Here is a 140,439-nt window from a genome sequence, read left to right as displayed (position 1 = left end):
ACACATTCATCTCTGTCAACAGTCCCACTGCACCCTCATGCTGGTAACGACCGGAGTAGTTAAAACTTGACTTCCTGCTATTTATAGTCTCAGACTGTTGTGACAAGTCAACACGTGTAACATATAGGTTACATAGGTCAAAGATTCTAAGAAATTACAAGCTTAGTGCACCATATCACAAGGTTGTTTCTTGGAAGATCACATTTTAGGCCATATTCCAATGCCAGCACTTAGATGCACTGACAATAAGGGAGTGTATAAGTACAAACATAAATGGAAACTGGGTTTAAACCAAATAGTGGTCATATGAATGAGTGGAACACAAATCGGAAAAATGAACAGAGTAGACCACAACTTCGCGAAACAAATCTGTTTTGAGGCTATACAATTTGAATATGACTATAACGATCGCCTCGTGCGTAGCAGCGGTGGAGCAGCAGAAGCAACATCTTCTCAGAGGGCTTCAAGATACAGACGCTCTTTGAAAACAACAGGGGTAAAAGCAAGTCAGTGCTGCGGAGTGAGATGAGGTGTCATGAAAATAGCGCTACTGTTCATCGGTTCGACATCTGACACAGTGCGTCAGACCTGTGTAACATTAGTGCTCGTCGGGATCAAGTGATTCCGATATCGACATGTTGTAAGTTTGTTCACCTGCTAGGGACATTTAGCTCAATTTCAAACGCGAACTTCAGTGTTTCGTGTATAACATATAACGAATGCAGGACCTGAAGGGAGTTCTGTCATTATTATTTTTTTCTCGCTCGGCTGTGAGTAGTCCAAGTAAAAGTTGGTACAACACTCAATCACGCTATTAACTAGCTATTATTCGACAATACCATTACAGATAAATAATACGGCGGTAAGCAGGCAGGTGACGTTGCTTTGAGTGTGTACACATTTTGGCGACTGTCTGTAGCTAATGTTAGCTTGCTGTTTTTTGACAAGCACATACAACCTAGCGTACTAACTTAATAAACAAATAAATATTAACGCCGACCGTAAGGGCGAGTTCATTTTAGTTGACAATTTCTAGCTAGGTATATATACAATTACTTCCTCAGGTTACTAATTAATATCAATAAACGACTGGACACCTAACGTTATGCCTTCTCAGGTTTGCCGATATGCCAGCTTGCTTGCCAGTTCTCCAAGAATACATCGGTGAAACCTCGCATAACAGTTAGCTAGCTCATTTGCAAATAGGTCGATGTTCCCAAGTCTACAAACGCTAGACAACCTTACAGGACAAGGTTAAGTTGGCACTTTGCTGTAGCAGGCTAACAATCATGCTGTTGGACCTCTCCTCCTCTGTCGACCGCCGCTACACAATGCGCTTACCAAACACACCCCCCTCTCACCTGCCGGGCCCGCTGCACTGCATCTGCAAATGCATCTTTCTTGATTCCTCCACCATTTCCAATCGAAGCCTGTCCGCCAACAGGAGCTCCAATTCCCGGTGGCGGAACAGCACCGTACTCCGACATTCCGTTTAGACTGATAGTATCGCCGTAGTGTACTCCAGTCAAGCAAGCAGAACGCTGCGATGAGTTGCGCAGAAGCGGGAGCCCAACTGTCAAGGATCGGGGAGGGGCGAGGAGAGCAAGAGCGTCTGGACATTAGTCAGGTAGCCCACGGTCTGTCCCATTTCACTTACCGTTATGTCAACCAGCGTAGGTTTACAAATGGCAGAAATGTGATTAAGTCCGTCACTTACAAAGTGGGATTAATTATGATGTAGTGTATAGAGGTGTTGACGTTGAACGTTAATATTTAAGGCAAAATAGTTTGTCCATATTATTCAGAAGCAGCATCGATCTGTGCCAACGTGTGTGAGTGTTCACGCAATGAAAGGACACCAAAAATGAGGCAAATCAGTCTTTATTTCATTGCAGTTTAGGGGGGACTTTATACATATCTTTTGTCCTTTTGCCAAAAATATTCACATTGTTAGAATCCATATAGTAGGCTGTAATTTCAAAGTACAAATGCCTGTGGAATATTGCTTGGAAAATTAAAGTTAAAGGTAGGCTAATGAATGCCTTTGCATTACAAAATAATTGTAATTTCAGCAGTAGGCATACAAGATGTAGTTTCGTTCTTCTACACAAAACCTATATTGGTAAATATTGTTGCAGTCAAACATGGAGATCAATCAAATATGCAAATCATATTGAAACATAAACATTTTGAATCTGAACAAGAAGAGACTATTTTGAATATGAAATCCGTATCCTTAACTGCATTTACATCCTGAATTCAACACCTTTATCATAATCCCAGCAATATATCAGCATTACCAACTAATAATGAATTATTGACATTGAAATCTTCTGTCAATATGAACTCGTCAATATGGAAAGTTGTCCTGTGCAGTAAGGCAAGCCACTTGTAGAAGGCATACAAGTCAAGCATTACAGTCAAGCATTACAGTTAAGTTTAGACACATAGTCTATCTAAAATTACTATGTAACACAATTACCAAGTAGTAGGCTAAAGGATGGGTGAGGGAAGGTTCTGTTATTAACAGAAGCCACAGTCTCTTAAAAATAGTACTCAGCATATCTATGTTGTCAGTGCAAGAACTAGGCAGAGCAAAGAAAGCCCTTCAAGGGTCCCCCATAGTCCCACATCAGTGTTATTGTAGAACTTTGTAATATGCAGTCTTTGAGTGCATGTTGTACACAAATCCCAATTCCTCTCATATTGCACACATACACTGTACATCTGTTTAGAGCACATAAGCTCTAACTGAAGATAGGAGCTTTTCACACAGTGCCACCCCTATATGACAAGATACAAAATCTACAGGACATGTAGCATCTCAGATAAACATGAAGATGTACATCCTGATGTGGACGTAATCCCTGTAGGGCAGAAATACAGTAGGACCTGCTGTTCAGAGCAGATCATATGGCTCCTTCAATAAGCATCAGCATAGCGTCAGCATACTCCTACATCTGTGTTCCCTACCAAGAGTCAAGGCACCCTATCCCAAACACAGTGCAGTCAAGCTAAACAATAAGACAAGTGTTTGGGGCAAAACTGAACCAAACCATTAGGCAGCTACTTGCCACTGATACATAACAGACGTATAAAGTTAAAGGGCTTTATAGGCTATAGCATGCATGTCAAAATGCAGGCATTGGCATTATACTCTACTTGGATATGATATAGTTAACCACATAAACCTATATATTCAGTAAGTATCTTAAATCTATGATCAAGGATGTGTACACTCTAGGAGCATTATGTTCTGTTCAGATGCAGTTAGGTTACTTTTAGGTAGCACACAAAATAATACAAATACAGGCAACAGCAAATTAACAGCACTTCTCAGCATGATTAGTCTTTCTATTTTTCTTCCCCCCTCCCCATGGAAACCTAGTATAAACAGTAGAAAAGTAAATAGCATTATATGAAGACATGGTTACGGCAATGAGAGCCTTTTATGACTAAAGCCATTGAGATTATCCCACAAAACATAAAACTCATTAACCTGGACCCATACAAATATGGTTATCTCTCAGTGCTCTCATTAGTTGTAACACTTTCACTAGATCAGATTTTATGCCTCCACCCTGGCCATGTCACCATGTCAAGCAAGAATAAATCGTGCTGCTATTTTTGTTGAAGCCCAAGTCATTCTGTTTCCAGACCTGCACGGAGTGCCACCGCAGTGTCCAGTTAGCGAGTGCAATGTACAGTGGCTTCAGTGTTTTTGGTGTAAACACTTTCGACGTCAACTGGAATAAAAGCTTTCACATTTCTGTGCAACTGGAACTTAAGCCCACAAAGACCTTGAAAAGAAAAACGTTACATTCCTTGTTCATGTTTTGTATGCTCTTAACAAGCTGCCTTCCTGGATTTAAAGGTATTTAAATACAGAATGCAACGAATGCAATCAATAATTAAGAAAATACATATGGGTATCATATATGTTTTTAAAGAACACCGGGATTAATATCTTTCTGATCTTTGAGGGAAATTATACATTTAAGCCCTGCTTCTTAAGTTTCATGCAGACAAACCAGTCCCACTAACTGGCTTAACACTGGATGCATTACCACCATGGGGTGATTAAAGGATCACTACTCTTTTAAACCCTAATCACACATGTTCCACAATGCTGATAAACCATTCAGCGTAACAATTTGTAAACTCACTTTCTCTGTCAAGTGCAACTTCCCACTAACTAGCTGCTCAAGGCAATGACAGTGTTTTTTTAAAGCTCATAATGCTTCGGCAGTGTCTACAGAGAAGCATTACTGCAGAAGAACATAAGAACTGTTTGAGTCAACTACGCCTACTGGACTGACTGGTGCCACTGGTAAATGTTTAGGGGAAAAACAAAGGTGTGTGCATCTGCACGGTTAAGTACCACTTTGGGAAAGAGAACACATTCACTCTTAGAAAAGTGCAAGAAGAGTGCAAATCCACTCATGACCTTGCTCAGTGAAGAAAGCCTTGATCATATCTCTAAAAGCCACCTTTTGCCATTACAAAAATAGATTTTGAAAAATGGACTGGAATGGAGAAAATAGGTCTGCATTAAAATTCTTGTAAAAATACATCACTCAGGCTATCCACCTGTCTGTGTTCCATTCCATTTGTTAATCATTTTTCTAACTACAAAATGTGATGTCTATACCCGTCACTAGATGGAGCAGCTATTATTATATGTGGCATGGCGTGGATAAACAGGATGATTCTCCATTGCCAGACCAACACTTTCCTGGTGCTGAAATTCCTCTGCTGTCAGATATTGCTTCTGGTCCAGCTAGTTTTGATGGTTGAGAGGCTAATGAACGTTAGATGGTCTAAACAGGGGACACTTTTGTACACTAGGAGAGAGGGGTTTTGGACCGTTCCCTGCTGCATCCCTCCATATGCTTCAACCACCCCATCTGCCATCTTCTGCTCTCGTTTCTCTTCATCATCTGAATGTTGTCATATTCGTGACCCGACTCCGAGGACTTTCTTCATGTGTTCGTACACCACGTAGGAGATGCTGACGGCAGGAATGACCTTGAGAAAGTTGGGGGCGATGCCACGGTAGAGTCCCTGGACGCCCTCGTGGGACACGATGTGCTTGAACTGGCCCACCATCGACAGCTGGGGCCCACCACCCCCTATGGAGGCTAGAGGGAGGAAGGGGGAAAAGCACCGCAAAAAAAATACATTAAAGCTGCTACTCAGCAGTACTTTTTGGTAAAGGGACACATCATGCTCATCATCTCTTTCATGTGCTTATGTAACTGTTTCCAGCCATCGACAACAAAGAAACAACCTGATTGTTCTCCGAACTCGCCTGCTGTCATTAGTATTAGATGCAGTGGTGCCATACCAAGAAGTCTTGAGTTGTTGAAACTTACTATCATACCATTTTCAAGGAGCAATAATAAAGGTTGATAAAGGTATTGGTTAGACTGGATTCATTTGAACATTTTTTTAATAATAACTGTTGCCTGAGTCACACAAATAAAAATACTTTTGTACTATGTTTAACTTACTTGTCCACACACACACACACACACACACACACACACACACACACACACACAGAGAGACACACAGATGCCCTTAAGCCAGTCAGCACTCTTCCACAAACAGGGTCCATACACTAGAGGGCAGCGGCTTTCCTCTGTCTCTTTGGGGATCTAGAGTGAGCTCAATGGAAGGGTTGGTTGTGGTAGTCAGATTATCTGGCATTTGGACAGGTGCCTTTGAAGCCTACAGTGTGCCGTGCTTGGCCTTGCCTTTTTCATTTGACCTTTGCCCCTGAATTCATTGAGCAATTTCCTTTTGAACTCCATTTCTGGGATTTGCAGTTGGATGCCACAGCTTGTACCCTCCGACCACCAGGGACACCACATGGGCTGGCCAAGGAGGTAAGGTAAACCAGTGTCTCCTGATTTACACATTACCACATTAGCTACCGTATACCACTCCTCCACGTCCTTCACACATACAAGGTTATGGTCTCCTGTTAGGCTGTCTAAAGCCTCGCTACGTGAGACTCTACCTGCTTTATTGACATCTCTCCCCCTCTTCTCACCTTGAGCCTGCATCCGAGTGCGGATCAGAGCCAGCGGGTAGCTGGCGAGCTGGCCACAGGTGCTGGACACCGTGCCACATCCCAGCAGCACCAGCACCCCTGGGTCAGCCGAGCCCATACAGTACCGTTGCAGCCAGGCATTTTTCAGGGTCTGAGAGAGAGAGAGAGAGAGAGAGAGAAGAGGGTAAGTCAGCGTCAGCTGGATCAGAGTCTCTTCAAGCTTGAAGTGGATAGAAAAACAAATCATTACGGACTTAGCTGTTTACTGATTGGTAAGAGTGCGTGGAGAGGCTATTTGAGTAAAGTTGACGGGGACGGAAAAGGAAAGCACACAGCGGCAGGCCGAATAACAAACACTCCCTGGGGTCACTGGCAACCAGCGTGTTACACTCATTTCCCAGAAAGTGTCTGAGTCTGGCAAAGACAACTGGAGTTGATGAGTTGGCAGACATACACACACACAGACACACAGACACACACACACAGACACAAACCTCATAGACAGCCAGATCAATGCCAGCGTATGGAATGATGCCCAGAGTATTGGGCATGTAGCCCCGGTAGAAGGCGCGCACGCCCTCCTTCTGAAGGATCTGCTTGGCACAGTCCATCATGCCAGAGTACTGGCCTGTCTTCCTCAGAGTCAGGCGAGTCTTCAGCACCTGTCACCAGGGAGAATGTCAAGTCAGGGGAGCAGAACAGGGTAACTTATGAGATAGGAAGACACCAGCTAAGAGCTGAGGAGGGGAGACAAACATAGAGAGGACAAGATGGGGGGTATGGATTGTTTTGGATAAAGGGGGAATAAGAAATTGAGTGGTCATGATTTTCCCCTGCACCTCCTTCTTTTGAATAATCTCTTTCTGTCTCTAAATGTCTGTGAGTCCCTGTACTTTTTTTAGCTGTGTTTGAAATGGTTTGATCTCCCTAAAGCAGTGAGGAAAGTGCCCCTCCCTTCTCAGCCTCAGAGCCATGCTTGTCCGCCTCATTAACTAAATGCCAGCAGCGAGAGCTGACTGCTACTGCACATTCAAAAGAGGCTTAAACTTCAGAGCAGAGCTCCAAACGATGGGACTCACTTGGGCTGCTGCTCAACAATGCTACTGCAGCCAAACGCCACTCACGTGCCTTTACAGCGCACACTTCCAGTAGCAGACCTCTCACACGTTCCTGTCGGGGTCATTAGTGAGTCCACATCCTCTTTCTAAGTTTCCGTCCTTGGCTCTGAGTCACAACTTTGTTTTGCCCTTGTTGACCACCTTGTTTGCTATGGTAGGTATGATAATATGAAAATAAGCACATGCAGGGGAGGATATATTTGTTTCTGAAACTGCTGTTAAACATGAGTTGATTGTGGTCAATGATTTTGTTGTGTAGAAGTATATCTAGTGACATATCTACTATCTTTATTTTGTGGCTGCACAAGAGCTTCTCATAACTGTTTTGACCTTGAGATTGGTAGCTAGCTAGCAAGCATACTAAACAGTGGTTTGGATATGATTGGATATGATTTGGAGACATTCATGTTTCAAAAAATTTAAAAATATTTTTACATAGAAGCCTCTGTCTCTCCTTTAATCTAGAAAAAATGATTTTTTTTTTTTGTGTGTCTCTGTGGCAGGTGATGGATAGATAATCCGCTGTACCTCCATAGGGTAGATGATAGTCTGGGCAGTAGCCCCTGCCAGAGAACCTGCTACGAACCTCTCCTGCACCCTCAGCGAGCCTCCCTCTTTACAGCCTCTCATCAGCCATTTGATCTGCAGGGAAAGAGGAATCCAAAGACCGAATAAAGAAATAAGAAAAAAAGGATGAGGACTTTAATGAGGTTAGGTTACTGATGAGTGGGTGCTCTCCAACGCCATGATTCACATTTCTCAAGCATATGGTTGAATGTGACTATGCCCATTAAAAGACATGTCACATGAAACAGCAAAACAGAGAGCCTCCTCTATTGACAACCACAGAGTCCCAGCAGTGAGACCACAAGTATAATGGACTGTAAAGTAGGAGCTAAAGGCCCTAACCTGTTCGTAGGCCGTAAACTTGATAGCTGATTCTGGGGCTATTTTGAGCACGTTAATGCCATTGCCCCTCCACAGGGACCGGATGCCTCCCTCTTTGACCATCCCCCGCAGGCCTGTCCACAGGCTCACCCCACCTGAGCCATGCACCTGCACACAGACAACAACACCGTGACCAAGGTCATCACATGACCTTAAAGTGAATCTTAGCCATATGCCGCCTCCTACATAGCCGACTGCAGAGGGTCATGGTATCCGAGGGGAATGCGGCGGCTAACTGACCTGCTGGAACACTTTGAGGCGGTCCAGTGGGGCTGTGCCAGTACGGGAGACGGCTCCTGCCATGGCCCCGGCCATCAGCTGCCTCCACACCACCCCTGACCTCCGCTCCCGCTCTGAGAACTCGTCAGGGACCGTCAGCTGCTCACCAATGTCAAGCATCTATGAGAGGACCACACAGAGCAACGCAGAATTAACATGGATGGATTTCTTTCCAACAAAATATGGAAACCTGCACCATTTCATACTGGCTAAAGAAAAGGCGGTAATGTATTTGTAGGTTACAGTAAGAGAAGTTCGGTGAAGGCTGTTAGTATTCTCAGCACAGAAAAGACCTCTTGATGCTCTCCTCTCTCACTGACCAGAGAATGCTTCCAGTGATGAGCGATTTCCTCCATGTTGTGAAGGGGGTTGAACAGGAAGTGATCTCGCCACTCCTTCCAGTCAATGGTCATGGTGCCATCCTTGTCTATACTGGCATGTGAGCAAAGAGGAATCCTTTATATGTTATCACCCAACAGCATCTCCATTCTATGTGCAAAGGCAGTGTTCACATTCAGTTATATTATATATCTATCTATCTCTTTACACTACCTATCTCATCACTATACTCTGACTATAACAGTCAGATTTAACACAGAACAATGTGATACAGAAGAATTGGTCAAAGGGAAGGCATTAGGATAGTTAAGACTTTATGGCTGCTGTGAAACAAAATCATCTAATCCCTGTGTTAATAGTATAGTTTTGTAGAAAGCAGGGCAGAGATTTGTCTCTCAGCCTCATGCTTTGTGTCTTTGTGTACCTCTGGAGTATTCTGGAGGCCTGTTCGATGGACACAGCCACCCCCAGGTTGCGAAGGGATATCTGGATTTCCCCCACATCTATGCGACCTGAAAAAAAAAAAAACACTGTCAGCTCTCGACATATTGTACTCCCTGTGAATATTCAGTGTAACCAATGAATGGCCAGACAGCAATTTGACAGGTTTATTTGACAGTACACATTTGTGTCCAAACACATGCAATAATAAATACAGTGAGCGTCTGTTTCTCTGAAGTTATACTGATGGCACCATCTCATGCTTGGTAATCTTTCCCTGTACATAAAAGTGCTTCTTTACCAGTATGTGTATTAGTGTGTATCCATGCATGCCCAAATGGAAAAGGTCTGTAAAAAACATATAGGAATCACACTTGTCATGTTCAATACTTGCATGATTAATCTGTGGTAAAGAGCTAGCATATACATTACATATGTGTTAACACACAGTTATCGTATATATTATATAAAAATGAACATATATGAATTTGACAGTACTTTTCCATATGGGTGGCGTGTGTGATTACGTGCAGAGAGGTGTGAGGTGTGCATGCAGACCATCGTTGTTGCTGTCCAGGCTGCGGAACATGAGCCGCAGCTCTTTTTCATGCGCGTGCATGTACTGAGTGAACTCCTCAAAGTCCAACTGGCCATCGTGATTAATGTCGCTGACGCGCACAATCTAGGGTGGGGTTGGGGGGTGAGGGGTGTGGGTGGCAGTGATGATAAGGAAAGAAAGAAGGGGTGGGGTCAAAGGTGAAGGTTCATGAGGAGAAGCCACAACTTGATAAGGGACAACAGCAGACAAAAAAAACACATTTATACTCAACAAATACTAATCTGACATTAGCTGCTAGTGTTGCTGCTATCTACATTGTGGTATTATAGAGAACTGTGAGTGTTCCTTTCATTCCTTTTACAATAGTCAGAAAAGATTGTGTGTGTGGAAGAAAAACAGAGAAAATCTTGAAGGCACAGAAGAAAAGAGCGGCCTGTTCTGGACTCTGGACTTTCAGAAATCTGCCACCCCGTGTGCTCAGTGACCGGCAGCACAACACAACCTGCAGTGTGAGTGTTTGAGTGATAGAGTGTGTTTGAGTGTGTGAGTGTGTGAGTGATAGAGTGTGTTTGAGTGTGTGAGTGTGTGAGTGTGAGTGTTTGAGTGAGACTGTGTGAGTGTATGAGTGTATGAGTGTGAGTGTGTGATAGAGTGTGTTTGAGTGTGTGAGTGTGTGAGTGATAGAGTGTGTTTGAGTGTGTGAGTGTGAGTGTGAGTGTTTGAGTGAGACTGTGTGAGTGTATGAGTGTATGAGTGTGAGTGTGAGTGTGTGAGTGTGTGAGTGATAGAGTGAGTGTGAGTGTTTGAGTGAGACTGTGTGAGTGTATGAGTGTATGAGTGTGAGTGTTTGAGTGTTTGAGTGTGTGAGTGATAGAGTGTGTTTGAGTGTGTGAGTGTATAAGTGTATGAGTGTGAGTGTGTGAATGTGTGAGTGATAGAGTGTGAGTGTGTGAGTGTGACTGTGTGAGTGTGTGAGTGTATGGAGTGCTAATCTCACAGGCTTCATCTCAGCACATGACTCACACACAACCCAACACAGCACACGTAGAAAAAAAAGGGGGGGGGGGGGGGGGGCTGGGGAGGTTTGCATAGAGACAACTAACTATTTTGTGCACTGCACTGAGGGTTACTCTGTCTCCTTGACACAGTAACTCTATGAGAGAGACCCTACTCACACAGACAAAAAAACACTATTGTGTTTAATGATCGCACCCAGTTTGAAACACCCACATGAGAATACGTTTTTTTTGGTTCACTGGTATATATCTCCATCCATCCATCCGTTCATCCAGTAACCATGACACGGGTGCAACTTTAAAAAGAAATCAACATTTGAATTAACCTCTTAAGCAAAAGTGATATTAAATTGGTTCACTAATTTCCCTGCCCCAGTCTGTGATATAAATAATCAACCTTTCTATTTTGGCAAGCTGTATCGCCTCTAGGTGTCTGATAACTCACAGAGGACACTTTGAGGCCGTCACGGCATCACTGTGCCTTCACAGATGGATCAACACTCTCATACTACACTGAACACAGAAGCGAGTTTATGACATGGTATGCATCAAGTTGTTCATAATTTGGACAAAGTGCTGTTTGTTGGGATCAAGTTGCGTCAAATTGTTGTCAGCTGAGTTGACAACCAACCAGAATTTGAAAAATATGTGTGGCTGAAGTGGCTGAAGTATAGAGGTTACAGTTCACCTTCAGCCATTGTTAGACAAGTACTGGCAGTTTTGATGCCACTGTATGTATGTAATGAGAGTAAAAAGGTCCTATTAATGTACTGTTCAATATATTCAGTTGAAACCCCTCTCCGAATCACTGTGAATATGATGCTCTCTGTCATGCTGGCTAACCTATAGATGAAAAAGCAGATACTTGGGCAATTCTAAATTTGGGAACTACCTGATAGTTAAAAAAGGCAATGTAATATGCAAAGAAAACAGCCAGTATAATATAATGTTATCCTTGATATAGTCTATGCTATCATAAAGCCCTTCATTAGGCCTGTTAAACATCAATGACATCAAGGTTAATCTTACTTCCTGGAAAGGGTGCATAAATGAGTGTTTCACCTTAGATGAACACTACCGTGTGGTTACTCATAAACGAAGTTAAGGAGTCAATCCTGGAGCGACTTGGCTAATGGCTAAGAGGTTATACTCTGGCCATAAAGACCCTTAAGCAAGACAGTGTCTCTCTCTCTCTCCTCTTTCTCTCTCTCTCTCTGGAGTATTTGTTTATTTGTATTTGACTGACATTATCTGACTGTAATGAATGTTGTAATAGGCCTACACGACAACAATAACTAGAGTATGGAGGTCTGTTTGTGATCTGGTCTGGTTGAACTGTAAAGATCCCAGTGAGACCTGAGTCTCTGCATAAATGCCATTTTTATAAATAACAAAAAATACATTAATCAGTGTTTACAAAGGGCCCAACATCAAAACCAAATCTAAAACAGCCTTGATTTGTTGCTTCTACTGGGTATACATCACAGAAGTACAGGTGCGTGACACGCTGTGACAGCGTTCATACCCTTTTTAGTGAATTTATGAGGAACATTAACCAGACTTGCACCAATTCAATACTAATCAAGGGGGTCGACTACCAGCACATCAAGACATATTAAGGGGAAGATTAAGGGAGAATGGTCCAAACTGAAGGCCACTTCATAGCCTACTTATTTAGGAGTGCTACGTGGTTTCAGGGCATAGTGAAAGTGAATTAAAGTGAAAACATAATATTTTTGGAGACTTTGTGTTGCTTTGTGGCGCTGTGAACCTAATGAATTAGAATGAGGTTAAGGACATCGCGTATGTTACCTCTACTGGTTGGTAACACAGGACTCACTAGCACGCTACAGGACATTAAAAATTAAGTTCAGGCCAAGCGTCCATGGCACTGTGATGTGGCTATCTTACAACAGCGATGGACAGTTTTGTTTCTAACTCTTCGCCGAAATCTAATCTCTAACTTCACTCAATTCGTGCGTTATTTTGGGCATACGCGCGCGACAGTTGCTTTGCCCCAGGTGTTGGCGTCATCATTTAAATTAGACCACGAAAACGGAGCGCAAGAGAGATGTACATAAACAAATGTGCACAGGCCCAGAATTACGCTGATATAGTGATCATGTCAATCTGTCTCTTACGTAAAATAACGTTTTAAGAGCAGGTTCGTGATCGAATTCAAGTAGTTCGAACCAAGGCCACTTAAACCCATGTTCAGCGGCAGTAGAGTTGCCTAATTGAGTTGAAAGTCCATTGAATTTTAAAATGTCATTATTATATGAAAAGAATTGCAAGGATATTTAAACAGAGCAGGCTATCCTCAGATATCTGGCCAAATAGAGCCTTATATTTGCCTATAAATTTGTTTCTTACCTCCTCCACGTCACCGGGAACACCCCAAGCGGCTAGTCCAGTGCGCAGTTCATTCGCGTCTATCCGGCCGTCTTTATTTAGGTCCAACTGGTCAAACAATTCGGCCCATCGTTTCTCTCTCTCTGGATCAGTAACGCTGTTGTCTTGACAGCGAGCCCGAGGCCAATCAATCCAGAACCGAACCCTCGGTTCGCCCATGTGAATTGACTTTCCAAAAATCTTCACTGTGTCCTTACTGGTTTACAATATTAGATGCTATGCCTGGGATTTTCAGGCGCCGTCAGACTGCGAGTTATAAAATGAGGAAATTACATCGAGTCCATTCAAGTTTGAGAATAGTAAAGTCGGTTTGCTGAACAGTTCCTCCACTGACCTACCGATGGCTGACCATTACAGTCCTTTTAACTTCGAATAGAATGAAAACGCACAGAAAGAGACTGACTAAACATAATGTTACACTGCACTGCCTCCACATCTGACACTAGCAGGGTTTAATCCTATCAGCATTAGGCTCCTGAAAATCTCTGTACCGGTGAAAATGAGCTCCCCCGTTTGTAATATTAATCCCCGTATCTGTTACATTGTCAGTAACCTTGGTGATGCCCAAATTCGCCAATTCATTCCCGTGAATTAACAACCTCGTCAGAAGGCACATTTAGCTATGAATTACAACTAGGCTCAGTTGCAGTACATCGCAATGCTATAAAAGCCTCTGCACCTTTTACCGCATTGTCGTGCGGCAGCAGCTGTAAGCAAGTACTAGAGGATGTTTAACGGCCATTTTTGACAGATCCACTTGCAATTCATTAGGATTTAACTGACCCTCTGAATGTTTCGCGGACACAAAGATTTTGTGCCTACGATATGTCCCCGTTTTCGTTCAGTACCGAGATCGCCTTTTTCTCTGATGGGGCATGATAGGCTACACCCACAACTGTCGACCGGTACTAGGCTATTCTCAAGTCGATGTTAGAACCTCCTGTTTGTCCCCTCAACAATAAAGTCATAGCACATTCGTCCATTAATTCAGCAAAAAACTACAGTCTTAACAGCCCTTTACGGTGCTCTTCAAAACATCCCACAGCGCAGGCGATACCTTAAGCGCATGTGTGAATTGTAATTTTGACAGCTACATATACGGGAACTATAGCGCGTCGTTTGGTTGCATCAAGTTGTTGGATGAAACATAGGCTAAAACAATTTGACGGCTTATTAATTCATTGCTAAGTGCTTTAGATGAGGCTATCAATAAGTCTTTATACTGTTAGCTGTATAAACATTTTGAATTACATCATTGTCCCCCAATTCTGAAATGGCATCACGTCCAAAATCACATTGCCCCCACTGTAAGACACATAACTTCAGAGCAGCACCATAGATATTAATAGAGCATTGAGAGGATTTATGACGTGATTTCTCATGATGATGCGCAGATGAATGGAAACTACCCAGTCAGCATTTCACAGGACAGAGCTCTTGTCTGGAGATTACAGGCAAACACTCATGCCCCAGCATGGAAGCCAGTCCTTTCGATATGACAGCTGTAACTCAGAGATGGGCTTATCACATTGTTCTTGCCGCATGGTGCACATTTAAACGCATAAGGCTTGAGCAGTTTTCTTAGTGTTGACAATGCAACAGTGCTGAGTTAGTTTCAGTGTATGATAATGCAGACAGGTAGGCCTATACTACGTTCAAGGGCTATATTGTCTGAAGTTTTAGAGGATTTATGAATTTGTGCCATCAACTGGCTTCTTTTTGTCTGCAGTGACACCATGTCTCTCAATATGAAGGTGGTAGTAGCATTGGTAACACACCTGTGACTAAATGCCCCAGAAAGTCTCATCTCTCAGTGACAGGCCAGTTCAAAGCACTTTCTTGGGTATTTAAATACCCTACTGCAGCTAGATTTTTGAAGTGGGAGATCAAAATCACCAGAGCAAATATATTTGTATTTGTTGTTGTATATAACTGTCAGTGCTAGCTAGTGCAGGTCTATCTAATGAGTTTGTGCATTACATTGTTTGTATTTAGACCTTTTTTCTGTAGCTGGTTGCGATAAATGTTGTAAAAGAAACAAACCCTTGAAACCATAAAATATATTGAACTAATTAATCCCATCCATGTAGCAGGATTTTATGGCTCGCCATTTGCATTGAGATGAATGCAATCATGCCAAGTGCATCATCGTCTGCTGCTATAAATACCAGACCAACATGAGTGACAGCAAGTCAATAGAACTGTATGGAGCCCACTCCACAAAAACTAATTTTGCATATCAAATGTGAAAGCCTCGCATTTAGATCTTTGGCTGAAATAGGGAAAGGAACTGCTCAACGGACTGGACCCATGGTGAAACATCGCAGGATGAAACTGAGGCCCCCAACGACTGATATGGATCAGGATCGACTGGTCACAGCAGGCGCCCAAAGCATGCACATTCAAATGCACAAGCTCAAGCCATTAATAAGTGTTCTTTAGGGTTTTTTTCTGCCTAATTGCGGTGTCCAATCCAGTGACTTCCAATTTTGTAACAGAAAGAGCGACAGCTTTCGTACACAAATACGAGGCATGCTGTTGTTGGAAGGGTTTCAAAATACTTTGACTAGAACTAAGCTGAGGTAGGCCTAATTGTTTAAAGAAATAAATAATGTCCAAATCTTAATATTATGCCACAAAAGCTGACAATGGCAAAAAAGGTAAATTGCCCTCAGACACGTGTCCACACATTTTCGTCCCTATTTGTACACGGTCTCTCTCTCTCCTCTTTTCCTCCCCTGATGGTCAACATTATTTTTCACTAATTCTTTGTTGTCTAAGGGGGTAGGGTGGGGGGTGTCACAGTGTGCTGTCATGGTAACGCAATATCACATCCAATCGCTCTTGATCATCTAGGAGCACTCCGGTACATTTTTATATGCCAAAAAAAAAAAGATTTGTGAAAGGTATCCCATAGTACTATAGTACTCTGGTGCAGGCAGCCATGGCAAAATGGCAGACACACATGGGCTTTTTTACTTCTGTATAGTGAGAGGAAGTCTAATGTGTTCCACCACCAGCCGTAAGCAGAACAGCAGAAACACTCTTTCAGAGTACAAGACATTTCTGTCCATAAAGACAAAAATTCAGAAAAGACGAAGCTTTTACAATCTCTTTAATAATACAAATATGAGCTAATAAGATTGAACCAAAGAAAAAAAAACATTTCAATACATTCAACTCAAGTAGGACTATCCAATGATTTGACATTTGGAGAGTTTATTTAGGTCAGGTAGCCTAATGTCCATGGTCCGTGATCTGTCATTAACCAGCAAGGGCTGCAATAACGTCAGAGAGTTTTACTTCGGTATAGCGGCATGACGAGTAACACGACTGGTGGATTGGCTGCTGGATTAGCTCTTGTTCCCTGGCAAGTGCTGATCAGGTGACTCATTCAGGCCAGGGGAGGGCTCACTGAAGCTGCCCTGCTCAGAGTAGGAGACACGCTGATGACCTGCTAGATGAAGAACAAGACCTCATTAGGTGGAGTGCTTCAGCATGGTTTTCCTGTTGAGAATAGGTTACCTGCTGGTACTACCTAGAGAGCCTTACTTCCTGAGGTCATTTTTATTATGATTTTTTTAAATGATTTTGATCTGAACAAAAGCTTTTCAGTCCTGCTGTAATGGTGTTTTATAATTGCACATACCGGTGAGGATGGATTGTATTTTAAGGGTTTCCATAAAATCGAATCTATCAAAATTAAATTAGCTTTTCATTAAGCCACAGTACAAAGGCACAGTGTAGCTCCACTGTTCATGATTGTCTTGATTGCGTTGTCCTTGAGTCATTTCATTTTCGAACATTTATTAAATCCTCTCCTTTGTAATGCGAGTAAGTTGTGCTGTTATTTTAATAAACACGTTGGTGACAATGTTCACATTCAAGGATGTACGGAAGTAGTTCTTCAAAAATTACAATACTCAGTTACACGCATAAAGTTATCATTAAATTTAATACAATATTAGCAACTATTGAATGAAGCTAACCTCAACAAAAATGAAGACTATTTCGAATGTAATTCCACTTTTACAGACAGTCCCACATATCAGACAAGGTCCCCATTTTTTTCTGATATGAAAAATGACTATAAGTCTTAAATCTTACGGAGTGTCTTAAACTCTATTACAAATGTTCTTAAGTCCAACCCAGACAGATAACAGACTAAAGTCTAAAGTGTAAACAGGATAAAGGCTTTGATGATGCTGCCTACATTCCGAGCTGCCTCACGAACAAACAGAGGAATGATAACCACACACCTGCCACTGGCTTTTCTTGTGTTATCCTCCTGGGGCCTGGATTTGGGAGGCAAAGCCTGACAGACAAAATCAAACACCTCTACAGGAAACATGTTGTGACACTGACACGAAATCCTTTAAACATATCTCCACTGCGTGGCACCAGTCCTCGAGTCAAACTGTGACAGTTGAAGCTGTGGCACTACAGTGGTTACACTCCCCTCCCATTCTCAGGAAGTGAAAAAGATATAAAGATCTGACCCTCCAATGGACTTACCCAAGGGATGGGGAGGGAGTCCAGGACCAGCCAACATTGGGACACCGTGTGGGGCTGTGGTCCCCCGAGAGGCTCCCGCACCCTCACCTGCACCTCCACGTGGCCTCCTGTGGCTTTCCTCCTGTTCATGACCTGCCCCAAAGCAGAACCATACATGTTGGCTAAGTCTCTGAGAGAGTCAATGATTTTGTTATTCAGGTTTTTATCACACATTATGCCTACAGATGACGGAAACTGTGTATTATATTGCTGTTGAGGCTGATTATCTATTCTACACTAAATGGAAATAATGAACAACACTATGGTGTTGTTGTTACCTCAATCAGTTGTCGAATTTCACATTGGGTGTCTAAGGAGTCCAGCTTCAGCTGTCCACTACCAACCACTTTATCAGTCTTGAACAGGCCCCTACGGAGAAGAGCAGGAGGCTCAGTGACATGCCTACAAATACACACACACACGTGCACACAAGCACACACACACAAAAGGACAACTCACTCCTTGTGAAGGATCTCAAATTTGATGCCTTTAGACAGTATCACTCTTTTGAAGGCACGATGATCTTTTTTCACAAAGAGCTTGAAATGTTCATTAAAGACTGAAGGGTCAAACAGAGAAAGCAGTCAAATTTTATAACAAAAATGACCACAGCAATATTCTATGACCAAGTTTATATCCATGTATATAGCCACAGACAGTAAATATACACCTGGATTAACTGAGTCTTTAACAGGCCGTGTTTGATCCTTTTGAGCTTCTTCCTAAAAAAAAATAAAAAAATACATATACACATTTCCAACCATTTCTCTATAATTATTGATATCTATGTATTCATATAGTCTATATCCGAGCTACATTCTTACCAAACTTGGGAACTGAAACTCAAAGCGTACAATTGTGTCTACATGAGCTGAAGAGGCTCCTATAAAAAAAGATGGGAAAAAATTGCGAAATATCTGTGAAACTCCATGAACACGCACGCACACACACACACATACACACACACAACTACAAATGACTAGATTAATTCATACCTGTAACTGCTGGGAGGTTGATGCCCCTTACGATGATCAACTCCAACTCATTGCCAGTAAGATCAGGGTTAATCCTGAACGAGGATTATAACATTAGTGTTTAGTGTAGTGTAGTGTGTGTGTGAGAAAGGAGGGTTGTTTGTGTGTTAACCAGCCTGCATTCTGAGAATGTTCAAATAAGCATTTGACTGGGCTGGTATTCCGCGTGAATAAGGATGCTGTTGCATGACTGTCAGCATGTGCACTGCCCCGGGCAATAACACTGATGCACTAACCAAGTCTTCAGTTCCAGCCCCCTCCCCTGTCTGAATACACTCTTATATAGAGTATATCTGCACCCTGCTCCTTAGAAGGAGCATCTCACTCTTTATCTCACTCTTTTCATGACAGTTGCTCACTGAGTGTATGCAATCATAATGAATTCAGGGTATTCTGAGGAGTTGAAGTCGGCTTTATGACTCGACTCCTCTCACTGCTCCTCCGTGCACATCCAGCGCTTTACTCACTTAAACGTGTTGATGATGCACTCCTCTGTGTGGTGTTTTGGCACAGGATATCCCCTTCTCTGAGATTCCCTAAGTTCTTCAGCATGCTGCACACTTGTTTCTGCAAGTTCCTCAAACCTATAATGATTGGATACAACAAAGCTATAGATTAAAATAGTATAAAGAGTATAAAGACACTAAAATCTACTATGTAGTAATTCTGTATTGTTTTTTCAGCTAGTCTGTCAGTCACACTGTGAGCTAATCACCTGGTGGTCTCCTCAATGTTACCCATGTGACTGAACTGCTGGCAGTAGGAGAGGCATCTCTGTGGAAAGAAGTAGTATGTGGAAAATTGGCTGCACTATCATTATAGAACATGGATAATCAGAGAGTGCTAAATTATTTAATCAGTATATATAGACTGCACATGTTTTTATTTAACAGAGAGAGAGGTTGTGTTTTAAGTCAAGGGCAATTAAAGCATTAAAATAGCTTGTCGACTGAACTGAAGTTAGTAAAAAGTGAAAAAAGGTTTGTTGAAAACCTATGGGCAATGTTATGTGTTAGAGAAGATAGACCTGCTGTTGCTGCAAGAAGAGATCTATCAGGTATGTGTAGGTGTCTTCAGCCTGAGGCAGTGCAGGGCAGTCAGTGGGCCGACACGCTCTGATCTCCAGCTGTTCACATGGAGTTTCTGGCCCCTGTCCTCGTTAAACAGAGAGAGAGGTTGAGGGGCTGACCCGACAGAATGCAGATGTGCAAAGATCTTTGAAATGTCTCGGTGCAAAATATATGTTCATTCATCCACTCAGGCACACAACATTGTATGACTGAATATTTGGTTTACTGTGATAATTACAGTACAGATGCTCTTTACCCAGCAGGCCTCGGGGGTAGCTTGGTCCTCTTCTTGAGAAGTGTCCTGACTCAGCAGTGGAGGCTGATCCTCAGGACCAGACTGCTGAGGTGCTGAGAGAGGAATGGAGTCAGGCATGAGAGAAATCTCAATTAAGTATGAGGCCATGCAGCATTACAAACTCATTTCATATTTCTGACCCAAAAAGACCTACTGTGGACACTCACAGACAGATGAACACACACACACACACACACACACACACACACACACACACACACACACACACACACACACACACACACACACACACACACACACACACACTAATCAGTTCCTCTTTATCAGAGTCCTTCACGGCACTCTCAGCAGGAGGGTGGGGTCGGGGGGGGAATGTTAGGGGCTGTGAGTGTGAACTGCGAGGGACGGTTTTCAAACATGAGGGTCGAAAGAAAGAGAGAGAGAGAAAGAGAGAGGGGGAGAGAGAGAAAGGGAGAGAGAAAGATAGAGGGGGAGGGGAAAAGAGAGAGAGAGAGAGAGAGAAAGAGAGGGGGAGAGAGAGAGAGAGATGGAGAGAAAGAGAGCGAGAGAAAGAGAGGGAGAGGGAGAGGGAGAGAAAGAGAGAGAGAGAAAGAGAGGGAGAGGGAGATAATGCACAAGGCCGCTGAGTTAATCTATTCCAGATTTGGACGGAGAGGAAATTAGGATCTGCTGATTAGCATGCCGCTGCTTCCCTTAATTAGCTCCTTTCTCGTTAGCCTCCCTGTCCCCCAGCCCTCTGAGTCCACCGCAGCAACCCTGAAAGGCCCTTAACTCTCCCACTTCAAACAGCCTCGCTCTCCCTCTGCTCCAAAGTCTCCCAACCCTTTGATAGTGTCGTCCCTAATTTCAGATGGCATGAGCGCAGAAGAAACCGCTGATAAAGATGTCTGCCCGAGGCTGTAGGTCTGACTATGCAGCAAATGAAATGTCTTTGAGGAAGTGATGACATGTCCCATATGGAGGGAGATGATATAGACAGGAGGAAGGATGGGGAGACTTAGGTGTCGTGACATACTCTGACCAGGAGGGGGAGGTATGGATCTTATGTCTGGAGCAAAGTCCCCTTCCTTTAACGCTTTTGCTATGGACTCCAGTTTCTGCAGAGAGGAAGGGAGAGAGGGAGAGAGGGCATGAAAGGGAGAGAGGCCAGACAAACCATTAACTTGACTTATGACCTTCATTATTGACTTTATTATTTTGCATGCTACTACAGTCATCCATCAGAGGCTAGTGTCTGGCCCGGCTGAGACGTTTTGGTGAGGTTAGGGGGACCACTCACGTTGGAAGAAGCCACTAAATTCACAGTGCTGACCTAGATCTGCTCCTTAGTGTCCCTGGCATACACAGATGCCCGGAGCACACCATCCAGCTGATGCTCCAAAGCGTGTGTGTGAGTGTGTGTGCGTGTGTGTGACAGTGAGTGTGCGTGTGTATGCTTCTGTGAGTGTGAGTGTGCATATGTCTGTGTGTGGTGTTTGTGTAAGTGTGTGTGCATATATATGAGTGTGTGAGTGTGTTTGCGCACAAGCACATATTTAGCATTCCCATTCACACACAGGTGTTACCTTGGCTGTCAGATAGTAACGTTTAGCCAGCTCCATGTCCCCTGTTTGTTTGGCTTGGACAGCAGCCAGTTTGTACTCCTTTAGTCTGCTCAGAACCTGCAGGGTGGTCTCTGTGTGTGCTGATCAAAGCACAGTCACACACACACACACACACAGAGAGAAAGAGAGAAAAAGAGAGAGAAAGAAAGAAACATGTGAACACAAACATGTTAACATTGAGGTCATTTTGTTGTTAATAAAACATACCATGATGCACAGTTTTATGCATATTACAAACTGAATTAATTCAAACCATAAAACCAGACCAGCATTGCCAAAAAGCGTCATGATACATCATCAGGTGAATCATGAATCCATTAACACTAATAAGAAACCATAATTCCATTATATTAACCAGAGTAGTCTTCACACCTCACAAATCACACTCGGCCTCTGTGACCCGAGCCAGCGGACGAGATCAATAGCTAATTCACTCTCTGCCTTTGTAAATGTGCAATCCATAGAAAGCCATAAATCAAAACTGACTGAAAAATATCACGTTTACTACTGGAAACCCTGATAAGTGTCATTAGAAATGCCAGAGCACAGGTAACATTGATCATTACTGTGAGGTTACTGTAAAGTAAACACTGATGCATGCATCCTACTGAAAGTTTTACAATTGTCATTCATAATGGTGAAATCATCACAGTGGTGTCAATACAATCATAAATGGCCAAACACTCCATTTTATATGAAATCTGTTCAACTTTAGTAGTCAGTAATAAATGTAGTCCTAAGGTAAATGGATACTCACACCTGAATCTGTAGTGTCTGATAGAGTCATGTCATCAGTAGAGGACAGTATGCCAGGATATGGCCCTCCCTGCTTCTGATCTGTGACTGGTTGCACGTTCTGACAAGACAATCTGCTGGGTGTAACTAGGAGAGGAGGTGGGATTTCTGTCTCACTGACTGGATGTCCCCTTCTCGTTGACTCCAGCATGGTCTAAAGAGGAAAATGACTGCATACTGAATGCCCTTGTAGACTAGTGGAATTACAGCAATTCTCATTCATTCTGAATGCAATGAATTAACAGCAGCATGTATATCTCATATTTGGCATGCCCACTCATACCACATAACCAGCTTCAGATGCTCGCTTCAAAACCACCTTTGAGGGATACTTCTGGATCTCGCACCTTTAATCCCCTCCTGTATCTGCGTGCTCTGCTCGCTGCTTTGGCTGTCCCTGGTTGCTGAAGGGCTGCACAGTACATATCAATCCGCCCAATGAGGAGCAGCTCCAGGCCTTCAGAGCCAGTGGAAGGCACAGTGGTGGAGGGAGGCAGAGTGTATGGTTCTGTCTGAAGAGTGGAGGCTTCTGTTCCATCCTCTTTTAGAAGCTCGTTTAACTCTGCCTAGGGACAGCGTGAGACGGAACATTTAGATTTCATGGAGAATAATATATATATTTTTTTAAACATATTCCAGCCATATCCCATCTAGCACGTCTCTAGAAAGAATCTGGCCCTGATCTGGGGTGGATCAACAAGATCAGCAAGATGGCCAGAAACATTCCAGAGTCGAGTGCTATCTTGGATTTGTGCTGTTCTGCTGCTTTAAGGCAGTCTCAGTCCAACCACTGAAACAATGGTCCTCTTGCAGATTCATTAACAGAATAAAGCATTTGGTCTTTTACACTGACAGAGTAGAGGCATATTAAGTGTAAGTAGGCTGGTCCACAAGCTTGGTCTGCTTGGCGAGATTACCAGCAGAACGGTGTTAGACTCCAGATCCTCATCTTTATCATCTCCACCCTCCTCTTCTTCCACTAGTAACACCTTCATACAAAGCAGTGCTAATCTTTCTGGATCTGAAAGTAGAGTGTAGCGTGTCCTATCATGAATTGCCAAAACCCTACAGCAATTACACACACACACACACACTAATCAGGCATCATGAAGCATATCCAACACATAATGTGCTTAGCATGGGCTTATACACTAAACAAACACATACTGCAGGCCTATATATCCCTGAAATAGACTACTTCTATGAAAGTAGCCTAGGCCTACATGTTGTAGCCTCATTTCCTCCTGTCGATTGGCCCTTAAACATCTCATGGGGCTGTTGCAGCCTGTCCTCCATCTTCTTAATAGAACACATCCCATTATTTTTCAGCTTACTAAAGAGAAAATACAGAGTTAACAAACCACAATGTATGATGTGTAAATTCAGCCACGTATTTAATTTATTTATTCTTTCTTTTCGATTTCTGTCGTGGTATTTATGCTTAGGGTTTAATTGTGATTTGCTGGGCTGGCAAACGAAAGATAATTTTCACCATAATTAGTTAAGGCATTTCACCATAGGTAACTGATGTGGATTATCCCTGTTCATTCTCGTTCATACCATTCCTAAAGGTTCTGTATCATTTTGCACAAGCTACAAAACCACACTAGAAGAACCAAGAAATGGTGTAGCCTAGTAGCTAGCCTTCCAGACAACGATTTACCTAGGCGCATTTGCCTCTAGCTACAAAGTAACGTTAGGCTAAAAGACACCGTGTTAGGTTAAATTCATGGATATATAATTGTTTTTGGGGAAAGGTGCTTTCAAGCGACTATAATTACTATTAGGTTGCTAACATAGCCTACCGTAGAAGGAAAGTAGCTACTCATCCAAATGTGAAATATTCCATTACATGTCATGGGCTTCCTGTTGTCGGCTGCGTCTCCATTGGCAACCAGACACCAAGGAATATTTACCTGTACTTTGTATGAGGTCAGCCCTGGTCTTTTTTGTGCAAGGTTGTTGTGCTTACAGCAAGGCATACTGTGTTACAAACTGTTTGAACTGTTTTATTCAGAATGACTTATTAGGCAGGGCAGGCTTTATTATCTTGATACTGATATACTGATAAAGTAAATACTTCTTGTAGAAATAGGCTACTGATAGTAGAGATATATTGCCTTGTATCAACTTGTCACTGAAAAAGCTCTCAGCTTGAATTTAACTTAAAGCCTCAGAAATAAAGCAGTTTAGTCTGTCTCATACTCTCTCTCTTTCTCTCTCTCTGAGATTATGGATGCAGAAAGATCTGTAATTTTGTGGAATGTCAACATGTCTTGTTCCTTTCCTGCTGTGCATGCTCAGCCCAAGCAGCATATTATACATTGTTTTCCTTCTGGTGACCTTAGCTGGCACTTGCAGCGAGGTAACTTATGACTGTGTGTTGCGGACAGCTCCTTTCACAACTGTACTGGGCTGTGGTGCAGGCCCTGTGTGCGTGTGCAGACTGGGGATGGCTGGAGGGAGACTGTTCATCACTGTGGTCAGAGACTACTGCTGAGGTAACCAGCTACCCACCCTAGCCCTCTCTTTTACACACATACACACACACACACACACACACTCCCACACACCGTACACACACACATACACACAGACACTCATTCAGGGCTATCAGTGCCCTCTGTTGATGTAAATAGTTTTTCTCTGGATTCATCCAGCACTATTCTCTTTGTTTGTGTGTCTCAACTTCATGCAATCTTAGTGAATGCAAGCCACATTGTAAATACCTTTCATTGTGCTTTCAAAACATTCATTTTGTCACAATGTTTTGTTTTTTCCACTCCGTCCCTCGGACGCCTGTCTTTCATGTGGTTCCCAGTCACTCCCATTTTGGTCTGTTTTTCACCCTCTTTAGTCGTCACGCAGAGTTCAAGGAATGGTTCTAATTTTAGGGTAGGTCTCCCCCCTACGTTGACACATGTTTCTATATGGGGTGGCATTTGGGATTAGCGGCAAGAATTCACAGGGGGCTCAGATTCCAATTGGGAAGCAACACGGCCGCCCTCCTTCAGTGGTTCACCATCCCAGCTGGCCCAGAGCCCAGGCCAGAGTGGCAAGCAAGGGGCAGGAACGCACTCTTTGTTTTTCCTGCAAGAGAGAAAGTCATTGTTCCCCCTCCATCGGTGCATTTGGTGAGTTCTGTTGATTCTGGATTCTGACATCCTGGAGGTTTTGATTATGAGGAGGGCGGACCGCACATGGAAGGAACAAAGACCAAGGACATGATGGTGGCTGAGAAAAAAAATATATGAAATCAGAAAGACAGACAGAGAAAGAGAGAGAGAGAGAGAGAGAGAGAGAGAGATGTCCTTTTTTTCTTATCCATAGCCTTCAAGCATCTGTATGATCTGAGGCATCCCCCAAAGGACCTGGACCAGGTCATGTACACTACAGGGGCGTTTCTTTGTTGGGTTTTTGTTGAATTAATATGGATGAGCGTGATAGCAGAAGTGGAGTGGGACTCCGCCGTGTTTTGATCTTCCTCTGCTCACTCATTACGGCCCCCTCGCAAAAAAAGCCACCACAGCAGCCCCGGCTTCAACCTCAGGCACCCTCTCCTTCACCCAGTCTGACTTACAGCCAAACCACATCAGAGACAGAGAGAGCGCCAGAGAGAGATGTGGCAGGGAGACTCCCAAAAGAGATGGAGTGATAGAGAAGGGAGCCGAGCAAGAGAGGGAGAGGTTGAAAAGGAAGGGGGTTGAGGCGAGGAGACAAAGCGGAGGGAAGGAGGAGCGAGCAGAACGCAGGACTGAGGTGGAGGGGGAAAGGGATACGAGGACAGGGAATAGAAAAGGGAAGGAGGGGAAGAGATGAGGAGATATTCTGTTGGTTGGAGGAGGAGGGGGGGGGGGTGTGAGAGAAGGATGGACATTTGGCTGCAAATGTAGTCACATAAAGTGTGTTCAGAGAGAAACACTGTGTGACAAAGATGAAGAGCGGGACAGAAGGGTGGGGAGAAAGAGAGATCCGAGAGCTGCAAGGATAAACAGGAGCTGTTGATGGCCTCGTGTCTCCTCTGTTTTATGAGACGGCCGGTGCGGCAGAGACATGCTGATGTCAGTGTCCCAGCCCCAGACTCTCTCACCCCCAACCCACCCCCCTCGCCCCCCTCCCTCTCTGTCTCTCCCTCTGCCTGTCTCTGTTGTATCTCACCGTTTCACCCTCCCCTCCTCCCTGCATTAATTAGAGAGTCGTCTTCAATCAAAAGTTCCTGCTTCCTTGGCTCTTGCCGCACTATCCCTCTCCTTCAGCTTATTTGCGTGGATGCAATCAGGTCAATGTGATTACTGGATGTGTCCCAATTGCCTTGACTGCAGTGGTCGGCAGAATAGGAGGCGTAATTAACTGGGTCAGAAAAGGCCTGATCTTGGGCCCTGTGAGTAGACAGGACAAGGTCTGTCTCACCCAATAGTCACCATAGCTTATTCCAACTTCAGATATCATCAAGCCCAGGGACCCTGACCATATGCATGCATAAAGTACATGTAGTCACTAACAGTGTAGCCATTGTGTGCTTGAAACTAGTCAAGGTTTGGAATGGATTTTTTTCATGTTTTTATCCCCTTTCCTAACATGACCCTAGCAGACTAATAGCTTGTGACAGGATACAATACCAGGTTTTCTTTTTTCCCTGTAGTGTGGGAACAACCTCGTCATTGCCCAGGATGACTGGTTCATTCACTGAAGCACCCTCTCAGCAGCCTCTGACATGCTCCCAGCCTGAAGGGGATCCTCTGGCCACTCGGGAGCTCCTTGAGCGTGTCCCTTAATTGGTGGCAACATTCATGTCCACGGAGCCGTTGAGTGTTTTGTCGTGCAAAGGAAGCAGCCATGCTCTTCCTTGTAAAATCGTGACTGTTCCCGTGGTAACTTTAGTCTCTCCCTCGGCTTGATCTTGTTGAGGTACACACATGCACAATCACACACACACACACACACACACACACACACACACACACACACACACACACACACACACACACACACACACACACACACACACACACACACACACACACACACACACACACACTATAGGTCTTTTTCTCCCTCTTTCTTCTCGCACACACACACACACACACACACACACAGTGAGTGCCTGAAGCAGGACACGCACACATTTTGAATCTTCCTTAACTCTGTCTCCTCAGCTCAGATAGGGCATGGAGACAGATCCGTCGGATGAACTGAGGCCGAGTTCTAAGGACACTCCTGTGGATTCAACCAGTTTCTCTCTCCCTCGCTTGAAACCCCTCTGTTGCTCTGATGTGCAGCTGCAGAACTATTCTGATGCTCACCTCCAATCCCTTTGTGTTCACTGGTAATATCTTAAAGTGGCATAAGTTATATCCAAACAAAACAATTTAATGAAAAACAAGACCATAGATGTCTGTTGAGTGTTCCAATATTTTTATTTGTTTCTGCTGGCAATTGCACCATAAACAGGAATCACATACAGGTAACTGCAGCTCTCAGACTGCCTCCATTAGACACATCCGTTATTTCAGCGGCAGTGGCAACAGCAGCAGTGTGATTGTGTGCATGAGGACGGAGGAGACAGCGTGATTACAGGTGGCCACGGTGTTCATTCATTGTTCGGCGAGTCGAGCCGTTTCAGAGGGGAAAAAACCCACCGACAGCAATGAATGTGAATCGGGACCTTTTGCCGGGAGGGTGGACGGAGTGTGCCGTCTCTCGCTTCGCTGATCCCCTCTGATGAAATTAAGCACCCTCGAGTCACCGCCTCAGTTGGGACGGCGGCGGTAGCAGCAGCGGTGGAATGAGTTCATGCATGCAAACATGTGTCATGTGAGGCAGCATCCCCCTCTGCCAAAGTCCCAAGATGGGCAGGGGCCCGTCTGACATGAAGACCTCTGGAATAAATTAGGGAATTGATGTTTTTTTTCTTCTTCTTTTTAATCACATGATGGTTCCATTCCTGGTCTTGCATGGATTGTGAATGCCTACAGGCGAGTCAGCCAGACGTGTAAGCTCAAGAGGCAGGGTACACTCAACACTCGATGGTTTCTCTGAGTCATAAACTCACCGACAGCGTTGAATGTTCACTGAGACTCTGGCAGGGGCTTGACTCCTCAGGAGGAGGAGAGTGGACACACAGTACGTCATGATGTAAACAAACACACACATACAAATACACACACTTGCACACATACACACACATATACATATACATGCCGATACACATCAATTTAAGAATGTTCACCCAAGTTGTATAATCATTATGGACCTATAAAGAATAAATGCTACATTTTTATATAGTATACACCTGCCAACACAAATACACACACACACCTTTGACACATTCTTCAATTTCACATGAACACACACGTACTCAGTGGCAAAAAAAAAAACAACAACCTGAAATTGAAAAAGCATCATGACTCAATGGGATCAGTACTAATCCAGTCGTCTAATAATGTCCTCCTTCGTGTGTGGCTTTGTGTGTAGACAGGGAGGAAGTGTTGGCAGTGGCGGGCGCCGGAGAGAGGGAGGGCGGGAAGGAGGGAGTGGCAAACTAGAGAGTGGAGCAGCCTTGGCTAGCATGTTGAGCAGGGCCCTGGGCTTAGCGTGAGGTATAGCATAACCTCTATTATCTGATCCTGGGGGGAGGGGACAGAGAGAGAGAGAAAGAGAGAGAGAGAGAGAACGAAGGGGCCAGGCAGGAATAGTAAAGAAGAGTGGAAGGACAAGGAGGGGTGGGGGGGCATAGAGGAAAAGAAAAATGGGGTAGAGGGGGAGGGACCAGAAGAGAGCAGAGGTGGAGAGTGCATGTCTGGGCAGCAGTGTGCATGTGTGTGCCTGTGTGTGTGTGTGCTTGCGTGTGTGTGTGCTTGGGTGTGTGTGTGCTTGCGTGTGTGTGTGTTTGGGTGGGTGGGTGGATGGGTGGGGGTGTTGATGATCGATTCCAGGCTCAGCATTTCCAGACAGCCTGAATGGCAAAGGTCAAAGGGGCTCATTTCCTATGAAAGAGTGGCTGTCTGTTCACACCGCTTGTCTGTCTGTGCGTCTGGCCGTTGGTGGGCCTTTCGGTGTTGCCGGGTTCAGCGCTACCCCCAACAATCACACACGGAACCCTCAGAGGGCACGACATCATGCTTCATTGACCCAAGACACGCATCAGCAAGGAAGTGACCTGCAAAGACCTGCTTTAGCCACAGCAAGCCGTACTGCTAACAAACAAACATGGCTGCTGCAGTTCTGGCCTGCTCTCTCACCTCAACCACATGAGGCAGGGTCTGCTTCCTGCTCAGTGTGTCAGTCAGTTAAGGACTGAGTCGCCGCAAAACAGCCCACACCTCATATTCAAAAGTTATATTAGATTTGCTGCATACAGATATGGTGCTTAAATGACAGCCATAGTACTACATCTCCAAGACCTTGGGTTGACTCGGTGAGACCAAAGCCCAAGTCCAGCATGGAGGTCTAGTAGCTCTGAGGTTTTTCGTGCAAGCGGACAAAATGTAATATCCTGGGCAGGCTGTGTTTGTCCAGCCGTTGCAGTGGTTGCAGTGTCTGCTGAGGTGCGGAAAAGAGGGGGGAAGGGTCTTTTTTGAAGAAGAATGAGGCAGCTATGACAGACCCCTCCCCCACCTGGGACTTGAACTAGTGACCCTCGGGTGAATGAGTTCAAGGGAGACAGTCATTACTGCCTGTGCAAGAGTCTGCATATGTGGGTGTTTGTTTGTGATCTTTGAGTCACAAAGTGACTAAGTAATGAATACTTGTGATAAGTAATTCTGTGCAAGTGTATCAGTCTGAAAACATACATAATCTTTGATTTGAAAAAAAAAAAGTTCTTAAAAAAAAGTGGGTTCATATAAACTATGGCAAGCACCAAAGGATTAGATAAAACCTTGGGCAATTTTTTTTGGTGTCATTCCTACATGGATGTGTGTGCTGTTGAAGATGTTTGAGATATTGATGAAGATGTTGGTGGTAATGTGAATATTGGCCCATCCCCCCTGTCTGGGTTAGTTAGTCTATGTCTACCTGGACCAGACTGGATCAATACTTTAATCCAATTGTTATTCACATCCTTTGGGAAAGATACCCACACATATGGAGCCCCCAATGTATATGCACACACACACACACACACACACACACACACACAGAAATACTGCACATTCTTCATGTATAAACCACACATGCAAACATGCTTATTTTTTTAAACTAAACCTTCTGAAAATCTCGCAAAACATAAAAAAGTATTTCACATACACATGAATAACTAATCTGACATCTGAAGATAAATATATCTGTTTAAACAAAATGTTGCAGTCAACGTGTTGCTAGCATGTAAAACGAGCCAAAATGTATAGGTCACGGGTGCCTTATTGAATTACATCACATTACGATTTCATGCAGACATGTCTGGCCATATAAACAGCACTTGTCACAACTGTCAAAGCAAATCAGGGTCTGGTGATAAAAAATAGTCTCTCAGTATTGCCGTCTGCTTGGCTCCAAAGATGATACCGCTTTCTCACACAACAGAACACGTCAACTTGTCCGTAGTCCGTAACAAAGCACAAGCAGAGAAATTCACTTTGGGTTAAATGCACTTACCTTGCGTCCTCCAGCTCCGGTTTGGAAATCTAAGATGCCTACACCCAGTCTGGCTACCTCCCAGCCTCCCTGCCCCTTCTATACATCGAATTCTGTCGCTCCAGCCGCTTGCATTCCTCCACCCCAGTCTATCCCTCCCGTTCCCTTCCCTCTACCCGTCCCCCCATCCTTTCTTTCGTCTATTTTAAAACTGCCCCCCTCTCCATGTCTCCTCATCTTTCACTTCACTTGTCTTTTTAGAATCTCACCTCTTGTGCTCTCTCTGTCTCTCTCTCTTTTTCCGCTCCCCGTTCTCTTGAGCTCTCGGTGTCTCCGAAGCCTTCTTCTTGCTGCTTGTAAACTTAACTGCAGACAGTCTGGTGTTTCCGTGCATGCGTGTGTGTGCTCTGTATGTGTGTGAAGGAGAGAGGGAGTGGGGAGTGCAACCCAGGACACACAGGCTGTGTCAGTTTGAATGAAAATTGTGAACGCTCTGCTTCTCCCTCCTCCCCCCCTCTCTCTCTCCCTCTATCTCTCTCTCGGCTTCCTTCCCTCCGCCTCCTCCGACAACCTCGCCTCTCCCTGCCCCTCCCTCTTTCTCCCTTCCTCTCTCTCTCTCCCTCCCTCTCGCTCTTTCTGTCCACCACCCGGCTTCTCGGCTCCCCCACCTTCAAACATTTTCACACTCAGACAGACATTTATATTTATATACACGGCACCCCCTTTTCATCACTCTCTCTTTCTCCTGCACTATCATTGTCCCTCTCTGTATATATCTCCCTCACACACATACACACATGAGCATGCAAACATGCCTAGATCATTGTGAGCCAGACGGTTAACCCTTTGGTTTCTTTATGTCACTTCAATCTGCATATTTTACTCATCTCTGTCTGGCATTGTAAGCCAATCAGACCTCTAGTCTAGTGCATGAGTAGTTGATAATGTAGTGAGTATTACGTTGGGTTTACGTTGGGTTTTCATTTTTTGACATTGGGAGGAATTCATTTCTCTTCAAAATTATGATGTTCCAGCTAGCTAAATACTAACAACAAAAATAGCATGTTCATAGACAGGATCGCATATTTAGGCTTTCATTAACCTTATTGGAACATGGACTTGACAAGATGTGGTTACTTGGTCTAGACTGTGATTAGAGTAAAATCTAACGTCTTGATTTTATAGTCTTGTTGTTGTTGTTTGTGTGGTTTCTTTTTGTCTCATTTATATCATGAACTCATTTTCTTATTAACAGTTGGAAAATGAGACTTCGTATTTGTTTGGATCAAAAAAACATAAACGTTGTTTTTATTAAAACAGAATGGTGGCAGTCCATTAATCCAAGCTTTCCCTCCCCTCCTCCCAGCCACCTCTCAGACCCCCTTCCCCCTCCATCTCTTCCTTAGTTACATATTGATTAGAAAATATGTGCGGTGCTAGCCAAGCTGTGGTCACTGAGGTCAGACCCGCGGCCAGACAACCCCCTCCTCCTTCTCCCCTTTCCACTCCACCCCCCCCCCACCCCCAAACTCTCCTCTCCATCTCCTTTCAGTCAACAAACCAGACTTGACCACCAAGAGTCCACACCAGCGAGCCTCTGCTTACACAAGACCAGAGATCATTGACCAGAGATCCATTTGACAGATAGAGTGACTGTCAATAGTCGATGGAGAGCAGGAGAGGAGAGGATGGGGAAGAACTAGACCAGCAGGGTCGATGGAGGGCACGGTGGAATTGATGAGAGGGAGGACATGGTGGTGGGAGAGGGGGGGGGTGTGGAGGTGTGCAAGAGATGGATAGTCATAAAAGATGAGTATTGGAAGTGATTGTGTTTATATTTTTCATTCTTTCTCGACAGACAACCCAATAAATAACAAAGGCATCACGAGCATCACAGACTGCCCTTCTCTGGTCTTGGCATACCTCTCTCGGCAGCTAATGTCTCGCAGTCTCAGTTGAAGAAAATACCATTACCCCACACTTAGCTTCCATATCAACCAGGACAAGAGATATTACATTTCAGACTTCCACCACATTCTCCACAAGCATGCAAAAGGACTATATGCTTTATACTCCAGGCAGACTACAGCATTTGAGAGGCAAACATAAACAGTTAGCATTAAGCTGGCCATGGCTGTCAAGGTGGAGAGGTGAGGTGCTGAAGAAGTCTTAAACAGCAGCAGTAGGAGGCTCAGTCCAGCGTGGTTAAGTGGGCGCTGTGTGTGTGTTTGTGAGGGGTAGGGAAGCGTGTTGATCGGCCGCGCGCCGAGCCCAGAGCTCCCCACAGACAGGCTGATGGGCAGCCACGGTCCAGGAGTGCATTATGGAAATGGAGTCTCATTAGACACTGCTGCCCGTGGAGGCTCCGACAGCCTCGTTTCGCCTGAGTGAGCTCAAGCTCAGAAATGACTGGCTGACATTAGGGTAGAAGAGACACAAACTGCGTGAATTCACTGAGATACCACTAGAATAATATATTAAAATAGATCAAGTTAGCAATGGAAATTCTATTTAAGGGCATTTTTTTTCTTCGTAAGGGCAGTTCTTCAGCCTTGTGGTCAGAGTTCTGCTGCCACAGTGTAGGCCCATCACTTTCATAAGTGACACATGATATTTCAGACAAGCGGTTTGTAAAAGGACGTTTATGACATCACCAGCTCACCTTTGACCCCATTAGGCCAGGTTTTTGGTCTACTCTCCTTCTAAGACTGGAGTTGGGTTACGAGCTTGGGGGGCAGCACACCCCTTGATGTTTTGAGCGCCCAGTGACCCACTTTCCAGACAGACTGGATGGACAAGGAGCAACACTGGGCCACTTCCGTCACGTCATGTGACCTCAAAGCGTAAGAATGAGTGCTGGGCACTAAGAATAGGAAGTGCAAGAGTTCAGCTCACTTGTCAGCTTTGGTGTCCATCATTTATTCATGCGGGTCATAAATAGCAAACTTACATCCCTCTATAAATACACTGAACTGGCTTCATTTCATGCAACTATTATCACAAGGAGATGCTTCTTTCACTCCTGGTTAGAGCAGAGATTTCAGGGTGTGTGAACTTGTAACTAAAACTGAAGAATATGATCAAAAACATGTTCAAGCGTTGTCGCGGGTTGATTACATACTGCCTCCACTGAAGTGAGACCACAACAGCAGTGCTTATGCGAGCTTGCAGGCTTAGTGGCGGAGGCGCTTGTAAATGTCATCAGAATGGTGCGCTTTGCCACAGATACCACAGCTCTCTTCCTCCCTTCCAACCTGTCTTTCCTGGGATGGACGCTGCCTGATCAGGATGAATGATCCTAACCCAGCAACAAGATACCCATCAGATACAAGAGCCCTGTATGGCTTTGCCTTCTGAGATCCTCCAGATCAATACCTGGCCTCTCTGAACCGCCTAGCACAGAGAGAGAGAGATAAAGAGAAAAAGGAAGGGGGGGTGGAAGAGGTAGACGTACAAGAGATTAATCTGAGGCAGGAGGATTTCTTCTGAAAATGAATTAAAGCTCTGCAATGACACAAGAGGTCATTCAAAGGCAGTCCGATTAGAGGAGTAATTAACCTGAGCTTTAAAGAGAAAGCACCGGCCAGTCACTCAACTTTTCAGGAGGAAATACATCATTTTAGTCCTCAGGAAGATTTTACCAGCCAGGGCCTCAGGACAAAATGTTTAAAAGACATCATCAACTCATGATGATAAAGGGCCTGGTTGTAACCATAGAAAATAGATTATGGTCTTAATATTGACAGACATATGTGCAAAAATATGATGCAACCATTTTCCCTGCTTGAATTATCTTATTTTGGAAAAATTTAATGAACTAACTGAAGGAAGAAACTAAGTAAGAGGCATATTAATTTGCATTTATGACAGTATGTTATTCAGGCAGTTGAGATGCACTGATAAAATCGTGAGACACATATTGTTCAAAATCATATCAATGATCATATTTCACTTAAAGATGGTAAAACAACCAACCAACCAACCAAATCCATCTGATATAGGTAATAGAAAATCTGACATAGGATTTCTTAGTAGAGAAACATTTCACAATTCATCTGTTAGTGAGATACTTTATTGGGTTCCTCCTCCAAATCTAAGCTCCCATCAGTATCTCTTCTCATCTGTTTCTTAGATAGCCGTTTTGAAACATGTCAATTGTATTTTCTAATTCATCTCAGAGAAGTGTAACATTACAGCCTCTCTCTGCTTTCTTCACCCATCCTATCTGCCTAATAGTTCAACTGTGGAGGCTGCACAGCAGGTGCTGACACTTTGGTAAATGACAGAAGATATAGAAACCCATTACAAAGATGGCAGATTATGACACAACCTAATACTGAACATGTCAAGTAATGAAATAGAATAAATTGACTGCGTTGCCAATCGAAATTTGCTTGCTTAAGTAATCTCCAGTAACATTCCCACATTTTCTACTAACAGACTGCTGTAGAACTGTAAGAATAGTCTCCCATATTATTGCCCCATAGGCTATCTGAAGGCATGGATAGTCTGTCTAGTGTAGTCCTATCTCTCTCTCTCATCCTTTTTTCCCTCTTTCTCTGAATATAAGCATGAGAACATTGTGTAAACCTTTCCCATCTGCCCTCACGATTGTCTGTAAGTCAATCAGCAGGTAAGCTGACTGATAGCGTTTACTTCATTGGGCATCCTTTGGGGGACAGATTTAGGTCTGTGTCTGTTGCTGAGTCTCTCCCACAGCATCACTCTGAGTCCCTCCCCGTCCACCTTCCTCTATCTGCTCCGCAAGCCTCTTCCCCTCCTCCTCGTCCTCCTCCAGCACGATGACATGCTTCCAGGAGTCCTTGTGCAGCTGCTCGTTCTGCTCCGTCACCTGGGGCGACGGTACCACCGTGTCAAGGAGCCCCGGAGGCAGGTGGCGGAATTCCTCGTCGTTCACATCGTATTCTTTCATCTTAGTGTCCAGCACCCACCAGCGGCCAGCGAACCCCACGTCTAGCAGCCTCTCGGTCAGCTCCCGCAAGGGCACAGTCAGGGCAGAGCAGCGGGCCTCGTACAAGCTGGAGTCTGGGTCATAGTCAGCCCGGTACGTCAGCGAGGCCACACCCAGGCTGACGTAGCGCAGGCATCCCTCACTGTGGAGCTTGGACAGCTTCTGCACGTGACCGTCCGACACGCCATTGCGGGTCCACGGCGAGAGGAGGCCCAGCTGGCTGGCCATGTCCATCAGGTCTGCCTCGAAGGAGTCCTCGGAGGGATTGGTGTAGAAGGAGGCCCAGACGCCCCCCAGCAGGCTGAGGTAGGCACTTGCTTTTACTGGGCGCTCCCAGGCGCCCACAACTATCTCACGGCATGCCTCCTTGTAGTCGCCAAGCAGGCCGCTGCACCATACACCTGACAATGGGCAAAGCCTGTTATCTTTTCTAAAATCATGATGCAAGAATCAAGAATGCAATTCTCAATAGTTTTCCACATCTGTGCTTAACCTACACGTAGCTTTGAAGACATACTGCCTATGATACATAAGTGTAACACAAAAACTTCATATAGTAATATCTCATAATGCAGTCCACTCAACTAAAACTTCGTATAACGTAGTACAATGTTAGGTTATATGTTAAATCACGTGAAACTTAAATGTCATGCTAACCCTAAACAGAATCTGACGGCAATATAAGGAGGAAATTATGTATCACTGGTCATTCTTACCCACACGGCTTTTCCGAAAACGTTGCCATCGCGTGCCCTTACTTGGGATTACTGTCTCTGCTACAGTTGTGGAGCACCATCTCCTGAACACCAACGAGGCGGCCATAGTCAGAAAACACACGACCTTCGGGTGGTTCACAGTGGAGAAACCCGGAAGAAATATCTGTGCTCGGATCCCAATTTCGCCGGCCGCTCATCGAAGGTCTTCCGCAAATGTCACATGTGAGCCAAAATGGCGTGTCTGTCCATGTGGGCATATATTATTGCACCGATGTAAAAACGAGACATGGTATTAAGAGTTCCGGCTTAAGGTTTGTATACGATCAAACGAGCCGATAAAACCCCAAACCTGAATATTGAACATTACAAAATTGTTTGTGTATTTTAAAAGTTTAAAGAAATGACAAAACGTTAACAGTTGTTATTCACAACAAATTATCTGCGTGACATATTTGTTCCGCATGTCTTAAGATCACGTGTCCATGTTATCAGGTAGACATAGGGCTAAACAGGAACTGTTATTTCATATAGGGGTGACGTGGAGTGTATCCCGAGTGGTATCGAATACCATGAATGAAATGCTGTTGAAGAAATGATTGTCATTTCATGTACTGGTATGGTTTAAAGAACTGTGGTATTTTTGGAGTACTCTCTGAAAAAGTTATCGAGCGACGTCAGAGGATAGACGAGATACATTTGCTAGTAACATTAGCTAGTTCGGCTATCTAGCTAACGTTATCAAGTCAGCAGAACTTCATTGTCCATCCAGTGAGCAGACAGTGGCCAGGTGAGTATGGCAAGCTCGCTAACACACGGGATATTGTGTCATCTTGATATTGAAAAAGCTGATGTTTACATGAGTAAACGAAACCATAAAATGTGTTGTGGTTTGTTAGCTAACTGATAGGTGGCATTTTAACAATCAAACCAATTTATCAGAAAAAGCAGGCAGCCGATGGTCGCAAATCAGCTGTCTGTTATATGCAATATTTACACTATTAAGCACGAGTATAATGGACATCTATTCCGCAATTCTTGAACAGTCTGAACAGCAAACAAAAATGCAGTTCTTATTAATCTTGTTTTTTTTAAGGTCCCAGTTGGGTAAACAATGTTTTCTTCCTTTTAGTTCTGCATGAAGATTGACCCCTGCAATCATGGCAAGTCCTGATGACTTAAAATTTCAAGGTAACGTTGCACTGCAGGTATGCCTGAACTCCATGCCTTCCTTCCACCCTAAGTCTTATAATGACCGCCCTCCTCTCGGTATCTGCAGAATTCGATGAGGCCGCAGACTTGCTGTCAGCTGACCCTGGGGCCTCTACCCTCAGCGTGTCCGCCTTGAGTGGCACAACAGCAGGGACCCAGGACACTAAAGTAGACCTCTCCGAGGATGAAGAGAACCAGCAGGAGAACTCAGGGGTGAGCTGACACTGACCAGGTGTTACCGACTTGACCTGGTCATTTGATCCAGTGCTTCATTGCTTGACAGTGAAGCACTGGACTGCTAGGTTTCTTGGACCTCAGTGGCTTTAAGGTTCACAGCAAAGGTAGCCATGTGTGAATGACATTTGTCTTGTCTTGTGTTCATTTTACAGCTACTAGGTGGAGAGAATAAGACTGGCGGTTTTTGGACATTTGAATACTACCAGTCATTCTTCAATGTAGACACAATGCAGGTATGATCTGAGTCTCCCTAAACACACATGTTGTGATACTGGTCATAACCATAGCTCCATGCAAAGTGCTTGACATTACTTGATCTGCAGGTGCTGGATAGAATCAAAGGATCTGTGATGCCTGTGCCTGGGAGAAACTTTATAAAGCACCACATCCGAAACAGTCCAGATTTATACGGTATGGGACAAATTATTCAATATATTTTCCAAGATTATTCTAAATTCCTGAATAATTCTTAGCATATCATACTTTAGAGATCAGCCCACTGTCATAACCTTAGTCCTATTCATGTAGACGGGATTTAAAGAGGGACTCTTTATACTATGCCCATCCACTGTAGGTCCCTTCTGGATCTGTGCAACACTGGTGTTCTCTGTGGCCATCAGTGGGAACCTTTCGAACTTCCTGAGCCACAAGGGTGATGGGCAGTACCACTACAGGCCCCAGTTCCACAAAGGTAAGGGCCTCCGGCTGGGTTGCAGGTGACCATCTGAGGTTGCACAAGCTACTCTGAAGATAGCCTGTAAACCTTGCTTTTCAGGTCAAACAGATGAGATTCTTTAGATTCTTTAACCTCTGAAACCTATAACGTGTTTTTCATGTAGATCATTTCAGTTTTGAATTGTGAGGTTTTAGGAAATCGGACATGAGAGCTCTCAATTTCTCTAGACTCCAGATTTCATTTCTATAAAAAGAAGAAAAAGACACATTTTTTGACATTTTCGTATGCTTCCAGTGACGATAGCAGCGCTTGTGGTGTTCCTCTATGCATGGCTTGTGCCGCTGGGCGTCTGGGGTTTCCTGACCTGGCGGCAGGGGACAGAGCGCCAGACCAGTGCGTACTCCTTCCTGGAGACGGTGTGTGTCTATGGATACTCCTTGTTTATCTTCATCCCCACCTCGGTGAGTGCAGGAACGGGTGGAACAGCACTCAAAACCTTCATACAGGAGTACCAACATCCACAGAGTGACTTGAATGTGTTTTTTCAGATAATTGTCATAAGCCGTCAGCAGACAATGCATGTACAATATAATACTGATATGTTACTGGTATTGCATAATACAGATTAAGGTCTAGTGCTGGAGAAATCTCAAACAGCATCATGGAAGGATAGCTTTAGGGAGGCTTAGTCCTCTTCCAAGACACCAAGCTACATTTAACAGATGTTAATTACACTATTTGACTTTTGCAGGACAGACCATTTGTTACTGACATGCCTTTTTTATAGGTATTATGGAGCATACCATTTCAATGGGTACAATGGACTCTCATTGTAATTGCTATGGTAATCTCAGGGTCAGTACTAGTCCTCACATTTTGGCCTGTGGTTCGTGATGACACCAAGGTGACCGCTTTTGCCACGGTGGCAAGCATTGTGGTGCTCCATGCCCTGCTGGCTATTGGCTGCAAGGTAAGTCACGCCCAGGACTCTTCTAGGTAGATGAATTCCATAATAAAATGGATGTTAGTACCTAGCAACTGTGCATTGATCTGAAAGTTGATAGTGCCAATTGTAATTGTACTTTTGAGAGTGCCAATCGTAATTGTACTTTTGAGAGTACCAATTGTGTAGTTGGGATGCCTCCATATCAAACACGATGAGAAGTGAACATCTGTTCTTCCTCTTTTTTCCCCCTTTCAGCTGTATTTCTTTGAGACAGCTTTGGAAATAACGCCGACACCCACTCCAGGCCATCTTACCACGAATACCAGCATGGGCCAAATGAACTGACTTGGATAAGGGTTGGGTGGTGGAAGACTGGGGTTGTTGTCCTGAGATTGGGATGGGGCAGTGGTTTGAAGGAGAGCGATTCTGATTTAATTTGTGTATTAAAAACATTTAATAAATAATCTTCTATTTTTGCACTTGTGCAGCAAAGAAATCCAGATGAAGTGTTGGATTAGTGTTTGATATGGATTAGGGGCAAGTGTTTGAACTTTGGACTACTCAACAACCCCCAAACCACTCTACCAAGTGGTCTGGGTTCATGTCCATTCCCAATTTCCCCTAGGTAAACTCATTTATTCCTGTACTTATTTATTTGTTCTTTACTGTTTTACTTTCCTGCTTTGACTTGGGGCTTTCCCTGGGGTGTAAATAAAGTCATTCCACATTCGTCAGTAGCCTACTAGTTGTTCTGTAATTTTTTTCTGTATTGTATTGTTTTATGTATGGGTCTTGGTTAATGAGTCAATTTAATTTACTACTAATCAACCCTGTTGAAACTACATGTGAGCCAAAAGGATATTGGACTGTATAATTTATCCGGAAGAAGTTTACAGAACCATGAGTGGGTGGCTATCTTCCTTTGATCGACTTAATTAAGTTATTCAGTCCGACAGCAAACAGACTTCACTTGCTCTTACGATGGGAGGGAAAAGTCACGCAAGCCCTGGAGGTCTTCGGGGTCCTGGGCTTTTTCCAGGGAACTGCACATGGCATTAGAACAAGTGGAGTTCTTGCCGGCAGCCTGTGATAATCACTGTCCTTATCTCACAGAGATAAGCTTAAATTATACAAATGAAAAAAATACGTAAATACTCGTCTCATAAGACTTCACAGACTGTATATGGGACTTCTCCCACGACATTTAATTTGTTCTTTTTTTCCCCTCGTTTGTTTGTTGCTTTTTGTGAAAGAAAAAAACCCCAACAAAAATGTTAACCAACAACAAAAAAAAAAAAAAAAGGTTATTCTACAAACAGACATTACTGTTTTTTGTTTACTTCCAGGAAGGTGCTAAATCAAAATGAACTGAAAATATGTGACTGGAAGCAATGCATACACATTTCTGACATCTCAGAGAGGGCGTCCATGTACCCATGGAGGAGGAGGCATAGGGCTTCAGGTGTAAGGGAGCTAGATACAGGTCTGAGGGACATGGTGAAGGGGGAGGAGGTTTAGGGGCAGACTTCTCCCGACCTTGATGCCAGAAGTCTCCCAATGCACAATGCAGCGTGGGGTTGTAAACTCAGATTCTGTTCTTTTTCTTTCTTTCTTTCATTCATTCATTTCTTCCTCTTCCTCCTCCACGCAGATGCAATGTCCAATTTATCTACTTGTACAGAGCACTCTTTCTCCGCAAGTCTGCTTTCCGTTCCTCACCCCTGCACCCCACCTTAATGCTCCTGACTGTCCCTTCTAGCTCAGTGCAATTCCAACAGGCAGGTGTGGCAAGGGGAGTGAATCTTCTCGTTTCTGTGGTGTCCAAAAAGCACGGTTGGCAAAAACGTCAAGAGTTTGTCAGTGATAAAAAGAGCCATGGCTGTATGGTTGAGGTTGAGGTGGCGGGAGAGATTGATAATGGCTGTTTTGATAACCTTCCACAGAGTCTTCACTAGGAACACCAAGTCGACATGTACAACCATAACTACTGTAAAACTAAGAAACAGACCTTGAAGTGGAAATGGAGTTTGGACTATCCGAAGGTTCTACCGGCTAGGTTTTCTTTTTTCTCCCAAAGACAGGTTGAGAAATGCTTCAGAAGGCATCTGGCTATCTGACAGTTATTACACTAGTGCACATGCGCCTATGACCCACAGTGAAGACAAATCTTCCAGAGACTAGCGAGACGGACTTGACACAGAGAGTAGAGTTCATGCTGAGAGGAGCAGGCTCTGAACGGCGAGATCATGGTGGCCAAACTCACACACAGACCGACTGACAGAGAAAGAAAGAGAGAGAGAGAACGGTAGAGGTGAGGCCCACTGTACAATGGGCAAAGTTTGTAGTGGCAAAGGACTCCCAGTTAAAAGCCCTCCATGTCCAGATGAGAAGAGTTCTTCTTTGAGACTACAGTCCGTTTACCTTGGAGTATTCTTTGTTACAATAGTCTATTTACTTGTGTGACTGTGTATTTATTTGTATTTATGTGTGTGTGTGTGTGGTGTGTACGCGAGTGCCGCATCTGAGAAGCATAAAAAAAAAGGTGGCCCGGTCCAGTCGGACTCACATCCTTGCCTTGTCGTCTTTTGAGTCTCTGTTCAGTTTTGTGCTCATCAGCGCTGCCACCCTGTGGCTGGACTGGGAATACATCTTTAGCAGCTGCTATAGGATGAGAGAGAATTGACGGCGGCGGCAGCAGCACCCTTTCAATCTGAGAGTGGTGCTACTGTTGGAGAGGACGGATATGTAACAAAACCAAAGATAAAGAGAGAGAGAGAGAGAAAAAGAAAGGGGAGGGGGTGGGGCTGATAGAAGAGATGATGGTGCACAAAGACGGCAGCACTGGTTTTGGTTTTCTGGTTTTGGCTGTGGTCAGTTTTGGGAGGCTTGACATGCAGGAGCCTCAGGACGGCCACTAGCTCCCGTAGTGCATGGTGTTGCTAGGGATCGCCATGGGGGACGCCATGGAGATAGCCGGCCCGCCCATTGTGAACTGGTTGGTTACTGGATAGTAAGAGCTGCTGCTGCTGGGACCTTGCTGGCCAGTGGAGGCTCCTGGGGGGGAGAGAAGAGAGTGCAGGGCAAAACACAGAGGTCAGTCTATTATTGCGCCTTTTCTCCGCCGCCAATGAGTTACCCCACAGAATTACAAACTCTAACATGACTCTTAACTCTATGGGTAGCCCTCTCACTCTGTTAAAGGAGAGGTACTATGCACACAGTGTCCAGTGGCTTTATTTGCTTGGTTTAAAGTGGCATTATGCAGTAATTGTACTTCAGGATTAGGGCTAGGATAAGCAGTTTTACCTTAAAATAACAGCTTTAAACAAATTGGGGCGCTACAATGACTTTTAATATGGAGAATCGCCTCCGTGCCATTGCCATACCAGGGTCCGTATGCAAATGACTAGGTTATGTAGGTTTGCCTGAAGCCGCCCGGTTTTTACTGTCTGCCGAACTAGTAAGTAGCTTATTTGCCGTCTTGCTTTGTCTTGTGTTGCACTTGCTTGATGTTTGACTGTGTTAAGACAGTTGTTGACTAACTAGTTTGTCATAATGTCAAAGTCAGCATATTTCAAGAGATTTCGTTAGTTTTAGCCGCTAGCATATAGTTAGCGATTAGCAATTGATCCGTTATGCTACTTTAAAGGGGATTGCCATTAGTCAAGCCTCTAAAAGCAGACATACGTACCCTGAACTATTCCTGTGCTCATGATAGAGCCCATTCTGGAGTGTGTGTGGTTTACAATGCCGGTATTCACTAGAGAGGAGAGGAGGACACACACACACACACAAAACAAAGTTTATCAACAACAACAGAGCAGAACACAAAAATCACATCAAGCACCTAGACTAGATGGGTGTATAATAACACATTAGGTTTTGATTGCATCTGAAAAGTATGAACATTCATTAAATGCTGACTATTTAAATGGTTTACAATGTTTAACAGATCACAGAAAATGGAGTGTGTGAGTGAATAAGTGTGTGTGTACCGAGGGGGATGAGGTTGTTGTGAGACACTGTGGAACCACCACCGCCGATGACTGTGCTCAGGTCATAGGCTGCAGGCATCCCTGTGAGGAGGAGAGGGGAGGAGTGGAGAGGGGAGGGGAGGAGAGAGAAGAGGGGAGGAGAGAGGAGAGGAGAAGAGAAGAGAAGAGGGGGGAAGAGAAGAGGGAGAGGGGGAGGGCCAGGAGACACCATTAATAGGAGCCCACTACATACCATTCATAGTTCATTTGCAGGTGCCTATGTAATAAGGTTATTTAAAGCCAGATAAACCCCACATATTTCTTACCAAAGGACTTATTTACTTGTTTTGTGCAGTTGTCTTGGGTACAGATATTTCATGTATGACTGAGCCTCCAACCAAATAAACACACGCTCTAATTAGGTTTGGCACAGTTGCCACTGACGAGCTTTAAACGTCTAAGCCCAATTAACTTATATAATTACTGTTACAATGAATGCTGAAACACTTTGGTAGATTTGCCCCCATCCCTCACCTGGTGAAACACACTATAGAATGAAAGACATTTACTTTCTCCCACATAAGTAGGTGTAGTACTAATGGCTGGACTGTACCCAAGTGGAATTCATACGCTTGTCAGGGAGAAGAAAAAGCCATTCAGACTGAACACCCTTTTTTTATACTAAGGTCACGTGATGTGCCTTGGGCGCGTCAGACAGCCAGTAGATGGTGGAAAAGAAAGACGAGCACCATCAAGACACGGACCGCTGTCTGACTGCCCAGACCACATCAGAAGATGCTTTTGAGATGATCTCTTGCCAGATGTGAGAGGTGTGAGAGCCTCCACCGGATCAAGCCGCATGCATAATCCTTAATCCCCAAACAACTGCCAGTAACCCATGCATGGCCAACACACCATGCTATATCCTACAATATTGCACGTCAGCAAGAGCTGAACAGATTCAGATCCCCATTAAAACGTTGGTGGACCACGTTAACTAATCAATGTGCGTCGCTGTAGATAACTAATGATGGGCCGTGTATGCGTAACGACAGACTATCTGTAGTTGTCTAACTGCCGTTATTGAAGACAGGAGGCAGCTGATTTCTTTCTGGCCAAATGAAAGCTCAGTTATGCCTTCAAATTATGAGAAATCCTATATGGACATTCTCTGACTGAGGGATGCCTGAGGCTTAATGTGCGGAGGGAGGGCCTGTGTGAGAATAATAATCTGTGTGTTTGTGTGTACCGGACACAGCCATGCCCTGGCTCCCGCTGTAGGCACCCCCTGTATTCCACATGTTCTCAGAGGGGGAGGTGTAGTGGGAGCCCGGAGGGGGGGCTGGGGCGGTGCCTGTATACCTACGGTAAAAAAAACCACACACACACATAAGCCCGTAAGCCCACACGAATACACAGAAGTCCCGTTTTAGAAAAACACAAAACACACGCACGCACAAACACACGCACGCACAAACACACACCCACCCCCCCAAAAAAAAATCAAAAGACACACAAGCCCTCATTGTAACACACACACACACACACACACAGGCCCTCATTTTTCATCATCTGTTCTGCCCACCCTGGGGGGAGCATGGCACTGTGAACTCACTCACCGGAAAAAGGGGTTCTTCAGGTCCAGCAGGTTGCTGGACTTAGAGCCTGTCTGATCCACTTGTGCCACAATGCTGATGTCATAGCTCTGTCTGTGGGCACACCAGGGAGGAAACAGAAGTTGGCTGAACATATATATACAAGTACACTAATTAATCTGTGTGTGTGTGTGTGTGTGTGTGTGTGTGTGTGTGTGTGGTCTCCAATACCCTAGCCCTTCTGGCTGCACCTGGGCCACTCACCTCTTGTTTGCCAGGAGCACGGCAGTGCCCGACATGGTGTCTCCAGCTTTGGCGAAGAGGGGCGACTGCAGCAGGCAGCGCACCTGGTACCAGTGGGTGAGGGGCTCCGTGGGGGCCGTGGACAGCCACACCGTCGCCCTGAGGAGGGGATGGGGGCCACACAGTTATACTGAGGTCATTTTAAAAGACGCTTTTATAGACAATAACTTAGAAGTGAGGTACAGAACAAGCAAATAGCCAATGAAGGGAAAAAGCATTGGAAGCAAATACATTCAAATAAAGTGGACAAACTTCAAATGAATTCAAGTGCATAAGAAGCTGTGGGACAGTGGGCTCTTTAAGATGCTGCCTGGATACTAGGAGCGATGCTGCAGAGTGTATGGGGCGAGGTAGCTCGTTCAGCCACCGCAGCTTCACAGAGGCAAAGAGCTTCGCTTGCGACACTTTGTAGGTGTTGGACCAACTAGATGCCACCCGCTGGCATAACACAGTGGGCGAGATGGAGCAGGTCAAAGATGATGGACAGCACGCACGCGCACACAAAAAAAAGTTCAGGGATTGAGAGCTCAACATGCCCAAAGCATCCAGTGCTCCGACCTTGGCACCATCTAAACCAGCAATTGATGTTCCCTCAGTCAAAAAAAAAAAGCAAAGCTGTTCACCTTTTCTCTAAAAGGAGTACAGATGACATCCATCTCTCTCCGCCTCCCCTTCCTTAATGCTCTGTGCCCCTCAATCCTGAAGGACAGTTGGGTTTATGAGTCCCTGAGCGCCCTGCCTATGACATGCTCCACTGCTCTTTATTGACCCCACTCTCAGGTGGCAGCAGCAGCGACTCACTGTACAGACAGGCACTGTCTCAATGTCACCCAGGCAGAAGACTGGTGTGCCCTCTCTGGTCCACAGAGGGGGAGACAGAAAAAAAACCACAACACGTGTGGGGAGAGTGTTTCAACAAAAAAGTGCCCCAAATAATGCAACTTTCCAGGACAATCTGACACAGTTAAGAAGGATTATTCCCAACCTGGGTAACAGAGGCCAACTTCCACAGCAGAGAGAAGGACTACACAAGCAGCGGTTATGCTCACTGGCTGTGTGGGACACCTTGTGGAGGAGGGAGGGAGGGAGGGGGAGCTGAACTTACACAGATCCCATGAACGCCACGTCGAACCAGAAGGCCAGCCCGTGGACTAGCCCAGAGTGGAGCATGTGGAACTTGAAAGGGATCTCGATCCTGAAAAGAGGAGAGAAAATATTTCATTTCAACACTTTATTTACTATACCAGGACATGATAAAAAAAAAAAAACAATCAGCACCATAATGTTCTTGGCCAAAAAAACTGAATTCATATCTGAAGGAGACAGTTTGCTTAGACTAGTTTATGATGTCGTTTTTATAAAAGCTAAAGAATTTACAACACTTCATTATAACTATTTCTGAAGTCATAATGATAAGATAATGTTTTTTCTTTTATAACTAGTACATTCTAGGCATCTGGTTTCTTTGTTTCAAGTGATATTTGTGTATATTTGAATTCGAAAAAAGTGTGTGTATAAAAATCTGGCTGGCTTAACCTAAACCCACTAACACTAAAATGTTCAACTGAACTTTTAAATATCTAAAGCAGATGTAGGCACATACTTGTATAAATCTTCTTCTTTAGTCTCCAGGAAGTTAACGGTGTATTTTACAGACTTTGCCATTAGGATCCTGATGTCAAAGGTGTCCTGAGGTATACAGAGAAAGGTATAGAGAGAGAGAGGGAGAGGGAAAGGGAGAGAGAGCCATTAGTGTGAACATCTTCCTGTAAGACAGATAACTATGTCAGTCACGCCTTCATGCAACATCTTCATAGCTCACGGATAAAATCCTGTGGGCTCAGTTTCTGAACTGAATCTGAATGGTACTGTGTTGGACCTCCGGTCTGGAGAAGACCCACCGTCGGAGAGGGACTGTGCTCATACTCAAATAAGTCTGATGTGAGTCTGGAGAAGACCCACCATCGGAGAGGGACTATGCTCATACTCAAAGAAGTCTGATGTGAGTGGGCACTGCAGGCACTAAAACAGAGCCAGACCTCCGTTACAGTTTATCACTGTCCCAGCAGTGGAACACAGACAAGAGAGAAGCCCTGCTGCTGACTAGTGCTGGAGGGGTCAGGACACACACACACACACACACACACACACACACACACACACACACACACACACACACACACACACACACACACACAAGGTGTTAATGAATAGATCAGGCATAAATCCTGAGACAGTAGCCCAGTAACACGCCAACAGGGCTTTCTGATGACAAATTCCCTTTTCAAACCAGGCCACTCTCGCTCTCTCACACACACACACACACACGTACGTACGCATACATAGAGAGAAAGGAGAGAGAGAAAGGAGGAGAAATTGAGGCACTGCTGATACAAGTCGTCTCTTCTGTGGGGTGTGCTAAACGGGTCAAGACTGCACTGCTGGTGCTGACAGCACAAAACAATTTAAACAAGCCCAGAGTGCGCGCACACACACACACCTTACTTGACTTTCCCAAACATACACAAACATATTTGCCACTGCTAGGAAAACCAAGTACAGTTTATGACTTTATCAACACCAACTCACACACGCCTACACAGACTAAATTTACTTTTTCTCAACACCCACTTTCAACATGCTGACTGTTCCCTCCCTTCCCACACACACACACACACACACACACACACACACAAACACACCTACAGCCCCAATGTCCTCATGTGAACTCCCTCCCAGACACAAACCCCATATACTCAGTTCCCCTGACACCCAATCTCTGTAGCACGTCTGCTATGACGACCAAATGTACACACACCATTTTCTCACACACACACACTCACCCTAAGCCTGACTATGTTACATAGGGACAGAGAGAGAGAGAGAGAGATTCTTCCATTTCTTGTCCTTACCACAATGGGCTGGCGGAAATACTCATCCACGGCTGCCCCTCTGAGTGCAGAGAGATCCACCCCATGGAAGGACGGCTGGTACCTGACCATATGAAGAAAGGGATGAACCATTAGATGAACAGATCCATAATAAGAGAGAAGGGGGTCCGTGAGCAGCAAAAGGAACAAACACCAAGAGGATCTTTTCAGTTTTCCTCCAGTCTTGACTTTTTGCCTCTTTTATAGAATGAAAGAAGAGCCATCACTTCTCTTACGAAACCCTTAAGGCCAGCCTCTTCTTTCCCTTTACTTTCTCTTGTCCTTTCCTCCACGTCCTCACGACTGTTCGTCTCTCTATTTTTGTGTGTGTGTGTGTGTGTGTGTGTGTGTGTGTGTGTGTGTGTGTGTGTGTGCCTGTGCACTGAAGAGCAAGTCAGTGTGGATATAAGTGTCTGCTAAATGAGTAAATGGAAATAGATATTTCCAATAGAAATAAACGCACCCCTGTTTCTCCGCTTTCCCTTCCAGCCCCCCAGGGCCTCCCATCTCCCCCTGCGGAGCCCATCCATCCCCTAACACATGTGTGCTGCCAGGCCGGGGGCTCACCAGAAGTTGGCCTTGGTGAACTGCTCCATGTACAACTGCTCATCTGTGAAGGGCGCCAAGTGGACATCGCCGATGGTTGGAAACATTTTACCTTAACATGTGTAAGAAAAGAGGGAAAAACAAAAAGAAGACAAAGACGGGTGAATTTATGGACATAAAATAAAACTAGCTGTTATGGCGCAAGTCTACTCCAGCAGAAGTGAAACCAAATCCATGTTCGCAATTTATTCATGAAGCAGGAGCTTTTACCCAACGCCCCTTATAATACAGAGGCCCATTTATCACTATTTAGATCGAGAAGTAAACAGTTACGAAGGAGCAGAGAACACTACAGACCTCTAAAACCTTTGCACACGATGTAAAGACATCGTTTCAAACAGCGAGTGAGCTTCCGCGCTGCAAACCTAATATACTTTGGAGACGCAGACTTTTTGGAGCGTACTTAAGCCCTTCCTCTTACAGCTTCCATCACTCACTGACCTGCGTGATAACCATGGGTAGTCATTGCGAGAGTGATATCCATGGGTAGTCATTGCGAGAGTGATATCCATGGGTAGTCATTGACCTGAGTGATATCCATGGGTAGTCATTGACCTGAGTGATAACCATGGGTAGTCATTGACCTGAGTGATATCCACGGGTAGTCAGCATTGCTGCAGCAACTTCCTTTTTTTTCTCCAGTCAGCAAAACAAAAATGTCTCTTTCCTTTTTTTTTGTCTTCCCTTCTCCATGCTTGTGTTCTTCTCACTGCTGGCTTTGAGCTATGTTGTGACACCTTTGTTATAAGGTATGCATAGCAGCTTGGGGGACTAACCCTCTGTCATAGCCCACACCATCCAATGAGCTTCTCTCGCCACGGGTTCAGTGACTTACCGTTGTTTTTGAGGAACTTCTTGGCGTGCAGGTAGCTCTCCAGCATGCGTTCATTGAAGAGCATGTAGCCCATGGGCTCAGAGATGATCACATCCACCTGCTCCGGCAGCGTCACCTCCTCCACCTTCCCAGGGATCACGATCACCCGGTCATTCAGACGGTTACTGTTCACTAGCACCTGGGAGGGACAGTGACCAAGTCTCAGTAACTTACTGTTATGCACTACTTATTACTACTACTACTACTACTACTACTACTACTACTACTACTACTACTACTACTAAAGGAATGGTATGGTACATCATCAATTAAAAGGTACAATATGCAACCTTTAATGCTAGCAACCCAGATATTTTGCAATAACCTTAGACAAGACTGCAGAATCAAGACAATTGTAAAGACCATTGTAAATGGTCAGATTTACACATGGGTCACGCATTTCTTTTTTATTACACCTTTGATAACCCTGCTATGAAATCAACAATGGACTGCACTCTAAGCATGTGAGCATGCTTTGCAGACTCCAGTGCTGCCTTACCTCTGCATGCTGGGCCATGCTACTGGCCTCCACAGCGTACACCTTCCTTGCTCCAGCCTGAGCGGCAAAGAAGGAGAGGATCCCAGACCCACAGCCCACATCCAACACCACCTGACAGAAACAAACATGGGTGGTATATGATGGTAAATAAACACTATGACTTGTGTTTAGAAAGTTATCTGCCAATGAAAATTATGAACTAATTAAAATAATTAAACAAATGTAGGTCCCCATCATTGGAAGCCTTTAATTTGAGGTCTTCATTTAGACTGCCCTTAATTATTTAAACAACATGACATTGACAAATGTTCTTTCAAAGACGGGTTTTGTTGTTCCGTAGCACAAGCTTGGCAATTCTAAGGACAGGGCTTCATGGTTTCTGACAGGACAGGAACTGAAACAATGTAAGCTCTCACTGTACTGTGGCTAAAAATTATTTCCTAAATGACAGAAATGTAGGCCACTGTGCTAGTGATATGATCACAGAAAGTGTTTTTGTGTTTGTACTGTTTACCAACCACAACCCCTTCAAAAAGACACACATCATTTTTTCAGTTAAGCACTCAGCTAATAATATCACAGAGCTATTGTGTTAAAAAAATAATAAACAAAAGGCAATCAACAACAGAGCAGTGCCCTAGTAAGGACACATTTAAAATGAGAAACCCCATCACGTGACGCTGATAGCTGCCTATATGACAAAGAGCTGGAAAAAGTCAGGTACCTTGTCCTTGAAGTCTATGTGATTCTGGAGGATTGCCCGCTGGTAGGTTCCAGTTCTAACATAATCCTGCATCATGTTCTGCTGCTGGGAGAGGTAGCCATAGAACTGGAGAACAGGGAGAACAAGGAGAACCAGAGTCAGCGCCAGTGAGCACACTCAATTCCATATTCTTTACAACTTTCCGACAAAGGCATTTAAGACGTTAGAAGTCCATTACTGAGTTCACTGAACAAGAAAATGCTGCATCTTTGTGTGTGTGGGCATCACGGGACACTCACCTGGAAATACTGTACAGCAGAGGATTCCTCTGTCCTTTCGCTGAAGACAGACTGCTCTCCTCGGTGTCCACAGCAGTTCTTAAGGAGGTTGTAGAAGGAGGAGAACTCTGTAGACAGGGAGAGGGAAGAGAGAGGGCATTGGAAAACAACCCATTATATAATTTAGATCACGGAAGAAAGACAAACAGCTATCAGTTTGAAGCTTTCTCAAACACATCAGCAACTGTTCTTATGTCTTTGGACAAGCATATAACCCATCCTCCCTCATTTTCTTTATTAACCTTATCAGTTTTGACAAATGACGAAGTAATTCATATGAGATAAAAATTTTCCTCTAGGCATGACTGACTTGCATAGGGAGAAAGAGCTGCATAGTCCATCAGCACTGCTTTCATCAGAGAGTGCAACATCGGTCCGTTACAGACACACACACACTTACAAACACACACATACACACACACACACACACACACACACACACACACACACACTTCCCACACAGTCATCTGTCTGAATGAGCAGCGCTGGCCTGTCGTACCTGTTTGGGATGGAAACTGCAGCAGTACACTGTTGCACCCGAGGGTGACGATGAAGGACTGCTTGCCCACGCGGCTGCATTCTGTGTCCGGTGAGATGGAGCATTTGAACACGCAGGTCTCTTCTGCTGTGAAAAGTGGAGGAGAGGTGGACGTGTCAACGGGAACATTAAGGAAACAGTGGCGCAAACCAAACTGACCATGCGATGCTAACCCAACAATGGCAGAACGCTCTTTGAGGTTCTACACGGCACGCGGTCTGTACAGGACCCACAGGGACATATGAACCAACCCCCAGCCAGATGCCGTTCTCTGGTTTGTTTGACAGCACCATGTGCAGCCATGGCATCACCACCCCTCTTCTTCCAATACCCAGGCAGCTGCAAAGTCAGTGTCTATGCATGTGCACGAGACCAGTTGTCTCACATAAAGTAGAAAGATCATCACTTACAAATGGATTGTTCTGGGGTAAAGTTTAATAGCAGTCCACAAAGCAGTTTAGTAGGTGAGGGTTGGTAGGCTCTACATCCAAACAAGACTAGGTCAGATATCTGTAATTACTAACAGACCTGGTGTTACACATTGAAATGTAAGGAGGCAACCTATTCCTCCGGCTGGGACAAGCCTGCTTGTTTATGTAACAGAGTTTATGAGAAAATGAAAACGGGGGAAATTAAATGAAATATGAATGTGCAAGCTCCTCTCTACGGAATTCTGTCTGGGGCACTAAATGTCTAGCTTTGCGCTGTAAGAAGTGTAAAGTGTAAAGAGTGCATGTTTTAAAATATTTACAGTCATTGCTCTCTGGTGCTTGCTCTTAAAATCCATCCAAACCATAAAATATCTACTCAGAAGTGCTCAAGCCGAATGTGGAGTTCAACTGAAAAATCCACAAGGGGGAAGAAAGAAGCAAATAGCCTACCCTTTTATAATCTGAGTAGTCTAACTGCTCACGTTGAAAGGTACGGAGAACTTACCATACTAGCTACAACACTAAAATGTGTTAAATATTACTGTTGTCAGTAAAGTTGTGTACGTGGATTACTTTTAAGTTTCTATGATGGCAACATTGGTATCTCCGACTAGGCCAAGGCAACATGCAAGTGGTAATAAACAAACTTGATATTGCGACACACCACGCAATGACTACCTAGACCTCGTAATATGGGAGCGCCAGAACACAGGTCACAGTTGTTTGGCCTGAAGTAACATTGCAAACTGGTCAACCTACTGACTACTATAATTAAAGTTTGTGTATATTCCCGGACCCATCCTCGAGTAAGTAGTCAAGCTAACATTGCATTCTTCCGAGGAGCATCACTGCGCCATGCCATCCCAAACAAAAGCCGTGACCACGGCTGACGGACCGAGCAAGCTGAAGTGATGGGAGGCGGGCGTCCTGCCATTGTTCGCAGCAGAACAAAGATGAATACATAAGTAGCTAACGTTGGTAACATTAGCACACTGGCAACGTATTCACAACCTATTTAATTCTATGTTAGTCTAGAGAAATAGCACGGAGCAAGTTTTGCTGGCGGCTGCTGAAATGCATCCTCCACTAATGTACGCAATACCGATGATACAAATAACGTAACTAAGACGGCACAAAACTATTAGGCTAGTCATTGTTATCCAGGAGAAGGATAGAGGATAATGACTAAAATATGACACGTCTGTAGCCAGCTCTTCCTTCGGTTTAATGTTACACGTTAACGTCACCATCTAGAAACCAATGTTACAAGCCAAACAGAAAATGTAATGGCAAGCCTGAGCTACATTAGATTACTGTTGTAGCTACTGTTGCAAACTAGCAGGTCGCTAGCAGTCTGTCACAGAAAACAGTCTTAAGACAAGGCCCGAGCCTTAACATTAACCAAATTACTTAGATTACTTTGACCACTTTCTCCTGATCTGGAGGGAAACAAGTTAGCAAGAGAGCTAGTCCGCTAGCTAGCTAATGTTCTCCGAGTGCAGACAGCCCATAACCTGGTGTTGCATTCAAAGAAAGCATGGTCTATCGGTGAATATGGACAACCATCTGCGACTTTGTAGCTTTTAATTTCCTGCCAATACGAGCCTTTAAGCAACACGAAGCTGCCGAGGCATTTAGCAAATCACGTGAAGTCAAGAGCTAAGAAAATTTCAGAAAGGCGAAATCCTTGAACTAAGTGCTTCATTCGCGGCATTTGGTTTTGGGGAATGTGAGCTTCTTAGCGAACTCACACTACTATAGACAGGCACAGATGCAGCGTTGGTTACAATTACAGCGGAGTGATGAATAGTGTTAGTATAAAGCCTCCAGGCCTGTGAGGCTTTGTGCAAAGATTTTATTGCTTACTGTTGGAGAGGTTTATCAGGACCGCATCCTGGGTCGTTTTCACCTCCAGCCGTAGAGGTTGCTGCTCCGAATGCCGCTGTATGTCGCCGTTTGCGTCTCCGATTGAGAGGAGCCGCACGCCGGGGAATACGGACACCGCCATCTTCGATCTAGGGGAGAGACAGCTCGCAGCAGCGCACATCCAATCGCTCGAACCGCTCTTGGACGCATTCGCCCTACAGGAAAGGGAGGCCCAACTCTCTACCTCCCCTGTGCGGTTATATGATGGAACTGCAGTTGGTCTCACATCATCTTCCGTCTTCAGAATAAATCAAGTAATTGGCGTGAACTAATCTACCTTTTTGGGTAAAGAATGTTGGTCAAGGAGCTACATCCAGCTACAAACGATATGCGTGTTGTGGTGCATGACACTGAAACTTATGACCTTCTTAGTACAAGGCACAATTGCTGAATGACATTTATTGACACCACACTCAAGATAATGGAATATTCTTAGAACACCTCTGTACACAGCTGATATCTTTGTCAGTTAAAAATACAAGTGTAACCTACTTCATGCCTTTCTGTTTTACTGCTTCGCTGTAAATCACTGCAATAAGCACAGTGCCGGGTGCATTTCGTTCTTCCCAGTCACAAATGTCCTTTTTATTTTCCTATAGCCTACTGCAGTTTGATTTCATTTTGGTAATTAACTTCCCTTCAAAGTACATGGCACTCATGCTGGTTATTCATCCTAAAATGATGCTGTCAGATGGTCATAATATCTTCTAAATATAGACAACACAGGTACAAATTATGAGCTGATTATTGACATAAAGTGGCATACAGACAGATAATTAAAACAGGACTCATAGTCTGCTTTCACAATGATAAAATTATCAGACAGTAATGCATGATCTTTATCCTGCCAATGTGTGACACATTCACAAAATAGTCTCTTCCCTCTCAAACCTCAATTTGCATCAACATCTTTTCCTGATACTGGCAATGGACCCAACTAAATCTGTGGCCTTCTCATCAACCATTTCCTCTTTGCTTTGTAGCTGGGACACAGTCCTTCTCCCTTGACTATAGTCATGACCTCACTGCCTATGTCAGTAGCCATCTGTGGCGCTGTGAATCATATCATTGTTTTCTTAACACAATCACAACAAAATATTCTAAGCAGCTTCGTTGTATATGCAAGGCCTGGTACATAATTATCCAATGACGTAGATGTACCGTGACACAGAGATACAGGAGAAGATGAACGATTCTTTATTCTCAAATGTAGAGGCAAACTGCCACTATCTTTTAACACAATTACCACAATCTTTTTAGTAGATTTAGTCTTTTTCTTTTTTTTTTTTTACCGTAAGATATGTGAAATGACAGGGATAGCACAGAAGATATCAAATCACACCACCAGTATCAAGAGTCTTAGCGTGTATCGGAAAACAGCACACTTTTGCTAAGAGTATTCTCTGGGCAAACTTGCCTTTTAACTGCACTTGATGAAAATGCAGCAGGAGCCAAACTTTCACAACTCAAATCAAGTATCATGACAGTGTGATAAGTCAAATCACTGCAGCAAACCCCATTAAAATACAACACAAATACAACAAGACAAAAGCATAAAACTGGAACTTCATCATGACATAATAATAACATGGTCTTAACACAGATGGTACAGAGTGGAGTGACTACTAGTGTTGTCTTGAGATGAGCGACAATCCCCCCCATTATCACGATTTTCATGTGTCTTCCAAATCTTCCAGCATTGAGTGACGGGGTAAGGAGTGAGGTGTGGATGAGCAGAAGAGTAATCAGAAACATTTCAGCAAGCTTCACATCCCCAGGGTCACTGTACAAGAGATAAGTGTGGAATTCACAAAAGTGCATATGACAGCATATTCAAGTCAACTTATATATTCAATAAATATATTTATATATTTTTTACAGCAAAAGAAAGGAGGTAAATATAGTTTGTGTAATAGGGAGGAGGCAGATCATTCTTCAAAGATATACAACCATTGGATAGTATGTAGGCTATATTCACATAATTTTAGGCTTAAGTATGGTAAATCAATCGGAAGAGAAGCATCTCGAGATCTCCATCTCTTGTTTTAAGTATTCATTTTTAACATCCTGCATGTCTCGTAAATGCATGTTTTGTTTTCCATCTGAAACAAAATCAGATCAGACAATTGTTTCAGGATCCTAGCAAGGGGGTTGCTAAGCAACATGACGTCACCAACCAGTGCCCATCACACATTAGATCTCTGATAGAGCATGAGGAGTTTGTTCAGGGTAATTATGTCCTGTGCACTGTGATCAACAACTTCTGAGAAGGGTCGAAGCTCTTTGGACACTGGGAGTCAGGTCCAGTGATCCAAGGGTCTTGTTGATGGAAACTCCATTTCACATTGCACAACTTACCTCAGAACAGTGCACAAGACTTGGGAGGGCGAAACGGGTTGTCGCTGGATGGAACCCCCATTAGTAGAGGGTCTTTATGTGCATTTTGCAGGCAGAAAGTCTTCAGGTCAGCAGCAGCCTGTGATACCTACACAGTGACCATACGTGAAAGCCCATGGAGTTAACAAGCCTCATTACATCTTATCAAAATTCCGACTTTATCATATCAAAAGGATAGCACTAGAATTTAGGTTGAGATAACAAATTAGTGATTGATATTTGAGTCATCACATGAACTCCTAAAACAAGTCACATGATGGCCTATAGCACATTGATCCGACATAATACGACCTATTGTAGCATCTTTGAACACATTTACCATGTTTATTATTTATGCACAGAAAGGAAATATGAGAATTATTTTTAAATGAGGCCATGAAGCAGACATATGAAAACAAACAAAATTGACTGCACAGAACTGACAAAAAGTTCATCACTTCGGGTGGATTTAGGTCGTGCGACGGTCCACTAATCTGGACTATTTCAGAAAGACTACATCCAACAATTGCCCCACTGTCATGAGGCTACAATCAACAAAGAGCACCACTGTGTTGCCATGGGGAAACACCCAGATGTTCGACTTCATTTCCCAATCTAACCGGATACACCAGTCAAATATGCAAACATAATGTACGAATGTTTAACGAAAGTATTGCCCAAATTTAGGAAACTCTGGCAAGAAAAAAGTGCACTTGAGCGCACTTAAACGCGCGCTAAAGCGAACATTCCATTCCTGTCAAACCAGGCTGCTCTAATTCGCTCTCCAATGTACAGATGTTTGTAACTTCAAATTCTACTGACCACATGAGTTAAATCGGCACAGAAAACATGAGTTGCTTCAATAGTGACATTCTTTTTCAATAACGTTAACCTACAGGCTTCAACTAAAAATGAATAATGAATAATTTCTGATTTAAAAATCTTAAATCATTTTCATAGTGATTATACTGCAGTGAATTTTTCAAACAAGTATAGGCTACAGACGTTAACTAGGTTTACCTCGTTACATAGGCTACCAAAGGGCGATATCAAACAAGTCTGTTAACAGTCACTCCCGGAGCAGATAAAATACATTTTCAAAGTGTCTTACGTCTCTTTGAGCCTACCTTGATCCTGCGGACACTAGCCTCCAGCCGTAGTTGTTTGACGGCTTTTTGTGCTGTAACTAAATTGCTGTTCGCGCTGTTGTTTGACATGACGGCGTCGGCGTAGGAAAGTGGTCTGCAGATAGGCAGTCCTCACTCATTAGAATGCATTGAACTCACCGGCGCCCCCCTTTTGATTCAGATCTTTTTCTCACCGCTTTTTGACCAATAGTCGCTGAACCTCAACCTCTTTATGGAAAAGAGTAAGACCATAGCCACACTACAAGACATAGCCTTAAAAAGCCCTTTTCAATTTTTCAAACTATTCTAAAATACACGATACAGCCCATAGCCGTTTTCAAAAGACTGGGGGAAAAACAACAACAGAAAGAAACAACTAAACTAAGTGTGCATTTTAAGGCAATTCGATTGAGCTATATAGTCCTAAAATAAACTTAAGTAGTTTACCATGGAAAATGTAGACCTATCTTAATAAAAATGCCGGGGTAGTCCTATTTACAGTATACCTCTATTAAGTGTGGCCTAAAAGTCATGCTTTAATTTAACATGTAGGCTTAGGTTATTCAATCAAATTAAGTTAGGATAAAAATTACTTAGCCTAGGTTAATCATAGAATAAAACCTGAATGTATTTGCATTTTCAAAGCAGTGTACATGTAAACTACAAGCCTTAGCCTTGCATACAATTCCTATAATAGCCTACACTAGGCTACCCATTAGTGCACTTTTTATGAAGGTTAAAAGACATGCAAGGAGAAAAGAGCATGTCATCATTTACATTACCAATAGATTATTATATAGTGTCCTGTTTGTAATTTATACAAACACATTTGAAGAACGCGGATAAAATAAGACCTTTAATTGGGTCTAGATTAGCCTATGCTATAGGGTAATCTTGTAACGTGTCGTTATCACGGGTATTGACAACAAAAAGATATAGCCGAACAAAATGTTATCCATTTGTTAAACTGTAGCCCACCCCCCACCCATCTCAATCTGATCTGTAAAAATATCTCGTCTCCTAACTCGTGTGTTTGGTCATGTGAATCTACATTTTCCAACAGTTTCCAACAATTATTTAAAAAATGCAGTCACGAGTTTGACCTAATTTGCCCTCTCCTAATTGAATGGCCTCTGTTTTTTGAGTCTGCTTGAGTCTAAATGTTTTAGTAAAACCAAAACGCCTTTAATACCATTTAGTGGTGTTAGGTCTTAAAGTCTAAACACTTCTTGCAATGTCTGAGCAATTGGCAATCGAAACGTACATTTTTATTTGCAAGTCAAAATAATGCAAGCTTTCTGATGGGATGGTTTCGGGTTTGTTGTCCGTCACCGCCATCTAGTGCATGGTTTGCTTACTGAAACTGTGGCTAGCTAGAGGCTGGAAGGTCAAGCTGGTATTACATCCGGTTGATTAGGGGTCGCGCAGAAGGATTCCACATTGTAACTGTTACTAGTTTGCAATGTTGATACGAGTGAGTGAGTTTTAATGAGTTTCTGACTGTTCGGAATGTGTCGAGTAGAAGACGGGTTTATAACATGTAGATGTGTCGAGTTCAAGACGGGTTTATAACGTGTCTGTGATGATGTAGCCTTGTGTAACTACCTAACTTAGCCTATGTAAGGTAGCTAGCTAGGTGTAGGTTCTGTAGCTGACTAACTAAACATATAAGTGTCAAGTAGACAAAATGAACTGCACGAACAAAACAGCGTTGGATGATTTAGCCAGTTTGATGTCTGTGTGGTTTGTCATAATCGCCGCCTTGAAAACTTAATTCGTGGCTAAGTCTGTCAACATTATCCTAGTTTGTCCTGTAGTGACACACACAAGTTAGCCTGATTTCAGTCGCTCATTGTCTGCACCGTCTTGTTTTTCTTTACTTAGAGAATATTACAATTGGGCGTCTCTGCTGCGAAAGGAAGTCGGATCATTCATCACAGTGCGCCATGGAAAAGTCCTCTTATACCCATTGTAGTTGAACAGACGGTAAGAGTCGCCCCTTGATAAAGTGGTCTGCCTTGAAGTGTCGTGACATAACATCGTCAGCTAGGCCCGTAAACCATACTTTTTTGAAGGTCTCAATGTGATCCTTTTCTTGTGCCCTTTCACGCTTAGGGCCGAGGAGAGCGCGCCTATGACATCTACTCTCGCCTCTTGAGAGAGAGAATCATCTGTGTGATGGGTCCAGTAAGTCTCTCCGTCCTAATAGAACAACAGGTCACCTTCCCAGACTTGCCATATGTGTAAACTTACTCACAAACAGGTTGCGAAGGAAAACTTCAAAAGAGAAAAACTCCAGAAATGCAAACTTGTCAAAAGTAGTAAATGGGTTTTCTTGAACATGCTTTGTTGCACAATTTGGCACATTCATTTTCTTGGTTATGCTACCTTAATGTTGCAATAGTAAGGCAAATTTGGTAGAAATGTACAAGATGACATTTATTTAGAAGAGCTGCGTCAATCATACAAATATTTTGACTCGTGTATTCCTCTCCTCTCCTTCAGATTGATGACTCTGTAGCAAGCCTTGTTATTGCCCAGTTGCTGTTCCTTCAGTCAGAGAGCAACAACAAACCCATCCACATGTACATCAACAGCCCTGGTGAGAGAGGAGATGCTTGGGAAAGGAAATTAACCATGTTTCTTCAGTCTTGTGTAAAAAAAAAAAAACAATGGTAGTTCCTATTAAATAGTTCCTCTTTCTCACGCTTAGGTGGTGTGGTGACAGCAGGACTGGCCATCTACGACACCATGCAGTACATCCTGAACCCCATCTCCACCTGGTGTGTGGGACAGGCTGCCAGCATGGGCAGCTTACTCCTGGCCGCAGGCACAGCTGGTATGAGGCACTCGCTGCCAAATGCCCGGATTATGGTGCACCAACCATCAGGAGGGGCAAGGGTGAGAACTGGGGGCACATTGGGCAGTTGAGGAGGTGGTATGGGTGGTAGTTTGTAGTTCAAGATCAAGTCTTTTATTGTTAGATGCACAGAACAACAGACTGGGCACTGAAATTCTTGTGACAAGACACCGCACAACAACCTAACATAAGATAACATATAAATACTCTGAACATATACTAAACATATAACAAACCTATACTAACGTAGAAAACTATAAATATGCTAAATATACTAAATATGCTAAATATACAATACAATATACCAAACATATAGTGCAAACAGTAGTTAAAAGTGTCATGTAGCAAAAAGTGGCAAGTGATTCAAGTGGTGAAAGTGAATCACTGTCCATTGAGAAGCCTGATGGCCCTCGGAAAGAAACTGTTCTCCAGTCTACGTGTTTGAGACCGAATGCTCCGGTATCACCTGCCAGATGGCAACGGAGTAAAAAGTTTGTAGGATGGGTGGTAACAGTCTTTTAAAATCCTGCAAGCTTTTCTGAGGCTTAGTGTGTGGTAGGTGTCCTGCAGGGCTGGGAGCCCCCTGCCGATAATGAACTCTGCAGACCTGACCACACTGCGTAGGCCCTTGCAGTCCCTTGTTGTGCAGCTCCCATACCCCACTGTGATGCAACCCGTCAGAATGCTCTCTATCGGGCATCTGTACCTGTACCTGCATTGGAACTGAACTGTATGGCTTTACAGCCTTGAGTAATGGTTCTAGTCTAACCTCTGGAATATTTAGATGCCCCTGTATAATGCCTGTATAATGCCTTGTGTGTTTTAGGGTCAGGCCACAGATATTGCCATTCAGGCAGAGGAGATTCTTAAACTGAAACATCAGATCAACCTCATTTACAGCAAACACACGGGCCAGCTACTGGAAAAAATAGGTAAGTTCAACTCCTGCAATATTTAGTTTCTCAGATATTTCCTAAGAAAGTGTCTAGTGTTTACCTGATTTTCCGTAATAGCTGTTAATAGGCAAATTACAAAAGACTAACACTCATGGACTCATTTTTTTTTCAGAATATCTTGAAATGCTCTCCCTGTTGTAAATCAGTATCTCTTAACCCTTTAATGGTCAGCTCTGTTTGGTACAGCTCACCTTGTATTATTAATATCTTGATTAAAACCCTTCTTTAACTTCGCACAGTCTTTTGGACCCATCTGTGCTCATTGGTTGAAGTAAGATGAATACAAAGTAATGCTTGATGCCAGTGTTAATGTTGTGTCAAGGAGCTAGGTTGCTTTTGTTTCTGGGCATGTCCATTAAAGGGTATATCACTGTTTCACGTTCTCCTGTGCATCCGTTTGCCTCCCCCAGAGGGTGTGATGGAGAGAGATCGCTACATGAGCCCGATCGAGGCTCAGGATTTTGGAATCATCGACCGGGTCCTGGTGCACCCGCCTCAGGCAGGACAGGACGAACCGGAACTGGTCCAAAAGGAGCAGACCACACCGTCGAGCTCCCCCGCTGCCCCCGACACGCCGGCCCCTGAACAAGGGTTTTCCGGGACCAACCCACCCTCCTCATACAAACCCGAACCCTGAAGGATAAAATCCAGACTCGGCCCTCCCTCACAAGCCACATGCTGACCAACTCACTAAGGGTATGCCTGGAAGGAAGGAAGGGGCACCAGTAATTCCTCATATTGCCTAATATCGACGCCGTGTTTTTTTCTGGTGTCTATACAGGACAGAAGACATACCATATAATAGAAATACGTATGTGCTCTTAACTGAAGACAGAAAATGTGTGTGACGTCTGAGTCTCAACAGAGGCTTCGTATTTGTAACTTTTGGGTGTAATTTGAATAAAATGTTTAGAATAGCAGAATATGTAAACTGGTAAATAAAAAAATTAAACCAATTATATGTGATTGCATAAAAAATCAATATCTGACAAACAAAAAGTACCTTATTTTGATTTTCAGTGATAATCAGACTAGTTGGAGGACAGGATATTTCTTTTCTTAAATGTTATGTTCGTCTTTACAGAATTAAACCCTGATTTTACAACTGACCTAGTCTGAAATTTGTTTTCGATAATCATGGGAAAATTAAAGCAGTCTTATTTTTTCAAATGTTTTATTTTGTAGTTTCATAGGAGTGATTATTTTAAACCACTTATTTTATAATAAGTTTATCTATTTTTTGCCTGTATAATTTTTATTACAGCGGGTAAAATATGTATTGAACACGTCACCATTTTTCTCAGTAAATATATTTCCAAAGGTGCTATTGACATGACATTTTTCACCAGATGTTGGCAACAACCCAAGTAATCCACATATACATAGAAACCAAAACAAATACGTTCAGGAATTAAGTTGTGTGTAATAATGTGAAATGACACAGGGAAAAAGTATTGAACACGCTTACTGATATTTATTTAATACTTTGTACAAAAGCCTTTGTTGGTATTGACAGCTTCAAGACGCCTCCTGTATGGAGAAACTAGTCGTATGCATTGCTCAGGTGTGATTTTGGCCCATTCTTCCACACAAACCAGTTTCAAATCTTGAAGATTCCGTGGGCCTCTTCTATGAACTCTGATCTTCAGTTCTTTCCAAAGATTTTCAATTGGATTCAAGTCAGGTGACTGGCTGGGCACAGCTTTATTTTCTTTCTCTGAGTTTCCTTGACTGTGTGTTTAGGGTCATTGTCTTGCGGAAATGTACACCCTCGTTATCTTCCTCATCCTGGTAGATAGCAGCAGATTTGTATCAAGAATGTCTCAGTACATTTTTTCATTCATTCATCCTTCCTTCAAGTATGTGAGGTTTGCCAGTGCTATGAATGCTGAAAATGTAGCCCCACATCATGATGTTCCAACCTCCAAACTTCACTGTTGGTATGGTGTTTTTAGGGTGATGTGCAGTGCCATTTATCCTCCAAATATGGTGTGTATTATGGCATCCAAAGTGTTAAATTTTTCTCTCATCTGACCAGACTATATTCTCCCAGTATTTCACAGTCTTATCCAAATGTTGTGCAGCAAACTTTAAACGAGCTTCAACATGCTTTTTCTTCAGCAATGGAGTCTTGCGTGGTGAGCGTGCATACAGGCCATGGCGGTTGAGTGCCTTACTTATTGTTTTCTTTGAAACAATTTGACCTGCTAATTCCAGGTCCTTCTGAAGCTCTCCACAAGTGGTCCTTGGCTCTTGGACAACTTTTCTGATAATAGTTTGTTAACTCCTCTGTCAGAAATCTTGCGAGGAGCACTTGGTCGTGGCCAGTTTATGGTGAAATGAGGTTCTTTCCACTTCCCTCATCAGTGCTCACTGGAACATTCAGAAGTTTAGAAATTGTTCTATAACCAATGCCATCAGTATGTTTTGCAACAATAAGGTTGCGAAGGTCTTGAGAGAGCTCTTTGCTTTTACCCATCATGAGATGTTTCTTGTGTGATACCTTTTTATAGGCCATCAGTTGGGACTGACCCAGCTGATATTAATTTGCACTCTGCAAGGGGTCGGATTGCTTTCTAATTACTGATAGATTTCAGCTGTTGTCTTGGCTTTCCATGCCTTTTTGCACCTCCCTTTCTTCATGTGTTAAATACTTTATCCCTGTCTCATTTCACATTATTACACATAACTTAATTTCTGAACTTTTTTGTTTTGGTTTTCTTTGTATGTATGGATTAATTGGGTTGTTACCAACATCTGGTGGAATTTCATGTCCATAGCACCTTTGGAAATATATTTACTGAGAAAAATTGTGAGGTGTTCAATACTCATTTTACCCGCTAAGCCCATTAAATGGTTAGCCAGGCACTGTGAGAAGATGAGGCAGCTCACGCTTCAGCCAATAACATTATCAGACAATCTTGCAACAATTCTTTACCAGATATAAGCCGGTATGTTTTCCACAATATCCAGTTCTAAATGTTCTGTCTTTAACACAGCAATAATTGTGGTAAGCAGACACAGGAAAGCAGCATGTATTCATTTCAATTTGAATATTTATTTATGTGTATATAACTGTACTTTGAGTTAATTAAATAACTTAATTGTAGCATTACAAAGGTTACTGTTCACTAGAGATATAAGACAGTACACATTTGTCCTTACAAAAACTGTCAAAATAAAAAGTAGAAGATTCTTTGATCCATCCCTGGAAATACCATACCAAACAAATCGTGCAATATCGCCATTAAAAGTGAGAATATAACACATTCTGAACAGCAGTACGGGCAATGCGTTTCCGTTTGGTCCGAGTTCCATTTTTGCTGCAACAAACCAATATCCTGAAGTGCATCATCTCACATGATGGAGCAGCTGCTCTTCTTGGTGGTGGTTGCCCAGCGGAGCCAGCTGAGACGGGTGTCACTGTAGGGGGGGTAACGCAGGGCGCCGATCCGCTCCAGCCCCCAGCTCCTCAGCAGACAGGCACGCTTGTGACTGAATGTCTCGAAGGTATAGCGGCCATGGTAGCAGCCCATCCCACTGGCACCTGGATGGGGAGATGGAGGTTAGGTGATGCAGTGTCAGGAGAATTCATGGTTTACCTGAAAAGTAAAAGGTATGGAACCAGTTTTCCTTATAGTTACTAACTCCTGAGCAATGTGTTTTGGCTAAAATGAACCATCTTACCAGTGCCACCACACTACTCTTGTTATGATATGATAACCTGGGACTGTCACACCTACCTACTCCCCCAAAAGGTAAGGTTGGTAGGGTCATGTGCAGGATGCCATCATTTGCACAGAATCCCCCGCTGTTGGTGCTCTCCAGAACAGTGGTCACCACCTAGGGAGGGTTAGGGTGGAAACACAAACCTTACATTACATGTGCTGGAAAGTAGCACAAACCATTCAACAGACTCAGGAAACCTGATGAGCTTCATCACATTAGGCTCATCCATCTCTTCTGCTTACCTGAGGCTCATCAGAGAAGACATACAGGGCCAGGGGCTTCTCTCTGGCATTCACAAAGGTGATGGCTTCCTCCAGGGTCTCCACGGTGAGAATGGGAAGGATCGGGCCAAAGATCTCCTCCTGCATGAGGATGTCCGTTTCATCAACATCCACCAACACTGTAGGAGCTACGGGGAGACCGGGATGGAAGGTGAGGCAGATTTTGCGTAGGCTCTCAAACCATTGTACATCACTGTTACACGAGGCAGGGCATTGAAATGTTCTTATTGCCTCTGTTTTCAGGCCACATGCATCATTCAAAATAACTGGTTCAGTGTACAGTACACATACAAATTCAAGGTTGAAAGCGGTGTTGAGGTGGTTCTTTGAAAATTAAGGAGCTGTTTCTCCAGAAGCAACAGAATCTAAAAATATAATCCAATACCACAGCTTTAGAAATCTCTAGTCCATATCTCTATTCCTGCTCATTATACATTTATCACCACCACCCTGCTTACCGATGTACTTCTCCTCTTGTGTGCTCTCTCCCCCAATCGTCACGTTCCCCTTGGACTTCCCCAGCAGGTCCATCAGGTGGTTCCAGTGCTTGTCCGTCACAATGCGGCCAACGTCTGGACACTTCTGAGGGTCAGGCCCGTAGAAGGCCTCCAGGGCCTCGCGGATGGCCGGTAGGAGGGCGTCCTGCGTCTCCTTGGTGCAAAGGATGTAGTCCGGAGCAACACAGCTCTGGCCGGCGTTAAAATACTTGGCCCAGACCAGCCTCTTGGCGGCGGTCTTCATGTCTATCCGGCCGTAGATCAGACAGGGGGTCTTCCCCCCCAGCTCCAGGGTGACAGGGGTCAGGTGAACAGCAGCAGCAAGGAGGATTTTCCGAGCCACCGCCTGAGAACCTGAAGGAGTGGGAGATACGCAAAGTCTAAGTGCAGTAATGAAAGTCAATAACAGCATTGCCAACACCAATGATAATACAAAATGGTTGTTTTCATGCACTTTTTGTGAGGCTATGGAAAAAAGAAACAACTTAAGTGATTGAAATCCACTCTAAGAAGTGAAATTTTCTACAGAAACACCACATCAATAAGAAATGTGCCAAATACAGAGACAAAGCTAAACCAAGCCTAAATACAACAATACATTTTTTTTTAAATAAAGCTGAACACGAGGAAAGAAGAGCTGGATTGTAAACAATCTTACCTGTGTAAAAAATGTGGTCAAATCTGTTCTCCAATAACCTTCTGGTGTCCTCTGCTCCACCACAAGTGACCACATAGCACTCCTGAAAGGGATATGGCCAGACGGATATGAATACAAGGAAGCGTCGCAAAGATAACCACACATAAGCGAAGACAGGTGACAGGTGACAGGTGAGTGAACACTGCCTTACCTTGGACAGGTACTTGGGAATGAGTTCAGCCAGGAGCGCCTCGGTTGCTTGACTGATCTCAGACGGCTTGAGGAGCGCACAGTTACCTAATGCATGATGGAAGTAAGAAGGATTAGCACTAAAAACAGACTTCTCCGGTATGTCTCTTTACTGGATGCTGGACATGGAATGGTAGTAGGTGACAAAAATATTTTTCCAGGAAATAGTTTTAATACCCAAACTGATCTTTATCACTGTAAAAAACTGTCTGGAAGTTTGACATGGCAGTCTGCTTCGAGCAACAAACATGTTTGACAAACTCAACAAACCAGAACTAAAAATGAGCACACTGTAAGGCAAACACATATCTTGACGAAAAATTACTTACACCATGCCACTGGCGGTTGAAAAATTAAGTTGAGTTATAAATATTACAGGGGTAATATTACATTTATGAATTATTCACTGTGTACAATACAATCTTTACAGTGTAGTATTGCAATCTTTTTTTGGCAGGATACCGCAGCGGCAAATCTTGCTATATTCATTTATTTAAATATTATAATTTTTAATTCTCCAGCATCACAAGAGAAATTGGAAAGGAACACATTTACCATGCCAAGATGGCTGCAGAGACCCCCAGCATACAAAACGTAATATATGGGAGAAGTAAATTGCAATGTTTCAAATTGCAATACTTGCTGTGTCATATAATGTAAAAAAAAAATCGCAATAACATATTGTAGTCCAAATATCGTGATTGTAACATGAGGCGATGATGCGATACATTCATTGATATTTACCTTTCATTTTACTTAGGATGGATGGCATCACTAACTGTGTTTGGATAGAAACTCCACTGCAATGTTTTGATCCAATTGCAAGGGCTTTTTGACTAGCACATAATCACATATTGCATTATATTATTTGGGTAGCAGTTTGGTGAAATATCAATGGCATTATTTCAGTATCTTCCACTAGACCTATAGACAGGACCAGAAGCCTATACATATTGACAGGCACTATGAAAATATGCCCATCTCCCTGGGTCAAAAAGCCACTACTATATGTAATGACTAATTAACCAGAAGCTGGCAAGATCAGAAAACAGGCCTGATAATGAAAGAATGTACCTGCAGCTATGGCACCAACTAGCGGTAACAGAATGAGCTGAAGAGGGTAGTTCCATGCCCCAATGATCAGAACCACTCCGAATGGTTGTCTTTGTATAAAGCAATCATCAAACTTTGTTGCCTGAAACACAACAGTAAAATAATGTAAAGAAAGGTAGAAACATGAAGTTAACCGCTATGAGCAACAATTACACCCCAGTATCGTTCATTTATGTGGACACAAACATTGCAATGTCCTACAATGCAGGTCTCACTGAAACTTTAGTCTCCCAATGCTGCACTTCTGTCAGGATCCATTTCAGCTTTGAGGTGGGAAGTTTGTGGACACTCACTGTAACATTGCCTTATCCTCAACAATCAAATGCAATTCTTGTGCAATTTCACACTTGTGTGGATCAAGACCTATGTGTGTGGATTGCCAAAAAAGCAAGAAGAATGTCGCAAGAATGTGCACGCAGAATTACAGATTTACAAATGACACTTCATGACAAATGCACAAACAATGTATGATGTATATTCACAGAATATAAAGTATGTATTTATAATACATTAATTTGTACAAATCATTGTACACTTATTGAAATGAGAGCTTATAAATCTCAAGTGAGGCATTCTGTTTTAGGATGGTTCTGTGGATTTGTGGATTATAGTACATGCATTTACAAATAATTTTGAGACATTATTTTCTCCGTACACTGCTCTCTACGAAAGGAAACACAACTGAGCTAATTTCTCAGAGGATGGTAATCTCTAGATCCACAGTAGGCTACAGATTGTCATGGACAATACACTAGGTTTCACTGGAGAGCCTTACCAGATTCGTGCCCACATATTCAGGTAACATCCAGGTCTTCAAGTTATTTATCGCGAAGCAAATGTCATTCCTCACAATCTCAATCTCTGAGATTGCTGCTTCAAATTTTGGCTGTAGAACAAAGAGTACAAGGGATTGGTACTGGAAGTCAACATCTACAGCAGCCAGGTCAAATCTTGTGAGGACAGTAAATGCTAAGGGGGTACTATTCATATACATACCTTTCTAAGGTCCCTGTGTAATGCGTCCAGAATCTGAGCTTCATTCTCCTCCATCAAGGCGAGGAGGCCCTTAAGCTCTGTGAGGCGAAACTCCAGCGGAATGGTCACTCCAGTGTGGAATGCCGCCCGGAGTCCGGCAATCACCTCACCTTGGCATTCCATCTTCTTGCACCTGACGCGCCTTCAGAGAGGTATGACAAGGTTTAAATATGAGTGCTGCTGGCGAACACACAAGCCAAGACTTGTATGGTCGTTTCTCAACACCAACACAATCGAACTACATCAAGTTTATGGGAAGGCACCAGGGCGTAGATTTGACTACATGTCTAAATGTGTAATTTTATCAAAATATCCCCAGGGTTTCAGACTCCTTTACATGCGAGTCAATTCAGAGAACCTTCCTTACACCTCCACTCAAACGTAAGGCCACACCCCATACTAAGAATCATGTAAAGACGGTCTCTTTTAGCCAAACCATATCAATGATACACTTTTATATCACAATGGTATAACGTTGTTGGTCGTTAATCGGGAGGATAACAGCAGAGATGCTTTCACATCTAAAATGATAAGGAAAGGTGTGCATGCCAGGACACCGAATTCGCATGTTGGCTACTCACTGTAGAATTACCAGTCCGCTGGCATTTGGCACAAAACTTGTGTGCGTAATGTCTCAAACTAAAATAGCTCACAAAGCTACAACTTTTACTTTGCTCAAACATGAAGCAAAATACTGAGCCCCCAAACATTTTATTCTTTGAGTTTGTCGTATAATTCCCGCAGGCAAAAACAAAACAAACTTACCCGGCTTCAATGTTAATTTAATACAGCCGTCCTCGTTTAGCGGTTTTAATTCGGACCACTTAGACCTCAGAGATGTTTAAATGCGTTGAACACATGCAGACAAGGAAACTAACAGAAGCATTTCCGGGTTTCCATACAGTATTTTGATTCAAGATCAAGTTTGTCTGGTTTGGTATCTGGAGCCAGTTGTTATGGTGATGGAACAAGAAAAACCAGCTGGAAGATTTAAATGTGTTGGAGGTTCACTGTCTGTGTACTGTGTATTGAGATCCACTGTCTGTGTCCATATATTTCCAGCTGAAGGATAGGTCAGTAGGTTTATATGTCAGTCAGTTTTTCTTTTTGAGTTGCCCTTGCATGTGCGTGTATTAGCTAGTACTGTCCTCTGTTGGATTAAGTTTCAGAATGATATTTGAGTTGAGCAATCTCTACTAGGCTATTCGTGGGGTATTATTATGTTAATTATTCAAAATGTGATTTTGCTCTTTTTTTTTCAGAAGTCTCTTTAACACCAAATAAGAATTTGTTTTATTAAAGTAATTTATTTTACAAGTGAAGCAATGTTGCTGGATAGAAAACCAGAAGTGAGATAATAAAGTAACAGTCAATTAGGCAATTAGGCTATAGGCATACTGTGGGTTATATTACCATTCATACCATATCTTCTCACTCAACATTTTAGTTCTCCCTGCATAGACAGTTTAGAGTTAACTTATTTCAGGGTGAGTTAAGATGTCTACCTTTGCCGAGACTTCGTAGCAATTAAGGTTGTGGAAGTTTGTTTTAGCCGGTTCGACCCCCTGGACCAGCAGGAAAAATGCGGGTAGGGGGATTGAATGAACAGCGCCTTCCCCCTCCCTCACCATCCACAGTTGAAGTGCCCTTGAGCAAGGCACCTAACCCCTAACTGCTCTCTGGGTGCGGCACTGCTGCTGCCCACTGCTCATTGCTCTTAGTATATGTGTGCTCACTGCTCCTAATGTGTGTGTGCTCACTGCTCACTGGCACTGGCGAGCACGACCACAGTATAACAAGTGGTGTTATGCTGTCATTATTTTACATAGGGTGCAGTAACCATACACAGGAAGATTTGAAATTTATTTAGAGTAAAGTAAGACTCAAATTCATGAACACAAGGCACTGCAAAGATATGTTTCTGTGTGTGTAATGTTGAACATCAGCGTCCAGCTCTGTTCTTTACAGTGAGTGTAGCGGAGCACACTGCCTCCCCCTGGTCATTGACGGCTCTGCAGGTGTAAACTCCAAAGTCCTGCCCCTCCACCTTCTCCAGTCTAAGGCTACAGCTACCGTCCTCCTCATAGTCCATTGTCACATGGGACTGCTGCTCCTCCAGCACCTCCTCCCCCTTCAGCCACTGTACCTCTGGGTCAGGGTAGCCTGGATGGGAAGAGGGAGAGGCAGGGGGTGTTTCAGGTGATTACAACAAAGGGGTAACATCATGGAATAAATAGGTTGGATGAGATAGATGTGAATGAATTAATGAATATTTACTGGGAGCTACATTGGTGGGTGATGGTGAGAATGTGTAGGTACAGTAGGTTAGAAAGTGGAATGTCGTGTATTTCTGTGTGTGTGTATTTTATAGATACCTGTGATTTGGCAGGTGAGCAGGGCCGCTGATCCTGCTGTTATTGTGAGGTCTGAGAGGGTCTGGCTGAACTGTGGTGCAGAATGGAGTTTCCTCTCCAAAGCCTCCAGCACCTCAGCGGAGTCTACAGCACAGATGGAAAAACATCTCAGTCTTCAAAGGTGTGTGTGTATGTGTGTGTGAGGGGTGGGGAGTGGGGTGTGGGTGACAGATAGTAAGAGGAACGGAGAGTGGAAGAGACTGAATCTCTTTGTACCCAAATGTGCATTTCTTACCCTCCACTGGGCTGCTTACAGACAGAGAGCCTTCTCTGGATTTCGGTGCCATTCTCTTCAGAGCCAAGATAGCTTTTCCAGTTTTCTGTACACACACACACACACACAGAGAAACAACACCAACAGGGAGTCTCATCAATCTCTTGTCTCTTGTCTGTTATCCATCCCTTATGGCTCTCTTGATCAAAGTTCTCCATCTGCCTTCCAGTCTGTCCTTGCCTCTCATTCCATGCCTAGTTTTTCATTCAGTTGTTCTCTCAGTCATTTACCTGCTAAATAAGCTCTTCTTTATTGAAGCCTGAATATTTCCATCTCTTTATTTTCAGGCCCATTAATTTGACTTCTTAGACCAAGATATCTCTAACTCTTTAGGATAAATCTCTTTTAGCTTATTAGTTAATTAACATCAACACGGCTAATTAATCAGCATCAATACCGCACTCACCCACACATACACACAAATACCTTCCATTTCTGCCTGGCCAGGAATTTCTTCATTTTATTCTTGGAGAGGACCTTTGCGGCTCCCGCTCCAGCTGAGACCATCCAGGGATGAGCCAGAGCTTCCTCACATGACATCCTGCGTCTGAACACACATGAGCACACAAGTTTGGGCTTCAAATTCCTTTGTAGATATGGGATGGGAGAAGCTTTAGGTGTGTGTGGGGGTGGGGGTGGTGTGGGGTGACTGGATGGGGAAATGTGTTTCTTCATGTGGAGGGGAAATTTGATATGAGTGTGCATAAGAGATAGAGTGATAGACAAAACAAGAGAGTGAGAATGGGCCTCTGTGTACATATGAGGTAATGTGTTTGCTCAGGTGGAGGAAGCCTTGCATATGTCTGTGTGTGGGTCGGCGGCAGGGTTGTGTGGGGCTGACCTTATGTTCTTGTTAAGCAGAGAGCTGATGAATTCTTTGGCCTGAGAGCTGATGTCCTCGAAGCTCTCATCATCAAACTCCCACTGCGCTGCCGTGACCAGGGCTAGAGTCTCAGCATCACTGCTGCCCTGGAAGGGAGACTCTCCACTCAGCCTACAAAAACATACACACACCATACACACACACCATACACACACACACACAGACACACAGCGAGAGAGAGAGACAGACACAGGCCTATTATCTTTCTTGTCCCCTTTCTCCAAACCTATCATCACTATTAAGTGCTCCTTCACTGTTTCCATGAATACACTAGACACAACACACACACACACACACACACACACACACACACACACACACACACACACACACACACACACACACACACACACACACACACACACACACACACACACACACACAGAGAGATACACGTATACACAACACCTTGTTATCAGAAAAAGCTTTAGCTTTAGTTAGTGAGAATTTCGTACTCACAGGATGTAGCAGATCACCCCAATGCTCCACATGTCTGTGCCCAGGCTCACAGGCTCATAGTTGATCACTTCTGGAGCCACAAACTCCGGGGTTCCATGCATCACCGTCAGAGGGGTAGAGGGATCTGAGAGGGCAAAAGTAAAGGATTGGACTGGGAGTTTTAGGACTGGGAGAAATCACTGTTCTTTAAACACCATCTGGATGGTTGAACATTTGTAAACAGGAAAATGCCTAATTCACCTCCCATAAAGTGCTTGTACACATAAAACTACCTATTAGTAAATGCTAACCATCAGCATCTGCCTTTGTTATTGTGCAGCGATCACCAGAAACAACCATAGAGATTAAAGTTGATGATTTACTTAAAATGCAGGCGGAACTCACACGTAAATGTAGTATAATGTATGGCCACCATGTAGTATAAATGTCTTATTCTAAAAATGTTTCCAACAGCTCTTTGGTCTTGGTGCACACACCTTATGTTTAAATGGAGTCAAAATAATATTCATTTCTATCTTATCTATACATGACGAAGCATAGTCTCTACACAAACCTTTGAAAATGGAGTGACATCAAAGATAGTGAGATAGAGGTATAACATCTTGGATAGAAGATGAAAAGCTGCACACACAGAGACACACACACACACTCACCCAGCGTGCATGCAAGGCCAAAGTCGATGACCTTAATCAGGGTTCCGCTCTTGTCCACACAGACGATGTTCTCGGGCTTGAGATCCAGGTGGACTATGCTCTGCTCATGCATGAACTGGACGCCCTCCAGAACCTGCTGCATGTAGCTAGCGCTGGTGGACTCCGTGTGCTCATAGCTATCATCCACGATACGCTCAAACAGCTCGCCACCGGCTATGCTGCTCAGGAGAACAAAAGAGATTCATGTCACTTTGGGCACACAAGAAACAGCCACACACATGATCATACCCACACAATAAAGTTAGCATTGTTTAACCCAGGTCGCTCAGAGAGTCAGGCTAATCAGCCCAAACAGAATTTGAATGAAGACCCAGTGGTTGGAGAGCTGTAAACTGCGTGCTGTGAGGATTATGTAAAACTGATTTACTTCATCTGTGTGTTGTGTAGATGATCATGCCCATCCCACAGCTTTGGCCGAGTGAACTGGAGAAAGACACACCCAACCTCGCCACACACTCATCACACAAACAGACACACTCACAACTCCATCACCATGACGACCTCCGGCTTGTTGTCGTAGGCTGCCAAGCACTGCACCAGTTTGGGGTGATGCAGGTGATTCATGAGCTCGATCTCTCTTCTCGCCGCCTGTCTCTCCTTCTCACGGCGGCCCTTGTAGAACTTGCCAGCGTAAACGTGCCCCGTTTCCTTGTGTTTGAGGCGAAGCACCTGACCAAACTTCCCCCTTAAAGATAAAAAGAAACATTGCAGGTTGTCATATAATCATGGGCAGCCTCTCTTCATTTGAATGTATTTCTTTCTTTTTTCGTATTTCCTTTCTTTCAATGTCAGTTTCTGAAAAGGCAGAGACTAATTGTATGATATGAAAATATCTTCCCAAGTGTATAGCCGATGTCTGCTATACTTACGATCCCAGTTTTTCTAAAACGTTGTAGTGGTCGGTGACCTTATGGAGTGTGTCAATGGTGACATCCACATACTGTGGTAGTTCCTCCTGTTGGTCCTCTGGGAATCATGAAACACACACACACACACACACACACACACAGAGACACACATATATGACCACTCATTACACAATATGGTTTTTGAAATTACATCTGGGGAGTATCTCTCTGTGACACAAGTCAAAAGTGCTTGATGAAATTGGAAAAACATTTGGATACTCGATGAAATTCATAAATTTACATGCTGGTTAAGGATGATTCTGGCAAACCACAGTCAAGCCCAGATCTTCACCCAGCAGAATCTCTCACCTTGGGCATCCATCTGAAAGACCTGTGACTCCTCACTCGGCTCGCTGACTCCCACCACGTTACAGACGCGCACCCGGAAGCAATACTCTCTGTGACGCCGAAGTTCTGAGTGTAGCCTGAATGAAGTGCTCTTGCAATGGGCTGTGAGCTCGCGCCAGACCGCAGACTTCCTCGGCCCTAGTTCCTTAACCTCTACCACATAGCCTGTGACTGCGACGCCACCGTCATAGCTGGGGCCTGACCAAGAGAGCACAGGACCCTGAGGGGAGAAGGACACCACGGGGCAGGAGGCCGGAGGATGGGGTCTGTCTGGAGCAGAGACACACACACACAAACACACATTAGAATGAGTAGCAATTGGAAAAGCTAGCAAAACTATCATAGTTTGATGATCATCATGTGTAAGGAATGATGTTGAGGTACAACCATATGCGGTGGAATGAAGTAATCATTAATGAATTAATTAATTAATTAATCTAAAACGTTGTGTGTGGAGAATGAACACAAGCGGATGGGGTGGGGGGGCGGGGCCTTACCAGTGATGGACAGAGTAAGTGTTTGCTGAGCGGAGCCTTTGCGGTCCCGTAGCAGGATGCAGTAGAGGCCGGCGTCCTCTGGCCGAGCTGCAGAGATCAGCAGGGTGCTGTGCTCGTCACTGCTCTCCACACGGTACCCAGGTCTGTCTTTCACCTACAGAGAGTGAGAGTGAGTCAGGGTACCCTGTTTACGTGTGTGTTTATGTGTGTGTGCGTGTGTGTTTGTGTTTGTGTGTGTGTGCGTGTGTGTTTATGTGTGTGTGTGTGTGTGTGTGTTTATGTGTTTATGTGTGTGTGCATGTGTGTTTGTGTTTGTGTGTGGTATTGGGAATGTTAGGTATCAGCTGTATACATGTGTCTGCATATTTGTGTCTGATTATTTATACGTTATATTTTCAGTTTATTTTCTCTCACCCAATGTGTGTGCGTGCGTCTATCTGCATGCATGTCAGAGAAAAGAGGATGTGTCTAAAGTGTAGGTGTGTGTGTGCTTAGACCAGAGGAAACGTGTGTGTGTTGATGTGTGTGTTTGTCACCTCCTCTTTGTTGTGACTCCAGCAGGAGGCTACAGGTGAGCTGCCACTGAATCCAGCTGTCAGACGGGCCTCAGCTCCAACCTGAACCTCTACCACAGCTGGGGGAGTCGAGAACTGCAATGGAGGAGCTGGACACACACATGCACACACACCCACAAAGAGTATTTAAAATCCATTGTCCGTATCAAAAAACGTTTTACTCTGGACAATGTAGTCACCCAGGCACAGTGTAACATATTCATGGTTAATTTGTTTCGGTCTACATTTGGCTGATCACAGTGGCTGTAAAGATCACCTGATATCAATGGCTGTGCTCAGAGGTTAAGCAATGGCACCTGACCAGTGTGTCATTATTCAAATCTTTGTGGTTTGAATTTTTGCCTGGACATCATAAAGCGATTACAGATGTGAAAACTGAGCTTTTAAATTGTGTGTTTGATGACTTCATCATGTCCCTCTCTTTCTTCCTCTCTCTCTTTCTTTAGACAAATATACATACACACACTCACACAGCCTCATACAAAACTAAACATGTCTTCCTCTCTCTCTTTCTTTAGACACATATACATACACACACTCACACACCCTCATACAAAACTAAACCTGTTTATCAAAGGTCAAGCCCACACATTCATAAAATCCATTCATTTTCACCTATAAAGCTGTATAACCAGACAATATGTATGGCCAATACAATGTCCAGTGCAACAGGTGAATATCCATTTCCTATCAAGTACGGGATCGGCCAAAACTTCAAAAGCTGTGATCTGTGAGTGGATCGGTGAACACTTGTACACTTTTATCAGCACTGGTATGAATGTTTTTCTTTGCAGATGTTACATTTATCTTAGGTTAAATCATGACAACTGAAACAAATACTTCCCATAATCCTGTCAACAGAAATACAGAAGAGAAACTAACACACAATGTTGATTTTTTTTAACTAAGAAAAACCTTAACAATACTGACCTTTATCATGTGATTATTGTCCATGACAAATCCATATTGACAGGTGTAGATTGAGCATAATTAGGAGTGTCATTGCAATTACAATGTTACTATGTTACAAAATACTACTGAGAGCTTAGTGCTTCTTGCTGGGGATGTCTGTGTCTGTGTGAATGCTGAAAGAGCAAAAGAGAAAAACCAATCTTACCTGTCCCTGAACTTGACCTCCTCTTCAGAATAGCTTCTGCAGGGAGTTAAAAGGTAAGGCAGGTGATATAGCAAAAAGTCGTGGGCGGAGTCTCTGTGTGTGCGTGTGTGAGTGTGTGTGTTTGTGTGTCTGCCTGTATATGTCCTTTGACAGAGCAAGCCCTGCACTTAAGTTTATTGTTTTAAAATGGTGTTTGTTGTCAGGGCTGTTGATGCCTTGTAATTACCTTTGCGGCGTGCTGGGGTTCCTGTCTGGGGACTCTGAACAGGTGACACTGGTCCTCGGGCAGCACCTCCCTCACCCAGGGGTGTCAGTGGTGACCTCGAGCCATTCAGGTTCTCGGAGGTCGGGGAAAACACAGAGGACGAGGGAGATGGCTTGCTCTTCATCTGGCACATTTTCTCAAAGTCTTGATTTGATCCATGTGTGTTTTTGGACATTGTTGACAGAGAAAGAGAGATAGAGTGAGTGAGTGAGTGAACATGTGTAAGTGTGTGCATGCACGTGTGTGTGCGTGCTTCTGTCCACCAACAAAACTGATAAGGTTTGAGGCAGGGCTGAAACAGGTTCGGTAAAGACTTGTGTATCATTCAAACACATCAACACACTAGAGGAGACCACGTGAGGGATAGACTTTAAGTACTGTCTGGACGTGAGGACAGAGAACAGAGACAACAGTGGACTTCTAGGTCAGTTGTGTGGAGTCAAGTCATAGGGTTTCAGAACACCAGCGCGAGGAGTGTTCATAGAGGTGAAGTTAATGGGCTGATGAGTGACATTGATAAATACAGGGTTTAAAATTCAGGAAAGGATAAGACTTCAAAGTGAAGAAAATGGTGAAAAAAGACAAAGATGGGATCTGGGCGGCATCGGTAGAGGAATGAGGAACAAGGGAGTGATAGTGACGGAAAGAAAATACAAAAATATGAGAAAAAAACCCAACTTGTTAGGCTAATAAAAAACTTCAATAAACACTTCCAATAAAGTCCAAAAAAGCTTAAAAAAATAGATTTTTCCAGTTAACATTGGATGTGTAAGTCTTACATGTTTATAAAAATATATATATATATATATACAGTGGGGAAAATAAGTATTTGAACCCTTGCCAAGTTCGCAATTTTGGCCACTCGCAAAGAAATGTGTGATCTATAATTGTAATAGTAGGTGTATTTTAACAGTGAGAAACAGAATATCAACAAAAAAATCCAGAAAACTGCATTTTATAACATTTATGACTTAATTTGCATTTGTTGCAGAAAATAAGTATTTGAACCCCTAGGAAAACATGACTTAGTACTTGGTGGAATAACCCTTGTTGGCAAGCACAGACGTCAGACTTTTCTTGTAGTTGGTCACCAGGTTTACACACATCTCAGGAGGGATTTTGGTCCACTCCTCTTTGCAGATCCTCTCCAAATCCTTAAGGTTGCGTTTTCAATGGGAGGGAATGAGGGAATGAGGTTCAAGCCCAATATTCCACGTTACATGGCCCCATCCATAGTCCCCTCGATGCAGTGGAGTCGTCCTGTACCCTTGGCAGAGAAACAGCCCCAAAGCATAATGTTTCCACCTCCATGCTTGACGGTGGGGATGGTGTTCTTGGGGTCATATTCAGCATTCTTCCCCCTCTAAACGCGGCAAGTCGAGTTGATGCCAAAGAGCTTGATTTTGGTCTTATCTGACCACATCCTGTCTCCTAATCCTCCTTAGAATCATTCAAGTGTTCATTGGCAAACTTCAGACGGCCCTGTACATGTGCTTCCTTGAGCAGGGGGACCTTGCGAGTGCTGCAGTACTTCAAACCATTACGGCGTAGTGTGTTGCCAATGGTTTTCTTGGTGACTGTGGTCCCAGCTGCCTTGAGGTCATTCACAAGCTCCCCCTGTGTAGTTATGGGGTTATTCTGCACCTTTCGGATGATCACCGATACCGCACGAGGGGATATCTTGCATGGAGCCCCAGACCTAGAGCGATGGACAGTTGTTTGGTGTTGCTTCCATTTACGAATAATCGCACCAATAGTTGTCTGCTTCTCACCAAGCTGCTTGCCGATGGTTTTGTAACCCATTCCAGCCTTGTGCAGGTCTACAATCTTATCTCTGACGTCCTTGGTCAACTCTTTGGTCTTGCCCATGGTGGTGAGGTTGAAGGTGTGAAGTATGATTCTTTGGACAGGTTTCTTTTATACACGTCACCAGTTGAGATCAGGTGTACCTTGTTAGGCCTAATGAGGACTAATCTGTGTGCTTCTTGGGAACATACCTGGTCATTGGGAGCCAGAATTCTTGTTGTTTGCTTGGGGGTTCAAATACTTATTTTCTGCATCAAATACAAATAAAGTCATAAATGTTGTAAAATGCAGTTTTCTGGATTTGTTTGTTGATATTCTATTTCTCACTGTTAAAATACACCTACCATTACAATTATAGATCACACATTTCTTTGCAAGTGACCAAACTTGCGAAATCGGCAGGGGTTCAAATACTTATTTTCCCCACTGTATATTATTCTGTCTTTTTATATATTTTTCAGTACTGTTTTTATTTCCTAGTTTCACTTAATTCTTTAAGTGGTGGTCATAGTATGCACTGCTATGCAATATGTGTTGTTCAACAGGCTACATTCCCAACCACATTCCCCTAACATTCCTATTTATCAGCTAATGGCCTTGCTTCTAGATTTGTTTGAACATTAACCGTTTCCCTGTGTGAGGGGAAAAAGATTTCCTTGATTTATTTGTTTGTGAGCACAAAAGGTATTTGTTCTGAACTTGGTCCGAAGGTATGTGTGTGTTCTGAAATGTACCCATGACTGCCTGTAACACTTTGATGTGTAGGTGTCATTGGACACACTTGGAAAAAAACCTTACACCAGAGAGCCTTTTCTTCACTCGCGGAAAAACATTTGAATATTTCAGAGTGTTTAAACAAGGTGATCTTTGACCCCAAAGGCCTTGCTGGGTTGACCCTTTCACCCTCAGACAAGGAAGGATTGTCACAGCCCTCCTCTAGGGGTAGGCCTGCTATCTTTCTAATACAATGGGAATCTGTTGCATAAGGCAAAACCACACCAGGACGGTTCTCTCTCTGAATGGTGAAATTGTTTAGACATCTTTCTTCCCTCCGGTTACATTGTTCTGAGCAAAGTTGCACTGGAATGAATGCTGGTATACATAGCTAATGAATTCTTCTTTAAATGCCTGAAGTCAGCAGCTTCAAATAGACACATTTAGAAGCAGAAACTTAATTGGTGATCAGTTGTAATGATATGTAGATAGTTATGTTCTACGTGGTAACCCACAGACTTGTTCTATGAGTCATTTTTTTCTCATGACAAAAAAAGAGTTTGTTTGCCAGCTAACAAGTTATTTGCCCTCAGGCACTGTAGTGTGTAAATATGTGTAAATATGTGTAAGACTGCTGTTGACAGCAGTAGGTAGCAGTAGTAGCAGTAGCAGAAGTGACTGATTTAAATCAGATTTAAAAACAAATTTGTTTACTGATATAAGGTTACTCATAAAGCAACCCATTGGTGGTTTTTAAATTTCAGATTCAAACTCAAGATTCAACCGCTGTCACAGACAAAACTACCAATGACACATGAAAGCAGTGCAGAATTATACAGAACACAGCCACTGTGGACTTAAATGTGTCTTTGCATGTTGGATCGCTTCTTCTTTTTTTTGGAATGAAGTGCAGTTCATGAGTGCAGAAGTGGCTTAATAGGGATTATCAGCGAGGCCAGCGTGGGCAGCACCAGCACGGAGGAGAAGTGAAAGTAAAGGTCTCATCTCAGATTAAATCAGCTCAAGTCTCCAACTTGCACAATTCCTTGTCTTGACTTGCCTAGCCCTGGCACTAGCTCTGGCATCACTCCAAATGAACACCGCTGAATGACACCAGGAGAAACGGTAATGTAGACACACACACACACACACACACACACACACACACACACACACACACACACACACACACACACACACACACACACACAAACAGCGAGCGAGAGAGAAACCGTGTACATATACATCCTATACATACATATACATGCACTCGTGCACACAAAAAGACAGCCCTTACCTGAGTCCAATGTTTCATTTTTGCTCATGGTCAGGTTGTTGGTGGTGACTCCGGTGCGAGGGCGAGGGGACAGCTGCACATGCAGAGTCGACACATAGCGCTTTTTCCCCTCTCCACCGTCCATTCTCATCCCAGTGTCCACAGCTGCTGGAGCTGTCAGTCCCATACAGAGAAGAAGCCAACAGTCATTTCCCCAGCGCCCTTATCACACATCCCCTCTCTCCGGCTCCTGCTCTCTCTCCTTACTTTCTTTTTCACAACAGCCCACTCATCTTTATAGTCTCCCGCTACCCTCCTCTCCTCCCACACACCATACAGTATACCTTCAGAGCTCTCTCTGTCTCTCTCTCTCTGTCTCTCTCTCTCTCTTGGACAACTCCCATTTATTTATTCATAGCATAGCAGTGAGAGACAAAAGGAGGTAGAGAAAGAAAAAAAGCAGGCAGGGCAGGAGAAAAAAATGATACAGTCAAGGTCCAATCAGGTGGAGATTTGTTTTGTCTGTCTTTTTTTCAGCCTTGTTATCAGGGCAGAAACTGACCTTTGGATGGGCAGTAAGTCAGCACTATCGTGGACACATGTCTCTGTCTCTGGGCAGCAGGACACTGACCTGCTCGTCAGGAAGGGAGAGTATCTAGAGTATGAGAGGGCATGGAATGGGGCTGAAGAACACAACTTCCGAGAGTTACGGCTCTCTGTTTCATTCTCATACTGGAGAAATTCTGGAGACATTAGTAGTTTTAGGGGTCATAATTCAATCCTAGGCTGGCTCCCTCTCTGTTCTCAAGGGTCCCACCACGTCATTTCACAGAGCCAGTTAAGTCCTGGATGTTATGGGCTGGTAAGGGTGTGTGAGCTTTGGTTAATTGGTTGATATACCCATAATATACACACCCACTCCCCCACCCCATCTGTCTTTGACATGAGATTTATGACGTTAACAAGCCTGACTGATGTAGGTGTGGGGGTATGTCCCCCAAGTGTCAAAATACACACACACACACACACACACACACACACACACCAAATGGAATAATTCAGGGGTGACCTTGACCCCATGTGTCCAATTTGTCTTTATATTTTGTTCCCCAAACTTCACTCCCATAACGTAGTATTGGTTTCAGTAGTGAATCGAATTTTTTTAACCAGAGTTTTATAGGAGGGTTATATTTTAGTAAAGAGTTCCTTAGCATGTAGTAGGTTGTTTTTGCCTTTTCAGTTAAATCTGAAGCTAAAGCTGTCAAAGTGATTCATGCTGCAAGTCCTCTCTGCCCCCTTCTTCTTTAAAGCATGAAAAAGTCACTCACAGTTTTGGCACAAGCAACTGCATGTGTGTTTGGCTTTTCCTGTTTAGTTGCATGTGTTTGACTTTTCCTGTTTAGTTGCATGTGTTTGACTTTCCCTGTTTAGTTGCATGTGTGTCTGACTTTTCTTGTTTAGTCATTCAGTTTAAAGTACAATTTGTGCAGGTTGAATCTAATGATGTAAAAATTACTTGGATGGGTCTTGCTGTTAATACACATTTGTAATGAAAATAAAATACCATTCACACAATCCCTTTCTGCAATCATTTGTCATGCACAAGACATTTTAAAAAGGAAACCTAGTTAATTGACAGAATTTCAACTGCAGTTACTAACATTACATTGCATTACATTGCCCTTTGGTAGTTGTTACACTTACAGCTTAATACTGCAGATTACTTTATCAATGCAACATAGCTTGCTCTTACTCTACTGCTAACACTACACATGTCAAATGGTTGTTCTATCTGTACAACACTGTTGATACTGGCCTTGTGAACATTTGTAAATGTGTCAAGTCACAGCTGCTGGTCTGTGAAACTGAAGTTAGAACCTCTATGACTGACATTGGCACCACACGCAGTCTAATTTTCAAGTGGTGTCTTGAAGTGAATAAACAGTCATACAAGTGAGCAGCTGTGGTTTCAGTCTGCTTACAATATTATGTTTATTCAGTAAAAGTTAGGTACCAAAGATAGAATGCAGAGGCTGTACAGAGAACCCAGGAAGCAGAACTTCAGGGCCTTCAGAGGGGTGCGTATCGGACAGGGCTTATTCCTTCGGCCCATTCCCAGACGCGGTAACGGCACATACGGTTCTCCAGACGTGGTGGGAGTAGGGGCTCTTGTGGCTGTGTTTTGGAATTAGGTGCGGATCTCTCAGGGAGGCGGTCTAATTGCAGGTTTCTTCCCCAGGGTGCTTGATTGACAGCTGAGATAAAACAACACAACAAAGTAATACTTCTCACTTAATTTACCCACTAATCGCTCCCAAGGGACATGATCAAACATGCAAACAGACCGCTGATGCAGTTAAGATTGACAGTCTGCTCCAAGTAAACATGTTTTGACACATGCAAGGTCAAACACAATAGCATAACCCCAACTATTGAATGTGGTCTTCAATCTCCATTGTTTTCCAGGTCTTGGTAGGTTTGATATGCCCCATTTGGTAAGTGTTGATGGTTTGAGGAGCACTTGTCGGTTGGTGTTGTTAGTGCTACGCTGGCAGGGCTGCCGGAGTATGTATGGGTTCCCTTGGTCTGTCTCAGCTGTACAAACATATGTAACATATCACACTACTGCAGTGAGTACTGAGGCCTGTCATCCCAGAGTGCTGGAGGATGGAAACCAGTGGAGCAAGAATTGTACGATAAGTAAGCTGCGGGCAACTCACTGGCAGACTTGATGAACTTAAGGAGTTGATGTCTGCTCAAACCCAGGAGATGAGTCACCTTGGAGTAGTACGTCAGGACATGCCCACCTGCATCATGTAGATGCTCTGGTCGGTGAATCAGTTTGTGGCACCGCCACAGATGAATTAGGGCTTAGACACCCTCACAGATAGACCCTAGTGGGTAACATAGTTTGCATTTAGCTGTTGAGGTAGTAGTGAGGGAGTCTAAAGGGAAATCTACAGTTTTCTAATGGTTTACTGGATTGCTGACATTCTAATTATTCTAATTATTACAGTATTCTTTATTTTCTGTATAAAAATATTCTTTATTTTTCCCTATGTATAATGGTGATCAGGACTATTACTGAGCTTATACAGGAAGTAGTACTTTTAAGTTGTCATAAAAAAGAGCACACCTGAGGAAACAGGAAGTGTGGGCATGTGTGGGACACCTGGGAGACCTTCCAGTGCAGGTGAAGAAGCCATATCGTGTGCCAGAAAAACTCGAGGATATCTATAAGGAGCCTGTGGCCAGTTAATGGAATATATCCTCTCTGTCTTGCCTATTGGGGGAAATCATTGGAATATACGGTACTTTGATTTTTTTTCACCTTTTTTGCAAGAGAAGAGGAGTTTTTTGTTTGTTTGGGTGAAACCAATCTTTTTTGTTTGTTTGTTGCATATGGTGGCTGGACATGGTTTGAAGGCCGACTTTTTCTTTTGGACCCTCCTTTGCCATATCACAACGGATCAATGCTTCAAGGGACTTGATAAATTACTTGAAATGTATGACTTCTTTGTTATTTAGTTTTAAAAATGTTTGCCACAGTTCTTGAAGCTTGTCCTTAAACTTGGAGTAAAGTGAGGAAATTGTGTGTCTTGTGTATTCAATTGGCACCTCTACAGTGTCTCATATTTAATAATATTTAACAAGTTGCTGTGTCTTGTTAGGGTAGTACCTGCCAAAGAGGATGAAGATCCTAGGGTGAGATACAGCAACAGGGAAGTTATTGTGGGGAAACCCCAGTATTATCAATTTAGATCTGATTATACAGGTACTGACTACAATATCTCTTCTTGTGTGCTGCTAGATAGAATTTCAGAGTCCAGCATCTTGTTTATGAAACACGGTTTCCGTGATATCCCCAGCCTCTGTCCTGTCTATAATGGATAAATGGACAACCAGAGAGAGAGAGGGGTTACATTTCCATAAAAAATTGTAGTTGAGCAAATTCTTTTCATTATTACATACCTACCATTGACACACTTGGAGAAAAGTTGGGTGTCTGTTAGCACACAGAGAAAGTCTCGGAATCCCATCAGTCCATCCTCTGAGGTAAGAAGTAGAATTGGTCATCATCAGCATCAACATCTTATAAATATCAGGCCATTGTGTAGAGAGTGTGCTACCACAATCAACTTTCTTCAGGGCTAGATGGATGTCTTCAGGTTTCATACTGACGCCTACTGTGCTCAGGGTAGAGGTAAAGTCTGCAGCACTGATAAATCCAGCAGGATTTTTGGTGAACAGGTCAAAAATGGCTCTGAACCCTGGCAAGAGAAATGTTGAAAAACTATTTTTCAAGGTAACCCAAGTCAATTTGCTTTTGACATCTCCAATGTCTTACCATCAGTCCGTGCCTCTGTGAGAAAGGTTTGGCTTCTCCGGTTGCTCCTCCACGGTCTCTATCTTTCTGTTAGTTTGTGTTTTGGTGTTCATGTGACACTGATCTATTGGCTTGGGAAACCTTATCCTGCGCAACGGTGCTTTTCTTGTTCTTCACCTTGACTGTTTAAATCTTCCGGCAGGTTGTGTTCTTTTGAGTGGTCCTCAGAACATTCCTTGACTGTGTCTCTTTGTGATTCTGGTGGTTCAACCTGAGCAGCTTTGCTTGATATCTTTTTGGTTTCTCTCATTGGGGTGCTGTAATCTCTTTTGGCCATGCTCTGACAAAACAAAACAGACAGCCAGACTCCAATAACAATCCGATATTGTTACAGCTAATCTGAACAGACTGAGATAACAACCAGCTATTGACCATGATGTTTTTTCTACGATATATGGAGAACATTTTGTGTGCATATGAAGTGGGTTATTGGTTATTTTGTTAATAATAAATATTGTAATTAATACTACAATTCGTTTTTCACAGATTGATGTGTTACAATAGTATTTCTCCCTTGTCAGATGTATAATCCATCTGGCTTTTATATTCTCAAAACATACTGTACATCAGTTAAAAATTCAGAAGTGACTAATATCATAATTTAAACTGCTAAGCCAATGTCAGCATTTTCCACCTTTCATTTTGCTATTTTCAATCCTTAAGAGCGAGATATTTCCCTACTGATATCTCTGAAATGTGTACTATTATCTGTACTATTACTTTTGCTTTTTAAGACTGCTAAGTCTATTGCTTTTATCACTTTTTTTCTTGTTTCTGAAAGCTGAATTTTTGCAGTGTTGGCTTGTGATGCCTTGAAAACCTCATCCTGTCTAATAGGGCTTCGCTTTTTCTTATCCTTAACTCTTTTAAAATGCTTCTGTAGGAATTTTAGTTGTCCTCAGAATTTTTTTTTTGATGGTGAATCTTGCATTGGATATTTCCGGTTTAATCTGAGCGGCCTTACTGCATAACATAGTTTTTCTGTCTTTGGTGTCTTGCAATCACACTTGCCTGTTGTCTGAGGCAGGAAACCAAATCATCGAAAGAATTCTCAGCAAAATATCTTCATAACTTTAGGTAGGATATGTTGATGTGTTTGTGTGTGTGTGTGTGTGTGTGTCTAGTTATGTTTGTGCGCTTTTCAGGAAAATAAGAGATAAGAAGAGATAATAATCTTTATTTACTTTTTGCTCATGGTTAGAGGTTTACCTGGAACAACTGTTGCCAGGTCCTCAGCATGCTTGTTTTTTGAAGAGCTGGTCGTTTTCTTCTTTGAGGATGGGTCTTGAGCTTCTGCTCTGTCTTGGTCTGCTGGTGCTGGCTTGGTTTTCTCTTTGGTGCTATGTCTTCTTTCATTGTCCTTGACTCTGCTTAAATGTTCCATAGACTGATGGGGTCTTCTTGTCTGGTCCTCTGAGCTCATAGTGCTTGCTTTGATGCTACCAGTTCTGGATTGGACTCTTTGTGGATCTGGCTGTGGCTTTTGCACGTGAGCAGATTTACTTTGCACCAGACTGTTTGTTACTGGCTTTTGAGTGCTGCTTCGCCTAACCTCAGTGGTGCTAGTGTTTCGTCGGCTGCTGGTGTGGTTGGTCCGGGCTTTGTCTGGTTCTTGTACTGGCTTGTGAGCTTGAGCATGTACAGTCCCACTTGATGTAGTGTTTCGTCGCTTAGTTGTTTCCATGGACTTCTCTGAGATGGATGGACGTGGTTTTCTCTCTGGCCTATCATGCTGAGCTTCTTTAAATGTTTTCTTTGTGTCCTGTTTAGTGGTACCATTTGTGGTTTGGATGCCACCACTTGACTCTTGTGTTGGTTGCTTAGTGTCTCGCCCCCTAGACCCAGAGGGCTGGGCCTGCCCTGCAGCTGGCACTGATGGACCGCGTTCTCTGTGTGAGTCCTCAGCATTCAGAGAGTGTGGTTTAGAGGTTGATTCTTTAGTTTTGGCTCTACTTGGCTCTTGCATAGACTGGCGAGGTTTCTTGTGTATACCCTCTCTAGATGTGCGCCTCCTGATTTGGGACGTGCCTGAGTTTTTCTTTGATACCTGAGCTTTGCTCAGCTGAACCTTTGTGCTTTCTTCATTGTCCTCATCTAAATGTTGTGTCTCAGTCATCTGTGATGTTTCTGCAGAGGTGGGTGTGGTTTTTTTAGGCTCATTTTTGCCTAATGTGGACAGCATGACGTTTTTTATCTTGCCTTGTATCTTCCCCTTTTGCTTCAACCCTGAGCCTGTTTTAGTGGAGCCACGCAGGATGGATGGCAACATTTTTCTCTTGATTGTGGCACAAACATTTACCTTTACGTCCAGTGGCTCACAACTTATTCTGTCCAGGGTGTTTTCATGGTCTGGACTCCCAGGTACGTCTTGAAGTATATCCTCAGAGACTGCCCTTTCTCTCGTGTGCTCCTCCATGGTGTCTGGGGAGGCACCCATGACTTTGCTAGCCTTTGCAGGAACTTCCAGTGTCATTTCCTCATGGCAAGCTGATTTTGCACGACCCTTGCCTGGAGAGAGGGATTGTTCCTGAGCGTCAGTTCTTGGAGAGATTTCTCCATCTGGCTGGACAGCTTCCTCTAAGCTCTGGCCTACAGGCTCTTCATCAAGGCACTGAGCACCAGACTCCTTGGAACTGACTGCGGAACGTGAACACAGCTTTGAGAAAAGGCCCTGAAGTGCTCTGATGGGTTGAGGGCATGGAGTGCTCTTCCGGTTGATTGTGGACTTTGGAGCAGATTCAGAAAGTGAGTCTGGCACCATGCTGGTCATATCAGGCTCATGATTAGAACTGCTGATGTCTGAACCCTGTGGGTCAGAACCGCTGGTGTGCACAACTGACCCAAGATTGCCTTTGTGAAATGTTTTCTTGCCTTTCATGATTGTAGATCTGATGTTGTTACATCATTTTTACAAATAAGAATGTCTGTGCTGTTCTAGCTCACCTCTGTGAAACTAGGAGAGATGCAGCCCTCCTGATCATGTAGATTCGAAATGTTTTGAATTCTCTAACAACTAATAGGGAACACAGAGACCAGAAGGTGAAGATGGGACCTTCTCTGTCAAATGTGTTTGACAGAATTACATGAATTTATCTTTGTGAGAACGTTTACGTTTATGACGTAGGCTAATATATTCGTGTGGTGAGTGGCTGAGGACTATTTGATTACGTAACAACTATAGCTACCTCATAAGAAATGCTAACTTGCTATCAACTCTTTCCTGTTTCTCTGAGTTTACCCATTTACCATGGCATTCGCGGTTATTTTTGTTTACTTTTAACAAATTAGCCTTTGACAATGTTATTATAATGTAGCGCTTTGTTGCCCATACGATTGCTTCACAGCAGACAGCCCAGGCTAAAGTTTACCCAATATAGCCTACACTGCAAACGTATTCGCTGTAGCCCACAGAAATACTAAACCGCATACCGTATTTATGTTTTTTATTATGTTTGTGGCCTTGTCCCCGCAATATCAAACGCACAAATTAGGCAAATCCAGCCTGCAAAGTGTTCAGATTAATTCAACCCAATAACTGAACCCTGGGTTTATAGTTTATTATTATTATTACATTTTGATGAAGTGTTTAAACCTTATCTTACGACATATTTTAATTTACCACTTACAGTTTCACTACAATGGTCGCTATTAAGCAAGACCCAAACTGTTAAATCCTTCGGTAATTCTAATATGATTTCACCTATTTCTTTCCTGTCATTGACCTCAGGATGGTGATGAGACCTCTATTAGTCACCAGGGGGGGCTGTTTACATTCAAAGGTAGCCTTACCGCCAAGACCAGTGACATTGTCTAGTCACAGTGATATTGGATATAGCATACTTAGGCCGATTTATGTAGCCCAGTCTAAAGGCAGAGCGGTAAATGTATTTCAAAAGAAACAAGGCCAGCATGGAGTAGCTCTGAAGCAGGCTACTGAAACTTATTTCGTTCAAGTGCTGAGTCCACCTCTCCCATTTCCCTCTAACATAATGTTGTATCCGAGAGAGTACATGGGAATGTCTTTGGTAGTAGCCCAAGCTATTTATTTTAATATGGACTAATTGTCATGTGCCATAACGTTTTTCACAATGCTTCAAAGTGGGTCTATCCTAAAGTTTAACACCATCCAAAGAGCACCCCAACTCATAAAGCACTTAGCTCAGTCCGACCCACTACTACTGTAACAGTTTAATATTCATATGGTAGCACAGAATTAATGTTCTCCAGTGTAGGGCTCTAATCTTTGCATTTGGTGTGCCTGCGCACCCTGATATAACATTAACTGATTAAATGTACTGGTGTATTACATCGCCTAAATGTACTTTGTTGTTCTAGGTTTTCATATGGTAGGTAGCACACACATAGTAGTAAAAAGTGACAGAATTATGGTTATGGTTAAGGTATTTAGCAGACAATACTCTTTTATGAAAAAAAAAAAATGAAAAACCCCGCGTTTACGAAAAGGTGAATATTTCCTTCCAATGTTGCTATGCGCTTGCCAACCAATCAGAGCAGAAAAGTTGCTGACAGACCACTTCGCGAGGGTTCTAAGTGAAAACTGAACAGTTGAATTGGGGAGCTCGAGAGTGTCTGTTGTGTTTTTGTTTGTGAAATTCTGTCAAAGTATTTATTTTTTTCTGTCGAATGAAGTGTTAATAATTAATAATCGTGGAAATCTAATTTGGCGGATTAATTTCTGGAGGATTTACATTTTCGTCTTACAACATTTTAATGGAGGTGAGCAATGATTTCAAGAATGCAAACGTTACCTGCCGTTAGCTAACCAGAAAACATCAACTCTGCTGAATTAGCTAGCTTGCTACCTAGCTTGCCAGTCCAGCTAGCTAATGTATATAATGTATGCCATTTAACTGAACTGTTAAGTAAACTAATTAAGGAATGATGATGTTGCCAAATTAATCCCATCAAATTGCCATATTATTTATTCTGCATAACTATAACACGTTGTTTCATTAATGTTGCTAAGAGGTGTGTTGGTAAAAGGGTAATATTAGCTTCTTGTCACTGGTCTCTAAGTTGTTCACTGCATACACTCACAGCATGTAGCTAGCTAGCGTTCGTCATAGGGTAGGCTACCATTTTGTTTTGGGGGAATATTTCGTCCATCTTGAGGTGATCAGTGCATATGAGTCTGTGTGCTTTTGGATGGTGTGCACATTTTGGATCAGTGCTATCTATTAACTTTAGGTAATGCCTGTTTCAATTTCTCTAAGGGCAATAATGCATTGAAAAGCCAGTTGAGAGGGAATTTATGTGGTCCCAGAATGGCATTTGATCGGTTCCAAAATGCAGTATCGGGGTCAGACTCATACTTCTCTCCACAGAAGAATCAGGTGAGTTAAGTTCGAGATATGAAGTTGTTAGCTAAGATCTTACTTTAGAAATAAACTCTTTTGAATCCATGGTGAATTAGTGTTCACTGTCACATTTCACTTGAAAATAGGGTATTGCATTATGTCATGTAAGATGTGCATTTATTACCATAGCTCCAAATTAATGTTGACTGGTATGTGTTTTTGTCTTTCATCTTCGAGCGCATGAAAAGTCACTTTAAAGCCCGTGACACTCTTAAACAAGATATTATTTGCTACATCTAAATTTATCATAAAATGTCTTTAGGTCAGTCTTACAGATATTGGGCGGCTGCCTCAGCCCTATCCATTACCTGAATTCCCGCTGTCTGAGGATGCCAACCTCTACACACCATGGGCAGCTCCAGACGACTTTCAGAAGTTTATGGATTGTGCTCAAACCAATCCCAAAAATATCTTTGAAAGGTAGACTTCGACAATCTTTTTTGTTTTTATGAGTTATTTTTGATGTTGAAAGATCAGCAAAAAAGTTTGTGGTTTTGTCCTGAAGGACCCAGATGGACGCAAACCAGTGTGGAAGTGAGGCTGATCTATATGGCTTGGTGTCCAATATCCTGGAAGATGCTGATCAGTTGGACACCACTTTTGCAGAAGAGTAAGCAGCATGAATCTGTATTTCAGTGCATCTAATTACAATGTTGTACATCATACAAAGTAAAACCTTTGGCAAACCTATGATGAGTCTATTCAAAGTAGTAGGCTATAGAGTGAATCAATGAGTAAATTAATGAATAAATGAAGGATTACATTATTTAACAGGCTAGTACATAGCCTCACCTAATAAAGCAGATAAATGACATACTGTTTTGGAGGGCAGTTCATTTGTCATGAATTTATTGTCACTGATTCGTCAAGGTCATTCCATTTCCACATACATTTTTGTCAATCACAGCATTGCATTATAGGTAAGGTATTGTTAATTGTTCATTTGAATGTGAATGGAGACTCTACTCTGATATTGGACATTAGTTTTCATCTGACCCTTCTGCCATTGTGGCTTAGGTTAGAAGAAGATTGTAAGGCTAGTTAGATATGGATATGGCTGTTGATGTGCACAAGCCAACCCAGAGTGAATTCTCACGTTTCAGTCAATTATTGAAACTTAGCTGATTTTGTAGTGTTATTAAATAAAGTCATTTTTATAGGTTAAAAAAGTGATGGTAAATGTAATACGGATATATATATATATATATATATATAATAAATACTTATATATAATTTATATAAAAATATATAATGTTTCTCTGTATATGTGGCAGAACCCAAGGCAGTCTGAAGTCTGTGTGGTCTCCTAATACCATGAGGCAGAACAGCTTGCAGCAGTACTTTACCCCAGAGCTCAAGATGCAGCCAAACTCCAGCTTCCAGCCAGGCCCGGGCTACTCTGACCCCCATCTCAAGGCTCTTAGGCAGTTCCCTGGCAAGGATCCGCAGCTTAGAGCAGACTGCTTCCAGCATCTCAGTGACTTTGAAAGTGACTCACTCTGGCTCCTCTCCCCTTGCAATGGAGACGCTCAGGCCTATTCCATGCCGGAGGCAGAGCTGCCTCGACCCCCGGGCTTAGAGCTCCCCCCTGGGGCCAGCTCGTACATGTCCAAGGCCCGAGCAGGAAAGGCTCAAGAGTTCAGCACAGCTGTGAAGGATGAGGGTCTGTGTGGGGTCGCCAGGGCCCTCGATCCAAGCTGTAGCCTCCAGGCGGGCAGGCCAAGCGAGTCGTACTTCGGCGATTACTCCGATGATTTTGGCGCGGGCCGGGCCAAGCCAAAGATGCACAAGCCCCTTTCCATGCAGGAGATGAGCAAGCTGGCAGCCAGCATGCAGGCTATGCTGATGGGGGAGCAGGAGAGCACCTACTCCCGGGAGCCCCCTCTGAACAGAGCACTGAACCACAGGCACTACGAGGACAGCATGGCCGAACAAAAGAGCCTCCTGTACCCCCGTATGCCACCAGCGCTGCAGTACAAAAGAGACGTGCAGAGAGACTTTGAGGAGCAACGTGGGAGCGACCTGGGGAAGAGGCAGTCCCCTCCGTGTGACTTCTACCCCAAAGACTACGCAGGGCCAGGTCAGCAGCAGTGTGACTACTTCCAGACCTTACCATCACCTCAGGCGGTCAAGATCAGCACCAGCAGCGGTGCCAATGAGCCCGGCCTCAACCAGTATGCCTCGCTGTATGCTCAGTCAAGCCAGTACCATGGCCAAGCTAAGCAGATGTCCAGGGCGGACATGGTGGGTGCAGGTGCTCTTGGGTTGACCAGGTTCCCCGCTCCCTCTGTTTCTGACCTTCGCTCACTACTGTCCTCCCAGCAGTTACAGAGGGGCTCCGGCCAGAACTGCATGCCTGACTGCAGCCAGGGGGATATGGGAGACAGCCTGCAGGGCCGGCCGGGGCAGGGGCCTGGATGTGGTAGCCTGAGGAGAGGTCAGGGCAACGGTGGTGCTGGAGATGGGCCTGATATGGATCTCCATACCGAGAAGACTCGGATGCACGGCTCTGCCTTGGCTGCAGACAGCTTTGCCCCTCAGTGCTTCATGGAGGGTAGGAACAAGCCCCTGTGTGGAGACAGGAAGCAGGGCCTGCTGCAGAATCCTTACTTGGAGCTGCTGGGCAGTCTATATGGACCTCCAGCCCTCCAGCACAGCAACCAAGGGAAACCTCAGCCTTCACCCTTCCTGCCCCTCCTGTACCCAGCCATGGGTGGCCCAAGACAGGGTGGTTTTAGCTCCCTCCAGTCCCGCTCCTCTCATCCCTACAACTCTCTCATGGACTTTGATTTCATGCCAGAGGGAGAGGCTGCAATATTTAACCCCTACTTGCAGGAGGCAATGGGATTGGCTGCGGGAGGAGACGGGCCTCTCCCAGGATTCCTCTCTTCCCTCAGGGGCCCCAGGCTGGGCAGGAGCCGTGGAGGACCTACCAATCAGCTCCACCAGCACCTGGAGGAGTGCTGTGAGCAGTGGAGACTCCTGGAGAAGGAGAGGAAGAAGGTGAGCATGGAGATTGGCAACAGTGCATGTTTTGGGTTAGTAAAAGGTCTGTGTTGTGTTATTTACCTTGCCTTCATTGGCTCTAACAAGCACCTGAATTACCAGCTTTCCCGGAGAAAACACAAATGTATAAGCTATTTTAATTTTATTTGTTGAATGAGTGTGGGTTTAGGTGGATATAACATTTGAAGTGAAATGTCAGACATTATTGTGTATCATATTGCCATGGGCCATATCTGATCAGCTGCAGCAATTCAATTAAAAAATCTGTATCTGTTTTGTCCTGCAGTCAGAGGGAATCCTGACCAAGACTTACCCAGGGAAACGCATATCAGTGGGAGGCAGCAACCCACTGCCCAAGGTCCCTCACAACCCCTCCCGAGTGGACCGCCTCATTGTAGACCAGCTGCGAGAACAAGCCAAGGTTTGTACAGGGACCACAGCTTGGCCGACGGGGTTCACAGTTCAGTCTACAGGGAAGGGAAGGAAAGGCCTTTATGATTTCTTATGATGGTATCTGGTGATTTCTCAATGTTTATCCAGGATTATTGATTTTTGGCCTGCATATTAGTGGTCCTGTAATTCACCCGTTTCAAGGGCCATTGTGTTTTTTGTTTGTTTGTTTTTTGGGTTAATGTTTTTGGTATGTAGTGCTTTGCTAGTAATGTGTCTGCTGTGGCTGCCTCAGGTGGTGAGTGTGCTGGGGAGGATGGAGCGCCTGAGGAGTGTTCCCCTGCATGCTAATGTCTGCACAATGCTGGACCGACACCTGGAGGCCATCTACAGCACTCAGGCCCGCCGCAGGGAGGAGCTGCAGAGCAGCAGCACGCGCCAGAGACCCGGGGCTGCTCTTCTCAACGAGGACAGAGGTAAGTGCTCAATCCACAGGGCCTACTACTGCACACACATACATACATCACCGGCCATAGAAGCAGGGGTTGGAGATGAGGTCAGGGTTTTTATATAGTCATGTTGAATGGTTTAAGTTAAAAGGTTGAGGAGGGGGTGTATTTGGGGTGGATCGTAAAGAGATTCAGGATCAGGGTTGGCTTAGTGACTACGCGTGAAATCTAATCACACTTTTGAACGCCTAGACGGCATGTTGGCTGCAGTCTAAACAAAACAAAGCTGCGTGTGCGTGACGTCATCGCGCAAACAGCACAAACATCTTAACAAGAACCGGTTTCCGATTACCATCCCTATAGGTCTGGATGTTGGTTTTAAAGGGTCAGTGTTGAGTTAGGTACAGAGGTGTTAGAGGTCAGGGTGCGAAGGCTAAGTGGTGGAAATGACCCAAGGCAGTGAGGTTAGACTGGTGAAGGGTTCAGCACCAGACGGCTCAGAGTCAGTTGTCTTCACGAGTGTCCTTGCGTGTTTTGACAGACATCCTCCTGCTGGCTGTAGCCCTCAGGGATCTGGCCAGCACCACCAGGAAGTCACGCACAGCTCTGTGGTGCGCCCTGCAGATGACTTTACCCAAGAGCAGCCACGGCCTGGAGGCCTCGGAGGCAGACAGCTACCCCGCTGCAGAGACCCAGTTGGAGAGGATCACCGCTGTGTTTTAGCCACCTAGTGCAGTGACCAGGCCTCTGTCTCACGAAAGGTAGTGACATAGCCTTAGCTCAGTTCCAGCTATGAAAGGATATGTTCGTTTTTTGACAGTGTATATACAATAATATTGCATCTTATGTTTTGGTCAATATACAGTGTTCAGTGACATTTATTTAAGAACAGATTTTATTATGCTGTTTGTGAAATTCCAAATCCCAGTGAAATCTTCCAAATCTAGAGTTAAACACAGATTGGCAGTGGGAGGAGAACTTTGGGCTATGAGTAGAAGTGATGATCACAGGAAGCTTTTTGTCAGGGGTAGGAAAACTCCACCAGTCATTGTAATAAACGTGTAATGAAGGGTATCTCATGATTTAAGGGTTGTGGATATGAATGGTAGATTCAACAAAAAAGTTTTAAAAAAAAAATACAAGAAGTTTCTGTTTTTTATTGATTTATCTTAGACCTGCAATTAATGTTCTATCAGCCATTTGTGTCTTACATATATACAGACACATATATATAAACAACAAAAACAAAGACAGATCTTGAGTATGAATATAATTTAAGGCGCTATTTATGAATAATTAATGTTGTCATTTCTGTAATTTCCTTTCTTTGCTATATTTATTGGAATGTTTCTGTAGCCGTGAGAAGTTTGAGAAGCTAATCAGATAACAAAAATGTTGGAATTCTTTTCTTAAAGGAATCCATGCTTTATTTATTCAGGCTCATCAAAAATGGTGAAACTGTATTCAAGATTTATTCATGACATCCACGAGATCTTGTTGAAATGTTTGTATTCCTTGATGTCAGTTGTTGAAATCATCTATTTTCTCCTGGTCAGGTCAGTGAATGGTTAATGATGAGTGTAATTTCCAGATGAAGTGATTAATTAAGTGAACCAACCACAATTTCTTACTGTTCAAACACCAGTGTTTTTTCACCATTTGTTTCTGTTGAATATTCATGTAAATCAGAACCATCTGTAATTAGTTACTTAAATAAACACAAACCCCCACTGTTCTCTGCTCACTTTATTAAGGTATAAAACAACTCTGAGAATATAAATTGTTCAACAGAATGAAGATCTTTGATAGGGGGGAAATGAAAGCCTGCAGCTCTGCTCCAGATGACTGGTATGGTGAAAAGAGCACCTACAGTGGACCGCCATACCATCCTTAGTTTCAACCCTTTTCCTTTAACATGATGCCAAAAAGTTACAAAAAAGGCAGAGGACATTAATGACTTGCACTTCTTAAGTGTGTATAATCCAGTAACCAGTACAAATTAAGTATACAAGTGGACAACACATGGCTCAATCTCTTTTCATTTAGCTAAACTGGATCTGCTGCCACTATATTAAACATTCTTACCACTAAAAACTGATGCATGATCTACATATATTTGCTTAGAAACGGCAGGTGGCTAAAACAAATTACTCACTTGATTTCCTTGTCCCTTTAACTAAATGTCTTAATTTCCCATTTTGAAGCAATCTTGCACTAGTAGCAATTACACTAGCTACGCAGATGCTCTAGTTCATGTTAACAAAAACATTATTTTGTATTTTTTGAATAAATGTCAATTTCTAAAAGTCCAGTATATCTGATAAAAATAATAACTAGAAGTGATGAATTGTGGCTATTAATAAAGTCCTCTCTCTACAGAATGTCTGGATTGTTCATATGCCACTTGGTTATACACCCCAACTCCCACTATACACAGTTAATTAACATTCTGTAACTGTACTCCAAGTTTGCTCTTTCAAACTAATTTCAAGTGGCACAATTTCCAGTGCACCCTACTCATGAAACTGCTAATCAGCCAATTGTTTTCAGTTACAATGACAGGTTCTGAATTTGCTGCGGGGAGCCCAAATGGAAAAGGATGTGGTAAAAAAGTAGTCGGTTCAAAAGTATTTCCAGGTTTTGAATTAACTGTATTTAGCATTCTCATATCTTTTTTTCTGTACTCTGACGCAGAGACAACTAATCTGAGACAAAGCCCTTCTCTTCACACAAAATCTCAACAGATGACAGTTACTAACATTACAGCCATCATATATGCATTTAAGGCAGAGCTGTTTTGGAGAGATGATACATGCATATTGTCACCCTGAAGTAATTCAATATCATACTGATATTTATGTATTATGGCAGAGAAAAAAAACCTTTCTGCATTTTGGCTTTACTTTGACAGTAGACTTCTTTGAGAGAGTAAAGCAAAGTACACTTATATGTAACATGGAAGGCCTCTGAGAAAAAAATTCCTTCCTGTCACATTCACAAGCAAACTTTAGGAAAATGGCAATAGAGGTGTGAAACTGATAACTGAGAAGTCCATAACTTTGATCTGAGATAATCTGTCCTGCATCCTGTCTGGTTACTTTATCTTTTGCGTTCTCCTTTCTGGGTGCGTTTCTTCTCCTTGTCCTTCCTCTCTTGCTTGACTAGTTTGTCCTTCTCCCGTTGCATCTTGTCCCCCTCCTTCTTCTTCTGGGAATCCTCTTTGGCCTGGTCCCGCTGCAGCTTCTTCCGGCTCAGTACGTCCTCCACGTTAGTGTTCTTAAAGAGGGCTGCGATTCCCCTGTCAAGGAGCCTCCCATGCTCACCCTGGATCAATGCTAATCATACCCCACCGGTCACAAACACATGAGGAAAGGGAAAAACATGTCATGGAAAAGGATACATTTTTCGCTGGGGAAGGCCATAGCACCGGGCAGTTCCTCCTCATCTTCAGTGCAGGCGTTAAGAAAACTGACAGCATCAGGTTTAACACATATTCCAAGGGCCATACTACTCACAATGAGAAACATCACACCTGAATTCAAACAGACTTATGGCATTTCTAGTCTGATGGGGGTCAGTTCACGGGTCCAGAACCCACATGTGGCCATTTGTTGTTAACAAGCCTCAAACATTGCTGGTAAGCTGTTGATGTGCAACACATTGGGCCCTATTTTGACGGTGAAAGTGGCAGGCAGAAAGTGTCACATCCCTTTGAACTGACTGTTACATTAACCGGGGTACGTGATTTTGAGCCTGCAAAAAAAGATTAGATTCCATGACAAGTTAACATTATTTTTAGATCCATCTAGCACCATCTCACATCCATTCTGATTAATTTATTTAGACCTAGAATGTGAACATGTAATACAATTTTAATTTATGCTTACAAATTTGTTCAACAGAATGCATTTGCAACTTCGGAGCTAGGTACTGAAACGAAAAATATTTAGTAGGCCTATAGTTTACATGAAAACTGAAATGTTTCCGCAGACATTCTGACACTTGCTGTGATGTGACATGTGGGAGTAAAAGTTGTTACTCAGCTCTATTTTCTAAGGAAATAAAAGTTTTTGGATGGAAACTTTGGTTTTCTTAGTACACTACTTTCACTCCTTTCCCCAGTAGCATAGCCTACATATTGTGTGGTGATGCAAAGGAATGATTTTAAGCTTTACTGCAACAGCCAATTAGGTTTGTCTCAGGTAACTGGTATTCAACATTAATTAGGCTAGATTGAAATCAGTTACATGGCTTTTTGTACTTAGAATTATTCTGGGAACAAACTGTAGGCTTTTTGGTGCAGTCCGTGCATCCAGAACCCCAGCAAAACCGAACAGGCAAGTGAAAGCCTGTTTAGCTGAGCACTGGATCAATGGGAGAATGGACATAGGCTATAAAGGCATTCATTTGCTTAACACAAGACCACTGGTGATTGTATGTGTAGATATACTGACGATTCGGGTATAAAACGCAAGAGCAGCCTACATGAATGGGGAATGCATAAGACATGGGAGGTTGTGAGCTATGTTTACGTTGATGAATTTGAACACCCGGACCAACCTAAATGCAATCTTTTTCTCTATTCCGTTGCAGCCAAGAAAATAGACCTTTTGTGGTCACCTCACCTTGGGCGGAAAGTTTAGTTTTTCACCGGAGTTTGGCCGTTTCCACCATCAAAACAGGGCCCATTGTATCTAGCTGGTCCAACCTTATTTTTTCGTGCTAAAAGCTGTTTCAGAAAAAAACAGATGACTTCAGATATGTTTCTCTTATCTCCAGATATAGCTCTCTTTAGTAATATGCAAGATTATTCTTCTGAACAGTTCTAGAAGAATTTCTACACACTTTATGTTCTAAATTGGCACCTAGACATTTAAGGATAAGATGGGCTGTCCATAAATACAAACATCAATGAATACAGTAAAACTACAAAGGATGTGTACTCAAATAATAAAGACACAAATAAATGAACAATAACAAATCCAGTTTCAGAAATGAAACCGGTCTTCAGATATTGGTGTTCTCTGAAACACAAACACACACACAAAAGGATATTCTTCGTCATCTGTGACGTTGGCGTACTGCTCCAGTAGGGCTCGTTTATGCTTCTTCTCCACATCAGTAACCTCTTTCTGCTTTACGACGATCTGAGCCTGCTTCTCAATCAGGCTAGCGATGGCTTGCACATCCGCTTTAGGACACAGAAGACAAGATAAGTGAGAACGCAGACCACAGAACTCATGACCAAACGTTCCAGTTGTGAGTGATTGCATGTGGCCACAATCCCTAACTACCCTACTTTATACAGTGCAGAACAGACACGACTCTGGGTGAAAGACATAACACTGGTATATACCGTCTGTGTTCTGAGTGACTGCAGATTTGGCACAGCATTCGGTCCACTGCTTTATGATCTCCTGACAGACCGTCTCTAATGCATCTTCTTCCTGTTCAAGAAAAGAATGTTACATTGCCTTTGATTTGCATTTTCATTAACTTTCTTTCTGCATGCCATTGCTAAACGCATAATAATGATTAAGTCTATCCTGTTCCCAAAAGCAAAGTGCAACTTTTGGGACAATCTCATGATCTACTAATAGTTAAACAACAACCGCTAAATTACAGTTACCGACGTTGACAAAAATGGCCATGGCGCGTGTAGAGCCCCTTTAAGGAAGGCGACTCTGTAAACTAAAAATAGTGAGATTATCAATGACCCTCCAAATATGGAACGGATTAAGTTTGGCAAAGCATTCAGAGTGGACTTGACTGAGCCAACAATACTGATTGGGATCTTTTCAAGGTATTCAGCCTTCCACGTGTTCCTGGTTATTTTCAGTTTTTATTAAAATGAAATGAAAGTAACTGTTACTACATAAAAGAAAAATTCGTAACAATCTGCGTGGACCTGCTCGAAATCTGGACACTGAGGCACAGTTCTTCAGTTCATTTCTAGCTAGGCTTCAATTCAACAAGACGTGCCCGGCATGCACTGACCAGAAAAGCAGATAGAATGCCTTGTAAAGCGTCTGTCTTCTCGTCATCATTCTCTTCTTCCTGAAGAACACCGTGAATGTAAGCTCCATATACATCCCTGTCTACTTCAAGGGAATCTAATCGTTCATTTAACCAGTTTTCAAACTCCCCGTTGATTTCTCCGGGCGCAGCCATCTTGGCTTTTCGGGGTCCTTCAATGACACAAGGGTATCTGTACAGATTGCCTGCACAGAATATTGAGCTCACAATTTTTTACTGGCTGAGTTAATTCCGTGGCGTGTGGGATTCAACTGAAAACCGTGAATTTAAATAGAGATTAGGACCTTATTTATTATTATTTATTGTATCTGTCAAATAAATGACACATTTCACTTTGTTTTACAAGTAGGCTAATATGCTTTCCTCATTGGGCACATTCCTTTGGGGTTTTAGCTACAGACCTAGATCACCCATAAACCTGATTAGTTAACATCACAGGTTAAAGTTAATCAAGACAGAGATCATCATCTGAATAACTATCATTCAATCCCACGTGCTACATTGAGACCGCTCCGAAGTGACTGCATGCTGGATGTCAAACTAAAAATCAGCCGCTAGATGGAGACATGGGTCTATGCGTGACCGAGGGCACACTTCCCTGGGTTATATGGGTGCCCTAGAACCTCTTTGCCTTCCCAACCGGCATATGAGTCCTGAATCATTTTTCTATGGTTAGGCATAATTGTTTTAAGCTACCTCATACCATACGAATAAATCACATTAAACTCAGAAGGATTGTATTTAAGATTTTGTGCATTTTACATCATCCCTATTTTCTACTTTTCCCATTTACAAACAACTGTCTATTTACCCGGGGAGATGTGCCTTGTGTATGATATGATTGTTGTATAGGAGCGCACAAACATGGAGAGGTGAACATGGAGTGGAGTGTGAGAGCAAATGACAAAGAGTTTGAGATGAGAGAGGAGAGTGATGGAAGAACAAAGGCAGGGGGAGGGAGGGTGGCGTGCCAACAGGCTGGTGCGGTCCGAGTTTCTCCCAGGCATTTGGGCTTCTGGGTGGGTGGCCCATGCTGCCGCTGTTTGTGGCCTGAGGGACGGCCACCCTATTTATATCGAGGGGTGGCAGACTGATGCAAAGTGACGGGGGCCGCAAGGCACTGACTGGGTGAGAGTGTGGAGGGTGGGGGGTATCCACATTTCCAGCTCCACAGGCAAACCCCCCCCCCCCCCCCCCCCCCCCTACACACACTAGATTTCCATCTCCCTCCAGCCTGCAGGACTGGGTGTGCAGTGGCCTCTCTGTCAAACATCTAGCCCCGCTACGAGCACGGATGTGACAGCGCAGTCCAGCAGACCTTGCAAAGGACCACTGGCCACGTCTCATCTGCAAGAACCACCAGCCACATCTCATCTGCCACACATTCAGGAACTAGCAGAATTACCCAGAGTGTAACTAACTAAGGGGCGTTTTCGACTGCACATTCCAACCAGGACTGGCCCAAACTGAAACTAGCAGGCTACAGGTTCATTTAACACCAACTTGAGAGGCAACTGGGAAAGTCATAGAGACAATAGTAAGTAGCTGCCGCTGTCACAGCCTAAAGTTTATATCCCCTTTATTAAGACAATTGCACCTGTCTTCCTGTGGGATAGCATAAGGGCTGCAAAATACTATGTCACTATCTATTGTGTCCGGGGCTGTGTACAAATTGCGTACAAGACACTTCCACTTTCCCATAAAAAAACTCTCCAATCTAGCGGTGATATATATATATAGACGACGGAGAGAGATTGGAGAGTTATATAAAATGGCTATGTACTTCACTCTATAAGATGGCTCCAGATTTCCAGGTCACAACCTTGATAGATCTTTACCTTACCTGAATTGTAAAGCATGTGCTTAATTAAACAGAGACATCCATTTAATCATTTTAGGAATGTTTTTTTGCCCATAGTTTTTGTACTCTAATCTAACGTTTGCTCTCTATTTCTGTCACCAAACCTGTGTCACTTCAGAAAGCTCGCATCCTCCTACTCAGACAAAGGGAAATTTGAGACATTTACAGATCTTTTTGTTAACCCTTCAGTTTCTGGAAACTTCTCAAACAGACTTGTCTGTTTTGTATTTTACTATGGATTTCCTTGGTGATCTTCATATATTCTACTATTCATGAGTAGAATCTCACTTGACCTTGACAATTCTTGACAGTTGTAGGGTTTAAGTTAGCTTTAAACTTAGGAGTAATATGTAGATATGGATAGGTTGTTATGAGTTTTAAGATTACAGTTGTTAAGGACAGGTTTTGGCATATGAACTGTGGGGATTAGGAATGTCACTTTTGCTGAGGATTTGGATCAGTCTATCGTCTAATTGCTGCAGCTGAGTTTGCAGCGGTTGTTGTTTCTCTTATGAATTTAGGATTGTGCTTGTAAGCTATTATTGACCAACAATATAGACTCCCAATTCTCACAAGTAAAGCCTTTAAAAAGAAAAAGGCTGTTAGAGTGGCCACTAAGATAGAAAAGGAGAGAAATAGAAAGAGCAAGGGAGGGAGAGACTAATTAGATGAGAGAGTGGGGATGACAGATGAGTCTAAGGTGAGCTGGGGCATTCAAACACACACACACACACACACACACACACACACACACACACACACACACACACACACACACACACACACACACACACACACACACACACACACACACACACACACACACACACACACACACACACAAATACTTACTCAGGGGCCACAGGCACCACAGTTGAGTCAGTGTGCAACGCTGTGGTGATGTGAGACACTGGATGTGGGTAAGACAAAGAAAGAGGGAGAACGAAACACGAAAAGAGAATGACAGCCAGGTCTCAGCTGGCAAGAAGGGCTGGGGCGGAGGGGGGTGGAGGCAGGAGAGTGTCCTCCTCAGATAGCCTTTAACTCTCAGTGCTTGTCACCAAGAAAGTTTGTGCTTTGGCGTTAGTGTTGATAGCAGTGTATATATGTGTTTGTTTGTGTGTGTGTGTGTGTGTGTGTGTGAATATGGACACAGGCTTATTACTTTTATTTGAAATAGTTAGTGACTTTGAACCTCAAATAAATTATTCCCATAAGAAGGTTTAAGGGTCATGAATTATACACGATCACTACTACCACACGTCTCCTGGAGAAGACTACTTGCTCTAGTTTTGTTTTTCCTGAAGGCTCTTCAGGGTATTTCCCGCGTGTGTTCCGCATTCTACATTTGTGTCGTGATCATCGCTGCAGGGGCTCCTGCGGGAGACCCATCCCTCTCCAGGTCGTGACCTTTTTGCCGACCTGCCACAGTGCGGAGAAAAAAACTTTCCCCAGCATCCATTTGGCCGGCCGCCCCTGGTCACCGTGCCAACTCTCGCGGTTGCCATGGAGAATGAGATTTGGCATTGATGGAAGGCGCTGGTGGAGAGGGGATGGGGTGTGACGGAGAGGGAGCGGACACCTCCTGACAGCCAAGAGCAGAGGGCAAATATTTAGTCCAGCCACTTCAGGAAAGGAGCCAAACGACAGCGGCCAGTCAAGCCCAGGGACGTGACTTTGGCCTGGGATGAACAGCCCAGCCCCCCTCAGCCTTCTCCCTCCGGATCTCTTCCCTTGGTATTCAGTGTCACGGATCTCATCTCAGGGCTAATATCTCAAGCGTGCCACAGATGGTGAATTAAATTGGAGACCTGGTTTGATATCGGGCCATTGATGGATAGTTTCCGTGTGCAGACGGATTGAAGGGTGATGGAGGATGAGAAGGTGAAGGAGGAGGAAGGCAGGTGAAAAGACGTTGGGAATGGGAAATGCGTGGCATGAGAGGTCTCTGTCTGAGATGGAGAGGGTGTGTTTGTTTTCATTTTATATTACCGCCATGATCTTAAAGTACTGTATCCTCTATGGGCTTGACCTTTTCCATGGCAAGCCATGTGTTACACGGTCTATCTTTTTGATTGCGCCTGTATTAGTTCCTCTGAACCTTGCTACAATAGAACTCCCTCCCTGAACCACAGGAACCGTGTGCAGTTTTAGCAGGGCCAACGGGAGGAACAAACTGCCGAGTACCAGAGACCATTAGCTCTGATACGTGATAGCAGCCACATTTTGGGCTCAGCCTCAGGCAAAGATAACGCCATAGCAAGCGTCTTTAAAGGTTGCGTGTCAGGTCGCAGCAACACAGCAAGCATCTTTAAAGGCTGTGTGTGAGGCTGCGGCAAAACACAGGGCGTTCTCTCAGTTTTGTGTTGTCTTTGTGTTGTTGTTCTTTGTGTGTTGTTGTGGTAACAAGGCTGATGAAAATGCCATGGATCACATGTCTCCGGCTGGCTGTTTGCTGTTTGCTGTGCGCTGCCCAAATATTTACTGAATACAGATAGGATCCAGGACAGCTGTGTCAGCAGCGTGATCTGGATGCCACCTCTGCTAAAGGCCTCCATCTTCCCGGGGAAAGAGAATGACAGTCACAGCAGGACAAAGAGATGTCCTTCATTCCTTTCAATCACTGCAAAAATGATTAAAGCTTACAAGTAGTATAACAAGTACCATGGTTTTAGCTACAATGTTTGTTTCTAAGGTCCTTGTCAATCAAAATGAATTCAGGAATGACAAATTTAACCTTTGGTAAAGTACAGCATATTGCCACTCATTTCTAAAAGGGGACTTTGTTAGTCCCACGACAGGAACTAACAAAAAGTAGAGAAAAGAGAAAACAGAACAGGAGAACAAGGGCAGTGGTGACGGAACAAAAAAAGGCGAGAGAGATTGTCATGCTTTGTGATCTGCATGATTATGTGCTGTCCTTGTGAATTACAGACTATGGCACAGACATACTATAGCTCACTGAAAACTCACTGATTCAACAGCACAAAACAGACATGAGAACGCCTGAAACAACTCATCAAAACAAGCTGTTTGTGTGATATGGGGTGTCTTGCCAACCTAATTCATTTAAAGGAGCAGTTTTCAGTTTGTATCTTTCGTCGGCACTTTGTTTATTTACCTTATTCCTTCCGTTGTTCTGGGAACAGCATATGCCTGTGACAGGAAGTCTGTCTATTCTTAATTAGCAGCAGTTGAATCACCACAATGGTACGATGAATGCCCCAAATAAAAATAGTAATTGCTTTGCAACAAATTATAGTTTCCCTGATTGAATTGTTAATGACAATAGCGATTTTAGACACTGCAACATTAATTATAAGAATGTTATCTTTTTAATTTTCTTCTATTATTAATATACCTATTGGACAAATTTAAAGTAAAATAAACTGATTTTATAGCTATCTCAGATGCTCACATATATCACATGTCAAAATATCACATCGGTAAAAGAATATTTTACAAAACAAGAATCATATATTGAAATTAAGTCTATATTGAAGAATCACAGCATTACGCATGAATAGGTATGATTTGGTAGGGTGGAAGAGAATGCCATGGATCACATGTCTCCAGCTGCCTGTTTGCTGTGCGCTGCCCAAATATTTACTGAATGCCGAGAGGCTCCAGGACAGCTGTGTCAGCAGCGTGATCTGGACTCATTGAGTCCCCATCCCTCCTACCGGCCAGTACTGATACCCAGAGTAGTCATATGCCAAATGCAAATAACTTGATGCTTATAGTGAAAGGAGAATCAATTTTTCATAGATTAATATTGACACTGATTGATGCTAATATTGGTAAAGTCATTGTGCCTTCATTATTCATTGGTAAACTAAAACAAGCATTTACAACGTTTTGGGCCCAAAATGATTAATATGTTTTATTTACTGATAATTATTGATGTTTTATTCTATTATTGATACTTATTGACGTATATGTTCAAGATGTCAAGAGTACAATTGCCATTTCTGTTTGGAGATAATGCAATGCGGGAGAATCTAGCCTAAACATTATTAATAATACCTCATTATTTGTCTTGACAGTGTCATCAGAACTGAAGTGGAAAGACAGCACACAGAGAGAGAGTAACTTAAAAAAAAGCTCAGCAATCAGAGTTTCATTATTTACTCCCCCTTTCTCTTCTGCTAGGCAAACTTTGCCCTAAATAACCTCAGGTCACTTATAACTATAGCCTGAGGCAAACACGCACAAGATTGCTTGTCCCACCAATGCCCCAGAGACACCCCAGACCTCAGACACGGTTTCCTAAGTGGGAGAGGTGGACAGCGGCGAGGTGGGGCCCAGACAGACAGCGGGACTGACAGAGATGTCCGCATTACAGCCACTTAGTTCCAATGCTAACAGGGACAAGGCTAACAATGGAAACTAACAACAGCAAAACAGCGGTTGCTTATGCCTCACCTCCGATTTCTTAATTGAATGTCTCAAGGGGGGAGGGGCTGCCAGGCTGTTGGTGGTTTGTGTGTGGCAGGGAAGGCGTGTGTGTTTGTGTGTGTGTGTGTGTGTGTGTGTGTGTGTGTGTGTGTGAGTGTGTGTTTTGAGGGAGGGGATGGTATTGATATACCAGCAGTCATTAGGCCCTCACACCCCAGTGGAGGCCCATCATGCTCGGGGAGCATGTCCGCTCTGATTGGTTAATCAGAGCTGAGATGCGCGACCTGTCATGCTGAGTCAACAGTGTATTTATAACATCTGTGACACACCAGCCATGCGTGTAAGCAGCAGGACCTGAGGGGCTGACAGGGGGGGAGGACAGGAGAGGAGAGGAGGAGAGGAGGAGATGGAGGAGAGATGGGAAAAGAGGAGAGCAGGTGAGGGAAAAACAGAAAGAGAAAAGGATGATAGGGGAGACAAGAAGGAGAGAAGGAGAGAAGGAGGAGAAGGACAAGGCCAATTTGAGGACAAAATGAGAGCAGAGGAGAGGTGAGTCATGGAGAAAAGAGAGGAGTGGAAGATAGGAGGCTAGAATAGAGGTGAAGGATGAGTAGAAGACGTGTAGGAGGAGAAAGAGGAAGGGAAAGAGAGCAGAGGCAGGCAGAGCAGAGCAGAGTGCTGCCTAAGAGAGTGATGGAGAGAAGAGAGTGGAGAGGCAGACAGTGTGCGTCTGGGTTTGAGTCAGGGACACATTAGACACTGACCCACAGGTCTTCACAGATGGTGCGTGTGTCTGTGTGCGTCTGTGTGTGTGTGTGTCTCTGTGTGTGTGTCTCTGTGTGTGTATGTGTGTGTATACACATAAGAGAACTGTGAGGTTTTGTTCTTCTCAACAATGGGCTTATGTCAGATGCAGCTGTGTGTGTGTGTGTGTGTGTGTGTGTGTGTGTGTGTGTGTGTGTGTGTGTGTGTGTTTTTGTGTGTGTGTGTTTTGTGTGTGTGTGTGTGTGTGTGTGTGTGTGTGTGTGTGTGTGTGTGCTCTATGTGTAAAGGCAGCATCTCCACTTCACATATGAAGAAACAAGAGACATCCTAATCCCTCCTCACTTGAAAAACACACATGCAAATCAATAACATGATTGGTTAATCAAATCTCCCACAATCTTTAAAGTTCCCGCTTATCTCATCTCAGTTAATGAAGGCTCTAGCCTCACCTCTTCTCTCCTCTCCTCCCTTCTACCCTCTCCTTTCCTCTCCTCCATATATGGGTTCTTGATGGTGCACTAAGACCCAGAGGGATGTGGTGAGCACACATGCACGCCAGTCACAGTCAAAGGAGGTCTGGGTTTGTGGTTTTGGTTGTGGCCATTTTCATCTGGCCCCACACCACCCACCGCATAAGGCCAGTTAAAGGCTTGTTTGGCCATTGTGTGGAGAGCTATAGGGTTTGTGTGCAGTGTGTATATGCACACTGAAATCTGCGTCACGCTTGCTGGTTGCTTTCCTGCACTTTGATTTTCCGTAATCCAGAGCTTGTTCCGCTCATTGCGCGCAGGAGGTTGTTTTGTCGCCCCGCGAAGCTGCGCCCGCGTTTGACATCTCACCTATTACACTATCCACACCCACCCACAACAGATGCACAACATCCACACACACACACACACACACACACACACACACACACACACACACACACACACACACAGACGCACGCACAAACAGATAGACGCACACACACACACACGCACACACAAACAGATAGAAGCACACACAAACAGATAGACGTGCGCGCACACACACACACACACACACACACACACACACACACACACACACACGCACACACACACACACACACACACGCACACAGACCCCCCCCCCCACACACACACAAACAGATAGAAGCACACACAAACAAATAAATGCACACCCACACACACACACTGCCCATTCCCCTCATCCCATTCGCCTGTTCAGCCAGGCCCTAATTAGCCAGAATTAAGACAAATGTTTGGCCCTCCCACGATCGATTGTTATCGAGCAGAGTGCCAAGTCCCCGGCCCATCTCTCACCCAGCCCAGGAGGCCCCCTGCAGCAGTGCATCATTTATATCAATCTCCTCCGCGCCCCGCTCGCTCGCTCACTCTCTCCTCTCCTCTCCTCTCCTCCTCTCTTCCCTCTGCCCTGTGCCTTCCACAGCTCTGCTTTTCTGGCTCCTTTTCTCTCCATTCCTCTCTCTTCTGTTTTATCTTCCTGTTCTCTCAGCTCGCTTCTGCTCCTCACCTGTCCTCTCACTCCTCTCCTCCTCCATCTTATTTTTCTCTCCTCCCCTCTTCGTCCTCTGTCCTTTTCTGCACTTTCCTCTCCTCACCCCTCCTCTTCTTTCCGCACCTTCCTCTGCTCCTACTCTGTCTTTCACTTCCTCCGCTATCCTCTAGTCCCTCCCTTCTCCTCTGCCCTCCTCTCAACTCCTTTCTCTCCTCATCTATCCTTTCCTCTTCTCATCTCTCTCTTTTTTCCCTCCTTGCTTTCCTCACTCCATTCTTACCCGGCCCATCAATGTTGGTCACTCAGGGAGGCAGAGAGTAGTGTCAACACCTGGGGCTGCACATGTTAACATTTGCTCATACGGCCTGATCCCTGCCCTGTGACCTGTGACCTGTGACCTGTTCACTGAGGTACCCTGCTGAATATTGAGCTCCCTGTGACTTCACTCCTTGCTGGTGTCCCTCCATGTTTGTCTCTCCACGTCTGTGTCCTGATTTATTGGAGTTGGTCTCCCTGCTGCTGTCCTCTGTTTTCACACACACACACACACACACACACACACACACACACACACACGCACACACACACACACACACACACACACACACACACACACACACACACACACACACACACACACACACACACACACACACACACACACCTGTTGGATTTGGAGTATGCACATCTAGAGAGACAGTTATTGTTATTTTATGCTCTACTTGTACATCTTACACTCTCTTTCTTTCTCCCTTTTATATGCCCCCCCCCCCACACACACACACACACAAACAGATAGAAGCACACACAAACAAATTGGAATGTAACTTAAATAATGCTCAAAGTATTGGTGCTGATTCAAACCAAAAACAGCAAAGGTGAATGGTGCTTTTTTTTAAGTTGTAGGCAGGGTTTGAAAGGACCAGCCGGATTGTTGTGGGAACTTTCAGTGCCATCCAGTACCCAAATATGTGCGTACTGTTGAAGTCCCATATGGAACTGTGAGGCGTAGGATGAATAGGTAGGACTGTTCATGGTCAACCTGCAGGACTAAACGCATAACTTCATGAAGATACAGACCCACCAACAAACAATGGCATTCCTCAGAACAAAGGAAGAGATCCGACATGCCCATGTGTTCCCCTATCTTCCACCCACCTCTCTCACCCCCAGGACATGCGCTGAGCTGGGACTGATGCAACTGGCACAATACTCTGGCTCTACACACACACACACGCAGCCACACACAAACACGCAAACACACACACTCAGCCACACACACACACACACACACACACAAGGTAGGCCAGAGGGTGACACAGGCATTGTGCTGTGCCATGCTTGGCTTTGTGTATTAGTTCTGCCACAGATTCAGATCCAACCATGCTATCATGTCACTGCAATGCAATGTGGATTCGGCATGTGTGCCGGGCAGCCTTTTGTGATCAGTCATGTTTCAAAGGCGCTTATGCTAGGTGTGCATCTAATTCAATCTTTTTATGGTTAACGGGAGCCTGCACTCTGCTGCATTAGTCATGCTACGGTGGCCTGGAGGAGACTCACTAAAGCTGACTTGTGTTTGCTCCGGGTTCCCCTCCAGCTACGAACAGACCTGGACGCTGACAGAAGTTGGAGGGTCCTGTGTGTGTATGTGTGTGCGTGTGTGAGTGTGAGTGTGAGTGTGTGTGAGTGTGTGTGTGTGTGTGTAAGTGTGTGAGCGCGTGTCTGTCCTCAGGAGTGCCTCTCATCTGTGCCACCTGCTCTCCTCCCCGCAGGCTTTGGATCTATGTTGCTCTGCCCTGATCAAACCACCTAGGAGCTAGGAGACACACAGAGAGAGAGAGAGAGAGAGAGAGAGAGAAAGAGAGGGAGAGAGAGAGAGAGAGAGAGAGAGAGAGAGAGAGAGAGAGAGACCAGAGCAAGGGATAAAGACAGTGAGAGGTAGCCTACATGACAAACGGTGGAAAAAAGAGAGCAGTCAAAGTAGAATGAACTTCTATGTGACCCTAAAAAGAGAGTAGAAGTTGGCAGAGCAGTCCTCTCTGTTGGAGAGAAAAAGCAGAGGCAAATCCTGACCAAGTACAGGCTCCGTGACCACAACCTCACGGTGGAAACAGGTAGACAAGGCAAACCTGGCTGTCAGGAGAGGACATGTGGGCACTGCCAGACAGGGGAGGTTGAGACAGAGGAGCACTTTCTTCTTCACTGTGAAAAATATACAGAAATAAGACAGTTTTGAAAGTTTAAAGCCAACCACCCAAACTTTGAAGTCCTTGACAAAAATGAAAAAAATGTCTATCCTCTCAGGAGAGGCACCATCAGCTGATTTGGCAGAAAGGTACGTGTCATTATGTCACAACCTGAGGGACACTAGTTTAACCTTAATGTAAATATGTTTAATATGTTTCTATACATGTATACACAATGTATATATAGTTCTCTTTTTTCTATATTGTATTGTGTCCTTTTTTCTATAATGTCTTTATTTTATGTAAGTTATATGTTAGTCTACACATAGTAGATTTATACAAATGCCTTGTTTGTCATGACAATAATGCATTTGAATTGAATTGAATTGAATTGAATTGAATTGAATTTTATTTTATTTAACTTAATTTAATTGAGAGGAAGAGACACTGACTGAGGTACAGAAAGAAGAGAGGGATGAAGAGAATAGAGTCTAGGTGACAAGAAAGGAATGCTTGGAAAAACATAAAAAGAGACTCAAATAGAATGGGAAGATGGAGAGAATAGAAGATGTTGGGAAAAGGGGAGGAAAAGGTTTGAAATGGTGGGAGATAAAGAACCTGAGAGGATTCAAGAAAGCCAGACATAGAAAACTGAGGACACAGACTCTGATTAATACAAAGAAAACCCAACTTCAACCTAATCGCCCTAACACTTAGAGAACTTTTATTACAGGGAAGACATGATCTATTTAACACTGACTGAAAAATCTTCCCTCCTTACCACCTCCCCCTCTCTCTGTCTTTCCTCTGCCACCCCTTCTGTCTTTCCCTCCCCCCTCCCTCCTTCCCCTCCTTTTCCTCCTTTCTATGTTTTTTATCGGCGGGGCAGCAGAATGACTCCAGATGCCATGCAAATATTACCCCACTGTCGCACTCCTCCTTTCTGCTCATTCGCCAATATTTTTCCTGCTGATGCTGGCTTTTGTTAATGGGTCTCGGGAGACGCCGCTGCTCTGCTGGAATGAAGCCCTGCTCCGACGGCGGCACCAGCGCCAGCAGACGGGAGGATGGCTGGAGGGCATGAACTAATACGTCCGTTTTCAAACAATGACAAATCATTTGTGATGTATTACATGTTGTTAAGCTAAGTGTTGCTTTTGTGAGGCCAGAGTTTTCCTGCTCTGGTAAGTCTGTAAATAGACAAACCAGAGATACCGTTGTGCTGTGGAGGGATGGAGCGAAGGGGCCAATTTTGCTAATGTGGTCACAAGTGGCTGGCTCTGAGAAAACAATGAGCTCTCTATCGGAGCATCGATCGTAGCCGAACACATCTATATCACGCCCTGCTAAGCAGAATGGGCGTTGTTCACAAATGGAGTGTGTTTTTCAATAGCATTTTGGGCAAACTTGGGTACAGTCCTGCTGAAAGAATCCTACCTACGTACATGATTGAGTGGATCTGAAAAATATTGTTCTGGTAACCATTTGCAAAAATGGTCACATATAAGGAATATAAGTATATAAGTATATAAGTGAAGTTCCTAGGTCACCTACCTCAGTGACGTGCGGTGAGGTTCGTGGCTGGTGAGGCACTGACTCTTTCAGAGTCAAATTTACAAATACATAAACCCAATAAAGTATCAAAGATCACCATTCAATTGGCAGCTTTCACATTGACTACTGGTTGTTTTTCATATCAGCATTCTTTACACACACATAGGTAAGGTGCATACAGTAGGCAGCTGCTAGCTTGTGATCAACTCATGTTTAAATATTATGCACTCATGAATATGAACTCGTGAATATGAACTCTTTCTTACGAAGTTGCACAAGCACCCTGAGGGTTTCTACCTTTTCCCATCATAATTTTAAGAGACTATAACATCAGCTAGATAAACCAGCTATCATTTCATGCAAATTGAACTCTTCCGATTAACTCGTAGGGTTATTAAGTGTCCTTAGCTAGCTAATTAGCTAATGTAGCAACAGGATAACCATTGCAACCAGGAAACACAACTTACCCTAGAATTTAAGTTTAATTTCTCAAAATCAGCTCACCAATAAAAAGCAGTCTTGGGTTTAAAGTGATCACAACCACTTGTGTGATGTTAAATGGCTTCACATAGACATAAGACAAATAATGGGAAATCAACGGAGCTGCCGCTATAAGTTCAAAACCAAATGTATTCTTGAGGTTCCAAACATGTTCAAAGCAATTTGGCTTTGAATGTGAGAAGTCGCTTGAAGCATACCTTTTAGCTCCGGCATTGGTCTCCCATTATTAATCATTTCACGTTTGGACTGAAAGTCCAGTTTTGAGAACTGCTTCAGCTTAGCAATAAAATCTTCCATTTTCGCTGTCAAGGTCATATAGAAGTGTAGAAGAAGAGCAACGTTCCCCAGCATAACCTGTGCGCTCTCGCACGCCCCCTTCATTGAGGCAGAGGTACTGTGTGCCTCACCTACATGATTTTTCAATGCGTTTTGAGCTCAGCTCAAAGGTTCTACGCATGCGCACGCATGTGCAAAACCCAGTTTGGAGCGATTGCGCAATCCTAGGTGAGGCACTGCCTCACTATCTCCCATAGACAATACATGGTGCCTAACCTGACCGCATGTCCCTTGTTTTCTCCCGTCTATTTGAATAGGACATGCGCAAATTCAGGCTCTGCCTCACCTGCCTCATATGACCGCACGTCCCTGACCTACCTAACCTTGCAGTTAAAGGTCAGCCTCACCCCAACAAATGGAAGAAAAACTGCTTTGGTAAATTAGCTAGCATAGCTTAGCCTACGCTCAACCATTAATTATCCTTGATGAATATTGTTAAAATAAAGAGACTAAGAGGCCAAAGAAAGACAGAAAAGAAGGAACAAGAGGAAGGCAAAAACATGAGTCATGACTGATTCTAAATCTGCGCATCAAGCTGTGAGTATCTTGCACCTGATTAGGCCAAGCCACAGGGTTGCCTTTGATTTTAAGTGCCAATTAGACTTAACAGATGTTCTACTTAATTTTGATTAAAAAATAGGATGACAAAACTTGAAATTTTAAATTTGAAAGGATATTGGCATGTAATTGGGGTTAGGTGAAAATATGGTGTCTTTACATTGTCATTAACAAGCAGGGTTCAAACTCTGATGCTACTGAATGCACTTGAAAAGGTTACAAGTACATTCTACTGAACGTACAGATGCACTAAATTACTGTCATGATAATGATTGGTGTCTTACTAATGCTAATGTAGGGATATTACTCCGATGCCGGCCTTATTCCTAATAGAACGATGTAAATGAGGATTTGTTATTTACATTTTTATTCCCTTCAGCCATGAGCCAGGTGACCTGTGTGTAGTGCGTAGGGCTTCCGCTTCTTGTCCAGTTTTTATTTTCCACCAATATTTTAATTGATTTTTAACATAATAAAAGTACTGCAAACATTAAGACAATTGAGGTATAAGCATGTACCACAATGACACACATATTACATGCTAATATGTCCAGTCTTTCACTTGCCATCTTTCATGCACTGTGATAACTGTTTCTCCACATCCTAGGTTTTTTTTGTAGGTTTGTGTGGAAGTCTTCTATACTGGTTCACTCTTGGCCTCGGGAATGACATCCATTGCCTCAGTGAATGGAGTCTGGTGTGCGTGCTCACCTAGTGGTCCACGCGTCCGAACACCACCCTCTCCTGTGCTCTCTCATGTGCTCCCCTTTCCTGTTCCTCCTCTGCCCTCTCCTCTCATCCTCTCCACTTCTCTCCTCTTGCTCAAGTCATCTCTGTTCTCCCGTCTTTTCCCTCTCTCTTTTATCTCATATCCCCTCTACTCCTTTCATCTTCTCTCTTCTCTTCTCCTCTGTCTCTCAATCATCACTCCCCTCTCCTCTCTCTTTTCCCTTTGCTCCCCTCTCCTCTCTCCTCCTCTCCTCTCTCATCCCCCCCCCCCCCATTCCTCTCCTGCCTGGATCTGTTGACAGCTGTGTCCTTATTTAGGATCCTGCCTCCTTCTCTCTCTCCAGTGAGACAGGACCTACCTGCACCTCAGCCCCTCCATCCCACACATGCGCTGGGGCTTCTCCACAATCAGCCACGGTTGTCTGCTCACGAATGGGAAGAGTTTAAGTTTGGGTTAAGTTTTAGGGACTGGCTTGAGTTGGGTGTGTATATGTGTGTGTGTGTGTGTGTGTGTGTGTGTGTGTGTATAACGGCTACGTGATGATCTGTATGCACACATGATGTTCTTATGCCTGTCCGTATTTTGGTTGCATATGGATGTATGCATTATGTCTTCCGACGTCTGTGTTTGTGTTTGTGCATCTGTATAAGGGGTGCTGTGGCCGCAGGAGTGAGAGTACATGTGGGATAAGGATTGGGGCCGTGCCCTTGGCAGTGATGGGAGGGAGATGACAGTCGTGTCTCCCCATGTCACCTCAGAGGACAGGTCCCTGGGTGTGAGCGCCAGAATGATTAAACAAGTCTCTTTATTATTACTCTTAAGCTCACCACTGTAATTTATGCATGATTGCCTGGTGAGCTCCAGCTATCCATCTTACTCATTACCTCCGCAGCAATTCACAGCAATCACTTTAGCTTAAGGATTAATCTTGTGTGTGTGTGTGTGTGTGTGTGTGTGTGTGTGTGTGTGTGTGTGTGTGTGTGTGTGTGTGTGTGTGTGTGTGTGTGTGTGTGTGTGTGTGTGTGTGAGTGTATGAGTGTGAGCACACACCTGCTAGTGTGTGTAACATTTCAACATTGATGTGATCCCACTTAACCCTAGATTAACTTAAATTTTGAAAGAAAGATTAAAATTAAATTTTGTGGATGCGTTTAGTGTGGCTTTACAATGTCATTGAATTCATAGTGTGTGTGTGTGTGTGTGTGTGAGTGCTGTATGTGTGTGTGTGTGTGTGTGTGTGTGTGTGTGTGTGTGTGTGTGTGTGTGTGTGTGTGTGTGTGTCCGAGTGCTGTATGCATATTGTCAGTCATTATCTACACAGGTGTGCCGTAGGATAGATATTCCCATTTGGTGTGTTTAGTGTGGGAACATGCTTGTGTGCTTTTGTGGTAGTGGTATGGATATGTTTACATGTTTGGGGTGTGTGCTAGGGCACTGGTCCTCAACCTTTTTTGCTCCATGACCCAAATTGTAAGATACCAGCGCAGTCGCGACCCAACAATTAATAATCAGCATAAATCATCAGGCCAATAATTTAACAATTGTATTATTATTATTATTATTTCTACCACTACTACTAGGTTTGATACTGTACCACTGTTTTACCATTGAGAACCTATGCGACTGTTTAACAGTCAGGATCAGTTATGCAATCATGGACTTAGGCCCATATGTTCAACTTCTTTGAGAAATCATGGACTTAAGCCATACATTTTCAACTTTTTAATAGGAAATTATGAACTTAGATGTTCAATTAGATAGGATGCACGCAGTGCCTGCTCCTGAACAGTGATGGCACGTTCAAATGTCTTTTGGGATGGCTCGAGGTTTTGGCTCATATGTTTAAAAAAAGTTGGCGTGCTTTGTTTCTAAATGTCTCTGCAATTTCACAGGCTTCAGGCTTTGATTAGCTAGTATTTCGTTGCATAGCACACACAACGGCTTGTGCTCACCATTCTTCATGCAATACGTAAATCCATATTTCAGAAATACCGGGTCGCACGCCCGTAAATATTTCCTCTTTGGTTCTTCAGAAGAAGGCATTAATGAGCTGGTACTCGGTTTACACGAAGATTTGCTGTTGACTTTAAGAAATGTATCCCCTTTTTTTTTTGTCTACTCTAGACATTATCCGGTCATGTCAGAGTAGATAATTGCGCAGTACAGTGACGTTTTACAGGTTGATACATTTAAAAATATTTGTTTTGCAAATTTGATGAACATGTTATTGTTAGATAGGCCTACATGCAGAACCAGTGCCGGCTTATTTAGTTTAATGTTAGAACTGGGGCCAGGGATTCCCTAAGGGACAGAGGGAGCATGGCTGGTGAAAAAAAGGTTAACATTTAGAATTCGTCTCCCGACCCTTTCAGAAACTTGCGACCCAATGGTTGAGAACCACAGTGCTAGAGGATCTGTTTGTGTGTCTGTGTGGTGAGTGTGTGTGTGTGTGTGTGACATTGGTGGATCAATGTGTGTGTTTGTGTGTTTGGGGGGTAGGCTCTGTTTGTGTGTGCGCATCGCCCGTGTGTGTGTGCATATGTGTGTGTGTGTGCGTGTGTGTGTGTGTGTGTTTGTGTGCGTGTGCGTGTGTGTGTGCTTACGTGTTTATCTCTGGCCCCCCTCTCTCCATCAGCTCTCTGTCTCTAATGCAGCCATTGGTGGCAGCATGTAGCCTATCTGGCTCCCCTCACCCTGCATCAGTCTGTAAATGCATCTTAATTTACGTGGCCGTCCACGCGCTTGTCCTCTACATTAGACCTGACCGCCGGGCCTCCAGCTCCAGGCTGCTTTAAGGGGCCGCTTCAAGGGACCCCTCCGTGTCTGCTCGCGTTAAGGCTGACCGAGGGCCCATTTAAAGGAGAAAACGAACCTCGCTTCTCTGTGTCAGTTTAGAAGCATTGTTCCCTAGGCACGTCTCGTTGGGTAGTGTACAGAGGGAGAGGGGGGTTAATGCTGCTAACACGTGCGCTGCTATCACGTAGGCTTGTCTGTCTCAATAAAGACTAGGGGGAGTGCTAGCATGTGACCGGTCCTGAGGCTGCATAGTTCTCTCCACAGTCTGATGCAAGAGAAGAGTGGCACAATCAAAGCGGCCCAGATTGCCTCCCTACTCTCATTTGCTGGCCTTGTATGGCTTGTTTTTCCTCTCTGCTGGCTTCCTTCAAGCTTGTCGTTCTTTCCCTTTTAGTGAAATTGTCGGTGGGGAAAACAAGCACGCTCCGACAATGAAGCAATCTGCATTAAATTTGTTCGGTTGTTGCCAGAGTGGATTCAGTCACTTAGAGGCGTGTTTTCGAGTGTGGTGGAAGGTCTGTGTTGGGGAATTGAAAAGGCTTGTTTACTGTATGTGTTTTTGTGAGATAATGTCAGACCTGTCAGTGTTTTAGTACATTTTGGGTTGTTACCGATTACCAGTCAGTGGAGACTGGTGAAAACTTCGGTTGTTGAGACATTTCATGCCTAATACCATAACCAAAACCGTTTGTGAATGTTGCCAATGTGACGGCTTACATTTATGCACAAATGAAAAAGCATTTTCTTTTCGACCATCCATGCCACAATGCTTGGAGATGAAGATATACAAAGGAGCTATTGAACCAAATAGCAAAAGACTGCAAACCCTATCTCCCAAGAATCCCAAACACTACCAAACATATTCTGCTGCTTAAAGTCTTAATGCTTAAGAGACTTGGTTGTGTACATTCTGAAACACTGATACAAGAGATACAAATATAATGTATATACAGTAAGCTAGTTATACAAGGGGGTATATGGGGGGGGGGGGGTTGCTAGTTAGACAATACATCAAAATACACAGAAGTAAGTAATTTACCTCTATAGTTATTCGTAACCATTATCTTGACATGTAACTTGTAAGATGTGATCATTTTCCCTTGGCTCTTCTCCTTTACTGAAATGTGGTCTCAGTTTTGCAGCTCTTAAAACTCTTCAAACACATCCTGTTATTCTTTGTTTAGGAAAGGATTAAGCAGTTGCACCCTCTATGGCTTGAAGTTGTGAAGTGCCTCTGTTACTTAAGTTGACTAATCCAGCCTGTGAAACCGGTCAATAGCTCCATCATTTTCATTTTTTTCAATCATTGACTCATATTTTCATTTGTGCTTTTGTTTGCAAGCTCATGGTGAATAGTGAGACTGACCGAAAGTTATCATTATTGTTAGTTTTCTGCTAGTCTGTGGGGGGATGGTGCCTCAGCACCCTCTGTGTACCACACGTCACGACTGCAAACACACACGCGTGTGTGTGTGTCCATGTTTTACTTCAAAATAAAAATACAAAATACCACACAAGCTAGCAGCCTACAGCGGGCCATTGATTTCCCATTGGTCGATGTCGAAGCAGGTTAAATCACAGCAGAGGAGAGCTTGGAGGTGAACTGTCTCTTTTCCCCTTTCTTCTCATTCTTTCCCTCTCCCCTTCTCTCTCTTATATTGTGGTAGTTGCATTTTCATATGCACATACAGAATTCTGACCTCTATGATCATGTAACCACACGACTGAAGCCTAAAGGAACACAGAGAAGGCGTATTGGCTGGAGGCAAAGATCCTTAACCAACCAACCAACCAACCAATAAGCCTGCCTAGCAGCATGTCCTCATGCAGTCGCCTCTGCACAATTTAAGGCTCTTCGTTACAAAAGTCCAGAGGTGCCGGAGAGCTGCACTGGCTTGTGGGAAAGCTCAACTGATCTCTTGGAGGTCATTTTTGTTCTCTGTCACTTTCTCCGATGTGACACCCTCCTCGCGGCCACTGCGCCTCAACACTCATCACATGACAGTTCAGCCCACTCTCTCATTCTCTCACTCACTCAACACTCATCACATGACAGTTCAGCCCACTCTCTCATTCTCTCACTCACTCAACACTCATCACATGACAGTTCAGCCCACTCTCTCATTCTCTCACTCACTCAACACCAGGGGCGGCTTGTCCATAAGGGCGATTGGGGCGACGCACTGCCTAGGGGGAAAAAAAATATCCTGATGTATAACGCAATATCCTTGTAAGTCGCGTAAATGACGACATGTACATTTAAATGTAATAATTTTTTTTCTGTCGGATTCTACCACTAGACCGTCTGATCTGCCTCTGTATGTCATTGTCGAATCAGGTAACAGTCATTCAGTCAGCCTAAAGTCGTGCTTCAAATGGCCCTGCCCCTTCTGGGGCGATTTGGGGCGAAATGAAAATCGCCCCAGACCTCTCCCATTGACTCCCATGTTAAATAATTTTTTTTCACAAAACAGAGCTCTCAATGCATTCTCTATGGCTTCCGGGAGGGCTCGCCCCTCCATGTCGTGTCATATGTGATGACTTATTTTGCTTTTGTAAGCCAATACTTTCAAGATCAGTCAATAAATATTGTTGGTTTTGACTTATGTTACCCCTTCTTTATGATGTTACTGGACATATCATGTGTCCTGTTAAGCTATGTTACATCATACAACATTTGAGACACGTGGATAATGAAAAAGTGGGATAATTTTATGTGGTGCCACATCATGTTTGCTTATGAAGGCTCCTGGATGCAACTTTCTTCCATAGCTTTCCACCTGTAACTTGCTACTCTAGCTATGTAGCAAGAGGGGACATATTATTGTTGTGTGCTGCCAATAGTGGACAAAAAGGTATTGCTGTATGAGTTAATCAGCTAACTTAATGTACCTACTGAATGGGTCGCCTTAATCATTATCAAAAAACGTGCCCCCCCCTGAGAATTTTTTCAGGAGCCGCCACTGCTCAACACTCATCACATGACAGTTCAGCCCACTCTCTCATTCTCTCACTCACTGCATCTCAACACTCATCACATGACAGTTCAGCCCACTCGCTCATTCTCTCACTCACTGCATCTCAACACTCATCACATGACAGTTCAGCCCACTCTCTCATTCTCTCACTCACTGCATCTCAACACTCATCACATGACAGTTCAGCCCACTCGCTCATTCTCTCACTCACTGCATCTCAACACTCATCACATGACAGTTCAGCCCACTCGCTCATTCTCTCACTCACTGCTCACCAGCGCTGGGGGCCTCAAAGCAAATAGAGAAAGAAAGGAGGGAGACAAGAGTGATGGAGATGTGGAGAGAGGGCAGAAGAAAAGAGGTATTTTGTCTCTCTATGTATTTGCTTAGGTCCATGCCTGCACACACAGTGCATACACACACACACTCAGTGCATACACACACACACACACACACACACACACACACACACACACACACACACACACACACACACACACACACACACACACACACACACACACACACACACATACACACACACACAAACACACACACTCACACAATATTGTACTTTTTTATTTGCTGAAACAATGTCTGCATTCATACATCACCGTAATCCTTGTGCCAGATGTGACGCACACATATCTTGTGTCAGGGTTCTCCACTCTCCTTTGGTACAGCCACAGACAGAAGACCTTACAGACAGATAAAAAAAAGACATGCAGACAAAGAAACTACTTAGCACAGCACAGCCAGAAGAGTGAAGAAGAGCAAAGAGAAACCAAGAAGGGGATATAGTGGACACTCATGACAAACAAACACGGGGAGATGGACAGACACATGATAGATAGATAGATATATAGATAGATAGATATATAGATAGATAGATAGATAGATGGATAGATAGATAGAGCTGATGAATAGATACATGGACACATGGATAGATAGATGGAGCTGATGAATAGATTGTCACACTGCTGCTGTGTCAGCTGTCAGAGTCAGGAGAGGAATGGTGTGAGGAGAGACATAATTGCTTGTTTAAAAATAGGAGTGATGATCAGTTTGTGTGTGTGTGTGTGTGTGTTTGTGTGAGTTAGTGTGTGTGTGTGTGTGTGTGTGTGTGTGTGTGTGTGTGTGTGTGTGTGTGTTTGTGTGAGTTAGTGTATGTGAGTACACAGCCCAGGTCACCTATTGGTTTTTGTGAAAGTGTGTGGGAATGTGGAAGTAAGAGGAAAGAACAAGATGGTAGAAAAAAAGAGAATGCTTTGAGAGGGATTGCTGTAAGAATATTTGAGTCTGGTTTGAGTGCTTGACAGTCCTCATTTCAGCTTCAGCCAGACAGATCCATCTTCGCCCTGTGTGGACCTTGTCAAAGTGTTCTTTGCCCCACCCCACCCAAAAAAATTCTCATTTCTCATGCCGTGTCAACCCTGCCACTGCTGCGGTTAACCTCCACCCCCACCCCTAAACCCTCTGTAATCAATAACCCTATCGCAGAGAGAAGAAGGAAATGACACTAAGTTATGTCTGAGCAGCTTTCTCTTCTGCGCTGTAACTTACCCTCAAGAGCACAAAACCTGTTTGCTGGTATGAATGCATTGGCTCCATGTTCTTTATTCAGAGATGTATTGTTTCTATAAGCTATACAGAAGAAAAAAAGGAACATTTACACAAGAATGTTCTGGAATGTGTTCACAGAACTCTGGGCTCCACCCTGCAGAGATCCTTCTCAACACACAGTTGCAGGCAATGACAGCACATCCCTCGCCTAGGAAACGGATCTGAACAAACAGCTGACTGAAAGTCAGGCACAGGCAGGCGAGTTTTAGACAGGCGTTTACGTCGGCGGGTCCGTGAGGGGGGCATCTCCTGGTAGAGGCGTATCAAGGCCTCGTCTGAGTGAAAGGGGAGCGGAGAGATCAGTCCTCCTCTCACATCAGACAGCCCTTGTGGATGGGCTGTCAACAGAGGCACCCTGCTGAGAGGCTTCAAGACCTTGCACACTTATTTATTCATCCAGCTCAGCGTATCTACATAAATCATGTACTGTGTGTGTCTGTAACACACACGTTAGGTGTACCTGCTTGTTGCTGGTGATGGATCCTGATGGTTCCCACATACTACCATTATAATCTAATTGTGAATGTGGTTCAATCACTATCTGATGATGAGATGGCAAGTGACAAGGATGTAGCTGGTGAAAAATCAAGGGAAGGAAGATCAAGGAAAAAACAATACTATGGTAGATGGTAGTGATTTTTTATCCATCTGTCTGATGGTTTCAATTCTTAAAATTTTGATAACAATCTTGTGAGGAGAAGTGGGACACCAAGAAATATGATCTTTGTTATTGCTATGATATACTTTCCAGTGCTACCTATGTGATTCAACTTTTTAAGGCATTCAAAATAACTTTATAAGAGCAAGAGAGATGAAGAGAGAGCGAGAGAGAGAGAGTTTTGTTGAAAATTGGTTGAGTTTGGTTGAAAATACAGTTTATCGCCTCAAACTCCCCAGGTTAAAAGATATAGTTCAATGTTCCACACAAACCATCAACCATAAAACGAGTACCATAAAAAAGTGATTATTGCAGTACTTGCCATATTTTGTGTTTGTCTGACATATTTTGTGGAAATGTAACTCACTTTCTTTCAAACCAGGCAAAATGTGAAGCCCCAGTAGTCAGCAAATCACAAGGAGGATTCATCACCATGATACGGCACACGATGATTATCTCCTCCACTCACATACATAAAACACAACTTAGTCAGAGGTGAAAAACAGGCGCATTGGTGTGGGTGGTGGGGGTGGGGGGTGGTGGAGGAGTCAGAACAGAGATAGATTCCGCTCATCCATCATGCCACTGATCTGAGGCCTGTGTCAGCTGGGTTGATATACTGTGAGAAATGTCTTCATTCATCTCCTAATGGTTGTAGGTGCCTGACCAAAATTAATTACACACACACACTGAGGAATTGACACTTAATTGCGTGATTGGTAGTTTGATGTGGATGTTCTATAAAAAAAGATGACTCTGTCCACATGCGCTGTTACATGTTCTTCTTTTTGACTTTCCAGAGACATTTTGTCTCTCTTTATGCAATCTCTCTTACAGTTTAACCTTTACACCCTCCTTTTCTTGCTTTTCCTCCCAGAAGTTTTTCTCTCAGTCCTCATCTCTTCCTCCCTCTCTTCTCCCTCTCCCATTCTGCTCTCGTCTTGAAGAACTTGATGTTTTGACAAGGATGGTCCCCGAAATCTCGGCGCCTTCCCTAGACCCTCTCTTGCTGTCTCAGCTCACCCGCCCAACTGTTATCTGCCCCATTTCAGGGCTTTTCCATGGCAACCGTCGCCAAGTGAGCCTGTCTCCGGCGGAAGCGGGAGCCTGCCTCAGATTCATGTCAGAGAGAAGCAGAGACGTGAGAAGGGAAAGTTCAGTTCCTGGCTCTCTCCTAATCTGCGGGTCCTTATGGCGGCTGCCTGGATTGGATGACTGCTTCTCTTACATCGATAGAATTGCAACAGCGAAATTCTGGCTGATCACAAAAAAGAGTCAACTTGTCAGAACTGTGTTGATTCCATAGAATTTGGCTCAGGAGACAAGTCAGCTATTCATATGTCTGTAAAAACCAATACAGCAGTTAGAAATCTGTACGGGCCATACAGCCAGTTTACTACATATGTAGTGTGTTAAATCAGCCAGAGTTCTGTGTGTGTTTGATGTCTTAAATGTCTTTGGTGTCTGTTAGGCCACTGTGTTAACCTCACCTTGTGTCCAACACACAGCTCATGATTGTGAATGTCCTTAAAATTAATTTAGGCTTCACGAGTCTATAAAACCAGACTACAGCTGGTCAGAGGACTGCAGAGTTTGTAAAAATCAGTTTATTGGCCGTGGTTTCCAGTGAGTCCAAATTTCTTTTTTTTGAGATGCAGACTACAGGCTACACTTGGACAAAAAAAAAACATTTATTCAAAAACATTATGTTAAATGAGACTTCCAAGCACTGCCATCATTATAAATGATAAACATGTTAGACAGACTGTCATAGTTATATATACACACTTTGTGATGGGATGCCAGAAATACTGAGAACGAGCGGAGGGGAAAAAAAAGTAATCACTGCTGACAGCTATAGGCATCTCCTGGTTGCCTTGGAGATGTGGTGTGAAAATGCTGCCGTTCGACCCGTCTCAACTCCCCTGTATTACTTCTCCTCCCCTGAGGGCCCCATAAGCACTCGCTGCAGCCCATCTGTTGCCTCTGAGTGTCTCGCCATCCGTGGTGTTTCAAGACTGCATAAGGACGGGGTCATCAGCGCAGTTGTGCTATTGGTCTGAAGGTGAGGCGCAAGCGGCAAACAAATCCATTATAAACTCACTTCACTCCCTCTTTGGCATGTTTATCAGGGTTATCTGTCTGTTTTGTTACGTACATTAAGGCCTTGCCCTTTTAGAGACGGAGAAATAGCATATTGATGGTTATCTGAAAATGACATTTTTGAAAATGGTGTGCGGTTACTTTAAAAAGATCACAGGCCACTTTAAAGCATTTATGTAAGTCTTCAGAATGAGTCAAAAGTGGAATGAGTGCTGTGGGTGAGTGCAGTCCTTACCCTTTCTATTGCCCCAGTCGTCAAGTTTAAGGCTGTTTTTTTTTTCAGGTCGACGATGCTTTTAGAAGTGCCCTCAAGGCTCTCTTTGTTGTCATGGAGCCGCAATCCGATTGTATCCGTGTCCCCACGGGGCTCGTTCTCGCCTCTTACGGAAACATGGGCAGATGGATGAGACTGGCAGCTGATCTCCTGTCCATCCTGCACTTACATCTGTAAGCACCCCTCCACGGAGGTAACCCACATTTCCGTCTATCTGCCTATTTTCAGAGAAACACCTTGCAAAGGACAAGACAGCTTAAAGTTACACAAATCCACACAGTGTGCACAAGAGAAACTCTTCTCTTTTCTTTTTCTAGCTTTTCATTTTCCTCATCCGTTCAACCCCTTCATGCTCGCTCAGCCCCTCTACCACAGGTTTTTTTTTTTTGGTGGCTGCAAATGCTGGGAAAAAGTGAGAGTTTCTCTCTCTCTCTCTCTCACTCTCTCTCTCTCTCCCTTCAAACTCAGGATTACACACGGGTCCCTCGACGGTGTGAAGACAGTCACACTCAGGGAGACAGAGCATGACGTTTCCTCTATTCTCTGGCATTTATTAAAGCAGCTCAGAGACTGTTGAGGCAGCTCAAGCAGTTTTCTGAAGATTGAGGGATAGAAAGAGAGAGAGAGAGAGAAAGCGATAGAGAGATGTGGCGAGGGAAGGATGCCAAAGTGGAATCAAGTGTGTCTGCGTCACATTTTAAAAGTTCCAATTTCTCCACTCCTGCCCTTGTTTGAGAGAAAAATACAGATTGACAAATAGATAGATAGGGTGACATAAAGTAAGACAGAGAGGGAGGGTAAGAGAGAGAATGAGAGAGAGAGAGAGAGAGAGCGAGAGGGGAAGACAAGATGGAAGCGATGGACAAGGGGGAGGGTATCTTAATTTTGGTAGCGGTCTCATTTAGTGACTCGGTTTCCGTCTTGAAGGGCAAACGACTCATCTGCTAAAAAAACACTCAATCTGTTAAAGAGGAGTAATTTCCTCCCATCAGCGGCCAAGACCCCCTGCCAACCCTCCCACCCCACCCCAGCCCACCCCACCCCTCTTCACATGTGTCATGGTCTGCTGAGGCTATGGTGGCCCAGCTACAGCAGAACAATCTTTTGAAGGCTTCTCCCCACCGCCTGCCCTGCTTTCTTCTCACTCCCAGTTTTCCCTGTGCCTTCACCACCATCCCCGCCACACCCACTGCTGCTATTCTGGTTTGGTGTGTGTGTGTGTGTGTGTGTGTGTGTGTGTGTGTGTGTGTGTGTGTGTGTGTGTGTGTGTGTGTGTGTGTGTGTGTGTGGTTGTGTGTGTGTCTGTGTGTGTGTGTGTCTCTCTGTGTGTGTGTGTGTGTGTGTGTGTGTGTGTGTGTGTGTGTGTGTGTGTGTGTGTGTGTGTCTGTGTGTCTGTGTGTGTTTGTTTGATGGACAGGCCAGTTGGATGGCGGGGCAGTCCAGAGGGGTGAAATGGAGATTTGGAAAGGGGTGGGCGAGGAGGCAGAGGAGCTGGTTTCTGGGGCAGTCCCTCGCTCTGAGCCGCTCCGGTGGACTGAGAGGTGGTGGGTGTTTCTGAGGTACTGAAGGTGAAGGATGCTATTAGTTTGTAGCAACTAGCAACTTGTAGCCTATAATGTTCATTGTTTGAATGCTGCACATCAGGTTCCTGAATAACATCCACTTTGTCAGACTGAAAATGTTCAGTTGCTTCCTGTAGAATTTCTCCTGAGGTCATCTCTCAAACTGACATGTCATTCATTCATTTCAGTCATACCCTTAGGAGGATTACAGGTAACAGAAAACAGTCAGTTCAGTTAGGAGGTTAGTCAGACACAACAGTAGCTGTTTATAAACATGCTTTTAGGACTGCTCTGTGCTGTTGGTTCAGCAGAGACTTTGACTTTTCAATGTGATAAACCACAACAAAAAATTCCACAGGGTCAGGAGTTCAGTTCAGTTCAGGGTTCAGTTCACTTAGCTATCAGTTCAAACAGTAACCAAGAAATAAATTGTAAAGAGCGTAGGGAGAGGAATCATAGTAACCTATCCTTTTTCAACCTGTGTCACAAACTACCATGAGACTGGGTTGCATTTTTCAAGTATCTAACAAGAAAGGGTTTAAAAGCAGGTTTTGTTGGCATAGAAGGTAGAGGTGCTTTTGTTGGACATAGTTTCTGTTATTGAGCTTGGGCTAGCTTTGAACTCAGAGAAGCAGGCAATGTGAAACAGACTGCTCCCATAGTCATCCAGTTTTGTTATCATCTGTTACCTTTCCTAGATCCAGGGTTCAGTTTTGGGGGTTAAATTATTAGGCAATGAAATCACAGATCAGGCGTAGTGTTAGTTCAGTTTATGTGTATTTAAGTTGTATTATGCATCAATGTGTTTATACATGTTTTTTTTCACATCTAATTTGCTTTCATGTCATTGCTGTGAAAATGAATTATGTCTGCTGCTGGCCTCTTCAGCGGGTTAAAGTCACCGTTCAATACACTCATACTTACCAGTATGACGAGAAGAAGCCCACCGAACTGGCAAAGATAATTGTTTATTAGCCTACTTCTCTGTCCTAATAAATCGCTATTGTACTGAAATAAGTTTCTGTCTTGTAAAATTAATCCCTCTTAACTGTAGTCCTGATGAACTTGAGTTGCTGTTGTTTTGACTCAGTCCCCTCCCTCTGTCCATCCTCCCTCGCTTCCTCTCTCTCTCTCTTTCTCTCTTGAGACGGAGCATTTCCATGTGATGTATTCAGGGGGGATTGTGTGGGATGTGTTGTGACAGCGCTGAAACTCGAGGAAAAGACTTCTCTCTCTCTCTCTCTCCCTCCCTCTGTCTCTCTTCCTCTCTTTCTTGCCGTGTGGCACAGACAGATGTCTGTGTGAGGAGATGCCACGTCCGGGGCTGGAGCTCAGTGTGTTTGACAGGGATGGCAGCCACTTGACCCCTCTCTCACGCTGTTCGGTTGGCCCTCTCTCTCCTCTCCACGCCATTCCACCTCTTACCTGTGCCCCTCCCTGTCACCCTCTCTGTCTGTTCCACTCTATTCTTCACTGACCATTCACTCTCCTCCACTCATCTCCTCACTCTTTCTTTACCAGATGGTGTATCTTCTCACTCTTTCCAGATGGTGTCTAGTCCCTCTTGCTGTGCAGGTAGGTGAGGAGGCCCAGAATCAGGATCTGATCGGAGCCTCTGTGCTCTGCTCCACTTGAGTGGTTATTGGTTGCTATTTTTGCTATTTTAAAGATGACACACGTCTTCATCACCTTCCTCTTCCTCCTCCTGCCTGGGTCAAACGCCGCACTCTTGGCCGTGCTCTATGCCTTCACCACCCAGTGAGCACTGACTGGTCAGTACGAGAGACCTCTGTCTCTGATTGTGGCCTCCTATTCCACAGAAAGCATGTCTTTAGATGGAAATCAAACGCTCTCAACTGATCTTGTGCTGATCTAATATTGAACAAGTCTGTTGAAAGCTGCTGCTGTTCTTTAATATTTGCCTCAACCATCAGCATCTTCACAGTCTGAGCAAAAAATATTTATGCCACAATAAATAACTAGCAGCATCCATTTCACGATTTACTTCCAAAGAAGATAAGCAGCTTAAAATGAAAATGTCTCTGGGCAAAAGTGTTTGAACCCTTTCCACATAGGTATACTATGACTATATGTTCCATATTCATCGTTCTTGAAGGCCACACTTAAACCGCATAAGAGCTGGACGTGCCTGAGATGAAATTAGTTTGCTTACCTGCTGTCTGATTTTGTATTCGATGCACTGGTATTAACACCAGGATTATCTCTAACTGAGGCTCTGTACTCTAGACAGATAGAAGAGGTGCCTAAGAGTGAATCCCTACTGATGTTTGGCATTTTTGTTTTTTCTTTTCATGAGCTCATATATTATTTCATTAAATACACAAAGATCTTCATCTCATCCTCTGGATATTGGATTTAGAAAGACATGCAGGAGATTTTATTGAGTACCACCTGTTCCCTTGATACATGGTTTGGATATACTGAGGACATCTGGCTTAGTTGAAATGCTAATCTCAAAAACATGCATAATGACTGGTACGCTTCATGGCCTTATTCTAACAGCAGGTAAAAATCAAGAGGAGTTCAAAATGTATTTGTTTACTTGGCTTTGTCTGCCTTGTAGTGTGCAGCATTAGATACATTATATGTAACATTGCTATCGCTTAAATACATTTAGTTGTATTTACTTACTACAATTACATTGATCTTATAATCCAACCAACCCATCCATGTCCCAAACCCATTATGGCAGAAATAACAGAGCTTGTAAATGCTGGGTCACTGGGACTGATGATCAGGGGACGTGTGACGCTCTGTGGACTTGTCACAGTGCCATACCTCTTCATCCGCCTGTGCACTCCTCGGGGCCCCTGTACCAACCTCACCCTACAGCTCCAGCAGCAGCAGTGCCAGTCTGGGAGGGTGCGCACTGCAGGGTTGGCACTCGGCCAGTCAAACTGCTCCGCGATCCTGTCCGACAACTGGCCGTCGGGTTGCGAGAATGTGGCAGTCTCCGTCAAAGTTTATCACTTCTGAGTGATTTTTTCCGCTTTTCAGAATACCTGGGATTTGCCACCCCAAATCGAAATTCTAACAGCCCTTATACCACACGTTGAGAGTACTTGGGTGAGATGGTGTGTCCCATGAGCAGGTGAAACTTCACACAGCACATAGCTTGTCGTTATCAATAAGTGATGGGATAGTCCACGGGCAGTATGAAAAATACAACCAAGAAAAATAGGCATTTCAAGTGCTCTGGCTTTTAAGCATTGGCCCCAAAAACAGTCCTCACTATAGAAAAAAAAAAATTCCCCAGAAAGTAAGCCTGGAAGGCCAGCTCCCCCGGCAGGTGCCCAGGTCGGTGACAGACAGGAATAGAGATCTGGGAAGGGGAGAAGGAACGCAGACGTTAATATTAGAGCAGCTTTGATGCGCATTTTAGCTCGTTGTCCTTCCCCCGGTTGAATGTACATGGAACTGATAACATGTCGGCGATGGCTCTCTGCTCTCAGGGAGCTGAATTAAACATACTATCTCTCTCCCTGCCAAGCGGTCCAGTCCATTTATAGCCTCTTTGTATTCCTCTCTCTTGTCCAGGCCTCTCTTGCTAACTCTCTAAATTCCTTGTCTCTAAATGTATCATGAGGAGGCACCTCAATCCACACTGTGACTCGGTGACCAAGCCTGCTTGAAGAGGGACTTTGTGTGCATTTTGACCGAACATGTGTTGGAACAGATGTGGAAATGTTGTGATGAATTTAAGTGGAGTTTTTCTTTTTTTTGTAGAGCATTCTGACTTGTAATTCAATAACTGGATGATGCATGAGGTGCAATGTGAAGTATAAACTACAAATACATATTTACAATTACATATTTACCTTTAAATGGTCAAATTAAACATTGTATTGTGTCCACCTACATGGATAACTTTATCATTACTATTTTTTACAAAATATATACTGTATTTATTTACTTCATGTGACATACATGCTTGTTTTTTCGGTGCCTGTGAGTCTGTGGGTGTGCGTGTGCATATGTTAATGTATATACGCATTTCTCTCTCTGAGTGTGTGTTTGTGTCTGTGTGTGTATTCATGTTTGTGACTGTGTGTGAGCTTTCTAGCTGTGTGTGGGGGGTGGCGCTGTAGGCCGCCAGCATATCTGTGGCATATCTCATTGGCAGACATCCACTGAGGCACAGGTCTGTAGGACTGCAGGGCTAGGAGCTGCAGAGAGAGAAAGGAGAGAGAGAGAGAGAAAGAGAGAGATAGAGAGAGAGAGAGAGAGAGAGAGAGAGAGAGAAGTGGTCGGATATTTTATTAATATCTGCCATTAATATTCCAACGCAGAAGGACAGCTACTGTGTTACTCCTCCTGAAGAATTATGAATAACTCAACACCTCCACAGCAACCAACTCTGCTCATGAATATTCACACCTTGGCTGACTGGGAACCCTCCGTTCCTCCCGTCCACCCCATTTGAGTGTGTGTGTGTGTGTGTGTGTGTGTGTGTGTGTGTGTGTGTGTGTGTGTGTGTGCATGCTCGCATCGACACCTACAGAGGTCACTGCATGGAAGTTTAATAAATATCCGTAATGAGGCCTTTGTGATTGTTTCAAGTGGTCCCTGTTGTGCTTAATCAGTAAGGTTTTCAGTGTGCTTTGACGCAACTCACAATGACATCCCCAAAAATTCTGCTATTCAAATATGGATCTGCCGCGGGTAGTCTGTCTATTTACACATTTATTCTTCATTTTGTACAGACCTGTGTGTACCTGTTGTCCTGCCTGTTTTACAACAAACACAGTGTCATTGGCCTTGCTACATCTCTGTGTGTCTTGACTACGTATGTCTGACGGTGTATAGTTCTGCACCTCCCTGCAAGCACGGTAAGAGAGCTCTGGCATAAAAGTCATTTTTTCAGAAATAATCACATCACTGAGGGAGTAAAAGAGAGGACGCCAAATTGAAAGAGGAGTGAAAAAAGGAATGTAAATGGAGTCTGAAAGAAGTAGAGAAGATAAATACAAAAAAAGGTTCAAACTAGTGCTGTCAATTAATAAAAAAAATAACGAATTAATCATACAATTTTCTTGGACTTTTTTCTTCAAGGCTGAAGCTTGTAATAATGGCTATTTAAATGTGAAATCAAAGAATGAATGTGGATTAATGTAAATACTATTGTTTAATACTATCTTTTTAACTTTGAACACAGATCCTCTCCTGTGAACTACAGATTTCCAACAAAACCATCAAGGCCATCAAAATGGACCTGCAGCATGAAAGGCATGTTTGTTGTTTGTTTAGCGAGGGACTTTTAATTTGAAACATGTATTGAGATGAAGTCGCAGAGAAGAAGAGAGACAGACTTCTGGGATAAATAGAAAGATACTTTGGAGGAAGCTTGTGACTAGGTCAGCAGGTTGGTAGTTAGTTTGATATTCATTAAAAGTAATTTTATTCAGAATGAATCACATCACTGAGGGAGTAAAAGAGAGGACGCCTGTGGTGTTGGGTAAGTCGTGTGTTGAAGTGCTCTATAAACTTGCAAGCTTGTGAATTCAACTAAGCTCCATGTTAGGTGTACATTGGATGCCCCCAAATATTTTAACCATCACATATAACAGAAACAATAACAAAACCCAGGCAGCTGTGATAATGGTAGAATGTTTTGTTTGCGTTAAATATTTCAAATGACAGCACTAATTCAGACTGACTGCAAAAGAGAAAGCGAGGGAGAGGGTAGCTTGTTAAAAAATACAAACAGATGTATGGAAATCACACTGGCACCATTACAATTCCTGCCGAACAAGAAGTGATGTTACCAGTCAAACTAACACAAAATCTAGTCTAGTTTTCAGAGTTAGCAGGAAGTTAAGTCACAGATCTGAGCTTTAGTATCTCCTGACTTCAGCTGTGATTCTAGATGTCACTTTTAACATCACAGAAACTTTAGTAGTTTTCAAACCAAGCTCCGAAACCCAATCTGCCCGACAATAACCCATGGCAACCACCTGCAACCCCTCACCAATGTGCTTGCCATCTATTAGAGCGGGAGTCCGGAGGATTACCGGGCGAAGGCCTGGGATAATGGCCGTCACGGTAACAGAAATCCGCTTTTCCCAAAGAGGCGGCACAGGGAAGCGTGAAGCCCAAATCCTGGCCTAAGAGCTTCCGACCAGACACGGCTCTAATAGAGCCACTCGCACACACTCTCTCTCTCTCTCTCTGTCTCACTCCTTCCCCTCTCACTCCATCACACACACACACACCACCCACCGCTTCTATTAAACCACACGGGCTACAAGGAGGGAAACATACAGGGGGAATATATTAGAGAGAGAGGGGGGAAACAGATAGAGAGAAAGGAAATAAAGAGAGATTACATTATTAAAAATGTACAATATCTGTCCTTCCCTGTCTCTTCTCACATCTTCACATTTTTACTGTATTTTATTGTAATGTCTTTCTTTCTCTTCTCTTCTCTTCTCTCCTCTTCTCTTCTCTTCTCTTCTCTTCTCTTCTCTTCTCTTCTCTTCTCTACTCCCTATTTCTTTCTTTCATTTCTCTGTCTCTGCATGAAGGATCCAACGATGAGGAGTGACACAAAAACGTTGAATGCTAGAGCCTCTTTTGGAAGAACCAACACAAAGGTAAACAAATGCAGGAAGCGTGGCCTGATGCAGGTGCGTCTTTCAGCTCGGCGCTGTCAAGACAATCATGCTGCGCACAGGGAAGGTGCAGCACAGTGCTGAGTAAGAGCGAGCGGAGTGCTGGGTTAGCATGTAGGAGACAGAGCCTCAGAGTTAGACAAAGCAGCCTTTAAGACAGCCAACCTGACATCAGGTAAATACACCAGAACCCAGCTAGAAGCAGGGAATTGGGTGACGGGAAATGAGAAATTACAGACCAGAAGGTGGAGATTAATAAACCAATTGTGGGAAACAAGAAATGGAATGCAGGAAGGAATGGAATGTAGAGGCTAGGGACTGACAGTGGAAAACAGACAATTAGCTAGATGTGGGATGTGGATAAAGTGAGGCAATCATATTTCACTAATGCATCCTCTGAATACTCTTTCAGTAATGAATTACATGCAGAGATATGAAGCATTTCATGCAGTGCCTAAACTAAATTAATTAAGTGAACTTTTGAAATTTGCCTATTTATGGGTACAAATATGCCACCTGAAAAATAATGGAATAATGTGTTTTGTTCTGATATAACTTGTATATCAAAGCCACGACAGGTTTAAAAATGTTTGATTCATAATAATTTATGGAAAAGAAGAAGACTATAGAGTATATATTTTAAAATGCAGCTGCACATCTATAGGACACAATTTTACAAGTTTTTTTTTTTAGCACTCTTATGAAAAAGCTGACATTTCCTGGAACATTCTAGCCAAATTCGCTTTTATGAAAACTAGACTGCTGAAATGATCACTCCGACAAGATTCTCTCATTTTGAAGAGGAGTGCCGAAGGACTAAAAATAATGAATTCTCTGGAAGCGTTTCACAGCACAGCGAGCTGATGACAACAACGTCATCAGTCGAGAAATGTTTCTAATCTCTCTCTGACAGATGACATTTCAGGAAATCTGATCTGAACTATGTCTTATCTCTCTGCTATTACCTCTGCCATTGTCATCATATAGTCTTCACCACATACCCATCTGGCCTATCAGAACCCTCTCTCTATCTCTATCCATGTCTCTGTCTCTGTCTCTCTCTGTCTCTGTCTCTGTCTGTCTCTGTCTCTCTCTCTGTCTGTCTTTCTCTCTGTCTCTATTTCTGTCTTTCTCTCTGTCTCTATTTCTCTCTCTCTCTCTCTCTTTCTCTCTCTCTCTCTCTCTCTCTCACACACACACACACACACACACACACACACACACACCTGTTGGATTTGGGTTATTTTATGCTCTACTTGTACATCTTACACTCTCTTTCTTTCTCCCTTTTATATGCCCCCCCCCCCACACACACACACACACATTCACACATTCATTCAGCCATTGATCTCTGTGCTCTAGTCTTCCGGGGCTAAAGGAAAGAGTGCTCACAGAGAAGTTTGTACAATTGATCTCCAGGGAGACAAGATGCATGAGCATTTCTCTCCCCCGCCTCTCTCTCTCTCTCTCTCTCTCTCTCTCTCTCTCTCTTTCTCTGTCTTTTTCTTTCCCACCATTCTAAATCTTTTCTGGTTTGCACATCCCTTTCTCTCCCCCCCTCCTCTCTTTTTTTCCCTTCCTCTCTCCCCCATCCAGTCTCCTCATTTCTGGCTGAATTGGCATTTTGAGACTGGAACCATGCTTCGAGGGGAGAGAGGAGTGAGACTGGACCCATGCTTCGAGGGGAGAGAGGAGTGGGCGAGGGATGGGGGTGGGGGGGTCCAGGGGGATGGCACCTCAGCTGAGAAATCAGAGACAGAGGAACAAAAGCCCTTTCATCCCGGGAGGAAGTAGCCCACTGGCGTTGGCGGCAGGCCTCGGGATGGAACACTGGCTCCGCTGGCCTGCAGACTTGAGCAATCTCCTCTCCCTAAAGGGAATTCTTGATGCTGTGACACAGGAAACAAAGACAGGGGCAAAGTTACTTTTTTCACTTTTTTTTTTTTGTCCTCTCCATCTTTTCTTCTGCACTACTGACACCAGGCACTCAGTAAATAGGACTGAAGTGTTCACCGGCATCCCCTTTTCTTCTGGCTACCTACATGGAAATTCAGTTTGATTTGTATCATTTCACTTATTTCTATTTTTCTGTGAAAGGTACGGAAAGATGTTTGTAAGATGGCACAAAAGATCAATTGTAGCACTACTAACTGGTGGTCAGACATGTCAGTATATGGTGAAACAAAAATAAATATATCTTTTGTAAGAAGTCTATAAGACTGTCATTACCTCTCTTTTTGTCATGACAGACAGCCATCAGCAACAAACAATTAAGTGATTTATTACAGCGAATATTTCCACTAGAGGTATACAGAGACATCATTATCTGTGTCTGTTCAACCAACCAAATGATCTGTCGCTGTATCTCTATTTGGATAGACGGCCGGAAGTGGGCGTGGTTTATATCAGAAGTCACGTTCAATTGGGCAAATGAATTTTCTAACCTCATATTCATTGGCAATGTTATTGTTGTGCCTTCAAAGTACCACATTTACTTAATATGGCATATCATTAATTATTAAATATATTTCCACATCCTCATACTGTACTTTCCATTTCTCTTTATTTTTTATTTTTACCTAATCTCAGTGTTATGAACTGTCAGAACCCCCCCCCCCCCCCCCCCCCCTTAAACAGCTGTACATTAAACAATCTGAAACTGAAAAAATGTTTTATGAATTGAAAGATTCTGTTTTGCATTGGAAATAGAATATATTTACAGTAAAGATATATAGGAAAATATCCTTTAGTTGAAGGCATTAATCTTAAAATCAAATGATGCAGCATTCGTGTTTCTTGATAGGTTAGCGTTACTGCAGTTCATCTTTACAACCGCAGAGTCCATTGCTGTCTTCACAAATCACTTGTTGCTGTCAATTTTTTTTTGTTGAGAAAATGAACACATACAGCTAAAAACTAAAGGTTTTAAGCTTCATTTTGATATACAGGTTGCGGTGATTTCAAAGAAATTCAGTTGTTACAGCAGGCTTTGGCCTCGCTAGCTCCCGTTCATGACACCTCCTCCATGATTCGAGAGTTTCCTGAGTGAAACAGCCTGCTGTGTGCCGACCTGGTGGGCGACACCTGAATATAGCGATCCCTTTGCAATTATGTGTAGTAAATGAAATGACTAGTCAGTGAAATTAAATTCCTATGTAGCAAACAGAATGAGTATTTTTGTCTCGTGCCCATCCCCAATGATATGAGTTGATTTGAAGAAACATAAGGGCACAGACATGCCAGTCATGGAGCTGACTTTTTTTTTTTAGAAAAATAACAAGCAATTTCGGGTAGAAGATATATCTGTTTCCATCACATCATTTGTGCTTTCCAGAAAAACGCATCCGGATTTGGGGACATCCCTAATTATCACTGCTACTATTCCCATTTAGGCTTCCCAGATATAAGACATACGTCTTTTACATGTCAAGTTTGTGTGAATTTTATGTTGTAATCCGTTACAGTTACTGGGTAAAATGTTTTACCTAGATTAAAGTTACCAATCAAAATGATTACAAAGGGATCACAATTGAATACTGTATATTCTTTTTGGTAAAAAGCTTTAAAGCTTATATGTAACATATTCAGGTTCCAGGTTCCATTCATTTGGCAGTATGCCCTCAAATTTTGAGCGTTTTTGGTTAGTTGTTCTCTTGTTTGAATTTGCAGCGCCAATCCAAAAGTAATCAAATGTAATAAGTTACATTAGGTTGATAAAGTCATTAGAATAGTTACATTCCTAAATACATTTTAAACAGGGTCACAAGTAATCTATAATCTAGTGATGGGAAGTCTTTTTAGTAATATTAAGATTTAGATCTTTAAATATTAAGGTTAGTAAGATTTTTTTAAGACTTGCAGTTAATACATGTTTTATGATTATGCTTGGTGCAGGGGCTTTCTAGTGACTCTGGCCCTAAGCAAAAGTCTGAGCATGGACCTCCTAAGCTGACCACCGTCTACTCCTCTACAAACGGTATCTGTTCAAGTGAACCTTTTATTTTTTTAAGTACAAAATAAACACATCTATATTTTACATATATAAATAAATATATATATATATACACGTATATATATATATATATATATATATATATATTTCTTTTTTTCTTTTACAGTTTATACAGAAAAATGTAATAAGATATTATAGCAATATATAGCAAATTTCCTTCAGAGAAACTAGTGTAGTTGTATTTGGTCTTTCAGCTTTGAAAACTGATTTTATTTCTATAGGTTTGGAGAGAACATTGCAGGCACAGTTCACATCAACCAATATGCCTATTTTTAAGATCTTTATGAAATTCTTAATCCACAGCCTTGGCTACATCCTAGGTTATGCTAAAGCTTAGTACACAGTCAGGCCTGAACAACCATATTACATACAAAATCTGCCATTTACGCATTAAAAACAGGCTATTAAATAAGGATGACAGTGTCGAAAATAACCAGCCAGAATGTTAATGCAAACTCCTCACAAAGCACCTAGGAATAGTGCACACTTATTGTTATTAGGTTACTGGCTAGCTAGTTGTTGTTAGAAATTACAACCCATTAACCTGCAGGGACAATAGGACACGTGCGGCTATGAAAGGACACCTAAGTGGATTGAATGATTATGCAAGACTGGCATGGTGCTCTGTTCTGTTCTCTCCTGTCAGAGTGGGGATCCCAAAGAGAGGGACGAGGAGCAAACACAGCCCAATAGGAAGGAGACTACAAATGAGGCTTGTTTCAATAACCGGATCAATGGACTGCAGAAAAAAAATCTGCCCATCAATGCTAAGTATACCCAGATAAACAACTCAAAGCGGGAGGCTGGGGGGAGAAAAGACAGGGAGGGGAGGAGGAAGCAAAGGTGAACAGAAAATAATGGCAATAGCAGTAGCTATAAGAAAAATATTGAATATTGATGCCTGCTCCACAGACAGTGGAGTCAGGTTATATATGTATGAAGGACACAGTGTGAAGAACAAGACATTGTCTCTCTGTCTACGATCCTGAGGAGGGTGACTGTTGTCACACAAACCATATCTTGATGGTGCTCTCTTTGATTAGTCAGAAAAAAAAGAGTTTTTAATTAAAGTAAGAGAACGGATTTTGTCAGCCTCTGCTGACATTAAACAAATTCACACAGAGAGGAAAATAACACAGAAAGTCAGAATTTGTCACATCCCTTTATTGAATCATTCCCTCCAAAGTCACAAGCCGAGAATCGGAACTGAATGATGGAACTGTATGACACCTACTCAAATATCAGGCAGAGGAAACGGTAATACTTTGGTTTTGGCTAGTTTAAAGGGCTTAAGGTAAGCGGTTTAAACTTGTTCGCATTTGGAGGAGATTTTAGTCTTGAGGTCTCAATCTTAAGCTTATCTTTTGTGTTAGTTTCGGTAATGAGTTACATGAATGCCACAAATCCATCTCACCATTCTGTCAGTGCAACCAACTCAGTTCAGTGTGTAGTCACAGGAAACCAACTCAGTTGAGTGTGTAGTCACAGGAAACCAACTCAGTTCAGTGTGTAGTCACAGGAAACCAACTCAGTTCAGTGTGTAGTCACAGGAAACCAACTCAGTTGAGTGTGTAGTCACAGGAAACCAACTCAGTTCAGTGTGTAGTCACAGGAAACCAACTCAGTTCAGTGTGTAGTCACAGGAAACCAACTCAGTTCAGTGTGTAGTCACAGGAAACCAACTCAGTTGAGTGTGTAGTCACAGGAAACCAACTCAGTTCAGTGTGTAGTCACAGGAAACCAACTCAGTTCAGTGTGTAGTCACAGGAAACCAACTCAGTTCAGTGTGTAGTCACAGGAAACCAACTCAGTTCAGTGTGTAGTCACAGGAAACCAACTCAGTTGAGTGTGTAGTCACAGGAAACCAACTCAGTTGAGTGTGTAGTCACAGGAAACCAACTCAGTTGAGTGTGTAGTCACAGGAAACCCACTGTTTGGACCCATGGCATGCCCACATAAATGGCTGTTTGGGGGAGCTGTGACCTGGGCGGCGGCGTCCCAGCCATGTAAGGGTCCCGGTCGACCCGCGGCCGTTTCCTTGTCTCACTCCCCATCTCTCTCTCCCGCTTATTTCCTGTCTCTCTTCGATGTCCTGTCTGA

The 140,439-nt window shown here is 43.6% G+C and overlaps 12 protein-coding genes across 20 annotated transcripts in view; 3 read left to right on the top strand and 9 right to left on the bottom strand.

The window, feature by feature from the left end:
• Window positions 1-1,778, bottom strand: part of LOC105898534 (far upstream element-binding protein 2) — a 14,537-nt gene extending 12,759 nt beyond the window's left edge. For both annotated transcript variants that reach the window (XM_031570782.2, XM_031570787.2), the window contains exon 1: window positions 1,362-1,778. In XM_031570782.2, coding sequence (XP_031426642.1) covers window positions 1,362-1,487 — 126 coding nt within the window. In that variant the 5' untranslated portion in view covers window positions 1,488-1,778. The remainder of the gene's footprint in view (window positions 1-1,361) is intronic.
• Window positions 1,779-1,865: 87 nt separating this feature from the next.
• Window positions 1,866-14,473, bottom strand: slc25a23b (solute carrier family 25 member 23b). Of its 2 annotated transcripts, XM_012825569.3 has the most exons (10): window positions 13,132-14,473; window positions 9,742-9,865; window positions 9,167-9,254; window positions 8,724-8,835; window positions 8,365-8,523; window positions 8,086-8,232; window positions 7,705-7,818; window positions 6,553-6,720; window positions 6,059-6,209; window positions 1,866-5,141 (listed from the first exon to the last, which is right to left on the bottom strand). In XM_012825569.3, the coding sequence occupies exons 1-10, from the start codon at window positions 13,327-13,329 to the stop codon at window positions 4,951-4,953; spliced, it is 1,452 nt and encodes a 483-aa protein (XP_012681023.1). In that variant the 5' UTR covers window positions 13,330-14,473; the 3' UTR covers window positions 1,866-4,950. The 2 variants fall into 2 exon arrangements, with proteins under 2 accessions (XP_012681023.1, XP_031426664.1); XM_031570804.1 differs by lacking the exon at window positions 13,132-14,473 and having other exon boundaries at window positions 8,724-8,830; window positions 9,742-9,828.
• A 1,401-nt stretch (window positions 14,474-15,874) lies between these two features.
• LOC105898659 (coiled-coil and C2 domain-containing protein 1A-like) lies at window positions 15,875-24,464 on the bottom strand. Of its 5 annotated transcripts, none has more exons than XM_031579899.2 (16): window positions 24,310-24,464; window positions 22,852-23,070; window positions 21,671-21,789; window positions 21,121-21,202; window positions 20,067-20,176; window positions 19,786-19,908; window positions 19,474-19,532; window positions 19,226-19,342; window positions 18,720-18,793; window positions 18,549-18,607; window positions 18,395-18,446; window positions 18,184-18,283; window positions 18,003-18,093; window positions 17,686-17,817; window positions 17,430-17,485; window positions 15,875-16,627 (listed from the first exon to the last, which is right to left on the bottom strand). In XM_031579899.2, the coding sequence occupies exons 3-16, from the start codon at window positions 21,704-21,706 to the stop codon at window positions 16,600-16,602; spliced, it is 1,119 nt and encodes a 372-aa protein (XP_031435759.1). In that variant the 5' UTR covers window positions 21,707-21,789; window positions 22,852-23,070; window positions 24,310-24,464; the 3' UTR covers window positions 15,875-16,599. The 5 variants fall into 5 exon arrangements, with proteins under 5 accessions (XP_031435759.1, XP_031435692.1, XP_031435911.1 ...); XM_031579832.2 differs by lacking the exon at window positions 24,310-24,464 and adding an exon at window positions 23,422-24,135; XM_031580051.2 differs by lacking the exon at window positions 24,310-24,464 and adding an exon at window positions 23,422-24,135 and having other exon boundaries at window positions 15,875-16,624.
• A 10,668-nt stretch (window positions 24,465-35,132) lies between these two features.
• Window positions 35,133-37,007, bottom strand: timm29 (translocase of inner mitochondrial membrane 29). The gene is made up of 2 exons (XM_012825987.3): window positions 36,767-37,007; window positions 35,133-36,451 (listed from the first exon to the last, which is right to left on the bottom strand). Exons 1-2 carry the CDS (start codon window positions 36,870-36,872, stop codon window positions 35,763-35,765), a joined length of 795 nt encoding a protein of 264 aa, XP_012681441.2. The 5' UTR covers window positions 36,873-37,007; the 3' UTR covers window positions 35,133-35,762.
• A 178-nt stretch (window positions 37,008-37,185) lies between these two features.
• yipf2 (Yip1 domain family, member 2) lies at window positions 37,186-40,571 on the top strand. Its single transcript, XM_012825712.3, has 9 exons — window positions 37,186-37,553; window positions 37,896-37,954; window positions 38,043-38,188; window positions 38,365-38,445; window positions 38,536-38,623; window positions 38,787-38,903; window positions 39,183-39,349; window positions 39,676-39,858; window positions 40,090-40,571. The coding sequence occupies exons 2-9, from the start codon at window positions 37,924-37,926 to the stop codon at window positions 40,177-40,179; spliced, it is 903 nt and encodes a 300-aa protein (XP_012681166.1). The 5' UTR covers window positions 37,186-37,553; window positions 37,896-37,923; the 3' UTR covers window positions 40,180-40,571.
• A 438-nt stretch (window positions 40,572-41,009) lies between these two features.
• carm1 (coactivator-associated arginine methyltransferase 1) lies at window positions 41,010-54,711 on the bottom strand. Its single transcript, XM_012825934.3, has 16 exons — window positions 54,492-54,711; window positions 52,156-52,281; window positions 51,618-51,724; window positions 51,340-51,444; window positions 50,616-50,726; window positions 50,078-50,255; window positions 49,204-49,294; window positions 48,619-48,700; window positions 47,310-47,395; window positions 46,812-46,901; window positions 45,668-45,805; window positions 45,428-45,517; window positions 45,058-45,170; window positions 43,830-43,910; window positions 43,526-43,594; window positions 41,010-42,888 (listed from the first exon to the last, which is right to left on the bottom strand). Exons 1-16 carry the CDS (start codon window positions 54,670-54,672, stop codon window positions 42,749-42,751), a joined length of 1,788 nt encoding a protein of 595 aa, XP_012681388.1. The 5' UTR covers window positions 54,673-54,711; the 3' UTR covers window positions 41,010-42,748.
• Window positions 54,712-55,732: 1,021 nt separating this feature from the next.
• si:dkey-204f11.64 (uncharacterized protein LOC100537752 homolog) lies at window positions 55,733-58,294 on the bottom strand. The gene is made up of 3 exons (XM_012825746.3): window positions 58,055-58,294; window positions 56,910-57,036; window positions 55,733-56,334 (listed from the first exon to the last, which is right to left on the bottom strand). Exons 1-2 carry the CDS (start codon window positions 58,142-58,144, stop codon window positions 56,911-56,913), a joined length of 216 nt encoding a protein of 71 aa, XP_012681200.1. The 5' UTR covers window positions 58,145-58,294; the 3' UTR covers window positions 55,733-56,334; window position 56,910.
• Window positions 58,295-59,382: 1,088 nt separating this feature from the next.
• Window positions 59,383-62,979, top strand: LOC105898654 (caseinolytic mitochondrial matrix peptidase proteolytic subunit). The gene is made up of 7 exons (XM_012825695.3): window positions 59,383-59,528; window positions 59,939-60,040; window positions 60,170-60,241; window positions 60,560-60,656; window positions 60,768-60,955; window positions 61,741-61,846; window positions 62,281-62,979. Exons 1-7 carry the CDS (start codon window positions 59,517-59,519, stop codon window positions 62,505-62,507), a joined length of 804 nt encoding a protein of 267 aa, XP_012681149.2. The 5' UTR covers window positions 59,383-59,516; the 3' UTR covers window positions 62,508-62,979.
• Window positions 62,980-64,908: 1,929 nt separating this feature from the next.
• On the bottom strand, window positions 64,909-70,318 carry aldh3b1 (aldehyde dehydrogenase 3 family, member B1). Of its 2 annotated transcripts, none has more exons than XM_012825708.3 (10): window positions 70,177-70,318; window positions 69,373-69,553; window positions 69,152-69,262; window positions 68,338-68,458; window positions 67,226-67,311; window positions 67,036-67,117; window positions 66,339-66,731; window positions 65,842-66,008; window positions 65,614-65,713; window positions 64,909-65,417 (listed from the first exon to the last, which is right to left on the bottom strand). In XM_012825708.3, exons 2-10 carry the CDS (start codon window positions 69,532-69,534, stop codon window positions 65,227-65,229), a joined length of 1,413 nt encoding a protein of 470 aa, XP_012681162.1. In that variant the 5' UTR covers window positions 69,535-69,553; window positions 70,177-70,318; the 3' UTR covers window positions 64,909-65,226. The 2 variants fall into 2 exon arrangements, with proteins under 2 accessions (XP_012681162.1, XP_031426589.1); XM_031570729.2 differs by lacking the exon at window positions 70,177-70,318 and adding an exon at window positions 69,993-70,120.
• Window positions 70,319-71,255: 937 nt separating this feature from the next.
• On the bottom strand, window positions 71,256-82,130 carry mylk5 (myosin, light chain kinase 5). The gene is made up of 15 exons (XM_031570717.2): window positions 81,682-82,130; window positions 77,826-78,008; window positions 77,600-77,635; window positions 76,444-76,571; window positions 75,908-76,061; window positions 75,372-75,680; window positions 75,024-75,120; window positions 74,636-74,839; window positions 74,095-74,312; window positions 73,442-73,565; window positions 72,941-73,093; window positions 72,526-72,646; window positions 72,061-72,145; window positions 71,787-71,909; window positions 71,256-71,574 (listed from the first exon to the last, which is right to left on the bottom strand). Exons 1-15 carry the CDS (start codon window positions 81,845-81,847, stop codon window positions 71,354-71,356), a joined length of 2,322 nt encoding a protein of 773 aa, XP_031426577.1. The 5' UTR covers window positions 81,848-82,130; the 3' UTR covers window positions 71,256-71,353.
• A 2,711-nt stretch (window positions 82,131-84,841) lies between these two features.
• moto (minamoto) lies at window positions 84,842-96,994 on the top strand. 2 transcript variants are annotated; one of them, XM_031570708.2, is made up of 8 exons: window positions 84,842-84,971; window positions 91,282-91,401; window positions 91,688-91,845; window positions 91,931-92,035; window positions 92,700-94,428; window positions 94,718-94,852; window positions 95,117-95,297; window positions 95,812-96,994. In XM_031570708.2, exons 2-8 carry the CDS (start codon window positions 91,333-91,335, stop codon window positions 95,991-95,993), a joined length of 2,559 nt encoding a protein of 852 aa, XP_031426568.1. In that variant the 5' UTR covers window positions 84,842-84,971; window positions 91,282-91,332; the 3' UTR covers window positions 95,994-96,994. The 2 variants fall into 2 exon arrangements, with proteins under 2 accessions (XP_031426568.1, XP_031426561.1); XM_031570701.2 differs by lacking the exon at window positions 84,842-84,971 and adding an exon at window positions 90,085-90,784.
• A 7-nt stretch (window positions 96,995-97,001) lies between these two features.
• On the bottom strand, window positions 97,002-101,489 carry ccdc43 (coiled-coil domain containing 43). Its single transcript, XM_012825877.3, has 5 exons — window positions 101,268-101,489; window positions 100,627-100,717; window positions 100,326-100,461; window positions 98,671-98,720; window positions 97,002-98,557 (listed from the first exon to the last, which is right to left on the bottom strand). Exons 1-5 carry the CDS (start codon window positions 101,439-101,441, stop codon window positions 98,370-98,372), a joined length of 639 nt encoding a protein of 212 aa, XP_012681331.1. The 5' UTR covers window positions 101,442-101,489; the 3' UTR covers window positions 97,002-98,369.
• Between the last annotated feature and the right edge of the window lie 38,950 nt (window positions 101,490-140,439).

The sequence above is a fragment of the Clupea harengus genome, chromosome 1 (assembly GCF_900700415.2).
Source record: "Clupea harengus chromosome 1, Ch_v2.0.2, whole genome shotgun sequence".
Taxonomy (NCBI): domain Eukaryota; kingdom Metazoa; phylum Chordata; class Actinopteri; order Clupeiformes; family Clupeidae; genus Clupea; species Clupea harengus.
Note: the sequence above shows the minus strand (reverse complement) of the source record. Positions and strands in the feature narration are given on the sequence as shown.

Excerpts from the sequence above, each read along its gene's own strand:
- slc25a23b (XM_012825569.3), bottom strand. The coding sequence starts at position 13,329 with ATGGGCGAACCGAGGGTTCGGTTCTGGATTGATTGGCCTCGGGCTCGC. Across the intron at positions 8,524-8,723 it reads ATCACTGGAAGCATTCTCTG|ATGCTTGACATTGGTGAGCA; the intron begins GTCAGTGAGAGA and ends GTCCTCTCATAG. Across the intron at positions 6,210-6,552 it reads TTGATCTGGCTGTCTATGAG|ACCCTGAAAAATGCCTGGCT; the intron begins GTTTGTGTCTGT and ends TCTCTCTCTCAG.
- LOC105898659 (XM_031579899.2), bottom strand. The coding sequence starts at position 21,706 with ATGGAGCTGGCTAAACGTTACTATCTGACAGCCAAG. Across the intron at positions 18,608-18,719 it reads CAACCTCCCAGCAGTTACAG|GAGCCTCTTCAGCTCATGTA; the intron begins GTATGAATTAAT and ends CTTTTTTTATAG. Across the intron at positions 17,818-18,002 it reads AAATTCGACAACTGATTGAG|GTCATGAACAGGAGGAAAGC; the intron begins GTAACAACAACA and ends GCTTTGGGGCAG.
- timm29 (XM_012825987.3), bottom strand. The coding sequence starts at position 36,872 with ATGGCCGCCTCGTTGGTGTTCAGGAGATGGTGCTCCACAACTGTAGCA. Across the intron at positions 36,452-36,766 it reads TTTTCGGAAAAGCCGTGTGG|GTGTATGGTGCAGCGGCCTG; the intron begins GTAAGAATGACC and ends GCCCATTGTCAG.
- yipf2 (XM_012825712.3), top strand. The coding sequence starts at position 37,924 with ATGGCAAGTCCTGATGACTTAAAATTTCAAG. Across the intron at positions 37,955-38,042 it reads TGATGACTTAAAATTTCAAG|AATTCGATGAGGCCGCAGAC; the intron begins GTAACGTTGCAC and ends CGGTATCTGCAG. Across the intron at positions 39,350-39,675 it reads TTATCTTCATCCCCACCTCG|GTATTATGGAGCATACCATT; the intron begins GTGAGTGCAGGA and ends CCTTTTTTATAG.
- carm1 (XM_012825934.3), bottom strand. The coding sequence starts at position 54,672 with ATGTGCGCTGCTGCGAGCTGTCTCTCCCCTAGATCGAAGATGGCGGTG. Across the intron at positions 51,725-52,155 it reads GCAGTTTCCATCCCAAACAG|AGTTCTCCTCCTTCTACAAC; the intron begins GTACGACAGGCC and ends CCCTGTCTACAG. Across the intron at positions 51,445-51,617 it reads CTGCTGTACAGTATTTCCAG|TTCTATGGCTACCTCTCCCA; the intron begins GTGAGTGTCCCG and ends CCTGTTCTCCAG.
- si:dkey-204f11.64 (XM_012825746.3), bottom strand. The coding sequence starts at position 58,144 with ATGTCAAACAACAGCGCGAACAGCAATTTAGTTACAGCACAAAAAGCC. Across the intron at positions 57,037-58,054 it reads CTAGTGTCCGCAGGATCAAG|GTATCACAGGCTGCTGCTGA; the intron begins GTAGGCTCAAAG and ends GTCACTGTGTAG.
- LOC105898654 (XM_012825695.3), top strand. Across the intron at positions 60,041-60,169 it reads CCATTGTAGTTGAACAGACG|GGCCGAGGAGAGCGCGCCTA; the intron begins GTAAGAGTCGCC and ends TTTCACGCTTAG. Across the intron at positions 60,956-61,740 it reads AACCATCAGGAGGGGCAAGG|GGTCAGGCCACAGATATTGC; the intron begins GTGAGAACTGGG and ends TGTGTGTTTTAG.
- aldh3b1 (XM_012825708.3), bottom strand. The coding sequence starts at position 69,534 with ATGGAATGCCAAGGTGAGGTGATTGCCGGACTCCGGGCGGCATTCCAC. Across the intron at positions 67,118-67,225 it reads TTCCCAAGTACCTGTCCAAG|GAGTGCTATGTGGTCACTTG; the intron begins GTAAGGCAGTGT and ends TATCCCTTTCAG. Across the intron at positions 66,009-66,338 it reads ACAAGAGGAGAAGTACATCG|CTCCTACAGTGTTGGTGGAT; the intron begins GTAAGCAGGGTG and ends GTCTCCCCGTAG.
- mylk5 (XM_031570717.2), bottom strand. The coding sequence starts at position 81,847 with ATGGGACTGACAGCTCCAGCAGCTGTGGACACTGGGATGAGAATGGAC. Across the intron at positions 71,910-72,060 it reads TGTAAGCAGCCCAGTGGAGG|ACTCCGCTGAGGTGCTGGAG; the intron begins GTAAGAAATGCA and ends TCTGTGCTGTAG. Across the intron at positions 71,575-71,786 it reads GCTCACCTGCCAAATCACAG|GCTACCCTGACCCAGAGGTA; the intron begins GTATCTATAAAA and ends CTTCCCATCCAG.
- moto (XM_031570701.2), top strand. Across the intron at positions 92,036-92,699 it reads GACACCACTTTTGCAGAAGA|AACCCAAGGCAGTCTGAAGT; the intron begins GTAAGCAGCATG and ends TATATGTGGCAG. Across the intron at positions 95,298-95,811 it reads TCTTCTCAACGAGGACAGAG|ACATCCTCCTGCTGGCTGTA; the intron begins GTAAGTGCTCAA and ends GTGTTTTGACAG.
- ccdc43 (XM_012825877.3), bottom strand. The coding sequence starts at position 101,441 with ATGGCTGCGCCCGGAGAAATCAACGGGGAGTTTGAAAACTGGTTAAAT. Across the intron at positions 100,718-101,267 it reads GCATTCTATCTGCTTTTCTG|GAAGAAGATGCATTAGAGAC; the intron begins GTCAGTGCATGC and ends TTTCTTGAACAG. Across the intron at positions 98,558-98,670 it reads GGCCTTCCCCAGCGAAAAAT|CCCTCTTTAAGAACACTAAC; the intron begins GTATCCTTTTCC and ends GGGGAATCGCAG.